The sequence below is a fragment of the Argopecten irradians genome, chromosome 4 (genome assembly GCF_041381155.1).
Source record: "Argopecten irradians isolate NY chromosome 4, Ai_NY, whole genome shotgun sequence".
Classification (NCBI taxonomy): Eukaryota; Metazoa; Mollusca; class Bivalvia; order Pectinida; family Pectinidae; genus Argopecten; species Argopecten irradians.
The window spans coordinates 13,246,036-13,390,214 of NC_091137.1; the positions used below are offsets into that span (position 1 = coordinate 13,246,036).

At 34.3% G+C, this 144,179-nt stretch overlaps 3 protein-coding genes across 3 annotated transcripts in view; 2 read left to right on the forward strand and 1 right to left on the reverse strand.

Moving 5' to 3' along the window:
* Positions 1-20,123: 20,123 nt before the first annotated feature.
* LOC138320660 (sushi domain-containing protein 2-like) lies at positions 20,124-54,826 on the reverse strand. The gene is made up of 18 exons (XM_069263804.1): positions 54,058-54,826; positions 34,185-34,475; positions 33,562-33,699; positions 33,040-33,202; positions 32,483-32,734; positions 31,774-31,913; positions 31,327-31,469; positions 30,566-30,835; positions 30,045-30,307; positions 28,719-28,862; positions 28,430-28,591; positions 28,040-28,183; positions 27,724-27,849; positions 26,477-26,710; positions 25,748-25,930; positions 25,008-25,155; positions 23,834-23,920; positions 20,124-23,461 (listed from the first exon to the last, which is right to left on the reverse strand). The coding sequence occupies exons 1-18, from the start codon at positions 54,283-54,285 to the stop codon at positions 23,374-23,376; spliced, it is 3,204 nt and encodes a 1,067-aa protein (XP_069119905.1). The 5' UTR covers positions 54,286-54,826; the 3' UTR covers positions 20,124-23,373.
* Positions 54,827-91,798: 36,972 nt separating this feature from the next.
* On the forward strand, positions 91,799-124,043 carry LOC138320661 (complement C1q-like protein 4). The gene is made up of 4 exons (XM_069263805.1): positions 91,799-92,144; positions 107,333-107,601; positions 117,195-117,403; positions 120,082-124,043. The coding sequence occupies exons 2-4, from the start codon at positions 107,337-107,339 to the stop codon at positions 120,301-120,303; spliced, it is 696 nt and encodes a 231-aa protein (XP_069119906.1). The 5' UTR covers positions 91,799-92,144; positions 107,333-107,336; the 3' UTR covers positions 120,304-124,043.
* Positions 124,044-140,958: 16,915 nt separating this feature from the next.
* LOC138320662 (homeobox protein vab-7-like) overlaps positions 140,959-144,179 on the forward strand; it is a 7,977-nt gene continuing 4,756 nt past the window's right edge. The window contains exon 1 of the mRNA XM_069263806.1: positions 140,959-141,555. Within this exon, the coding sequence (XP_069119907.1) occupies positions 141,267-141,555 (289 nt within the window). The 5' untranslated portion in view covers positions 140,959-141,266. The remainder of the gene's footprint in view (positions 141,556-144,179) is intronic.

Below are 144,179 nucleotides of genomic sequence, written 5' to 3' on the forward strand. Positions count from 1 at the left end.
TTAATTGATTAATCATTTTACACTTAACAGCAAGCTGAAAAACAACGGGGTTTTCCGAAAACTTGAAAATACAAAACATGCTTGTCAAATTGATAAGGCTATACGATTTTTTTGTACTAGAATTGTTCACTAAGCCGGTATTTAATGATTGCCATTACTCCTTAAGAAAAGAGGGAAAAAGGGGCTTTTTTTCAATGAAATGGGAATAACGGCAGTTTTATATGATTACATGTAAACTGTGATTTTCAAGAAAAAAAATTTGATGTAATATGCAGAAATTTAAGGACATTGTGAATGTCATTTTAAGATTTATCTATCAGAATAAGTGTAAAAATCCCAAAAGGTGAAAGAAGGATTTGTATATCAGAAATAATAACACTAAGTATTAAGATGGACAAACTCGAATTCATTTGCACAAAAATGACACATTATTATGACGTCATGGTAACTATGACGTCACAGAACAGGGTCAGATTTCATAGCACCACATAGAGAGAGACACTCCAAAACCATATCAATTTTTTTCAGAATAATTTTATTTCAGAAAACTGCATAGTTATTTAACTTTTAATTTTTACAAATTACCTCCCCTTGTTATATTGGACCTGAATATTGATTGAAAAAATATACCTTTGTGGAAATTAATTACTCGGTGATATTAGATATACACAGTATCCGGATAGGTTCATTTAAGGTTAAAAAGCTTGTGTTACATAATTAAAGCCTGCACATTCATTTTGCTGAATTTTAAAAATATATGTACACTGCCACCTTATAAGTGACTGACTGAAATTCTCATTTTTTGGAAAATGACCTTGATTATAATTGATTTTGCTAAATTTTCATTCATTTATCCTAGAAATCACAATCAAACAGTTTGAAACTGTGTAAATACATATAATTTTCATTTGGTACAACTAAAGGGAGGTAACTGGCTCATTTTGCCATTCTGTAATTTGCTACCTAGGTATGGTCTATGATATGCTTGACTGTTAATTGATTAATCATTTTACACTTGAACAGCAAGCTGAAAACAGCTAACCGCGTGTCTCTCAGTCCATTTAATATGAATTCTAATTAATTTTGCTCTGCTAATTACCCGGTATCCATGGAAATTTACAGCAAAAGTGCTAATTTTGGGATTTTTTTTTTCATTGATTTCTCAGTTTTCATATAATTAAGGCTATAATATGTATTTTTTGTACTAGAATGAGTGTTCGGCTAAGCCGGTATTGTCAATTATTGCCATTATCTTAAGATAAGAGGGAAAAGGGGCTTTTTTTTTTTTCAATAAAATGGGAATAACGTACAGTTTTATATGATTACATGTAATATTCTGTATTTCAAGGGTGGGATCACAATATTTTGATGTAATATGCAGGAAATTATGACATTTTGAATGTCATGTTAAGATTTATCTATCAGAATAAGTGTATTTAGTGCTAAGGTGAATTAGAATAGGATTTGTATTGTCAGAAATAATAACACTAAGTTTTTATGACGTCATTTGCACATATAATGATGACGTCACGATCTATTATGACGTCATGGTAACTATGACGTCACAGAACAGGGTCAGATTTCATAGCAACCCAGTATTTTTCACTTTTCTGCATAGAGAGAAACTCCAAATACCATATCAAATTTTCAGAATAATTTTATTTCAGAAAAAACAGCATTGTTTATTTAACTTTTCCATTTTTTCAAATTTACCACTCCCCTTGTTAATTGTCATTGGTGGAACACTGGTGAAAAATATACCTTATGGGGAAATTGGCATACTTGGCTATTTACACAGTATCCGGATAGGTCATTTTGTTCGTCACAACCTTATTAATTTGGGTTTTCGGAAAACTTGATAAACCGATAATTAGTGAGCTAATTTTTGAAAAATATTTAAATTTTGCTGTCATTTTAATAGCAGTGTCAGTAAAATCACAATACTTGTTTTTATTAAACTGTTAGACATATATTTTCATTTGGTTAAAGGGAGGTAATTGGTCATTTTGGATTTTAATTTGCTATTAGGCATGGAAAGCCCCTGTTTTGATTATATGCATACAAAAAATTAAAAAATGCTACCGGTGTCCTAAAATTGGTCATTTTCAATTTAATAGAATAATTAATTTTGCTCTGCTAATTACACATTTCCATAAAGAAATTTCCAGCAAAATGGGTTCGAATTAATGGTTTAGAGGGTATCCGATTGCGTCTAAGATGGAAAAACTCGATATATGTAGCAGCAGAAAATTGATAGCCTGGGGTATGAAATTGAATTATTAAGATTGCTTCAAAAGCTTTTTTTTTAATAAAATATAGCGTACCTATGATTCATGAAATCTGCTCATTTCAAGGCGGGATCACTCATTATTGATGAGATGTAATATGCAGTGAATTTTGTTTTAAATGTCATGTTCAAGAAAAAAAATTGTATTTCCTAGAGGGGGTGTAATTTTTTGGTATTTGAAAAATAACCCAATTTTTTGCATTTTTTCAAAAAAAACAAATTATTTACCATGGTTTGACGTCACAGAACAGGCTCACAAAACCACAAAAAGCAGACCTGTCCAAAAAATTGAAATTTCTGCATAAACTATTGAAAATGTTGCATGTTATTAAAAAATTATATCCCCTTGTTACTTTTATTGGAGGAATATGTTATTTATGGGGTTAAAAAGCTGTGTGTACATAATTAAAGCCTGATACTTCATTTTGCTGAATTTTTTAAATCTACTGTACACTGCCAACTTATAAGTGACTGAAATTCTCATTTTTTGGAAAATGACCTTGATTATAATTGATTTTGCTAAATTTTCATTCATTTATCCTAGAAATCACAATCAAACAGTTTGAAAACTGTGTAAATACATATAATTTTTCATTTGGTTACAACTAAAGGGGAGGTAACTGGCTCATTTTGCCATTCTGTAATTTGCTACCTAGGTATGGTATGATATGCTTGACTGTTAATTGATTAATCATTTTACACTTGAACAGCAAGCTGAAAACAGCTAACCGCATGTCTCTCAGTCCATTTAATATGAATTCTAATTAATTTTGCTCTGCTAATTACCCGGTATCCATGGAAATTTACAGCAAAAGTGCTAATTTTGGGATTTTTTTTTTTTCATTGATTTCTCAGTTTTTTTCATATAATTAAGGCTATAATATGTATTTTTTTGTACTAGAATGAGTGTGTTCGGCTAAGCCGGTATTGTCAATTATTGCCATTATCTTAAGATAAGAGGGAAGGGGGCTTTTTTTTCAATAAAATGGGAATAACGTACAGTTTTTTATATGATTACATGTAATATTCTGTATTTCAAGGGGGGATCACAATATTTTGATGTAATATGCAGGAAATTATGACATTTTGAATGTCATGTTAAGATTTATCTATCAGAATAAGTGTATTTAGTGCTAAGGTGAATTAGAATAGGATTTGTATTTGTCAGAAATAATAACACTAAGTTTTTATGACGTCATTTTTGCACATATAATGATGACGTCACCATTATTATGACGTCATGGTAACTATGACGTCACAGAACAGGGTCAGATTTCATAGCAACCCAGTATTTTTCACTTTTCTGCATAGAGAGAAACTCCAAATACCATATCAAATTTTCAGAATAATTTTATTTCAGAAAACAGCATAGTTATTAAACTTTCATTTTTTCAAATTACCTCCCCTTGTTACTTGTATTGGAGGAATATTGGTGAAAATATACCTTATGGGGAAATTGGCATTACTCGGTGACTATTAGAGATACACAGTATCCGGATAGGTCATTTTGTTCGTCACAACCTTATTTAGACATAATTTTTTGGGTTTTCGGAAAACTTGAAAAATACAAAACATGCTGTATAAGGTAGCAGTGTACAGTAAAAATGACCGAATGGCCATGGGTGAGATTTTTTTTTATTAAGCAGAAAACAATCTGTTTTAATATTTGCATTTAAAAAATTAAAGGGGGTAATTGGCTCAGTTTGCCATTCTGTAATTTGCTAAAATTGGTGAATTCAATCTGTTAGATTAAATTATACACTTGAACAGCAAGCTGAAAACACTAATTTGCATTTAAATGAAATTCTAAAATGGGTTGCTCTGCTAATTAATGGTTTATGGGGTATTTACAGCAAAAGTGCTCTAAGGGGGATTTTTTTCATTGATTTCTCATTTTTTTCACATAATTAAGGCTATAATATGTGTTTTTTTTTTTGAATACTAAGGTGAGTGTTCGGACTAAAGCCGATGTTGTCAGTTATTGCCATTTCCTTAAGAAAAGAGGGAAATTGGGGCTTTTTTTCAATAAAATGGGAATAACGTACAGTTTTATATGATTACATGTAATATTCTGTAAAGGGGGAACTCATTCCGCTATCAATATGCATATGAAATTTTATGCATTTTGAATGTCATTTAAGATTTTCTATCAGAAATAAAATTTAGTGCCTAAAAATTAGAATAATTTTGGGTTGAAAAATAACACTAAATTTTTATTTTCAAACATAAAAATGTCAAATTTATTTACGTCATGGTAACTATACAGGCTCACAGAACAGGGTAAGATTTCATAGCAACCCAGTATTTTTCACTTTTCCAAAGATTGAAACTCCAAATACCATATCAAATTTTTAGCATAATGTTATTTAGAAAACAGCATAGTTATTAACTTTTTAAATTTTTTTGTTAATTACCTCCCCTTGTTATTGTAATTGGAGGAATATTGTACAAATGAAAATATACCAAAATGACCTTGATTATAATGAGGTCATTTTGCATTAATTTGGTTTTAATTTTTCATTCATTTATGACCTAGAAATCTAGAAATCACAATCAAACAGTTTGAAACTGTGTCAATACATATATACTTAGAAATCACAATACATATATTTTTCATTTGTTACAACTAAAGGGGGGTAATTGGCTCAGTTTGCCATTCTGTAATTTGCTACCTAGGTATGGTATGATATGCTTGACTGTTAATTGAGTAATCATTTTACACTTGAAGAGCAAGCTGAAAACAGCTAACCGGGTTGTCTTTCAGTCCATTTAATATGAATTCTAATTAATTTTGCTCTGCTAATTACCCTGGTATCCATGGAAATTTACAGCAAAAGTGCTAATTTTGGGATTTTTTTTTCATTGATTTCTCAGTTTTTTTCATATAATTAAGGCTATAATATGTATTTTTTTGTACTAGAATGAGTGTTCGGCTAAGCCGGTATTGTCAATTATTGCCATTATCTTAAGATAAGAGGGAAAAGGGGCTTTTTTTTTTCAATAAAATGGGAATAACTGTACAGTTTTATATGATTACATGTAATATTCTGTATTTCAAGGGTGGGAACTCAATATTTTGATGTAATATGCAGGAAATTATGACATTTTGAATGGTCATTGTTAAGATTTATCTATCAGAATAAGTGTGATTTAGTGCTAAGGTAAATTAGAATAGGATTTGTATTGTCAGAAATAATAACACTAAGTTTTTATGACGTCATTGCACATATAATGATGACGTCACCATTATTAATGACGTCATGGTAACTATGACGTCACAGAACAGGGTCAGATTTCATAGCAACCCAGTATTTTTCACTTTTCTGCATAGAGAAACTACTCCAAATACCATATCAAATTTTCAGAATAATTTTATTTCAGAAAAAACAGCATAGTTATTAAACTTTCATTTTTTCAAATTACCTCCCCTTGTTACTTGTATTGGAGGAATATTGGTGAAAATATACCTTATGGGGAAATTGGCATTACTCGGTGACTATTAGAGATACACAGTATCCGGATAGGTAATTTTGTTCGTCACAACCTTATTTAGACATAATTTGGGTTTTCGGAAAACTTAAAAAAAATACAAATGCATGCTGTATTACAAGAGCTCATTTGTACAGAAAAATGACCGAATAATTGCCATGGCTGAAATTTTCATTCAGAATTTATTTAGAAATCACAATCAAAAGTTTGAAACTGTGTAAATACATATATATGCTAAAATTTGGTTACAACTAAAGGGGGTAATATGGCTCATTTGCCATTCTGTAAATTTGCTACCTATGGGATGTATGATATGCTTGACTGTTTAATTGATTAATCATCATAAAAGAAACTTGAACAGCAAGCTAAAAACAGCTAAACCGGTGTCTTTAAAGTCCATTCCAAATAAGGAATTCTAATAATTAATTTTGCTCTGCTAATTAAGTATCCATGGAGATTTACAGCAAAATGTGCTAATTTTTGGGATTTTTTTCATTGATTACTCAGTTTTCACATAATTAAGGCTATAATATGTATTTTTTGTACTAGAATGAGTGTTCGACTAAGATGTTGTCAGTTATTGCCATTTCTTAAGATAAGAGGGAAAAAGGGGGCTTTTTTTTCAATGAAATGGGATAATGGGAAGCTACAGTTTTATATGATTACATGTAATATTTCTGTATTTCAAGGGTGGGATACACTCATTATTTTGACTGAAAATGTAATATGCAGGAAATAGACATTTTTTTGAATTTTCATGTTAAGATTTATCTATCAGAAAAAAAAGTGTATTTAGTGCTAAGGTAAAAAAAGAATAGGATTTGTATTGTCAGAAATAATAAAACAATAAATATTTTTTTTTTTCAAACCACAAACATTTGCGCAAAAATGACGTCACCATTATTTTGACGTCATGGTAACTATGACGTCACAGAACAGGGTCAGATTTCATAGCAACCCAGTATATTTCAAAAACAATTTTCTGCATAGAGAGAAACTCCAAATCCATATTAATTTTTTTAGAATAATTTTATTTCAGAAAACTGCATAGTTATTTACTTTTTTTTTTTATTTTTTAAATTACCTCCCCTTGTTACTTGTATTGGAGGAATATTGGTGAAAATATACCTTATGAGGAAATTGGCAGTACTCAGTGACTATTAGAGATACACAGTAGCCGGATAGGTCATTTTGTTCTTCACAACTTTGTTTAGACATAATTTGGGTTTTGGGAAAACTTAAAAATACAAAACATGCTGTATTATAAGAGCTCATTTTTTGTTTAAAAAAATGACTTTGATTATAATTGATTTTGCAAAAAATTTTCATTCATTTTATCTGATAGAAATCACAATCAAACAGTTTGAAACTGTGTAAATACATATATTTTTCATTTGGTACAACTAAAGGGAGGTAATTGGCTCATTTTGCCATTCTGTAATTTGCTACCTAGGTATGGTATGATATGCTTGACTGTTAATTGATTAATCATTTTACACTTGAACAGCAAGCTGAAAACAGCTAACCGGGTGTCTCTCAGTCCATTTAATATGAATTCTAATTAATTTTGCTCTGCTAATTACCTGGTATCCATGGAGATTTACAGCAAAAGTGCTAATTTTGGGATTTTTTTCATTGATTTCTCAGTTTTTTTCATATAACTAAGGCTATAATATGTATTTTTTGTACTAGAAAATGAGTGTTCGGCAAAAGCCGGTCAGTATTGTCAATTATGTGCCAATATCTTAAGATATGATGGAAAAAGGTTTTTTTTTTTTCAATTTCAATAAAATGGGAATTGACAGTTTTATATGATTACAATGTAATATTCTGTATTTCAAGGGTGGGATCAAGGACATCATTATTTTGATGAAATATGCAGGAATTTATGAACATTTTGAATGTCATGTTAAGATTTATCTTCAGAATAAGTGTAAGTGTATTTAGTAATGCTAAAGTTAAGGTGTATTAGAATAGGATTTGTATTGTCAGAAAATAATAACACTAAGTTTTTATGACTTACAGCACATATAATGATGACGTCACCATTATTATGACGTCATGGTAAACTATGACGTCACAGAACATGGGTCAGATTTCATAGCAACCCAGTTTTTTTCACTTTTCTGCCAATAGAGAGAGAAACTCCAAATACCATATCAAATGTTTCAGAATAATTTTATTTCAGAAAACTTGCATAGTTATTAAACTTTTCATTTTTTTTCAAATTACCGTCCCCTTGTTACTTGTATTGGAGGAATATTGGTGAAAATATACCTTATGGGGAAATTGGCATTAACTCGGTGACTATTAGAGATACACAGTATACGGTTAGCGTCAATTTTTGTTTCGTCACAACTTTATTCTAGACCTAATTTGGGTTCGGTAACTTGAAAATACAAAATCATGCTGTATAAAAGTGACTGAAATTCTCAGTTTTTGGAAACTGACCCTTGATAATTATAATTGATTTTTGCTAAATTTTCATCATTTATCCTAGAAATCACCAATCTAACAGTTTGAAACTGTGTAATACATATAATTTCATTTGCTTACATCTATAGGAGAGGTAACTGGCTTCATTTTGCCATTCATGTTAATTTAGCTTCCTAGGTTGTGTGATATGCTTGACTGTTTAATTGATCAATCATTTTACACTTGAACAGCAAGCCTGAAAAACAGTAACCGCGTGTCTCTCAGTACCATTTTAATATGAATTCTAATTATTTTGCTCTGTAATTACCCGGTATTCCCAATGGAAATTTACAGCCCAAAAGAAAAAAAAATACCTAGGGTGGATGAGTTTGGGATTTTTTCATTGAATTTTCTCACTGTTTTCATATAATTAAGGCCTATAATATGTATTTATAATTTTTTTTTTTAAATTTAACTAGAAATGAGTGTTTCCCCTCGGGGGTGCAATGCCGGTATAGTCTATTATTTTATATATTCCATTGTTCTTGAGGATAAAGGAAGGGTAAAAAGTTGCTTTATATTAATCTTTATATTTTAATTTACAAGATAAAATTGGGTATACCAACAGTTTAAAAAATTTATATTATGAATTACATGTAATAATTGCTGTGTAATTTCACAAGGGAGGGGATACACAATATTTTGGATTTAATAATGCAGGAAAAAAGAAATTATGCATTTGAATGTCCGCAATTGTTTTAAGATTTAATCCTAATCTGAAATACGTGCATATTAGTGCTAAGGTAAATTAGAATAGGAATTATGTATGTAGTATTTCAGAAATTATAAACCGGACTAAGTAATTTTTTATTGACGTCAATTATAATTGGTGTTATTGGATATCCTTATTTTGTTTTTTGCACATTAACAAATTAATGATGACGTCACCATTATTAAAGGTACGTCATGGCAACTATTACGTCACAGAACACCCAGGGTCAAGATATCATAAGCAACCCATATTTTTCCACTTTACAACTGATTTTCCTTCTTGTTTTCCTTTTTCCTGTGCAAAAGGAGAGAACTCCAATATACGCATAGTCAAAATTTTCCCAGAGATAATTTTTATTTTCAGAAAAGACAACAACAAACAAGCATATTGATTATTTAAACTTTTTCATTTTTTTACCGGAAAAATTACCTCCCCTTGTTACTTGTATTGGAGGAATATTGGTGAAAAATATACCTTATGGGGAAATTGGCATTACTCGTGTGACTATTAGAGATACACAGTAGCCGGATAGGTCATTTTGTTCTTCACAACTTTATTTAGACATAATTTGGGGTTTTTGGGAAAACTTGAAAAATACAATAAAATGATGCTGTATTAAAGAGCTCATTTTTTACAAAAAATGACTTTGATTATAATTGATTTTGCTAAATTTTTTCATTCATTTATCCTTAAAAATCACAATCAAACAGTTTGAAACTGTGTGTAAAAAATACATATTGCAGGCTTTTCATTTGTTACAACTAAAGGGAGGTAATTGGCTCAGTTTGCCATTCTGTAAATTTGCTACCTATAGGTATGGTATGATATGCTTGACTGTTAATTGATTAATCATTTTACACTTGAACAGCAAGCTGAAAAACAGCTAACCGGGTGTCTCTCAGTCCATTTAATAGAATTCTAATTAATTTTGCTCTGCGAAATACCCCGGTATCCATGGAATATTTACAGCAAAAGTGCTAATTTTGGGATTTTTTTTTTCATTGATTTCTCAGTTTTCATATAATTAAAATAATATGTATTTTTTGTACTAGAATGAGTGTGTTCGGCTAAGCCGGTATTGTCAATTATTGCCATTTCTTAAGAAAAAGGGAAAAGGGGGTTTTTTTTTCCAAACCACAAAATGGGAACCGTACAGTTTTTATATGCATATATGTAATATTCTGTATTTAAAAATGGGACGGGAACTCATTATTTGATGTAATATGCAGGAATTTATAGCATTTTGAATGTCATGTTAAATTTAAAGCCTATCAGAATAAGTGTATTTAGTCAAGGTGTAAAGAACCTTAAAGGATTTGTATTTCAGAAATAATGGAAAATGACCTTATAAACTAAAAATTTTGCTTTTTCACCATTTATCCCAAGAAATGAAAATGAAACAATTTTTGTGTAAACGTCACACATTAACTATGACGTCACAGAACAGGTAAGATTTTCAATCCCCAGTATTTTTCAATTTTTCTGCATAGACAAAAAATACCATATTCAATTTTTAGAATAATTTTATTTCAGAAAACTGCATCAGTTTTGCCTTTTTATTTTTTTAATTACCTTTCTACTTGTATTGGAGGAATATTGGTGAAAATATACCTATGGGATATTGCATACTCATGAATTAAGAGATTAAATCATTTTTTTTTCACAACTTGAACAGCAAGCTGAAAACACTACCCCTGTATTGTCATTTTCATTTAAATATTTTAATAACATTCACCCATTTTGCTCTGCTAATTACAAATTACCCTGGTATAATGGAAATTTACAGCACAAATGGTCATTTTTACATGAACCAAGCTGGGGGCTTTCCCCCCATTAATTTGATTAATTTTTGATTTAAAACCCATTTCATTTATTTCACATTTTTATATATTGCAACAAATTGCTTTAAAAATTTTTTGTACTAAATGAGTGTTCCGACTAAGCTGGTGTTCAATTAATCTTTATAACAGGGGCTTTTTTTTCAATAAATTAATAAACACATTTAGCCCCCCAATATTTAATTGTTTACAATAAAGGGGGTAAACAGGCTCATTTTGCCATTCTTAAAAACTATTTAGGGTAATGAACAAAATGACTAAAAATAAAATAATCATTTTTAATCATTTGAACAGCAAGCTAAAAACATCAAATGATGTCATGTTTATGTCCCCATGAAACAAACCCCATAGACCCCTATTTTTAATTTTGTTCTGCTAATAACCCCCCCCCAAAGCCCATATCCCCCATGGCTCAAAATTTTACAGCAAAATGTGCATAATTAATTAAAATTTTTATTTTTGCAAATTAAACCTTTTCCTGCATTGGAAATAATAATGGTGAAAAGGCTAAAAAAAAATATTTGACTACCCCCAAAACATGAGTGAACCCCTCCCTAGCAACCCATTGTCAGACTCCATTTTTCCCCCCACCCCCAAAAAAAGAGGCCCCCCCCCCTTTTCCCCCCAAACCCCCCCCCCCCCCCCCCGTACCAGTTTTATCATCCATCCCCAAAACCAAAATTTACAGGAAAAAATCAAACTTTCATTAACAAAATAATACCCCAAATTTTTGTATTTAAATGACCATTTTCCAATTAAGCATTGAACCTTACCCCAAAATGTACCTATTAATGAATTAATATTAAACTTCAGGAAATAATGAATTTAACAAAAGTCCCCCCTCATTGATCAAACATATTTTAAAAAATTAATAAATTGTACCCCCCCCAAAAAAAAAAAATGACATTACCACATACAACCCCCCATGTAAAAGGATATCCCCAAAAATGAAATTCCCCATTCATAAGTATCAGTTATATGGGCGTTAAATGGAACTTGTTATTTTTAAAATTCAAAAAAAGTTTACAAGGTAAGGAACCCCCATCAAAATTTAATCCCTATGAACCTATTGAAATAAGGCCCCCCCCCCTATTTTTCATTTTTTTAAAGTAATTCAAAAAAAAAATTTCTCCAAATAAGATTTTTAATTTTAATCTCCATAAAAAAAAAAATTTCAATTAATGAAAAATTTTTTTCAAAAAATCAAATTTTTACTAAAACAATTTTTAACATTCTTCACAAATACCACAAAAAAAGCAGTTCAACATTTAATTTAACTTGATAACTATACAAATTTTTAATAAAAAATTACAAACTTTTAATTTAATGTTTTTAAGGTTAAAAAAATTATCCATATTTATTAAAATTCAAAACCTGCAAAAATTAATAATTTTGATTTTTTTAAACTTCAATAAATTTTTTTTCATTTATCAAAATCACAAAAACAGTTTGAAAAAAATACAATATTTTTCATTTTGTTACAACTAAAGTATTTTGCTCATTTGCCATTCTGTAAAAAACCATTACAATTTGACTGTAAAATTAATTAAATTTTACACAACTTGTATTAAACGGGTGTTCCTCAGTCCATTTTAATATCTTTCAAATTGAAAAAAATGCACTTTTAATCCCTGAAACAGCAAAATCTAATTTTGGGAAAAATTTTTTCAATAGGAAGGTCATTTTTTCTAAAAAATTGAACACATTTTTTTCATTTTTAAAACTTCATTTTACATTTTTCAGACTAAAAATTGTATTCTGCCATTTTATGCCATTATTTAATTTGCTTATTGATTTAATGATATGAGTTTTTTGACTGTCCAAAATTAAGTGAAAACATTTTAAAGCCAATAGCAAATTGCACATTTATTTGCTCAAATTTTTTCAGAGCTAACTTTGTATAATTAACATATTTAACTGCTAAATTATTTTGATGTAAAATTTTATTGGAAAAACATTTTTGTATTGAAAAATATTACTCATAAAAATACTCATTTTTCATAATTTTGCTCAAATATTACTAATTTTATTGAGTTAATTATGAAATTATGAATAAACAATTTTTGCCTTTACTAAGATTAACACAAAAGGTGCTAATTTTTAGCATTCAATTTTTTCATTGATTTCTCAGTTTTCAGGTAAATTTGCTATAACATATAATTTTTGTATTTAAAAAAATACATTGTTCGGCTAATTTAACTATGACCTATTTCAATTATTGCCATTCCCCTTATGTAAGAGGGAAAGGTTTTTTATTCCAAAAAGCCCTTTGGTGATAAATTCAAATTAATCGGTAATTTTAGAGAAATACATTATTCCGGATGTAAATTTTGAAAATGCTAAGGGATAAAGGATTCATATTGGGTTTTACAAATCAGAAATGTATTTGCATAAAATTTATTGATGTCATCATGCCTGTTAACATTTTCAGAAATTTTTGACATATTAAACATTTAATTGCAGAACATCAGTCATTCAGATTCATTTGAAATATTCATACTTGTTTGATTCATCCTAATTTTCATATCAACTTAAAATCTTGATAATTCAAACAATGACATGTAGTCCAATTAAATGTATCATTCAAAGACATAAGATTTCATTCCAGTATTTTTCAATTTTTTGCATAGAGAGACACTCCAAATTTACCATATTCAATTTTTAGAATAATTTTATTTCAGAAAACAGCATAGTTATTGAACTTATTAAATTTTTTCAATTACCTCCTCTTGTTACTTGTATTGGAGAGGAATATTGGTGAAAATATACCTTATGGGGAAATTGGCATTACTCGGTGTGACTTTTAGAGATACACAGTAGCGGATAGGTCATTTTGTTTTCACAACTTTGTTTGAATTGACACAATTTGGGTTTTGCAAATGGGAACAACTTAAAAATATTAAAAGCATGCTGTATTATAAGAGCTCATTTTTTGAAAAATGACTTTGATTATAATTGATTTTGCTAAATATTCATTCATTTATCTTAGAAATCACAATCAAACAGTTTGAAAGTGTGTAAATACATATATTTTCATTTTTTAAAGGGGTAAAATTGGCTTTTTTGCCATTTGTAAAAAATAGGATGATTATTTGATTTCATTTTCACAATGAAAACAAATTTTCCATTGTAACCTTTTTTTCATAATACTCATATTTTTACCATAAACTGTCCTATTGCATTTTTGATGCTTTGTTAATTGAAAATGTATTTATTGTAAGATTTTATTGATGTTATTAAATTATAAACATTTAATAACCTTGATTATTCACATGGTAAATAGTGTACATAATTCATGCCTCCATAATATCTAATTATAAAATGTTAAGATTTATTAAAATAATTATCCATTTCAGCAAAATTACACTAAGTAATGGACAATGTTAAATTTTTTGTGCTCAGTGTAACAACTTATTGATTTTCATTTTTTTCATTAAAGTTTTAAAATAATTTAAAGGCTAAAATATGTTATTTTTTGTACTAGAATGAGTGTTCGGCTAAAATAATGTATCAGTAATTGCCATTTCCTTAAGAAAAGAGGGAAAAATTTTTTAAGGAAATGGGAAAGTTGGGTTTTTCCAATGAAAAAAATGGGGGGTAATATGTGTGTCACTTTTTATATTGAAAAACAATTGTAATATAATCTAAATTTAAAAGGACTAATTTGGGAACATAATATTTTGTGAAAATGCTAAAATTATATAGCATTTATGAAATGAATGAATTCAAGTTAAGAAAAACTATCTACTCAGATAAGTGTAGTTATGCCAAGTAAAGAAAAGGGGGACAGGATTTGTTTTCAAAATTAATAACATAAGTATTGATATGAAATCATTTATTTAAAATTGGGGAAATTGGCATTACTCGGTGACTATTAGAGATACACAGTAGCCGGAAAGGGCATTTTGTTCGTCACAACTTTGTTTCCACAACTTTGTTTACGACATAGTTTTGGTTTTGGGAAACTTAAAAAGACAAAGCATGCTGTATAATAAGAGCTCATTTTTTGAAAAATGACTTTGATTATAATTGATTTTGCTAAATTTTCATTCATTTATCTTAGAAATCACAATCAAACAGTTTGAAACTGTGTAAATACATATATTTTTCATTTGTTACAACTAAAGGGGGGTAATTGGCTCAGTTTGCCATTCTGTAATTTGCTTCCTAGATAGGGTATGATATGCTTGACTGTAAAATGAGTAATCATTTTACACTTGAACAGCAAGCTGAAAACAGCTAACCGGGTGTCTCTCAGTCCATTTAATATGAATTCTAATTAATTTTTGCTCTGCTTATTACCTCGTATCCATGGAGATTTACAGCAAAAGTGCTAATTTTAGGATTATTTATTGATTTCTCAGTTTTCATATAATTAAGGCTATAATATGTATTTTCTGTAAAAGAATGAGTGTTTGGCTAAGCGGATATTGCCAGTTATTGCCATTTCCGTAAGGAAAGAGTGAAAGGGTTTTTTTTCCAATGAAATGGCAATAGCGTACAGTTTTATATGATTACATGTAATATTCTGTATTTCAAGGACGGGAACTCATTATTGTGATGTAATATGCAGGAATTTATAGCATTTTGAATGTCATGTTAAGATTTATCTATCAGAATAAGTGTATTTAGTGCCAAGGTAAAGAAGAACAGGATTTGTATTGTCAGAAATAATAACACTAAGTATTGATGACATCATTTGCGCATATAATGAGGATGTCACCATTATTATGACGTCATGGTAACTATGACGTCACAGAACAGGGTAAGATTTCATAGCAACCCAGTATTTTTCAATTTTCTGCATAGAGAGACATTCCAAATACCATATTCAATTTTTAGAATAATTTTTATTTCAGAAAACAGCATAGTTATTGAACTTTTTAAATTTTTTCAATTACCTCCTCTTGTTACTTGTATTGGAGGAATATTGGTGAAAATATACCTTATGGGGAAAATTGGCATTACTCGGTGACTTTTAGAGATACACAGTAGCCGGATAGGTCATTTTGTTCGTCACAACTTTGTTTAGACATTAATGTGGATTTCGGAAAACTTAAAAATAAAAAATGCAGTATTTAAGAGCTCATTTTTGAAAAAATGACTTTGATTATAATTGATTTTGCTAAATATTCATTCATTTATCTTAGAAATCACAATCAAACAGTTTGAAAGTGTGTAAATAAATATAAAAATAAAAAATAAAAAGCATGCAGTATTACTAAAGAGCTACATTTTTTGTTAAAAAAAATGACAAATTTGATTAAATTGAAAAATTTGCTAAATACTCGGTGAATTTACAAGGGTCATCATTTATGGTTTAGAAATCACAATCAAACATCTTTGATTTAAGTTGTAAATACATATATTTTTCATTTAATATTCAAAATGTGAAAATTTGCAAGTTCACATTATCCATTTAAATGAAAAAATGACTTCTTGTGAATATAGGAACCTTCGCAAAAATCCTAAAATCTTCAAATGACTTCTTGTAAAATGAAGTTCTAGAAAGCGTATGGAACCTAAATATTTAGCCAGTTTGTAGCATGCTGACATAAATGGCTACCAGTTTGTTTATATTGTTGACTTTATGAATGACCTTGCCAAAAATCCTAAAATTTCAAATGACTTCAAGGAAACCTAATATATTCAGCCATGGGCTGACATAATTGGCTACCATAATGAAATGACCTTGACCTTTATCAAGGTCACATGGCTAAAATCTTGAAACCTTCCTATGACTTCTTGTGAAGTTCATAGAAAGCCTAGGAACCTAGATTCAAGGCATGCAATGTTATTTGACATTCAATGACTTCAATTTTTGTTTGTTGATATGAGGATGACACCTGATATATCAGGTCTAAATGGGACATAATTCATAAAATTCTTATGAAATGACTTTCTGATATAAAGTTCTATTAAAAGCCCAAATGTAATATTAAGCCAGTATATGCTGATTATAAAATTGGCTACCATTTGTTTGAAAACCTTGACCTTTATTCGAGGTCACATAAGGGCCAACAAATTTGAAATCTTCCAACGACTTTTTGTGAAGTTCTAGAAAGCCTAGGAACCTAATATCAGGCATGTAGCATGTTGACATAAATGTAAATGACTACCATGTTACAATGGCATGTTTAATTTGTTGATATGAATGACATTGACCTTCATTCAATGGCAAATGGGTTAAAAACTCATAATATCTTCAAATGACTCCTTATAAAGTTCTAGAAGGCCTAGAGACCTTATATTAGGCATATTGCATGCTGTCATCAATAGTTATCAATCCTGTTAAAATGATTGACCTTGAACTACATGTATCTCCGGGATCACAGGGGCCAAATTCCTAAAATCTACTACTTCTTGTCAAGTTCTGAAAGGCCTATTGTAGGTAGAGACTTGAAACTGGACCAGTAGCATGTTGAGATAATTCTTTCTGTTTTTTTTTTTATTAATCTGGTCAATACTTGGTCGATAATAGATCTAACTTAATTTTGCTTTAGTCACACGTTATTTAAAGTGGTTCATCGAAGTAGGCCTATCCCATTTGTACAGTGTAAAACTTCACATTCCTTCTCAAGGTTCATACGCTAATGCTAAAATAATCATCCTTTATTTATGATTTAAATTATCATTTACCGTACAGTAGAAATTATATTAAACAGATTAAAAGATATTCTACGCTTACCTTTATTTTAGTCATCGTATCCATCTTGTTTCTTCGACAGCTTTTCCCACAATTCATTCCATATGCAGACACTATTCAAGTCATTTTTTATCTTTACTAACAGCAAAAGATTCACACGCTCTTTATTATAGGTGCATAGGGGTTACTATTAAGATGAACATTGTCAACAGTCACTTATTGGAATATTTTGTATGGGAGCAATGGCTTATGTCCCATGTCTGTATTTGCATATTAGAGTTAAGTCTGCCTTTGCGGAGTATGTTATTGACAGTGGTCTTTTTATATGTTTTGTCGAACTGTAAACGTTCACACGTTGTTTAACCTTTCGCATTGTTGGGAGTAAGTCTTTATTTTGGGTTGCACCTGAACTTTCTCATGCAGTTAATAGTGGAAGCATTGTGTTCTAGCATGGTCTATTCGGTGAAGATGCACTAAAAGGCCCCACTACCGTTCCGAAAACGCGCTTTTAATTTTTTAATTTGGGAAAGTTAAAACAATGATCGATAATTTTGTAGAGTCCTAAAATTATTAACTTACCGTTAATACTACATTTATCATCACCTTCTGAACGATTTGATTAAAATAAATAAAATGTTTATTTTCATAACGCGGGTCGTATTATGTTTCCCGCCGTCGTCCTAAATACCGTGCGGTAGTTGACTATCACTCCGCCAGACGGCAAAACAGCGAATTGACTCTCCACTGTTTTCATATATTACGCAGGCAAATTTGCATATGTTTGGTGTCGTAACCTTATTTTAGGTCATCGGTATGCATTTTCTGGTGTTATTAATGTTTTTAGGAAACCTTTATATTTTGCTCCGGAAAGGAAAAGGTAAGTGAGGTTTTATTCCATTCGTTTATTGGCAGACGACAAATACTCGCCATCGCATGTGTATTTGGGATGATCGCACATTGATTTTTTCAGACATTTTTTTGTGGAAATCAGTTTGGAAGTAGACTGTCTTCTATCAGAATATGACTTTATTGACGTAAAATTACGCGAGAACGGGGTCGCCTGCCAGTTAGATACACAATTCGGCTCTCTGTTTAAACCACCCTAATAAATGTTTGATTCTTCTTCTGCTTAGTCAGATGAAATGGCGAAGATCAATATTGTCCTTCTATCTTTGGAAAGTGTCTGATACTCTTCCTACTGTATATACATGTAGATGATTGGGTATGGGTAGTCGTCGCTACTCTCTGAGGATATCATGTGGATTGATATTTCAGTCAACAAACTACGCAATATTCGTGTTTCATTGATACACATTTCAGTCCACAAACTACGCAATATTCGTGTTTCATTGATACACTATACGGTATAAAACTACTCTGATCATTTTGAGCCGTTTCTTCATGTGGTGGTGTCGTGTCCAAACAGAACCATTTACTATTCAATACTGATGACAGTTGTTGACCGACCTTTGACTGAAAATTATGTTTCTGGAGAAGGTGAAACTCAAAACAAAACTAACCCCCCCCCCCCCCCCCCCCAAATTTTTTTTCGTTTTCTTTTTGCACCTTACTTTTTACTTAATATTTAGTTTTTTTTTTTTTTTTTTTTTTTTTTGTTTTTTTTTTTTTTGGGTATAGGTTATTAGGCAACTAGATTGCTCCGAAAGACATGCATGTGCTGTAAAACAAACTTCTTTCGAGTGCGATTTATTTTCGAATATTTTGTGATTAGGTAAGTTCGCGGAAGCTTATCTACAAGAATTGATATTTTCGACAATGCTTGCACTATGAAGTTCAAAGCTATTTTCAGTCAGTTCTAAATCCGAGAAACTTGATCTCGGCGAAAATACTTTGAAAAGGAATCCGCGAAATTTAAGAACCGCGAAAGAAATAATTTACAGTATATCGGGCACCCCATGTTTTCATTGAGATGTGCTGCTTTGATCATCCTTTTTGTTAGCTTCCACCCCTCAACCCACGAACCCTTAAAATTTAAAAGTATCTTAAAACATTAAATAATAACACAATAAAATACATATCGATGGCCTAAGATGAGCTAACAACACCAAGCATTAACTATAGAGATTCATATCGCTGTTTTGCCGTCTGGCGCAGCGATCGTCAACTACCGCGCGGTATTTAGAACGGTGGCAGGAAACATAAGACGACCCGCGTTATGAGTGTAGTATTAAAGATATTATAAAATAATAACTTTTGCGATTCTACAAAATTATCGATCTCGCTTTATATTTCCATTTTAAAATTAAAAGCCGTTTGACCAGGTGCGTAACTGTCATGTAGGATATAAGCCCGTACATGTACATCATTTTATTAGGTCAGTATGTAACTTTGGGGTTTTACGTTTCCGTAAAACTGGTTTTAGAATGAGTGCTACGTTTGATAGTGACCCTCTATAGGCCTATTGTATACTGTATATTGTTTTGCATGATAGAATCCCAGGCTAGCCAAGCTCTGTATTAACAGTAAGGGGAAACAAAAAAAAAAGATGAGGGGGATCCCCCGAAGGGGAGGGTGGGGGGGGGGGGCGTGCGTTTAAACTTCCTTGTCGTCTACATAGACAATTTATATCGATATCGTTTTATATTCACATTTTAAAATACAAAACCGTTTGGAAAGGTAGTGGGTCTTTAAGACAAAAAATACATAACACATATATTTCATCAAGTTTTTTGTCATTTATTTGAATCAGATAATATTTCCCATTTAATTATGCAGTGTTCACTCCATTCATGTACATTTTATATAACACTTACATCTATAATCAATTAGAATTATCAATGAAATTAATATGATCCGGCAAAGTTCATGAATCATCTCATTCGTTCATGTTGTAAATCATTTCATCTCACTTCAAAAACCAAACACATGACATTTTTAAATCAATAAATAAGGTTTCCCATTTTCGTACATCGAATAACAAAATAATGCAGATGATAAATGAAAATGACAATAAAGTGAAAGATGTATGATAATTATGCAAATATGAACAAATGTATCACAATAATGTCAAACATTTAACAGACACACCCACTTCCATATCCTAACAGGCATAACTCAAATTTCCACGTTTTCACTCCGGATAGCGCAAACATTCCAGTATTCGTTAAATCACAATAATCCCTGCTACAGTGGCTGAACACACCCTCTTATAGTAGACCTATAACGCTAGCATCATACATCTAAAACATTGTGAAGTATTCTATACTTCCAGATGCATAGCGAGACACACGAAAGCGTTTTACAACGAACAAGCACAAAAATATAGCGAAAAGTAGATTCAAGTGAACAATATGCCACCACGATAGAAACGATTTTGATTTTATCTTCAGAAAAAATAATGATATGCACATTCCCAGTATCAAACACTCTACATACACGCTGAAACAAATCATCACAATTTGTATGGTTAATCTTACACACCTGTACTTATACCTGCAATTATACCTGACTTATCTACCAATGAATATCAACCGAACGAATATATACAGATAAGAATGCTAGGAGATCTTTGATATCCCTTCCACACAGTCATTCATCACAAACTTCGGTTCACACAATACTGACTGGATACCTTCCATATAGTAATACGTGTATGCATCCTAAGACTTCACCGAGCACCAGATCTGTACACACCAGTTAATTATCACACAGACAAATTGCTGAAAAATTCTGCAATATTTTATATTCAACTTATGAATATGCCATATACCAATAACTGAATTAAGACTTCCACTAAAATTTCTCAAAATTACTGAAAACTTCTAATTTAGATAGATGTTTTTCATATTTAGCACCATTGTTATTTGTGTCCCATCATTAGCTGTGTAATTATTCTTCATTGTTATAACAAACGTCATCACGACTCTCATTCCTAGTTCCTTTAAAAGCTGGGTACGTTATGTAATCATATACCTGACCATTGTTCTTTGCATTGATAAACGACATAAGATGTACATAAATTCGTATACTGACTCGACGACTTCAAATAAATAAGTGAATAAAGATTTTGATATGATTAATATATCAATTTAATATTCTCTGTTGTAACTTTTGGTAAAAATGAGCACGTGTTTGGTTAAAACTAAAACAGGAGAAAAGTACCAGCCTTTTTTAATTAGCTTATTTCGGGGTTAAACATTGTGTGTTATGCATGTTATTCATTTGTGAAATTCGACTTCTTTAATATGAGAAACAAAGAAATGGTTGTCTGTTGTTACCCTCATCGTATTAAACGCTAAGATTTTCACAAACCTAATAAAAATTATTTCGTTTCTAGAACTGGAAATACGAAAAAAGCTCTGATTTAGCTAAGATCCGCAGTACATAGTGTCAATTACCTCACGAAAAGACCCGAAGACAAAAACAATTCACACAACTTAATTTGCGTCAATTACAATGCATAGCAGATAAAAACATTGCAAATAAATAAACCCTCATAAAACTTTCCACGATAATATTTAAGAAACAGTAAAACACAAGTTATAAGTACACATGATTTTGATGAACCAAATGATATAAAAAATATGTAGGCATAAATGCAGGTTTTTCATAAAGCAAGATCCTGTCGTATAGCCCGCGGGCAATACGAAGGAAATTACGGTACTAGTAAAATCTATGTATTAATCAGGATTCAGGATAATGGAACCAATGCTGACAAAGTTCCGACGAGACCAGTAAAACAATACCTGATTTGAAAATAAGACGTCTATGGATGGCGAAATCAAAACTCGAGATTTAAAATTTAATATTGTTTCACGATCTCGACGCAGGAAAAAAATCTTTAGACAATGTCGTAGTTATCATTGATTGTAGATAATTTACAGTCTATTCAAAACCAGAAAGTTTGGTTTTTGCTTATTATGGTGAAAAGTCACTAAAATAACATCCTCTGAATCAACCATGACCGAAATCTCAATTCCAATCCCTACAATTGATTTTGTGTGATAAGAGTAGAAAATGAATTAAGAGAATAAAAAAACTCATTTTAAATATAATACAAAAACATGAAAATATTGGATTAGGGATAAGCGCCATTCTTAAAAGGAAAACATAGATCACAGGTGATGGAATTTACGAAGTTTGTATCCTTCAAAAATGACAAATGTGCGGTGTAGTGAGGGATAAATACCAGTTTCTGAGCAGTTATTCTTAATCACTTCTCTCTATCTCCTATTACACATGCACATTCCGATTCAATAATAAAAGGCGCTATCAAAGTCGTTGTGATGATGTCAACTCAATTTAGAATATTTTTGTGACTTTAAACTCGGAAATCCGAGAACTTTTCAAATAAAAAATTCCAGTTTTCGTTTTATGTGAAAATAGCACAGATGAAAAGAAGATTATGTTATCTATTTCATCACGATACGCCCATTTACTCTAGCAAAACTAGATACATGTACCAGACTCCACACACAAGTCTCGCAAAAAACCTTATACATTTCTAAAACGTTTAAGCACCTTATGTATAAACATTTTGTTTGTGGTGTTTCACAACATTGTCCTGGTTCACATAGGGCCCCTTACTTGCTTGACTAGACAAGGAGCTCGGCGTACACAATACTCCGCCATGTGATGCGGAAACAATGTAATGGATAACAATAGTCACACTCCAATAAGCGCGACACGCTTCAATAAACACATAAATAAATCGTTGGAATCATGAACATCCTTTAGTGACTCAAAAAAGTTTCACTGACATATCTTGTTAAAATGTACATCTTTAAAACATGTATCTTGTAGGTAATAATAATCAGCACTCCAGTATGAATCACGTGACTTGAAATGTTCATTGACACATTTTAGTGAAATATACATCTTGTAGATAATAGGCACTCCTGTGCGTGACTGACGTTTGATGAAATAAATATCCATTGTCTATTTTGGAAATGCATCACATCCCTGACTAGAAGAAATATTCATCAAATATTTGTGGGTCGACATAACTTGGGCGTGGAATTTTAAACCCGTCTCCGGAGTTCAACTGTCCGAGGCTAAAACAAAAAATAATAAAAGATTACATTCACCCCACTGCATCAAACAATTAAACACATTTATTATTTATAAAATAGGTAGCAATTCAATTCAAAATATTACCTACTTGTAAACAGATATCAATAAATTCTAAAGAATGTTTGGTCATCTCTTATTATCTATATTTAATATATTGTAATACTGTATTGCATTTATATACAATGTGGCGAGAAAAGGACTAAACAATTTTGTTTACAATAGAAAAAAACATTTTTGAATATTTTATTGTCCGTACATTTACATTTAATACTTGCTAAATCTAAAATCCATAAACAGCGGCATGGCTTTAATATAATTCCTACATCTTTTTACAACTATCCTAATAAACTTACATTTCCAAGAAGTCTTCATTTTCAAACATAGGTCGTGGAATGTTTGATGGGGGACAAATGACATGTAAATCTACATGGGAGTTTTCTCTGAAAAAAATGTGAAAGAGAAAAATGTAATAAATATAAATCTAAAACGTAGCGTAACAAATAGTAATTACATAATCAATGTAAAATGCAATACTTGGTAGTCAGTTATAATAAAACAAGTAGGAGTAAGAATAATAATAAGAAAGTAATAATACTGAATAACATGGGGAAGTTTTATAGTGGTCATCGTGGAGTCATATAGCTTCAGACACGCCAGATAGGCTTCATACGTTTATTTACGAATTTTGAATAATAACAATGAGAATTATAGATACGGGATTGATTAAATGTATCAAATTTTCGGGTTTCTATCAGTACTAATATACATATTTTTGCAATTCGTTTGATTAACCTACTACATTTTTTATCATTTTGTCTTTGCTTAATAGTTTTTTCAATTATTGACCAAAACCTTTGTGTAGATTCAAAAGGTTTAAGTCCTACGAGTGAGGCCTACTAAGTGTAGAATCAGTAGGGAAGGAGTGAGTCCTACTAAGTGTAGAATCAGTAGGGAAGGAGTGAGTCCTACTAAGTGTATAATCAGTAGGGAAGGAGTGAGTCCTACTAAGTGTAGAATCAGTAGGGAAGGAGTGCGTCCTCTACTAGTGTATAAATCAGTAGGGGAAGTGAGTGAGTCCTAATCAGTAAGGAAGGAGTGAGCCTACTTTGTGTATAATCAGTAGGGAAGGAGTGAGGCCTACTTTGTGCATATCAGTAAGTGTCCTACTTTGTGAATCAGTAGGGAAGGAGTGCGTCCTACTTTGTGTATAATCAGTAGGGAAGGAGTGAGGCCTATTTGTGTATAATCAGTAGGGAAGGAGTGAGGCCTACTTTGTGTATAATCAGTAGGGAAGGAGTGAGTCCTACTTTGTGTATAATCAGTAGGGAAGGAGTGCGTCCTACTTTGTGTATAATCAGTAGGGAAGGAGTGCGTCCTACTTTGTGTATAATCAGTAGGGAAGGAGTGAGGCCTACTTTGTGTATAATCAGTAGGGAAGGAGTGCGTCCTACTTTGTGTATAATCAGTAGGGAAGGAGTGCGTCCTACTTTGTGTATAATCAGTAGGGAAGGAGTGCGTCCTACTTACTCCTCTATGTCTGCCGTCTTGGGCTCTCGTCGTCGATGACAATGGAAGATGAAAAACAAGACGATGATGATAACAAGAACAGCAGCACCAGCAGCAGTAACACTGTAAATAATGACGTTTTTGGAAATACCGCCTTCACCCTCTGGCACTGAAAGTTAAGAATATATATGTGTACCAATATAAGATAAACTGAATGTACAGAAATACGTACCAATACAAGGAAATAGACAAAGCAAATACAGACGCAAATATATCTTGACACCAGTTTCGAGTGTCTGGTGTGATATATACAAATTGCAAGGTGTTTTCAATTCAACCTTCATTGTAAGTGATTTAATGTTTTACATTGTTTAAGGAAACTGACATCTTCAATTTAGTAAGTTGTCATACTCATCTGTCTTTGATTATTGTGCAAGATGATGGGTAAGTTTTGGTTACATTTACAACAAAAAGTTCGACTGTTTTGTGCTTTAAGATAATATAACGGGTTAAGATCAAAGGTGATGAAATGCATGTTTCATCTCTTGTGAACAATAGTTTGTTTGACCTTCTATCCTTTCGTTTCTAGGTAACTTACCACGCTGTTTATAATAGTCTTTTGGCCTTCTTACCTTTCGTTTCTAGGTAACTTACCACGCTTTGTATAATAGTATGTTCCAACCTTTCGTTTCTAGGTAATATACCACGCTGTTTATAAAAGTATCTTTGACCTTCCAACCTTTCGTTTCTAGATAACTTACCACGTTGTGCACATATTACAGTGGAGCCAGACCAGGTACCATCCTCCAGGCAGACTCTTCTCGTGTCCCCACTGATGACAACGAAGTCAAAGAAACATTCAAATGTAGCGTTAGCTCCGGGAGAGTAGCCGGTCACATTTCTTTTCCCGTTCTCCGGAGTGTCCAGGTAAGGACATCGTACAACTGGAGACACAAAGTAACATTATATCAGTCTGAAGCATCCCCCAATTCAATTCCAGAATTGTGTAAATCTGAACTGTCAGCTTTTCATCAATGTCGACTTGCATGTAGACTGATACAGAAATGTATCAAATATAGTGACTTAATTCATACATGAGTATAAAATGATCAAATAAAAGTGATTTGATAACATTTTTATGGTATGAATTACTAGTAATTTGATAAATGCCTGTTCAATACCAGAGCGCAATGCCATTAATTCTAGTACAGACATACATTAACATTCTAAAACACCCTTTATGAAACCCCTTGTGAGAAATGACTTCTTAACGGATGCATTTATCCCCATATATAATGTCCTGTTATCGTAAAAAACATTTTGATCTACAATACAAGAGTTGCTACCTTCGTTTCACTCCGACACTACTGACGGAATTACACGACTTGGGAAGTAACTCTTATAGAACAGAATGGGTAAATAAGATACAATACACACACAAGCATGTGTGATCAAAATAACAAATCAGCAGAAGTGATAATAACTCTCACCCTTCTCCAAGTCTCCCTTCAGCACATTGAATTTGTCTATAAAGTTGGCGGTACTCCTCGCTATAGCTTCATTACCGGTAACTTGGAAGTCAAATTGACACTGTACATTACTACCGCACATCTCCTCTGTACCGTTCCGTACCGGTAATGTACCGGAATCACTGAACGCTGGTATATAGTTCGATACTTGAGGTACAACACTGGAAAATAACGACTGGTTTCTGTTCACCTCCCCTGCAATAAACATGAAAAAAATTATTTCCAAACAACGTGATATTTCATCAGTTTCTAAAGAAACCAATCCACATGTTGGTTTGTTGACGGTGGTTAACTTCAAAAATGAAAAGATGGGTACTGTATTACATTGATCAGAATATTCGCAGAAAATTACTTTATTTTGTGAAGCAAAATCGAACTCTCATAACAGGACATGATAATCCTTATCATTGGATCATTTATAAATTATTGTTGTTTATTTTGATTTCTAAGGAATGTTATAATGATGAGACACGTTATATCCAGTAATTTCCATTAAATAACGATCGATATCACCAGTTTGTTTAAACGTGATCAATTTACTATTTACGATTCTACTCGGAATTCTAGTATGGGAACATTTCTCATGCTAAAAGTATCAAACTTCCATCTGGATAAAATTATTTTCCTATGTATCCCTCTAAATATAACCGCTTTAAACATGTTTCCAACATAGATCAGTTTTAATTGTAATTCAGTTAATAAATATAACAGACATTTATGTTGTATCAAGATCGCACTAAGTCATAAGGCCACATCGTTTTTATGAAAAGACGCTCTGATGAACTTGTCTAGTCATGCAAGCAACAGCACATATATTTGTGTATAACATCCAACACGGAGACTTTCAAAAGATATATGACATATATCATGTAAAATCACAAAACTTCTGTTTACTGCAATATATTTAGTCATCGCCCATATTTTAGCGTTCTACCGAACAGCATGGCTACATTTTGGTAGATCCGGCCTTCGGATGCCACTCACCGAAGGGTAAATTGCACTCCATTGTGCTGTTAAGTTAAATATTTATCTACTTTCTTTGTCCCGCTTTACTGTTCGTATTATATATATATTATGTAATCGTGTTCGTTTTGTGTGCCTTGATAAATGGGCAGATCGCCTCGAAAATTTGACAATTTTTTTTGCCCACACGGTAGGAATTACTTCCTTGTCCCATATCTGCAATATATGTATTAATAGTAACTTACATGTCATCCCGAACTTGAAGTGGATATCTTCCATACTCATGTCGGTATCTAGGTGTTGTCCAGACCTTGAGATGAAGTCGTCGGTGGGATCACCGTTGTAATTCCCGAGTAGTCCCCTCAGATTACCTACACAACCATTAACATTTTTCAAAAATCAAATACCACTCCCAGGTAATAAAGACATTTTATCACATCAAATTTTACAAAATGTGTCTCTTACTGGTTTACACGAAATTCGAATCTCCATAGCTTTAGTAAATGCATATTTAAGTGGATTCGCTGCGGTAATTTAAACAGTCACTTGAGAGGTAGTTACCTTTCATTTTGTCATCCCCTACTACGACAAGGACATTGATGAGGTCAGAGGTGACATCCATGGAAACAGAAAGACCCGTGGCTTCAAACACTATCAATATACTATCTGTTGTGGAATCTGTTTTACTTTTATGTACTGATAAACCTGTCAAGGGTAATGATTTTAGAATTAATAAAGTGAATAATACAATAAAATGCTTCGCATTAGTATGGCGCATCCAAAACTAAGATGATATGATGTAAGGGCAAAAATCATAAATAGGAGACTGTATTCTTTGATTTATATCATATGTACAAAAATATATGAAACAGATTCGCATTTTGGGACAAAAGATAACAAATGATTTGCTTTAGTTATTTTCATAACAGAATATGTACAGATGATAGTTACCATTAAACTGTGTGACTGAGGTAGAGAGGGCTTTTGTGACTGGGAGGCCGTTTACAAGGACACGTGATACTGTGGCAGGATCTCTCTCTACTTCAATCACGTCCGATACTCCCCTGGTCGTCATAGCAACGGCCGAAAAGATGCTTGCGTTCTGGAAATTGCCTTTAATAGAAACAAAAACAAATGTTACATCAACTACAACAGTGACTGTCATTATTTAAACGAATCAGTATTCCTAAGATCCTACAGGTTTTTGTATATGTTCTTTTTAATGCGTTTTTCAGTATACCTTCCGTATCCTGCGCCTGCGCAGCCCGGACTTCAACAACCACACCGGAAGCGTCATCCTCTACCAAAATGAAATCGCCTAAACCATTGAATGTATAGCTCTTTCCATCGAGTGTAGTAAGATGCGGATCCCCTGCTGCTTGAGCTATAATTAAAGATACAAACGTAAGTTCTAATATGAAACATGCACGGCATTGGAAGAGCGAAGCTCTACCTGTTTATTTTATTTTCTATTTCATGTAGAAGACATAAATTAGAAACAAAAGTACATACATTCAACTATAGAAGTATATGATACCATGATTTTCTAGCATAAACTCAAAGAAATGAACTCAAAGATTCGGATGCGAATCCCTTGATTTCGCGCCATTTGTTGACTTAATGTGACGTCATGATTCCTTGTGCTCATCTTCGCTTCGTGGGTATTTTAATTGCTTTCAATAGCTTTTAATTTTCAAAGTGTTATTATTATTATTTAATAAATAATAAAACAATGTTTAATTACTCCTGTTATGCATTTGCATTAGTTAAAGATGCTCCACCGCCGACAGAGCTTAAATGATATTCATCATTTGAACAATAATTAGTGTTTAATCGTGTATACATAAGTCTAATGAACACAAAAAATAATATGAAATAATTTATTTTGCCTTTGGGTCATGCGCAATCAGTACTTCATTCCATATAGGATATAGTGCCACGGAATTTTTTCGGGATGCAATTAATTAATTTTTAATATTTTTAACTTGAAGTAAAATTAGAAACTCAAACTTTTCAACGACGGTAATGGTGTAAAGTAAGTAACTTGTGTAACTGAAGAAAAATACTAAATCGTCTGCTCCTGTTTTTGATAGTGAAAAAATACCATTTGTCAGCGGTGGAGCATCTTTAAGTATATATTTACTGGGAAGAGCAGTACCGGAACAACGCACAAACCGGAACAGGTTAAACCGGAAGTTCGAAATTTGTTTAGCCATCCATGTATGCAGGTCATGATCATTGATCTCAATATGTACTTTTGCTTACGTACATGTTACCGGAACATAGATCAGCGCGTCGAAAGATCTTTGATCTTATGACAATGTAAAAATTACTATATTAGAGTTTTTAAAAATTAAAGAATTCCCTGGTGTGTCAATAAATACTCAGAATTGAATGGTCCCTTTCATTATGGTAATTAAAAGAAAAAGTACTCAGATATTTTGACTTTCATAGAGCTGATATTAAACTAAACATGACAATCTGAATTGTGGTATTTATGCTTCAGACTTATTCATAATTGGTATTTATTTTTTTACGTTTATATATATGTATCGAAACTACGAACCTGCAGTGGGAGGGTCATACAGTTCACATGTGACCGGCGGACGCTTCTGTCGGAAGAGTTGGCACATATCACTAGAATCGGAATACTGACAACAGTGTAAGGAAGAGAGGAGGTCATCCTCAAAGAAAGAAAAGTAAGGCACAACTGCGTCTCCCTGAGATAGTACGCTATACCGTAAGGCGGTCCCGCCCCCATTACTATCACGAATGTCAATTATATCACCTTCATCATCATAACAACACGAAGCACCGGTACTTAATCCACTGAAAACAATAAAAAAACGGGAATATCAACATACATGTATTACACTAAAGTCATTTTTTGTAAAAATAGTTCTCATATAGCAATGACGAACACATTTGCTTTTACAACCTGCATATTTTGTATAATAAACAGAAATTCGTTTTTAATTTAATGTCTTAATCCTAAATTCCTAATAATGGCTATTTTTATTGAATTCAGAATAGTATCAAGAGAGAATGAAATTTCGAACAAAAAAATAACTTGTGTTGAAACCTTACCTTTGAAGAATTCGTGAATAGCACTGAACAGCACCAGGTTTGTAAATACAGTTTGTAGAACTATTTACGTTGCCTAGGTTACACAAGGGATCTGAAGCGAACCGGCCCGTGTCACGTGACGCCTGCTTGGCGACACAAGGACAAGACAGATTGTTACTAGTAATGCTGGGTAAGAGATCGTCTATACTACTCCAGGTGCTACATAACGAGGAGGAACGGTTGGCACTAACTCGGACTGGGAACACATCAGACCACACAGCTATCGGTAAACTGAAACCAACAACAAATAATATAGACTATTCATCGCATTATCTCTCTGCACTCTGTAAATTCGATCATTAAAGTGAACAGTCGGACAAGGATGGCTAAAGTCGGTAAAAATGGTGTGAATGTATCCAGTATAATTTCTTATGAAATGGAAAAATAAAATCTCTCGTCAAAATCTGTCTGCGTACGAAGAAATTAATTTAAAGTATGGAAATTCTGAAACGTCTTCCCGGCTCACTATGTCCGTGGTTACATTTCCACGCAGCCTCGCTTTCAATGCTTTCAACTTTTCTTTACTTCAATGGTCAGAACTGGGAAACAAAGCAGAACTTGACCGTCGTATTAATATGTGAGAACTTTTGGAAGGCCAATGAACGCATTTAGACTGGTTTTCTTTGCCCGACTATTCACTTTAAATATGTTCATGGATTTATCATTGTGACGTGATGTAAATGAGACTGTTACAAAAACGCGGCAATCTTATTTGTACTTACCTCCCCGGAGGTGGGTTCGTCTCACGCACGCGCACAGCGGCGATCTGGAATGACTCTAAGGATTCAGGTAATATAAATGTTTGTAAAGTGTCGTCGATATCCGTAATTTGGACACTTGTAAAGCTTGGGGTACCATTAGTGTACTGCAAAGAAAACAGGAATCAGGATTGAAGTTGTAGTAATGTATACAGCTATGCATATTATCTTAACATGTTTTGTACCAGTAGACCTATTGTTTTTCTAACATATACATCCTAAAAGATATATCTTTCTAATCACAGATCTACGATAATGGATTTCGATGATCAGAAAAAAACTAGTGATTCCGATACGCTATACATTAGTCTTTAGTAGTCTAATTTCATGGTCTTGAAGAAGACATACAATGTGTTGACAAAAGGGAGTTAACTCCAATGTTCTTTGATACTATCTACTTGAATTTGTTACCTGGTATCCCATCAGCTCTACAGTCACGTCGTCACTGGACAAAAGACTAGTTGAGTTCCACTGGATCTCGACCTTATTTCCTACAATCCACTGGCTGACTTCCTCTCGCACTACTTTTGGCGCCATGGACGCTACGTTATCTGAAAAGTAAAGAAGTCATCTGAAACTTGGATAACTCATTACATGGGGTGACAATTGTTACGTGATAGAACACTATCAACCGAACGCTTGAACCCGACCTTTCTTACTTATCGTTGATAATACTGTATGCATGCGAGTTAACAAATCTGCACATTTTATCTTACCACTTAATGATACCGAATGGTCACCACTAAAACTTATTTGTAACACATAGTCTTCTGGTTATAATCAACCAGAAATACAGGAATAGAATGTCTTCTTTCAGGTTCAAAGTAATCGAGAGTATGACGAATCTGTAACACATAGTCTTCTGGTTATAATCAACCAGAAATACAGGAATAGAATGTCTTCTTTCAGGTTCAAAGTAATCGAGAGTATGACGAATTTTAAAATTCGCGTCTGGTATATTTCGATCTCAATTCTTTAAGCCAGCATTAGTCAGCACTTGAGGTATCACCAACTTATATTGGGATAAGTAATCCACAATATTTATATATATCTATAAATGTAAACATCCAAAACCTTTAATGAGGTGAAAGGTGCATATCACAAATATTGCGAAACTCACCTATTTGAATATCCGTGGAGTAATTCCAACTAATGCCATATGGATTTAACTCAAGTGTCATCTCCCCTGTTTGGAAAATAGGTGGCAACACGCACTTTGCCGATACATAGTTAATGACAACACACTGAAAAGTTGAGTTCGTTTGCACAATTCGCGCGGTAACGTTTGAATCCAATTGAAAACATGGCCCAGTGATTTGTATCTCGTCTCCTCCCAGCATGGATCCAGAAGCGGGCTCAATCTGGATTTGAACTGAAGAAAAAAAATAATTGTAATATATTAATCAAAAATGCAATGAACGATATGCCTTTAAAATATTCAAGCTATTCTTGTACTATGTTAAAACAGACTGCTAAAATATGTTATTAAACTGTTAAAACAGACTATGATCAAAAGAAACTTTGCTTTCCATATACCTTATTCAGGGATCATTCTGGCAGACAAAAATCACGAGTCATTTTCAATAATATTCAGGAAATTGAAAACTCTGAATTATCTATGAATATCAGTGAGAGGCAATGACAAAGACCACGTGCACTTATCCCGTAATTACTGACCATCGTGGTTACACTGGACATCCCTGATCTCGGGTCCGGACACACCGAAGATCCACACCCCCGGAGCGTCCACGTTACTCGTTCGGGTAAGGTTAATTACTGCATCAGTTTGAGCTCCCTCCACGCTGTGGAAACTCACGCCATCCTCAGAGTTAAATCCTACCTATAAACAAACAATGGATCTTAGATATAACTCATTTCGCCTTCAGACTACTTATAAACAGACAATCCGCTTCAGATATAACTCATTCCGCCCTTTTACAAACAGACATACTACCATCGTTTTAAGCACGATTCAAGATTGACGAAAATTTAGACCTACCAATCCAATTGTTAATCTTTTCAAATGGGAATACAAAATTCCATTTAAGTTGTAAACATAAAAGGTGTTCTAATAAAACATTTATCTTCATTGATAATTGACATTCGTCATTAAACCTTTTTTTAAATATTATTCGATAAAAATAGATTATACTTAGATAGGTTGTGCTTTAAAGGTATAGGACACGACCCTAAACTAACCTGAGCGGGGTTGCCTCCCAGCCCCGTCGACGAGTTACCATGACTATTGGACCCTGTAGTCCACTGAAGTTTGTTGTAGAGAAAGAACACGTAAGATTTCTCTTCATTCGTAACTAGCACCAACTGGAAAGTGTTTTTCTGTAAATTAATGTAAATGGGGTTAAATTAGTAATTATATCGTACTCATAATAAAGGTACATGTATAACTACGTCGATTAGGACATTTCCGAGAGTATTCTCTTTCAGCGGTAAATGCATATATATAGTTGTGACCGTTGAAGGAAAACCTTTCCCAGGAACTCTCCATTAAAACGGATAGGAATTTCATCATTTTCATTATATCAATAGACATTTCTGCAGACTTTCAAAAAACATAAAAGGTGATTTAAAATGAAATCAAACTTAAAGTTGATATTTAAGAAGTAATTTCTGTCTATAGCTACCTTTCTACAATGTTTAAAGCTATGATCTGGAATTCCCTTGCGCAAATCATGTGTATGAAAAATGATTTACGCATGAGTTTCATGTTATAATTGCATGAAAAATACCACACATGATTTGTATTTGTTGCACTTCAGCGTGTGTACGGTGTAAGCAAAGAATTGCACATTGCTTTCCCTTACCCTAAGCTCCCCCGTGTTTGACGCCCCATAGAACCCAACTTCATGCCACGTGGCTATTAACATCCAGGTGAATTCTTTCCTAAGGAAGAAGTACTTTCGGACCTCCCGAGTGGCCCTCTCAAGCAGGACAGGATCCGTGGTCTGGCGGTGAGTTACATTGCCACCTTCTCGCTGAATGTCTATATCGGCCCAGAATACAGCGATCACAGATGTGTTGTCACTAAGAGGGAACTTCTGAGGTTTGTATGTCTTCTTCTCCTTCTCGAATGTCAGCAGACCGTTATTGTTAACCTGTAGACCGTTATTGTTAACCTGTAAAATAATACAGATGGCTCGAATGTCAGCAGACCGTTATTGTTAACCTGTAAAATAATACAGATGGCTCGAATGTCAGCAGACCGTTATTGTTAACCTGTAAAATAATACAGATGGCTCGAATGTCAGCAGACCGATATTGTTAACCTGTAAAATAATACAGATGGGGGTCAATATTACAAGAGACCAAATATCGGCTAAACAAAAAAATAGTTTGCTTTAAATAGTTACCACCAAAGAAAAATTTGAGCTTCTAATTTTATTTCAAGATAAATAATATTAAAAATAAATTAATTGCATCCAGAAAAAATTCCTTATCACTATGTCCTATATTGAAGTTCTGATTGCGCATGCACCAAAAGCAAAATTTTGGCGGCGGTGGAGCATCGTTAAGACGGTATAACCGAAATTTAAAAAATGCAATGTGCTTACCATTTAGTGTAAACAATCGTAAATGCTTAATATCTTTCAAAGAAAGTTTTCCTTTCAAGCCTAGATATTGAAAAGGTTATAATAGAAAAGGGGAAATGAAAACATTTTATAAAGATTATTCTAAACCGTTGACAATTTAAAAAAACACTCGCTATAAATTATATCCAGTTATCCAACACCAGAACAATACCCACAGATTCGACCAGGAACAATGCTGATTCTACAATGTAGTCATAGTCGATTCTTAAGTAATACTTAAACTGTGTTGAAAGTTATTTTTGAATGGTTAAAATATTTTTCTTCTGCGTGGTTTTATTTCATTTGTCATTAGATTTTAAAGCAAACATCAGTTGTCGGTTTGGTGTTATTCTGAAATCATTTAGTCTTTGAACCATTAATTTAAAAAAATATAATGAATGTCCAATAAAGAAAAGAAGGAAAAAATTATTTGAAGTCAGGGATGATAATAATCGTTTAGGGTTGCTGAAGTAAAGTAGTATTTATGTTAGTGTCGGTATGCAACTTTGTTTCTAAACGTTGTCATCCTCTTGATAAATCTCATTCACACTGTGATTATGGTCGATAAAGCAGAAAAACGTACTCTTGCGGATCATATGGTTCTATTATTTTTCACAAATTTAATGTTTAAAAAAATAAATATTGCTTTCTTTAATATTATCTCTGCAAACAATATATAAATGGCCAACAGGCGTGGATGTCATGCCTGTTAAATTGAATTCGATAATTGCAATAAATGGTGTCCATTCTGGATGCGACACCAGCATATCACCGGGTCTGCTTGCGGGTTACATTTGGCCATCTGTTGCCCTGCCACTTAATGCTCTCCAAATGAACAGGGCGATGTTCTATCTACGTTTTTGACATGCCGATATGACCTGCAACCTCGCGTGAATTCCATTCAATTATAGCTACATAAATATGATGTAAACATAACCACCTAAGAACAACTTATAAATCTATCTAAATCCATCACACTACTCTAAATTCTCGGCGAGCAGACGACACTAAAACTAGCGATGTTGCCATACCCATGTGACAAGTATGTTATCTTTCTGTCCCCTCCCATCCATCATCATCCCTTAACGACGAACAGACGGCAGAACATTCTTAGATACATCTGGGACATAAAGGCTACGGGCGTCTCTTCTTCAATTAGACTTTTAAAACAGATACAACACAACGCACAAATGTAGCTTTATCTTAATACTGGATTTGGCTTAAAATGGAAACAATTCCAAATAATTCCTTCTTCTCTGAGCGTTGTTAACTTATTTAAACTAGGCACAGCCCTGACTTGTAGAAAACAGCTTTGTTTTTATTTTTATGACGTTTTTAAACGAAATGCAAATAAAGATCATGGTATTCTAAAAGGGTTAAAAGTGCTAAGACCTTACATTAAAATTTGTGATAGGGTAATCAGTTTTATCACCAACAATATTACAAATCCAGTCATCTGAGCCTTTTTAAGATATTCATTTTGATAATTGCAGAGAAAATCGAAAAATGGTCTACCTCTGTGATTTTGTTGTGTTTCTTCAACATGATCAGTTTTATTTGATGCGATTGTTATTATAATTTACCATTTCTCAATGAAAATTCTAACAATTGAATTCCCAATGCCATTAATTATATTGTTGCTTGCAATGCAGATAAGGAATCACAATGATATCGGCATATCAAACAGACGTCCGAAATGGAGATTTTCTCAGCACTAGGATGCCAAAAAACGAGCATACAGAAAAGGAAGTATAATCTTGACTAGGGTGTATTTGTGGGTGACGAGATTAAGTAAAGGTAGGTAAGTGTGATACCGTAGGATAAAGCGATCGAATTAACACTGCTAAACAAGACAACGCCCAACGAATGTTATTTCAGTTTGCTTCAATGAATCAACATGAGGTCCTGGAAAACATCCATCTTACACACATCTGACATACAGATGTAAAACTGTGTCGAACTTTAGACGTACAATTGTGTCAAATACTAAACGTACAAAGGTAACACTGAGCCGTCCGCCAAACGTACAACTGAGTCAGATGCTCAACGTACAACACGTACACATGTACAACTGTATTAGCTGAATAATGTACGATGTGTCTGCTGCAAGACGCATATCCGGACAGATGTCGGTTGTCAGCCAGACGTACGCACTGCCAAATGTACGCACATACTGCATATTTCAGCTGTTTGGCGTACACGTGGACAGTTGGTTTCAGCTGCCAGACGTAAAAATATAAACACGCACTTGCGTGCCAGTCAGACGCACACATGAAATGCTACGGTCAGACGTTACACGTTAAGGCGTTTCGACCACCGGTTTCCGTTTTATCAATAGCTAAGGTTAAACGTGGACACGTCTTACATAAAACATTAAGAAAGGTGCACCATTAACATTGCGGTAAAAGTGCATTGGTCACATAACAATAACTGTCAATTTCCCCGGTAATATACGCCAATATGGCAAATGACGTCACCATATGACTACTATTAATGCGTCCCTATCGAAATTATTTTCTCTGGTATAACTATATATTTGTTATACTCTATAAATAAACATTTGAATTTTACATTTATTGCTCAATTCCTTATGTTCGTGACTATGACTTAATTTTGAAATTCTCCTAACTTATGGGTATATATAGCTACAAAGTTCCTCTCATATTCTGACACTCCTCGTGGCTATGTCATTTGGAATGTATCAATTTATCAACCTCGTTCAATATGTTGATAAGTGTTCCGCCTAAGTCTTCGTATGTGGAACTATTGAATTCGTTTGTTGACAGTCATCAGACGAAGTAACTCGTGAACGTTGGCCTATATATGGAGTGAAAACTTATATTAATATATTTTATCTAGGGATAACAGTCTTGTTTCGAGCCGTCTCTATTTCAAACACTTGTCCGTGGTAGCTGTATAACGTAGCGCTGACTCAATATACTGATCAAACAAATCATGACGAATAACTATCAGAGAAATACAAATACACACACATGCAGTCAGTGAGCTTATCCAGAATTGACGTAATACACTAGTTATAGCAGACAATATGACAGTGACGACAATTTATGTGTACTTAGGTCTGCAAATGCAGCTTGACTTGATGTGTATGATAGTTGTGTAGAGTACAACATTCCACACACATATCTAGCGAGGCGCATGGATCATTAATTTTATGACATGCGTGATATCCCAGTACTAGTGAAACACAGTGACACGTGTATTCACTGGAATCATCCCATTAATGATAAACTGAGGGATGTTTAGGTCCTAGTCGTAATTTCATAATGTTTATACACAAATGAACGTCATAATGTTTAAGCTGTCTTATCGCGTGCTATTGAATATCCTAGTTATATTGCGATACCACCAACTGAGACTTGTATACAATCACTTTAAAGCAGTTAGGTAGAGGGCTTGTATAGGCATAACACGTTACCAATTTTCAACCAATATCAATATTGGAATTTAGAAAATATTTTAAAATAATAAAACCGTGTAAACATGACGTCGTTTTATGTTATACACGGCTTAAACAACTGTAAAGGTGTATCTTCAAAATCATCGGGGCTTTCTTGCATCCGTTAAAACAGAGTTTCGAAGAACACTTTAATAGGCTAATACAAATGACTTGTAAAGCTAATAGACTTGGACCAGTTTTATTCGTTTACCTATGTAGAATTGACCTACTCGTTGCTCTCAGTAAGCGCCCTCTATCTGCAGTCAATATAAATACGTTATATAAATAAACAGGGGTGGAGCCGGTTTGCCTCGTTCTGGAGTATCGCCTCGCGTCGATAACTCGCTGATCACATTTCCCATGCGGTTGGGGTACAATAAGGGGCGATTATAATGACAATGTAAATTGTTCGTGTCCTATGGTAGCGGATAAATCAAAAGACTTTTGATTTTTATTCTTTAAAATATCAATGTAATGATTTGTAACTCTGCGGTTGCACAATGGGGCGTTAATGAATGGCCTGGCATTAAAATAAACCATGGCGTTATGACTAGGTTAATCCATTGTCTGTATGCTCACGTCTGGTATCTATTAATACATTTCTACAGTTGTAAGTGGTCTTTAATGAAATACGTAGAATAGACAGGTACAGATAGTTCGTCGTTTACACGGTATTATCGTACGTATGGGAGATGCAAACAGTACACGTCATAACATAGCCCTTATAAGTGACATTATAGCGTACGAAGGACACAAGTGGTAGTAAAGGCACCTTAAAATATATTCCTTCGGTTTTGTTCTTATCAATTATTCATTTGTTTGTATACTGACACCCACAAATCCCGTTTTAGTGTTAAAGCTTGTGAAATGGCGCCATATCTAGTCACGATATAAGAAATTTCGGTATGACTAAAACAGAAATTAATAGATGACCCAAGTTTTATTTTTAATTTGGCTACTTTGAGAAACAAAACGAAATTGAAGTGCACTAAGCCTTGAAAAATAAATGTTGTTGACTGCTTTTTAATTAAATCAGGTAAAAAGAAAGCAAAATATAACCAATTCTATTAATTTATCTAGTTTTTATTAAAATATAACGCTTTATGGCTTAGTATAGTTTAGATACTCCGACATACAAAGCGATTTGTAAATATATAATATGCAATGCTTTTATAATTAAACTGGGTACTTTTTAGGTAACTAAAACTACACAAAACAGCAAGATTAATTGTGACACTTTTAAGGCTTATAAATTATGTTCATATTTCGTTGTTTTTCAGGTATAATTTGTTATAAAGAAAACAAATCACTGAAAATGTTTTCACAATAAAACAAAGATAGCTTAAATGATTAAATTGGCTAAAAGAGTTATAACTACATGTTATGGAAATGATAGGTCATGATATAAAATTAAAAAAATCTTCATAGGTGAAGAAAAATGCATTATGGCAATGTGTAGGTTATTGTCAAATTATATATAAAATTTGCTTAAATGCCGGCTATAAAGGAGCAAAAGAGACTTTTATTTTAGAAATTAAAAACGTTTGATTATTTAATAGACTCTGATAATTCCCTGTCCCTTTCCCAAATAAATTGCAAACTTAGTCTAAGTCAAACGAGTCATTTAACGACAGCACTTTGATTGATTATTGCATAGAAGAAACTTGAATTTTTCAATCTTTCGAAAACAGTTTTAAATGAGAAAATATTAGCAGTAAAAAATAAGTTGCTTTAACACAAGAAGTTTCATAGAAATATCTTCACTTAAACCCGTTACTTTTCTTAAAATATGGTCACTGACTGTTGTACAACAATGCATTTTCTAAAGTAAAAGGATGGTAATTATAAATGAATAACACTTTTTTTTTCGAATTTATGACATATTACTTTCATTAGCTTCATAAAATTATAAAACAAAAAAATATGATTTCTAAATTCACAGCTCTGTAATGTATACAATTGCAACGATAAATTATTTTTTTGTTGCTTTATCCTTTGTATGTTAACATTTTCGGTCTTCTGTCATAATATATTAATGTTATTTTGAGTAATTTAACATAAATAGCAAAGTGCTTGTTCTTTATCAATCTAATTAAAATTAGACTTATAATTCCGCTCCACTTGGAGCGTAACGTAGAGTATCGTGGTGGAGCGGAATTACAAGTCTAATTTTAATTAGATTGGTTCTTTATAAGACGATTCAGTGGGCGTTCACCTATAGTTTTAGTCCACACATCAATCTATAATTTTACATATAAAGTAATGTTTATGAAAAACTTCCCATTTCTAAAACAATCTAACAAATTTCGACGTAAATCCGAATAAGCTGGGTTTTTTTAAATCAAATTTTGACATTATATCTATGTCTATCATGTAGTACTTTTGCCATACAAATTCTTACTCACATTCATTGGGATATATACAACTGCTTTTTGCTAGTACTTATGGTAGTTATATTTTCCAAACGGTCTGCATATTAAAAAAACAGATTTCTGCCGAGAATAGATTTTAAAGATCCATGCCCACATTTTTCCCCAAATCGACACGTTTATTCATTCAAAATTGGTCATTTTTTTGATATGTAACTTCCTTTGGAAGTGAACATTTAGCAAGCAGCATGTTGAGTTTTTATCTAAAATAAAAAAAGGTTTTATTCGGAATCACTTTTTTTGTCAGAAAATATGTAAATATATTTTTCGATAGTGTAGTAAAAGTTGATGTAAATACGATTTTATTATAGTAAATATAAATAAGAACTTCAAACTTTATCGAAAAAGTCTTTGAATGTGTTAATGCAATTGTATAAAGAATATGAATCAATGCGTTTCGGTATAGAGAGCCCCGAAGTTGATGGGAAGCAAGCTTTCCCACTAAACATATTTTATTAAAATGTATATCAAAAAAAGTATTCTTACTGAGAGAAACTTTAATTCACATGGAGACGCTTACGATCTCCTCTTTTCCTGGTGATTCATGAATGTATCTTCAATGATTATTGAAAAACTTAAGTGGTACTGCTTTTGGAAGGACAATACTTTATCATTTACTTATATTTTACCCAAACCATTTTTGGAGCATCAAAAACGACACACAGCAGTCAGTTTCATTGTGAAAAACGCTTTAAAGGCATATCAATTATGTAAAATTTCTTAAATAAAACATATCATCTGTAAATGTTTTCACAATGAACTTAAATTTGCCTTTAAAGTCGGCTATTTACATATTATTGAAATGTCATATGATGAAATATCATAATACATTCGTTAAATGTTAAAGAAAAATACATTATGGAAATTTGTAGTTTATTGTTGCATATATTTATATATTTTACTTAAATGACGGCTGTAAAAGGGATAAGATATATTTATTTCAGAAACTTCAATAGACTCGGGTAAGTCGTCATCTAAAATAAATTACAAACATAAAATTCAAGTCAAACGAGTCCATTAATAAAATTCTGCTGATGCAAAATTATCTACAATATTCTATTGATATTTTTGAGTTCAACACGTACTATATTTACTGTTAAAATAAGATGTATCTCAGTTGATGTATTTACATATGATGCGCTATTTTTAGCACGAGGTAACCGATTTACACGTGCACCTGTTCTGGTAATCGTTCCGCAGCACATGAGGGGTCAGGTCTGTGTTAGAAGCAGGTCAGGATTGTGGGTGTGGTTGCCATGTCTGTGGCGAGGAATTTACTTGTTATTGTTTTAAATTGCCTGAGTGTCAGCAGAAGTTTTATCGCTAGGAATCAAGGGATACCTAATGCGTCTCTGGAAGCAATCACAATAAATCTTTTCCCTCAAAAACCTTCTACGCTAGTTGGTCATTCATGCGAAAAACAGCTCCAGATGCAAGATAAAGGGCGTTTCCATGAGGTTTAAATGAGCTTTTAAGTTGTAATTTGTAATAAACAAAGTAGAGAGATATATCGTCACTACATTTAACCCCATCACGTTAAAAACCGTTGGTCCCAAACACCTATCATATGATAGTACGCTGTCATATATATAAACAATAAGAGTGCTGGAATAAAAGTCTAGCATGGCCCTTTGTTTCTATACCAGTATTGTTGATGAGATCGGTTTCGACATTTATGCATGCACTCTTGCTTGTTTTTCCGCTCTAACCAGCCGGACCAGCTCCTGACGTCCACTAGATGTCCGTTGTAATCATTGCTGACCATAAGCTCGTTAAGTACTACACTTCCCGGTGTAATGTGGACCACACCCAAGACCGGGGGAATGAATGGGCCGGGACTCTTTATACTATTGTATACACAGATCAGTACGTTGGAAACATGTGAAGCACAATCTCGTGTTACAATAGCTTTCTAGGGCCTACTTTGTTTCGTCAATGTCAAAATGTTTCCTAAACATTTTAAATATTAAAGTTTTTTTTTAAATTCTTCAAACATATTAAAGTTTTTTTTAATTCTTCAAACGAGATAGTTAAGCGTAGACTAGTCATTAAATGGTAATACATTAGAAATGACATGTTTAGATAATTTACTTAATGATTTGATGAGATTATAGCTATAAGGAATCTAATACTAAACAAAAGTTGTGTCACAAATTTGACTCAATGTGTTAAATGTTGACACTTAAGTATCACTACTCGTAATAATCACAAATACTTAATATTGAACTTTTATCCCATTTAGGCAAATCTGATAAACAAAATATTCTTTGACTCACACACTATATCTAGAACAATGCAGATTGAAACAAAACTTTACCATCAGAAACTTCATAAAAACTGTAAGTTTCTTCCTAACGCCTTCTTGTCATAGTCTCGTTTTGACCTTGGTTTGTCCCTCCCTGTGAGGAAAACACGGAGGTTTGTCCACTGACCAAGACACACCATAGTCTATAAAGTAGTAGTTTCTGTTTCCGCTTAATGAGATATGTATAATATGACCGGATGGGTTGTGTTGTTCGGTGTCATCGGCTGGACGCGGGCAGGAATCCCAGAAACCGCAGCCTCTCAAAATGCACCGACATGCCCACAGACGGCAGGCTGTCCTTAAGTGACCTTGGCTGTTAATGGGACGTCAAGCTTAATCAAACCACTAACCAATCAACATTTGAAATTATTTTTTATGAACGTTTCTCGGATTTGATTTAAACATAAATTTTATTGTACCTACGTGTTCACAAGCTTATATTTATAGCATCTTACGGCCTTTTCATTGACAACGTTTTAAAAGAATCATACAAAATCCATTTCTAGTCTCATTGATTAACTTAGCTAAATATTTCGTTGGAAAATGATATAAATCCATATTTTCTAATGCAGTGCTCACCTTTACTTATAAACAAATACAACGTATGACACGATATTGGTATCCTTTGTGATGATCGATTGTTTAGTCTTAATGGATTTATCAGTTACTACGTAAATCACTACCGCCGAAATTAAAGAGACCCTATCCATTAAAGCCTAGCCTTCCCATACACGTGTTTGTGTTAGATTAGATTTCTGACACCTTATTACTTGTGTTACCAATTGGTTACGACGGTAAAGTCCTGAGTTATATCAACCTTTATCGAATTTCACAATAAAATCATTCAAACAGAAAAATAACAACCCTGAGCTTCATCACAGCAGGTTACTGATCTAAATCTTAGTTCGGATACTCCCTATATTCATAGAAAAATTGTGTAAACACACCCATCCTGATTTAGATAGCATACTTACTTAAACTAACATTCAGTGTAAGAAGGTAATCCACAAAAAACGTATGTTATGGCATATGGAAATTAAAGTGTTATAGATGATGTGTGGTGTAATGCGACAAAAAGTCCATTTGTAAAGGTTTCTAAATTGTGACCTTGCTAGGGGGCATCCGGCAGTATAGCATACTTGGATTTCGTTTGTGACAGCAATTTGTCTCCTCCGAACTATGTGGTAATTCTGGTAGTGAGAGTTCTACACACTGGCATTCTTACCGTAAATCAAGGATACTCGGGGATAAAGTCGGAGTTTTCTGTGCATTTTGGTTATTATTTTAATACGAACGTTGTAAAGGATTCTCCTTCGTGAAAGTAATCCCATAGATTCATATAAACTAGTCAACTTTTAGAAAAGCACACGGATTACATTTTTATACGCTCAAATATATTTTTGAAACGCCTTCCTGCATATTTCAACACTTATCATATAGCATTTTACAAAAATACAAAGGCGGCGTAGGGGTGTCTCTTTACGAATTCTTACATTGGTTGAAATAGAATTATTTTTCTGGTCGGAAGGTAATGTTCTAAGAACAGAGTGACTAGGAGTTACGTAATTCTAGTTATCGATCGGTAGGTGGAATAGATCTGCGACAGTTGCGGTTTAGACTGGTAAAACCTTGAACAAAGACTCCTGGTTTTAAAAAGTAAATGTTAGCATGAGATTGTTTCCGTCATATTAACAATCTGTTTCTGTGTGTGTGTTAGACCTCACGCCCTTTATATATATATTTACTCAATGGGCACAAGTCCATGGGTGTTGATACGAACATTTATCAATATCACTGGTAGCCTGATATCGCCGCTCACGCTACATAGCATTATAGTCTAGAGCAAACAAATGCTAAATCTCCAACTATTCGCTTTGATCTGCTGGGAAATATAAAGTTTAATATACAACACTGGCTTGGATTCCTATTAATCGTATGTATCTATCATATGAAACTACTCGGTGAATGTCTACAGACAAAAAGAAGGGTCACTAAGGTTTAATGTATTACTATTGTAGGGGTTATTTGGACAATGATAACTGAACGAAATATGGTCACTTAAGTACAATGTGTGCTGAGCGGTAGGAATCCTGTTCAACTTTAAATTATTCCCAATAATAAAATCAACCTCCGATTTCATTTCCCCTTTAAAAAAAAATCTTTAAAAATAAATGTCATCGCATTTTATATTTTGTCACTTATTATTCAGCTGGTTGAACCTTGGTTATGTTTGATTTGCAGCCAACACCTTAATGCATTCAGATGTTTGAATGGCGTTCGCTAAAATGCCGCCATGTCCATCTTGCCACTTAAAAGCCAGAAAAACAGTACGACAGCATAATCATTGATATGAAAAAAAGTATTTCAACTGTTAGAAAGGAAATATTGTAAATATGATAATCAAAGTACTCAAAGTACTGCAAATACAACGCAGCAGAAACAGAAAAATAGAATGAAATCAAATGAATTTCCAAAATCAAAATATGTAAACCATATTATAAAGACTTTAATATCAATTATTTCAAGAACATTCAACTGATCACAGAAAATACATATGTTTTGTTTGACATTTTTCTTAATTAAAGTTCCTACATAAAAATTACAAAGAAAACAAAAGTCTTCATTAAAATGAGTTTTTATCCTTATACTCTTGTTTCTTATGTTGCACATACACTTATTTTGGTAAAATCATGCACACATGAGGACAGCCTTATAAGGTATTTTGCCTTTACCTCAGATCTGTGTTTAACATTCATTTTAAAACATTATTTTAAGGTTCACAGAAAGGGCATCTGATTAATTCACTTTATAACTCTTATGTCTATAAGCCTTAGATAGTAAGTCCAATTTGAATTATCTTTAACAGAGATTATGTAAGTTGGACAGAGGAGTCACCAGCAGGCAACAGTTGACCTAGATGGGTATTATATAACACTCTGTGTATTATATAACACTCTGTGTATTCTACCAATCAGAAGGCAGTCCTCCCATGAGTACTGATTGGTCCAAAGGAATATTATTCAATGAATAGGGAATTTATGAATGGAAGTTTATGAATGAAATGGTTCAAGAGGTCACCACTAGATGTCATTGTAGGGTAAGTCCTACATAGTCCTACACATCATAGTAAACCGGATAGCAATAATACAAACGCTAGTCGCGTTGTATTAAAAATGGCCATACATTGACTTCTAATTAATATTTGCGTCGGAAGTTACAAAAATGCGTAGACATGGAGAAATGGGGGTCGTTTTACATAAATGAAACTTTGTCATTTCTAATTCAAAGGCGCAACATTTTTTATATGACACCTCACAAAAACCGTTTACAAGTTTGATATTAGAAAATGCAAAAATCGGACATATACGTTTTTATATAGCTGAAAATATCACCGAAATGTATTCGGATGAAATATGCTCATTCTGTGTTAAAATAATTAAGAAAATCATTGCCCAAGCTCTTAATCTATATTCGGTGATGGGGCGTGAACCCATATCAAATGGGTCCAGCGTATAATTGCACGTTATGATTTTACATAATGTATTAACTTGCAGTCATCAAAGGAATTATATAAACTAACAGACATATGTGTATCGATACGGATGTTTATTAACGGACCACGCCCTTGTTTACGGCTAATGACGTCACAAGTATGAAACAGAAAGTGGCAGCAGACGGCGGGAGGTAATACACAAAGTCATTACCATAGGTTTTATGTTTAGATGGGGTGTTGTTAAGATGGAGAATATCTCTGATGATCTGATGTTCTAATATATAACTGCTGACGCATACACGGCGGTATAAAAGTCGAGGGTAATGGTTGTATAATTATACAACATACTGGGCATGTTTGGCAATCCCTGCCCCTGGATCCGTACCTCCCTGTAATTTTACCAATAGAAAAGGCTTCAATGCAAAAAGTTTCATTTAACTCCAAAACGATACACTTATCGATTCCATAGCCATTCTAGGTATACGGGGGTATTTGATGTTAAAAGGATATTAAAAAAATCAAACATAGAATTAAAACAACTGTTGAGAAAACTTTGGAAGTGTAGTGAGACCTACTCTATAATTGCCAATACATAGTTTATAAGGAAACAATGTTATTGTTAGGATGTTGATAATAATTAATTGTGATAACAGAGACTATGAGCGAGGTTATTAACCGTATCATAAGATAATAATCCTGTTAGATATAATACCAGAGCTGTTCAGTTTTTCTTACTTTGTGTTCCGATGGCGTCACCAGATTCGAGATTACGATCTGAACCAGTTTGACATAATTTACTCCTGGATTTGACCTAATTTTGTGAGACGGATGCTCTACTATGACATCTGGTTCTCTAATCCTGGTAATAGTTTTACTTTTAATCGCAATACATATATGACTCAGTCAAAGACCTATTGTGTAACTCTTGGGTTTAAATGGTACTATTAAAACACACGATTGATTCGCGATTCCCCCACCCCCCTCTCTCTCTCACTTCCTCTTCCCTCTCTCTCTCTCCCTCTCTCTATGTCTCAAATACATCTTTATATATTATGAACTGGTTTTATTGTAATTGCCATCTTTTCTATTGAATTGAAATGTTTTAATCTTTTTGGGAACGGGCTTTAAATAAAGTATACAACTTGTGCCCAATCCCATTGCACTATTGGCAATGTAATATGTGTAAACCAATACGGTATAGCTTTAGACAACAAAATTCTCAATATAGCATAACCTTTGACAAAACTATCTTTAATTTATTTATGTTAAGGTTGAATTTAATAATAAGATGAACTATTTTGCGCATTTTTCAGATTATGGAAGTTGTTCAGGAAAATATGGCGAATTTGCTTTGCACATGTAGTTTTCCGTCGGACAATGTTACGTTAAATACGTTGAGTTAAAATACGAATTCAGCCATATTTGGGTGATCCTTAAAACATGTATGATGAGCTATTTTGCGAATTTTGCTATATTTTGGGCTAGGTTAAAGAAGCTCCACCGCTGATAGAGTGAGCATGAATGATATTTATCATTTGGATAGTAATTACAAATGTAATGTTTATTAGTGTGTATATATATGTGTATATATTGCGATTCATTTTCAAGACGAAGGCTACGTAGCCGAACATTTGGAGCAGAAACAATTAATATTATGTATATTGTATATATGTCTAGTTAAAGAAATATTTATATGAATAATATGTTTCGCTTTTGTTGTCTGCGCAATAAGTACGTCATTCTATTCTATAGGGCATAGTGCTATTGATATTTTTTTTGGATGAAATTGATTATTTGAAATCCTTTAATCTTGAAGTAAAATAAAAAGCCCAAACTTTTCAACGATGGTAATGACGTAAAGTAAGTAACTTTTGTTACTGAAGAAAAGCACGAATTCGTCTGTTCCTATTTTTAATAGATAAAAATTACTATTCGTCGGTGGTGTATCATCCTTAACAGAATTACCATAAAACTATTCAGCGCATTTTGTCCTATTAAGGTCGATACCAAGGTCACTATGGAAAACTTTTATGCACATTTTGTAATATTTTGGGCGATGATACGGTGATGTTTAAGTATTTCTATGAAGTTCAACATGTTTTGTTATACATTTTCTTAACATCAACACCCTCACTGACATGTGCTTTTGTAATTTTGGAATGCTTCTCTATCTAACACCGATGTTGTTCAAAAGTGGAAAAGTAAACACCAACAGTATGCAATGTATGAATGACCTATGTGTGAAGATACTCATTAGCGTTATTTTCCCTAATACAAAGGGTCACAACAAACTGCAGTCTCCCAAAACCCGCATGTACTTCCTACACGCAACATACTGCAGTCTCCCAAAACCCGCATGCACTTCCTACACGTAACATACTGCAGTCTCCCAAAACCCGCATGTACTTCCTACACGCAACATACTGCAGTCTCCCAAAACCCGCATGTACTTCCTACACGCAACATACTGCAGTCTCCCAAAACCCGCATGCACTTCCTACACGCAACATACTGCAGTCTCCCAAAACCCGCATGCACTTCCTACACGCAACATACTGCGGTCTCCCAAAACCCGCATGCAATTCCTAAACGTAACATACTGCAGTCTCCCAAAACCCGCATGTACTTTCTACACGCAACATACTGCAGTCTCCCAAAACCCGCATGCACTTCCTACACGCAACATACTGCAGTCTCCCAAAACCCGCATGCACTTCCTACACGCAACATACTGCAGTCTCCCAAAACCCGCATGCACTTCCTACACGCAACATACTGCAGTCTCACAAAACCCGCATGCACTTCCTACACGCAACATGCAATGGCACTGCATGCATGGGGAGGCTGTCCTTAAACAATGTAACTTAACAAGTAACCCCAGTGATGACTTTCCTATAACTCGACTGGGATCTGGTAACATTTGGCCTTAAAAAGTATGCATCTTTGTTCAAAATATATTCAAATCGAATTGCACTTTAGAATTGAAAGTGCATCGGTTTGCCTCTAGATACAAACAACACGTTTTACTCACAAACTCCGAAATTAGTTGAACACGTTTAGCGTTCACTCAGTACGACAAAAGAACGGCACTTTGCGTCACGCCCAATACATTTCAAGTTATAATGCTCGTAATTCCTGTAATTCTTTAAAACGTCTCTACTCCGCGGTATATTTGGTGTATACTGCTGTTTATATCATTGCTATTTCAGTTGTTGACATCGCGTCTTTGATCAAATGCTTTCTCCTAGCGCTGATAGATAATCTAAAGGCATCAACTAATCAAAAAATCTGTTTGGGTGTGGTTCTTATTTTGTTATAAGCGCCCTTCTCCCCGAAGTTCCTCTCACTAAGTTCATTAAGCACACTGACGTCATAGCACAGTGGAATGCTGTAGCCGTTCTCCTGAGCATCTGAAGTATCTAAATATTGAGGCAGTGTATGTAGTGGTGTAGATTATGCCGATAAGACTTCTGTTAATATAACACCAGTCAGATCTCGGTCTGATAGCGTTAATTTGGCTCTGACAGAAAACACTTCCTCCCGACCTTTAAAACACCTCCCCTTTTAGTCCAGCTGTAGTCCCTAATCGTAAGACATAAGAAAACTCACGCGTTATCTTCGGTAGGCAATTTATGAAGTATGCCGAATGCTTTTAAGAAAGATTTTATTAAAATTATATTTAAGATGTTTATCGCCGGGCAGTAATGCACACAAAGTGCACTATTACAAACAGCAGTGCAGCCATTGATAAACACAGCAGCGCACAGTAGGAACGGAGTGCCATACCTCACGTCTTACGTCCAACTTTAAATGTTATCAGTCTTATAATTTGTCAAGTGTTAGCTACAGAAAGGACACGTCTTGTGTTATCTACGACGTGATTTAAAGTCGTCCAAATGATAGAAAATAAACTGTACAACCAGGAACTACTGCCGGTATTATGACGAACACAGCTTTGTCATGGCTACCGGTATAAAGGTATTTGCAAACATGAAAATTCAATTGTGAAACCGTGATTTCAATCCAGGTGTAGAAGTATTAATAATTGTTCTAAGTTCATTAAATATTTTTCAAAGTTAATAATTAAATGTGATTCATATGATAATAGAACAATAGAACGAAAAAGATCTATTGTTTTCGAGTGGAAAGTTCACTGTGACTTTCACATTTCAAACGACCATCAAAATACGTGTTAAACATCCAATAAATTGCAAAATAATTAAAGGAAGTGATACTTGTTCATGAGGTCTACATTAAAGATATCCTCTTGAAAAATATGATTTTTTTATATTTTAACCATGTGATGGTGGGAAGCAATGTTGGTTAGTACAAAGTGGTGGAAGTCATTATGTCAGAATGTGTTGGATAATGGTGGTAGAAGTATTAGTGTTGTTCATGTATGTTTCATGATTTCTGCATCAAGAAATGATGGTGAAGCAGTGTCATAGCCGATGTCAGCTGACTTTCCAATTCCATGTGTGATATACATTACGTTATGGAATTAGAGATGATTTCTATACCATAATTATCGTTGTAAGTGAAGTTTCATTGTTTGAAGTCAATGGTGAAAAAAATGTTTGTTTCGTGTATAAGGTCTGTTAGAAGACCAGTACAGTGTTACAAAGCTTCATCCTGCATGTCAATCAATTCCTACTGTCTCCTCATAGGAAATTTGTTACATTTCTCCCTGATGAGTAGGAGATAACTTGATAATCTAAAATTTCATATGGCTGCAAGAACTGCGGAGCGCATTGTAGTATTGCCTTGACATCAAACTAGGGACTCGATCGTTCTTTGTGTGCTGACTCTCTAGTCCAAGAAAAAGGAGCTACGTATCCTTACTCAAATCTGGGAAACAACAAGAACTTCTACAGCACGGAAACGTTTACTATAGGTATTGTACTGAATATTCTCCAGGAAATCTACAATGTTTCTAAGTTACATTTTTGGTATTCGCATTTTCTGGCGTTGATGTACAGGTAAAGAGAGGGAGAGGAGATAAAAGGTTACTGCCTAATCATTGTTTCGTCACACACACCCATGAATTTCAAGAAAGACATTCAGTTGGCATCCAGTACCGGGAAACTAAAGATAATTATGTGAATAAAAAATACAGTCTACACTTTTCTTATGGTGGAGGACATTTCAGTTGAGAATTCCGTCATCATATAACGATGACGGAATGATGATTACCAAGTTGAATTGAGAGTTCTCATTGTTATGAAAAGGGCAATTTCTATCCTCAGGAGGGGATGAATGGAATATGTTATTATACAGGCTAAATAGGATTACATAATTTGAAACCTTATGATGGTTTTGATACAGTTGGTAATGTTGGAAATAATGAATTAAATAATTTGAAACTTTATGATGTTTTTGATACAGTTGGTAGTGGTAGAAATAATGGATTAAATAATTTGAAACCTTGTGATGATTTTGATACAGTTGGTAGTGCTGGAAATAATGGATTGAATAATTTGAAACCTTGTGATGGTTTTGATACAGTTGGTAGTGGTGGAAATAATGGATGAAACTTTATGATGGTTTTGATACAGTTGGTAGTGGTAGAAATAATGGATTGAATAATTTGAAACCTTGTGATGGTTTTGATACAGTTGGTAGTGGTGGAAATAATGGATTGAATAATTTGAAACCTTGTGATGGTTTTGATACAGTTGGTAGTGGTGGAAATAATGGATTGAATAATTTGAAACTTTATGATGTTTTTGAAACAGTTAGTAGTGGTGGAAATAATGGATTAAATAATTTGATCATTAGGATAGTTTTGATACAGTTAGTAGTGGTGGAAATAATGGATTAAATAATTTGATCAAAAGGATAGTTTTGATACAGTTAGTAGTGGTGGAAATAATGGATTAAATAATTTGATCATAAGGATAGTTTTGATACAGTTAGTAGTGGTGGAAATAATGGATTAAATAATTTGATCCTTAGGATAGTTTTGATACAGTTGGTAGTGGTGGAAATGTTGATGTTTTTGCTGCCGTTATAATGACCATGTGGTATTATTTCTGTTTCTTGTGGTTACCGAAGGTGGTGGTGATACTTATTATGTTTTGTATAAATGCGATGAGATAATTTCAAATCTTTACTAGAACAGTTTTTGTGACGATGAAATTTAATTGAAATAATTCAGGTGTTTAGAGCAAGTGTATGAAAACGGGTGTTTTATTTCTCATTGAATGAAAGTACAAATCAGATTCTGAATGTACAAATTCATAGAATTATAGGGGATAATTTAATGATTTAAAAACTAAAGATTAATTCTATACAGAATTGTTATAAATCATGTTAAAGTTAAAAACATTTAACTGGAAAGCGTTTATGGTACGTATATATGTTAACAAATGAATCATTGGTATTTATCCCCACAGTAACACAACTAAATCTGTAAATACAATTATATTCGTGTACATAAATTGGAATGAAATCAAATCTCGTTAAATGTATTTAATATTGCGACATAAAGGTACTTCACAGACATATTTCACAGCTCGATCGAATATTAACCACATAAAATGGTATGTTATTGCATCAATAGATTAAATTTATTTCAATCCATTTTTTATGTTTCTTACAACCGTTTTAATATCTCACACAAGGTGTCCCTACATGGAAATCAATAAGTATATGTTCTGTAAGATAGGCGATAACGATCATATATATACTTTATGGGTGTGTGCTCGAGTAGGAAGCTTTATAACCAACAAAAGATTTAAAAAGTACACATACACTCAATTTTAAAATTTTCTAAGCCATTGCTATATCCTCGTCTGTGACATTTAATTGTCTTTTTTTCGCTTGGCCATTACCCCTAGTCCTGTTCATTGTAAAAGTCGTTGGAGTGGGAGATGGAATAATGAATAAGTCTGTACATTACATGACTACACGTCATGTGCTGTATGTAGCATTTCACAAATATTTCAGGTAGAACGGATGTACGACCCTTTATACACATGATTTACAGACACTTCTCACAGGAAAGTGGTGATGGGTTAATTAATATAGTCCTCTTAATTACACTTTTAAAGAGAGGTTGTTTGTTGGTCCTAAAAGGTCCATAGGGTTTATAAATGAGGGGTCTGTTTGAGGGGGGAAGCTAATGACAGATAAATCATCATGGACGTCCTTCTCTTGAAATTCGAAAACTAAAAGTAATTGAATTCTCTGTATTATCTTCGGAAGCACTCGACAGATAATTACAATTTTTGGGCACTGCCATCACATTGGCCCTAAACCCAGGACCCCATGGGGTCAAATCTTATTTGAAAGAAATAACGGTTTCTAGAGGGAGAACTAAACATTAATTCGGAATGACAGTTTTTTTCGTTTTGGGTATCTTATACGGGTACACAGACTTGGGGAATGATGGTTTTCTTGTTTGATCACATTTTACTTACAAAGAGTGATGTGTAATCCCGTCCAAAGAAAGGGAAAGTGACCGGGAGAGATATTTTGTCTGATCCTCCGTCGTCATCCCTGTTGTTAGCTGTATCGTTGTTAGTCTCTCCAAACGGATAGAAGTCAGAGAGGGGAACGTTGGCGGACACTGGGTAGGAGGTTAAAGCTAATGTTACTAACAGGAATCCAATTCTATAGCAATGACATAGTAACACATTTGAACACATTATATATCCCCAACAGCATTGATTGATAGTTGTCAGTTTCACATCCTGTCCTGTAGGTTTCTGAGCACATTGCTGAATATAATTCAAACCAAAACCTCCATGAATTCACACAAAGATCAGAGATATTCACAATTAGACGGGATCACCATTCTGGTCATTTTCTCACAATGTAATTATAAAACTTGGCACGTGAATCAGCTGACTAGGACCGCGACAACGACACATATCTGCCACCATATCGACCCTCCGTGAGGCTAATGTATATGTGTGTATACACGCGGTGTGGCTTTCCTTCACACAATCTGGGTCACTTAGTATAGCTGAGTAAATGGGTGTGTCCCTTTATACAGGCCGACTGACAGCTGGATAGCCATACTGAATACACTTGTCAGCCCAAGTAAACTCTTCTCTTTCCGTTTAAAATAAATCTGGTCATCCCCAGACGCCAGAAGACTCGGTATTCGGCCTCTTCCTGGTCCAGCCCAAGCCAAACAGACTGGAGCGAACAGTACGCCGTGCTTTATTAATAGAACATCGGAAAAAATCCTATGTTAGATCGTGACGTCACGGAGGGAATTTCCTCTGTCGTGTTTAACACATGCACCGGCGTTCTGCAACATGTCGAACTGACGTAACCACGGTAACAACATACAATCGAAAGGTTAAAGATATCTGACATACACGGGTAATATTATTGTATACATCTAGATAACACATCCCACTGTGCATAGTACTGCCAGCTAAACGAATGCATATATCGTATACTATAAATCACTGCGGGCGCTACCGGTGAACGTCGTACGATCGGACTTCGGAGATTTCGTAATTAAATGGCGGATTCAGTCTGTATCGTAAACGTTTCGATGTATATAGCCAATTTAGTTTCCGTAAAATATTGGGTACATTTATAAGCAGAAGATTTTGCAGCCATAACGTTCAGCATCTAATTTCACATTGACAACTTTGAACCGTCAGAACCATATCTAAATTGACAACTTTGAACCGTCAGAACCATATCTAAATTGTAATATAAAAATGTTAATAATTTTCTATTATGCATGCACACCAATTTTAATGAAATAATTTTCAAAAAAGGTAAATCGACATATTTCAACTCAATACATAATTTAAGTAACAATCAAGATGACAATAAAGTGAAAAATGGGTGTCAAAGGGAAACTTGGAAAGAAAGGTTTGTTGTGTTTTCAAGACATTGCTTGGCGGGATTAATTTATGTAAGATTTAATTGAAATCAAAACCTAATGGTAATCATATTCAAAGATTAGCTAAGATTAGCAACATGTATCGATACTATCATTCTGTAGGTGGGGTCAGTGACAATCTGATTCAAATACAGATCCTTATAATCACTCCATCTTATAAAGTATCTGACAACATTTATTAAAGGGTCACGCTCTGGTAGATCTGACAACATTCCATTAGGGGTCACGCTCTGGTGACCTTTATATTACACGTACTTAAAATTATACATGCATATATATATACATATATATATACAGTTAGTTTTGTTTCTTTGTATACGGAAATAATTCTGACAGTTCTTTCAAACTATTTCGTCACCTACAATTCACTGATTCTGCAACCAGCAATTTGACTGATCAATTCGAAAGGTCAGCAGAACAATATATTTATCGATATTGACCAATTTAAAGACATTTTTGAAAACTGACATGTTAGTGTATGAGGGGAAGCTACTCCTATTACATAAACCATTCGGAGACCGTCCTAAGAGAGATAACTCTTCTTTGATGATTTCCAAAGAACGTCCACTTCATCAGTTATGAATTTGGGTTTCAATAAACTGATGGTTCTTTTAGGATAAAAAAGTATACTTACTCTAGAAACGTAAACCGTTATTAAAATTACGCTTTTTTTCTGATATATATTTCATGTTCAAATGAACTTTACAAATTAATCTAAGCTGTTCAAAATATATCACGCATCAAAATATTGAAAAAAAATTGACATTTACAACAAAATAGTAACATTTGTTGCCCTGTGAACATCCATATACACCGCAATGTGATGCTGACGATACCGTACTCGATAAACAATAGGTCCATGTATTTAAACAGATTTCTTTGTAAGAACATTGGAGACTACTCAAACACAATATACTTTGGCATTAAATACTGATGATGTAAATACGAACTCACGACCTAAAACGTACAATAATTTCTAAAGACTAAATAAGTTATTTTCGAACCTGCAATATCATGCTTTTGATCACTAACAGGGAATATTTTAAAACATGAAAAACTGTTTAAGGTTACAAAAACATGTAAATCAACATCAATATTTCAGTGAATATTAATCAATATACATTATATGGTTTTATCTTGATGAAGTTATACGGTCATTATACTCCGCGTTCGATATTATCATCGTTAACAGCCTACATAAGTGAATTGGTAAACTTCGTTTAAAGGGCCAATATCCGTATCTTTCTTATTTTTTTCATGATTTAGAAGAATGTTGATAAAAAATCCTGTTGAAAGTCATGCAGAGATAGGACTGAATCGAAGTCAAGATGAGCGATTATGATTCGGAATATTTTGATAAAAATCAAATAAATATTAAACGTCGCTAGGTGGGTCCCACTTAGTCAAACAAGTCGAAGTTAGCCGACATTGTAACGTCGTTGCCGAGAACGTCATGTGACTACCGTAACTACGTAACGTCTGTCCGAACTCTTCCGAAAACGGGTCATGAACTTTCCGACTTCCGTTCGGCAATAATCGTAACTTCTATGGCGACCAGTTTAAAATGAAGGCATGTTTACATGCATCCACTTTCAACAACTGCTGTACCAAAGTTATTAAAAAACATTATAAATATTCTTTAGTATATCTTAATTTTAACTACATCTACAAATACTAACAATATCGGAGTCGAATTTAACTTATATTTTTGTTGATAGTTACGTATAGTGTGGCTTGAACATTTTCACTTAAGATTTAAAAATATATTGCTATTAATTTAATCTTAAGTAAATAGTCATATTTTTTTACATATTTCGTTTACACCAATCTATATATGAGTTAAATTAAAAGGCTGCATGCAGGTCTAATAATGTTAAAGAAAACAATAAGACATATCCAAACCGGAGTTATAACCTGTTCAACGTTCGTGTGCTATACGTCAATCTTCAATATGATCTGAAGCTTTTACGTACGGTACGGTGTTTATGATTTTGTTAAGTGATTGTCGTATTCGTTTTATAACAATATTCAACTGAAAAACAGGTGATTATAAAATAAAACAAATATTCCATGGGTTACTGTGCTCTAGTTCATAATATTTACCCCTCGGTGGTGGTAATCAACAAATATTATATTGCACGAGACCGAACAAGAGCACAGTAACCCATGAAATATTTGTATAGTAGAATACAACTAGCCAGCTAGCCAGGTCAATTGGTCATTTTTAGTATGAACATGGTAAGCCAACAATCTGACTGATAGAATAATTTCACAACATATTACATTACTGATAGTACATAACAAAGTACCAAACACGTAGACATCGCCCTACACTGACTTGAATGTAATAACGGTCTGTTTGTGTTAGGTTTCCACTTTACATAATCAAGGATAACCCAAACCATTGTAACAAACTATAATATAGAAGTGATTAAAAAGGTTTTTTCCAAAAAAGAAAAAATGAAGGAGGGAGTTGAGTAAAAAGAATTGCTTACCATTTAAACGTTAAATCGTATTGAAGTGGCGATCAAATCTTCTGTCTTCATTCCAAATGACTGTGTCCTCTCTGTCCCTCAACACCGAATCGTTTTGGTTGTTATGTGAAGGTGAAGTATTTGTTGAGTCCCAAGACCTATTGAAACACTTGCTTTCTTCTATCTTCGTTAATAGCTCTCTATACAATGGGAATGGGACGACTGGTAGTTTGGTCAGCCGATCGACTGTATTTCTTAGTGTCTTCGACAGCATGCTTCAGTGAGTGACGTATCTGTATAAAGAGACAATGGTTCACGCTATTATCAGTGGACACAGCACATATATACGCAGTCTCCCGAAACACTCATTTTTTGTCACAATGTTTTATTTCATCGGGGTATGAAAGAAATTTAGTCTGCAAAACTTTATAAACTAAAATACATGTATGTTTACACGTACGATTTCATTGATTTTCCAAGGGATTATTTTTTTAAATCAATACGCAACGTCAACGCTAACGCGCCCCATATTGAAAATATTCTTAGAGGAATTGCTCCATAAAAGTGTGTTTAACTTATAAGCGAAATCAAATCCTTATATTACACCCACACGACTTTTTATTTATATTCGATGCAACAAAATCGTCATTTGAAAGTGACGTAATAATTCAATAAAAGTCGGTCAAAAGTGGGAGGAGCTTACTCAATTAAACAGCGAATGATGAATCTTCACGTAAGGTAGAATTATGCCGAAGTTGTCAAAACACCAATGTTCAAGTAGCTCAATGTGTTTGAGATCGTCATCTGACTTGACGATATTACATCCTTGGGAGCCATGTGATTATATAATCTACGGTAGATTAATCAATAGATTGAACAACTTCACTTGTGTTCGATAGATAAAATGTATTTGTGGTGACGCGTAACCGTCAACACGTGGATTAATAGCGGTGCTTGTTTTGATAATACATATGATTAAATTCTCAAAAAAGCAAAGACAAGATGATATTTTTATAACTGACCTCTGTCAGAGGGTCTCACGCCCGTCCAACCCAAAGACGCGATTGTAGGATGAACACAAACACAGAGGTAATGTTTGCATTTGACATCCATCATTTTTAACTAAATTGAAAGCACTGCACGTCGCCCCGGTCGGGATATTTTTTCCCGTTCTTTATACAATTATTAATTTTAAAAAATGTATTATATATAAATATATTACATATATATATTGTTTACATTTTTCCAAAATTCTATGAAAAACAACAATATACACGTAATGTTACGTCAAAATGTAAACAAGGTCATGTGTGCGGATTTTTTTAGTCCCTTTACGTTGCATAGAAGATTTTCATACGCAGGTTCAAAGTTCAATGTTACCATGCAGTTATGGTAAACAAACTCGGCTAGTATTTGCGTATAGTGAACACGCCTAGCAAGTGTAAATATAGAGGTATGGAAAAACGAATCAGCCAAAAAGATCCGTTATCGTGACCATTGACGTTGCGTATTGATTTTGAAAGGAAAAATAATCCCATGAAAAACAGATAGAATCATACATTAAATTGGTTTTTTTTATTTTATCATATTGTCAAAAAATAATTTCAAGCATTGATATCGGTATCATTTAATTTCATTGGGCTATGAAAAAAATTGTTTGCTTGCTACATGGATTTACACCGTTTGAAAACAAAATATTTTTCATAACCAGATGCAATTTAAATGATAATGATATCAATGCTTAAGCACTATTGCAATGATTATGTTATTTATGCATGCTGTAAATGTTTGTTATGAAAAAAAGGCGTGTTATCCTTCGATGATAAACATATAGGTTATTTCAAAATAGGAAGTTTAGCAAAAAAATAAACAAAACGAAACCTGTATTCATAAATCTCTAAATTGTATGTGCAGTAATTTACATACTCACAAATCAAGAAGAGCTCTTGATATGTTATTCACCAATAAAAGTTCCCAATATTTTGAGAATGACAATGCTTATAATGCACTATGCAGTGAAATGAGCACGTGAGGCAAAGTTGTGGTCTACATTTCACAAATTTACAATGTTATTAGCAATTGTAAAGTGGTTTATACAGGAATGTTTCCTTCGTAGTACCTATATAAGGCATACAACAAAGATTTTACAGTGCATAGATTTAGTGTTGTAACTAATGTTTGTAGTCATCCATGTTTTTCTGTCCCTTGGAATTATTTTCACAGCTTAATTCATTAAACCTCACGGTTTAATAGATTACTGAAAAAAGTATGATACTTCAAAATTGTCGCCCAGTTATGTTATTTAAAACTCTAAAAGCGAAGACACATTTTAGATTATAGACACATTTTTGCAATTAACGTGAAGTTTTAGACTCTTTATGTGAGTTGATTGTACAATTATAAAGATAGTCAACTTCCTTATATGAACGTGCTCGTTTCAGAAATAAAACCACCGATTGATTTCCACGTTCGGCTGAAATGTAGCTGTTGGATTTTCTCACTTAGTGCCAGTGGTACACGAACTACTCTCATTTGTTACCTATAACGCTTATCCAAATAGCCTTGTCCCGATACTGTTAACCTACATTTGATATTACTTGGTGGTACTGATCTATCGGTGGTTTGCCGATAACAACACGAAACAAAAACCTAATGTACTAAAGAGGTAATGGAGTGAATGACTGTTTAACATTTAACATTCTTTTACTGTAATTGCCTAAGATGATATCTTAGCAGTTGTCCTCTTAATGCAATGTCTTTCCTCACCAGAGAGCATTTCGCAATCAAATGGTTTTTACACAACTAATTATACTGGGCAATTGAGTGTTGAAAAATTCCCAATTGCCACGCATTAATTCATTGGAAAATGCCTAAGAGGAAGACAAAATAAAATATGTTGATTTAAAGTACACGTATTTTTAAAAACTATTTTAAAAGACAGTTTTGGCTCGACAAAAGGTTACACATCCGAACATTTAAAGATGCTTCACTGCTGACAGATGGTATTTTTCCTCTATCAAAAATAGGAGAATACGAATGAGTATAAGTTACCAACTTTACACCATTAATACTATTGAAAAGTTTGAGCTTCTATTTTTACTTCTAGATACAAATATTAAAAATAATTAATTGTGTCTTGGTCACGAAAAAATCCATGACACTATGTCCTATATTGATGGAAGTACTGATTGAGCATACGCCAAAAGCAAAATAAATTATCATTTGTGTTAATTAGACATATATATACACCAATTACTGTTTAAAGGATGAGTATCGTGTACACTCTGTCGGTGGTGGAGCATCTTTAATGTATAAAATGTAATAAGAATACACAAAAAAATATTTCGTACTCACTTGTCATATTAAAATCAATATATAATAAAAAATTAATTTGTAGATCTGAATCATGATTCTTTGTCTATAGATGTGTAGATCTGAATTATTTAGGTACGGTTTTATTATCATGCGTACTAATTCTGGTTTAAAGTAAAACCTAAGTTTGGTTATAGTGGTTATGTAAGGCCTACATTCCTTTTTAATGGGATTATGTGTGTATCAGGAAAATCATACTGTGGAATGTAAAAATCATACTGTGGAATGTAAAATAAGAAAACTCTGAAAAATCAAATGAGCACTCAAAATCAGTATTTCCATTGCGTTTTTAAAATGTATTTATGGAATCTATATTAGTTCTAATTAAATTATAGTTTTTTTATTGTTGTTTTATTCGGTTACGTTATTATGTAACTAGTTAGCAGCCTTCAGACCGAGCAACCGGTTAACCGTTGACAACCCTATTATTTAAGATATCCATAATTTGATTTTATTAATTTTTAGGAATATTGAAGTATTAAGTAATTCTCAAGGGAGTTCTATATTGCCCTTCCAATGATATATACTAGCTGATATGTCATTCTGTCACCAAATGGTGCTGTTTCTTTAACCACCAGAACTCAATTACAATCTAAAAGGCACCCTATATACTGGGTAGTGACGCATACTATAGACGTAGGCATGATACTTGAAAATTAATTAACAATATTTGGTTTATAATAGTTATCTTCATTAACAAATGACTTATTTGGACATTTTCATATAAATATAAATGTGATTTTTATTAATAATTATTTATACATTGTAGTAGCTATGCGTAATGGAAACTCTCTACACTACCTAGGGTGTTTCCACTGATGAATCATATGGTTCAAAGTAATAAAGAACTGAAATGAACTGATCTTTGTTTATATAAGTTAACACAGTCTTGGCTTCTTTATAAGCTTTTTCTCCAACATGGCTGGGAATCTGAGATTTGTAGTTTTGGTTGTACTAGGCGTTCGAAATATTCATATAAGTAGTTTTTTATTTACGTGTTTTTGGTGTTTTCTAAATGCAAACGTTGAAGGCCTGTAAGAGAGTCGGAACAGATGACTTCTTTGTCAATGCGGTGTTCTTCGATGTGGTCTGGTGCCATTGAAGAGCACTATCTTCCGAAGAAAAAATAAAAAAATAAATGTATCACCTGGAAGTCGAACAGACGAATCAGTACCAACTTTCTTGCCATCTTTTGTCCCGTCACTGCATATCTGAACGTGATCAAGGAAATGCCTTATGCACTTCGTAAAGAAAAATTTATTTGTTTCAGGTAATACACCGGATGTTGCCCTCTTATATCAGGGGTTTAAATGAGCCATAACGGTACATCCGATACGGTGAGTTCGGTTATAATGTATAGATTTATATTTAGTTCTTGTAGAACGTTTGTTAATCTGATGCCAAAAGTTTATATAAGCTCTTATTTTTTGTGAATATATTTATATATAGTGGGTCTAATGTAAGATTGAAAACAGGGCTTTTCGGGTTATACTTTAGTTGTGCACTATACTGTAAGGCTAGTTTCTACCGTCTATCATCTGAATACGGCTCATTAGCTTTACCACAGAACCTTTTTACTCTCCTGAGTCCAGAAAGGGAATGCTAGAGCTGAAACATCATGATCACCATTGCTTGTTTGTTTGATTACTTTAACGTCCCATTAACAGCTATGGTCTTGTAAGCACGGCCTCCCATGAATGTAGTGTGTAGCGTGTGTGAAGTGCGAGTTGCGTGTTTTGGAAGACAGCTGTATGTTCGCGTTGTGTCGTCATGTATAGTGGAACTTTTGCCATTTTTATAGTGCTATATCTCTGACGCATGCCGCCAAAGACACCAAGCAACACGCCACACCCGGTCACATTATACTGACAACAGGCGAAACAGTCCTTCTCCTTGTATGCTGAACGCTAATCAGGACAAGAAACTACTACTTTTATAGACTTTGGTGTGTCTCGGCCAGGGGAAAGAACCCAAAGCTTACCTCACAAAAGGCCAAAAGTGAGGTGGTGAAGAAATAAGATCCTAAATTCAGTCGCCTTCAACAATCATGCAATAGGGGGAGTAGGTACAATTTTAACGCCCTACCTGCAGGACAAATCAACATTGCAATTGAAACAGTGCAAATTAACAGTGCCCGGCTCATCGTAACCTTCACGGTCGTCTATTGACCGATCATCTTCCGTCTACATTTGTTTTATGATGACCGTACTTCTGGCAGTTATGGCACCTCAACGGATTAGGTATTATTGGCGTTATATCTTTGGTATACTATAATAAAGATCCGAGGCAGTGTTTGCTTCGAAAATGTATCAATAAATGTATTAGTAGGGATCACGTTTCAACGACGTTTGGTCATAATCCTTCTCACCTCATTGACAGGAACGTCTGTCCTCGTGAAAGTGGGCTAATATGTCTACATCTGTGTCATTGTTTAAGACTGGGCACCTGAGTACCCCCCAGTGTTGAGTTGTTTAAGGCGGGACACCTGAGAACCCCCCGGTTTTGAGTTGTTTAAGGCTAGGCATCTAATTACCTTCCAATGTTGAGTGTGTTTCACACTAACACCGAGGTCGAACAACCGGTCGATCGTTCTATGGAGGTTCGCTGCCAATGTTGACGGAAAACCTCTCTAAGGAAATCGCCCGAACCCAGATAGGCTGGGCAATGGAACATAAAAAGGTCCGCCTGAATCTTAAGGTTTGGTTTAGAATAAAACAAATGGCCGCCATTATTGCGAATAAAGTTGGACATAGAAGCACGTTTGAGGTGTCTATTGTCACTAATTTGAGGATGACAAATCGGTTGGTGTTACTTTTGAAATAGTTCAATCTAATTATAATATATGTTTGTTGTTCGAACGGGCACTCACACAGATGTATGCATCCCTTTTGAATCTCTGCAATTTAACTTTATCTTCAAAACTTTATCTTTCTATGGTTTTGGTCCTTCCTTTATAAATTGGATTAAAAGTTTTTATAATGGGTTTTTATGTTGCGTGGCAAATAATGTACATTGTTCCGAATTTATTTTTGTGGTTCGTTATCCGTAAATATTGACTTTCAATTTGTCAGTGACTCAAATGATATCACGTGATCAAAAAATTTGATATTATAAAATTCAATGTTGTGAAATCTTATTTAAATCCTCGTGTTCAATATTAACAAATCTTGTTTGTTTCCTAATGCTTAATTTTAAAGAACATATCTCATAGTTAATGCTGTATTCAGTAACAATTGTATTCTACGTCTCTCGAATATAAACTATCATTATATAATTCTGTAATCAAAGATTGAGGTAGTTCCCAAGACAGTGAGAAAACATGCTATACGGGTCTTTACATGGAATCTGAGAAGATTGAAGTTTCTATCAAGTGTGACTATTGTTTTGGTTTTGATTGTCGATATAAACTTTGATGACATTGATAAACACAAAGATTTGTTATCCAGACCGCGATATCTTGTTTCATTTCACGAACAAAATGATGAAACCTAATAATAATAGCAAACAGCAAATGAAATTGACAACAATATTACACCATTGCTATTTGATGTCGGTACTAATCGTGTTTCTTCTCCACTTACTTTAAATATTGGATATGCGTTCCACTATTATTGGACGAGTGAAATCTATAAAAAGAAAAACAAATTGCCTGATAGTTTACACGACTGCCAAAATGTATCATAGTATTTTGTTCATTTACAATGCTTCAGTAGTTTTTGTCAGAAAATCTCACGGCATTCAAGCATTCGAATCAGGATATATGGTTGCTAACCATTACCATGAACTTACTAGATTTAGGCGCGACTAAAGTTTAGCGTAAACTTGAATTTGAACATGTTTTGCATTAATTACCTACAACATTTTAATATCAACAACGTCAGTCAATGAATCATACAAGCAAAACTTATAAATCCAAAATCGCTAAAATGTATGTTTGGCCGTTTTTGGTGTCAATTTTTTTTTCAAAAATGTCATTTGGTTTCTGAATTGTTTGATTTGACGTATTTAGATAGTTTTCTTATTTCGCAACTTCTGTTGTCATGGTTTCCACTCGAAAAATGCATAAATTATAAAAATGTGAAAATTTTGACCATGTCTGCAAAGTTTTTGTTTCAATAAGCAAAGAGTGCATCCTTGAACAAACTCTATATATCTCCTAAAGTATGTTTTTGAAGTACACGATATCCTCAGTAAATATTAAGTTTGTTCAAGGATGCACTCAATAGTTTCATAGACAAATACTTATAATTTATGCATATTTTGGATTGGTTGCAATTACAACTACAGCTACAAAATACGAAAACAGTCATTATAGTTGAATCAGGGATGTTCTAAATATTTCAAATATAATAAATCAATAACTAAATAACAGTTTTGAAAATTTGATGGATTTTGGGGCCAAATAGGCCTAAACTTTACATAGTGTTTTGATTCCCACTAAAATATGCACGTTTACTGGATACTGTGTGTGGGAATGGTTTCCTTATATCTTATTGATAATTGTGAATTGTCTAATCGACATGGAAGAAAAAAATGTTTTCTTGGCTGTATTTTTGACTATTCATATTAATATCTAATGGCATCGAAACGTGTATTATGATCTTTTAATTTTATTGATCTTCAAGTATATACCAATTGGGCTATCAGTTTTATTTAACTAGCATTTCATGTCGATCACAGAATACAAAATGCTGTAAACTAGATTTCAATTGTTACGTTTTGATATGGTATAGTATAAGTTAGCTTTCGCTGTTTTGTCACGAAGACACACAGCCATATGTACCTGCTAAGCGCTCAGCATAGAGGGTCAGGTGTGCTTCGGTGAGATAGCACTATAAAAAGGACAAGACTTCTATCATTACATGAAGTCAAAACACGAATATACTACACACACGTACTTCACACTAGGAACACATTTCATACAGGGGAGGCCGTCCGTTGTTACTAGGAATGTACTACACAAACGTACATCATACACGCAACACATTTCATACAGGGGAGGCCGTTCGTTGTTACTTGGAATATACTACACACACGTACTTCACACACCCAACACATTTCATACAGGGGAGGCCGTCCGTTGTTACTTGGAATATACTACACACACGTACTTCACACACCCAACACATTTCATACAGGGGAGGCCGTCCGTTGTTACTTGGAATATACTACACACACGTACTTCACACACCCAACACATTTCATACAGGGGAGGCCGTCCGTTGTTACTAGGAATATACTACACACACGTACTTCACACACCCAACACATTTCATACAGGGGAGGCCGTCCGTTGTTACTAGGAATATACTACACACACGTACTTCACACACCCAACACATTTCATACAGGGGAGGCCGTCCGTTGTTACTAGTAATATACTACACACACGTACTTCACACACGGAACACATTTCATACAGGGGAGGCCGTCTGTTGTTACTAGAAATATACTACACACACGTACTTCATACACGGAACACATTTCATACAGGGGAGGTCGTCTGTTGTTACTAGGAATATACTACACACAAGTACTTCACACTCGGAACACATTTCATACAGGGGAGGCCGTCTGTTGTTACTAGGAATATACTACACACACGTACATCATACACGGAACACATTTCATACAGGGGAGGCCGTCCGTTGTTACTAGGAATATACTACACACACGTACATCATACACGGAACACATTTCATACAGGGGAGGTCGTCTGTTGTTACTAGAAATATACTACACACACGTACTTCATACACGCAACACATTTCATACAGGGGAGGCCGTCTGTTGTTACTAGGAATGTACTACACAAACGTACATCATACACGGAACACATTTCATACAGGGGAGGCCGTCCGTTGTTACTAGGAATGTACTACACAAACAAACATCATACACGCAACACATTTCATACAGGGGAGGTCGTCTGTTGTTACTAGGAATATACTACACACAAGTACTTCACACACGGAACACATTTCATACAGGGGAGGCCGTCCGTTGTTACTAGGAATGTACTACACAAACAAACATCATACACGCAACACATTTCATACAGGGGAGGTCGTCTGTTGTTACTAGGAATATACTACACACAAGTACTTCACACACGGAACACATTTCATACAGGGGAGGTCGTCTGTTGTTACTAGGAATATACTACACACAAGTACTTCACACACGGAGCACATTTCATACAGGGGAGGCCGTCTGTTGTTACTAGGAATGTACTACACAAACGTACATCATACACGCAACACATTTCATACAGGGGAGACCGTCCGTTGTTACTAGGAATATACTACACACACGTACTTCACACTCGGAATACATTTCATACAGGGGAGGCCGTCCGTTGTTACTAGGAATATACTACACACACGTACTTCACACTCGGAATACATTTCATACGGGGGAGGCCGTCCGTTGTTACTAGGAAGTTAGTCTAACCAACTAACGTGAATCATATCATCAGGAATTACCTAATGGAATTAATGTTTCACTTGAAATACAATGATATACAAGATAAGGAACCATATTCTTGTTTGCTTACACTTTAACACTAGAAACACTCCTTAAAATGGTTATATTTACTGAGATTTAACACAACCCATTTAAATCTTCTGATAACGTCAAACAATGAGATCTACGAATATTAAGGGGTTTCGTCTGCTCTGGCAATAGAGATACCTCCAGATCAAAATACACATTAGCATCCAATTATAATTGCCATCTTAACCATCAATGGAGTTATCATTCTACTGCTCTTATTACCATAAACACTTATGAAAATGAAATGCCAGTGATCTCATGTTGAGATATTGATTAATTTGAATTTTAGTCATTTATTTCTATATACTGTTCTATTTATCTGCCACCCAGATTGCATTCATATGCCAAATAATTGCAAATCTAGCAATCTTTTTAGTGTTTACTATTCAAATGAGAAATTAAAGAAACGTTAAAAAAGTTACGCGTACAAAAATGTACGCTTATAGCATATGGCTCAATTCTATATTTCTAGAAACATGTACAAAGTGACTCTACTGAACCAAAATTATCGGTTAAGCCATAAAATGACGAAAGGACCTTTAACAAAATTGTTCAGTCAACCCTAAACTGGTGACGTGGCTACGAACATCGTCTGTGTTAGTTTCCTGTCCAATAATGTTTCACATTCAGCTTCTTATCTAATCAAGAAATCAATTTACTCGTTTGTGCTGACTAGCTGTAACCTGGGTAATACTAACGTCCGGAGGGACTTGTTGCTTCTAGCCAAATTAACTACCACATTTTAAGGTGAATTAGTGTTTTTGTCAGATCTAACAGGGCTTTGATTGCAGGATCGAATTTACAGCATTTCAAAGTTTGTTTTGACAAACCTAGCTTTACAACAAGATGCAGGAACTTTCATTAAGAAGTTAAATGTCTATATGTAGGAATATCGGAATTCGAAGTCTCTATAGATCCCATCTTTTATTAGGACGGGGTTTTAACTAAGACTCTACATCTCATACCATTTACCAATTATGGCAAGTTCGATTTAACATAGTTTTACACATTATATAAAAAGATATTAATCATAAAATTATAAAAAAAATATTCTACTAGGGTAATACCCAAGTCATTTTATATTTCATTCCTAGAAGTAATTGTATAAACTTACATTTCATGTTTTTCGTTGTGACACCTAATGTGTGACAATAGAATACTACTAAATATCTCAAAGTTTGTCAACGTCTAAATGTCTGGTATCATCACGATAAAAATTATATATAGTATTGACAAAGTGTATTGTGTCAGAAAGCAATAGAATACTACTAAATATCTCAAAGTTTGTCAACGTCTAAATGTCTGGTATCATCACGATAAAAATTATATAGTATTGACAAAGTGTATTCATTCAAATTAGCCGATGTACCATGCTTGGGTGGGCGAAAATATGGTCAAAGCAGCGTTCATACTATGACGTGTAATTTACAGAACAGACTTTTCAGGACATAGCATGGCTGTATCACTTAAAACATCTCATCACACTGAAAATGCAGACATATTATTATTGGAATTCGAAGGCATATTGTGTTCGTTTATAACACTGATCTTTTGACTGAATACATACAAGACAACATTTAACTGATTGCGTATTGCGTCTTTGGTATTCGATTATACATGTTACATGTTTGTCGAACTGATACAATATTGTTAGTCAAAGATATTTATATGTTTTAGCGATAAATATAACCGTTCTAGGCAACGAATGAGAATAATATTAAATCATTGACAGATATATGTGCTCTATCAAGCATTGCTATATAAAGGTTTGGTATCAGAGACATTAAAAAGACCTCCAAGTACACCACATGCGATACCTTCTAGTTTTAACTAAAGTTGATTATCCTATGCTGCTGTGTTATGAGTTTATTGAAAACCAAACCAAACAAAAACCAACATTGTTTTCGTTCAATTAACGAAGAGTCAAAGACATTTAGATGCCGTTTAAACTAACAGTGCATTCGTCACGAGCAATTTACGGAATGAAGCTGTCTTCAGATTAATCTAATTTCTATGTCTTGGCGTTGAAATAGCACAATCTTTAACAATCATTACACAAAAAGCTCAAAAATAAAAATAAATGAAGCAGTGAAATGTCGATTTCAGTTTTCAAGTTAAACAATATAACCGTATGTAATTGATCGGTTCCGCGCATGCCTGATCATTCCTCACGCGAGATAATTGTCTCCGAAGTTTATCAGTTTCCGAGGTTATTACAGACGGTGTAATTATATAGTCCTCAGTCCTATATATCTATATTACCAGCCTAAAGTTGATGTTATAACCTAATAATACACCTAAACCTTAGTTGATTGTGTTTATTCCTTATTTAGAAGATTAAACAACTAATGGAATTCTTTCTCATCCACAAGTATCGATCTATTATACAGTTGTTGATATCTGGAGAGAGTAACGCCAAGGCGGACTGGTAACGTCTCACACACATTAGACAAATGTGTTGTACTACCTGACCAATCGAGCAGGATGAGTATGTCCTATGTATATCATTACCGGAAATAAAAAAGGGTTTTTTTTTATACAAGGACAGCAAATTAGTTTTGATATCATAAGAACCTACTAAAGACAATATAGAACAGTTGGCTGTTCTAATTTGTTTCCTAATTTCAGACTTTGAAAACATTTTACAATGATATCAATTTTCAGATACCTAGAAATAGCTTACACTCATAAACATAAGATACAGATACTTTAGATTTGATAACTGCTGCGACAGTTCGACGCTCAAGAAGGTTTTATAAAAGCAAAGCACCAAGATGACTGCAAGGATACTATTTTATATTCCTATATACATATACATTCTGTAAGTTGAATGTGAATAAAATTAATCTTTTAAACAACGTCTGCAATGCTTTAAACCGCGAGGGTTTTATCCCTATTAACCCAATTTTGTAGTTTAAGAAGATATTCTATGTGTCAGTCTTGGTGGATCTTGAGGTGCTTCACAGAGCGTGTAAAAGGTTTCATTTGTCTTATGTTTTACATTGTATGTATCAGACAAATTCGCATTCCATGTTATAATGGATTTATGATAAACTTGATTAAATTTACATTTCGAAACATTCCCCAAACCACAAGAGTGGTAATGCTTGTGGTAGGTGTCTGGCAATATGGGAGATATGTAATGCTGTAACAATACTCTCATAAAAGATTGTTTGGTCAAATAATTTGCCAACCATTGAAAGGTAATATGCCAATGGTTGGATCGCCAGATTGCCAAATAATAGAAACGATTTAAAGGAAACTCCAGTGTCCTTCACATTATATAGCTCAAGGAACATGTGTATGATGTTTGACACGACGTTCACTGAGGTCCAGAGGTCCACTCACACTATTTCGGAAGACATTGACATGCTATACTTTGTGTGGGAATAGAAACAACTAACGAGTTGTTGGTATGTACTCACTGCTGAATTCAACATGCCTATACAGAGTCGGTTGTAAAACAGAGGAAAGGTCATGTGTATTTGTAGTTTTTTAGACCATTAAAGGTCATTGTTTATATAAATTAGACAAGTGAAGTCTTACAATGGTACCATGTCACGTGCTGCAATGCCTTTCGGTGACTCTCAGCACAAGCAACAATTTGCTTACAAAAGTATCGAAAGATACGCTGCTGCTGGCTCAATAAATTTAAACTTACATATCAATGAAGGCAATGACATTATCATGTATCCCGTTTATACCGTCATAATTGTAGACAAACTGATATTGCTCGAATATGAAATGTCCGTTTTGCATTAAATTGATGATGTTACTTTAATAAAATTAGCTGAAATTACAAGTGCGCAAGATCATGTGCCGCACAAGATCATATTCCTTTCCTCTAGTAGAATCTTATTACTCTTCATCGCGAAAGTCAATCGCCCCAAGAAAGAAGATAGGCATGAAACGTGAAATAAAGTCGTCGCGAAAATAAGTTGGTTTACAGTTCCTATTATAGATATTAGATCCAGATAATGGATTCCTAGGGGTCTCCATTAGGGTCAATATACAGGACAATGGTGAACATACATGAGAGGGGGGGGGGGGGGTCCTAAAGCTAAACCCCATTCTGCAATCGTCACCGATCACATGTCTGATAATGATAGAGCTTGAAATGTTACAAACAAAAACTCTTTTGGTGACGTTTGAAAGCCTTTTTTGAACCTATCATTACTTCCCCGAAGAAAATGTCTTATCACGTCTTGTATCTACATGTAGTTAATATATCTAGGAAGCTTTCCTTAACTATATATAGGAATATGATCACCATTGATATAAAACAGTTGTCCTATCAATATATTTATACAAATTATAAATAGTGTCAAAAATCATAAGATACAATAATGGATAATCATTGAAAAGAAACTTTTATTACTTTTGTCAATTTAGGTCTAATTAAAAAGTGAGAACAGTTCGGTTTCATTTCCAAATTGGATTCTAATCGAAATTTGAAAAGGAAAACATTGAAACATATCAATTATATAAATCATATCGTTATAACTTTGAAAAGCCTCAACACTTATAACAAAACAGAAATTACTTTAAAATCGATAAAAACTTATGGGAAATCTCGATTACGAATTCGATAATACATTATAAGATGAAAACATGGACGGTAAAAGTCTTATAGTCAAAATTGTTCATTTTAAATGACAAGATCATGTGCCGTGTTTACTTCCGGTACCATCATGGGGAAAGGTCAATGTTTTTTGTTCATTTTTTGGTAAACCGAATAAATAACATTGACTTTTGTAAGATACTAAAAAACAAATGTTTGGTCCTTGCTGTCACTATGATATAGCAATTAATAAATATGTAAGTGATTCCAAATTATTATTTAGACAAACGAGGGGGAACAAGAATATTGTTTCAAATGTTCTCGGGACACATACACAATCTTCCAAAAAATGATGTTCCAAAATTTTACATCAATATATTGCAATCGTGGTTGAAACTCATGGAAAGTAATATACCCCTCGTTGATTATAATTATCGAGATATTTGTAGAGAGGTCATTTGGGGAAACAAATCCATCAAAATGAATGGAAGTTCCATTATCCACAATACATGGATTGAGCCTGACCTAATCTTCATTAATGATATAATTGGTAAAAACGGAATAGATGAATTGAAAATATTATCGACAATTAAAAGAAACAAGAAATTGGATAAGTGGGGTAATTCAGGTAAAGAAAGTTATTTCAGAAGAATGGAAAGATAAGCTGAAGGGAGATAACGCACGTACGACTGTACAAACATGTTCTGATCTTCTGGTATTTGATAAAGGTGTTGGTGTTAAATTGCAAAATGTGAATAATAAATTTCTTTTTTCTACTTTCATTAGAAAAAAGAAATCTCTTTCGTACTGTAGAGGTATGTGGGAAGGTATTTTTTTCAACTAGAAAATACTGGTTCGATTTTTCATGGATCATTTGAATTTATCAATAATAACATCATAGAGAATGATGAAAAATATACAAATAGAAACTATTTACTAATATCCTTCCAAATGGAATTTTGCTTAAAAGATGGAAATATTATTGAGGATGATACATGTTTGTAAAATTAAGGATGATTATAAACACTATTTTATTGAATGTCAATGTGTAGATGCTTTGTGGAATTCAATCCATATATTTTTAGAAAAATATCACTACAATGTACAATTAAAGATGCTCCACCGCCGACAGAGTATAAATGATGTACATCATTTGAACAATAATTGGTGTTTAATCGTGTATATATATATATGTCTAATTAACACAAAAATAATATAAATAATTTATTTTGCCTTTGGTGCTCGCGCAATCAATACTTCATTCCATATAGGATACAGTGCCCCGTAATTTATTCGGGATGCAATTAATTATTTTTTATATTTCTAACTTGAAGTAAAATTAGAAGCTCAAACTTTTCAATGGAGGTAATGGTGTAAAGTAAGTAACTTTTGTAACTGAAAAGAAATACTAAATTGTCTGCTCCTATTTTTAATAGTGAAAAAATACTATTTGTCAGCGGTGGAGCATCTTTAAGGAAAATGATGTTCATTGTTATAGGTTATAAGATTACTGATCAGAATTACAGCGAATTTAATTTGTTCTTTTGTCCTTAATTGGCTTTTATACAACATATACAGAGTTGACAATCTATTTTCCCCATATTCATCTCTCGATATTTCTGTTAACAGAGAGAGTTGACAACTTTGAAGTAATTCTATTTAAAAAGAATTAAAACATTTCCATATTATAAAAAGGCATATCGCGCTCGATAGTTTTAAAAATTACTGTTCGAGTTAAGTTCGTACAACGATAGTTGTACAGAGATGAGGGTTGCAAATTATTAGCAGTATGAAACTAGATATGGTGGTAAAAATGAGTACTTGAGGACGAGATGGAGTGAGATCGCAAACGATAAGGTTGGTAAAAGTAAAAGACAGTTGAGACGAGATGGTTGTAAAAGTGATTAAAGAGAATAAATGGTGTAAAATGAAAACATTGTGGCAGTGAGATGATGAGACGAGCATAAAAAGAATCGGCAGTTGAGACGAGATGGTGGTAAAAGTGAGATAGCAGTTGAGACGAGATGGTGAGTAAAGTGAGAGGCTGTTGAGACGAGATGGTGGTAAAAGTGAGATAGCGGTTGAGACGAGATGAGGGTAGAAGTGAGATAGCAGTTGAGACGAGATGGTGGTAAAAGTGAGATAGCAGTTGAGACGAGATGGTGGTAAAAGTGAGATAGCAGTTGAGACGAGATGATGGTGGTAAAATGGGGGTAAAGTGAGATAGCAGTTGAGAAGTGAGATGAACGTGGTAAAAGTGAGATAGCAGTTGAGACGAGATGGTGGTAAAAGTGAGATAGCAGTTGAGACGAGATGGTGGTAAAAGTGAGATAGCAGTTGAGACGAGATGGTGGTAAAAGTGAGATAGCGGTTGAGACGAGATGGTGGTAAAAGTGAGATAGCGGTTGAGACGAGATGGTGGTAAAAGTGAGAGGTAGAAGTTGAGTTGAGACGAGATGGTGGTAAAAGTGAGATAGCAGTTGAGACGAGATGGTGGTAAAAGTGAGATAGCAGTTGAGACGAGATGGTGGTAAAAGTGAGATAGCAGTTGAGACGAGATGGGGTAAAGTGAGATAGCTGTTGAGACGAGATGGTGGTAAAAGTGAGATAGCAGTTGAGACGAGATGGTGTGTAAAATGGAAAGTGAGTAGCGGTTGAGACGAGATGGTGGTAAAAGTGAGATAGCTGTTGAGACGAGATGGTGGTAAAAGTGAGATAGCGGTTGAGACGAGATGGTGGTAAAAGTGAGATAGCAGTTTGAGACGTAAGAGTGAGGTTGAGAAAGTGAGAAGTGAGAGGCAGTTGAGACGAGATGGTGGTAAAAGTGAGATAGCGGTTGAGACGAGATGGTGGTAGAAGTGAGATAGCAGCTGTTGAGACGAGATGGTGGTAAAAGTGAGATAGCGGTTGAGACGAGATGATGGTGAGTAGCGTTGAACGAGAAGTGAGATAGCAGTTGAGACGAGATGGTGGTAAAAGTGAGATAGCAGTTGAGACGAGATGGTGGTAAAAGTGAGATAGCAGTTGAGACGAGATGGTGGTAAAAGTGAGATAGCAGTTGAGACGAGATGGTGGTAAAAGTGAGATAGCGGTTGAGACGAGATGGTGGTAAAAGTGAGATAGTGAGGGGTAAAGTGAGATAGCGGTTGAGACGAGATGGTGGTAAAAGTGAGATAGCGGTTGAGACGAGATGGTGGTAAAAGTGAGATAGCAGTTGAGACGAGATGGTGGTAAAAGTGAGATAGCTGTTGAGACGAGATGGTGGTAAAAGTGAGAGAGCAGTTGAGACGAGATGGTGGTAAAAGTGAGATAGCAGTTGAGACGAGATGGTGGTAAAAGTGAGATAGCAGTTGAGACGAGATGAGTGGTAAAAGTGAGATAGCAGTTGAGACGAGATGGTGGTAAAAGTGAGATAGCAGTTGAGACGAGATGAGTGGTAAAAGTGAGAGATAGATGGGCTTTTGAGACGAGATGGTGGTAAAAGTGAGATAGCGGTTGAGACGAGATGAGGGTATAGTGGAGGCTGTTGAGACGAGATGGTGGTAAAGTGAGATAGCAGTTGAGACGAGATGGTGGTAAAAGTGAGATAGCGGTTGAGACGAGATGGTGGTAAAAGTGAGATAGCAGTTGAGACGAGATGGTGGTAAAAGTGAGATAGCAGTTGAGACGAGATGGTGGTAAAAGTGAGATAGCGGTTGAGACGAGATGGTGGTAAAAGTGAGATATAGCAGTTGAGACGAGCGTTGAGACGGTGGTGGTAAAAGTGAGATAGCAGTTGAGACGAGATGGTGGGTAAAAGTGAGATAGATAGCAGTTGAGACGAGATGGTTGTAAAGGAATAGCGTGGATGGTGGTAAAAGTGAGATAGCGGTTGAGACGAGATGGTGGTAAAAGTAGATAGCGGTTGAGACGAGTGAGGGTAGAATGTGAGGTGTTGAGACGAGATGGTGGTAAAAGTGAGATAGCAGTTGAGACGAGATGGTGGTAAAAGTGAGAGCGTTGAGACGAGATGGTGGTAAAAGTGAGATAGCGGTTGAGACGAGATGGTGGGTGTTGAGACGAGATGGTAAAAGTGAGATAGCAGTTGAGACGAGATGGTGGTAAAAGTGAGATAGCAGTTGAGACGAGATGGTGGTAAAAGTGAGATAGCAGTTGAGACGAGATGGTGGTAAAAGTGAGATAGCGGTTGAGACGAGGTGAGGGTAGAAGTGAGATGGCTGTTGAGACGAGATGGTGGTAGAGGTGAGATGATAGCAGTTTGAGACGAGATGGTGGTAAAAGTGAGATAGCTTTGAGACGAGATGGTGGTAAAAGTGAGATAGCGGTTGAGACGAGTGGGGTAAAGTGAGATAGCGTTGAGACGAGATGGTGGTAAAAGTGAGATAGCAGTTGAGACGAGATGGTGGTAAAAGTGAGATAGCAGTTGAGACGAGATGGTGGTAAAAGTGAGATAGCAGTTGAGACGAGATGGTGGTAAAAGTGAGATAGCGGTTGAGACGAGGTGAGGGTAGAAGTAGAGGCTGTTGAGACGAGATGGTGGTAGAGGTGAGATGGCAGTTGAGACGAGATGGTGGTAAAAGTGAGATATCGGTTGAGACGAGATGGTGGTAAAAGTGAGATAGCAGTTGAGACGAGATGGTGGTAAAAGTGAGATAGCAGTTGAGACGAGATGGTGGTAAAAGTGAGATAGCAGTTGAGACGAGATGGTGGTAAAAGTGAGATAGCGTTGAGACGAGTGTTGAGCGAGTGTGACAATGGGGTAAAAGTGAGATAGCAGTTTGAGACGAGATGGTGGTAAAAGTGAGATAGCGTTGAGACGAGATGGTGGTAAAAGTGTGATAGCTGTTGAGACGAGATGGTGGTAAAAGTGAGATAGCAGTTGAGACGAGATGGTGGTAAAAGTGAGATAGCGGTTGAGACGAGATGGTGGTAAAAGTGAGATAGCGGTTGAGACGAGATGGTGGTAAAAGTGAGATAGCAGTTGAGACGAGATGGTGGTAAAAGTGAGATAGCAGTTGAGACGAGATGGTGGTAAAAGTGAGATAGCAGTTGAGACGAGATGGTGGTAAAAGTGAGATAGCAGTTGAGACGAGATGGTGGTAAAAGTGAGATAGCAGTTGAGACGAGATGGTGGTAAAAGTGAGATAGCGGTTGAGACGAGATGGTGGTAAAAGGAGATAGGTGAGACAAGGTGGTAAAAGTGAGATACGGTTGAGAGAGATGGTGGTAAAAGTGAGATAGCGGTTGAGACGAGGTGAGGGTAGAAGTGAGATGGCTGTTGAGACGAGATGGTATGGTGGTAGAGGTGAGATGGCGTAAGAAGTGAGATAGCGTTTGAGATGAGATGGTGGTAGAATGTGATATGGCGGTAGAAGTGAGATAGCGGTTGAGACAAGATGGTGGAGTAATATGGCGGCTGATACTAGATGACTAAAATGAGATGGTGAGGTGGTGGTTGATACATATACGAGATTTTAGTTGGAATGAGAGGAGAGAGATAAGTAGAGAGCATGCTGCGATGTATATATAAAAATAATATTGAAAATGAATGTGTAAAATCCAAGAGTCAAAACGGAAAATATAATACTTGCATTATATACGCCTGAGACTATATGTGATTAGATACAGGTGTAATGAGCCAATATCTGAGCACAAAAAAACCCACCAACATTTAATCAATTATCCATCACCTTTGGTGCGCCAGATCATGTGCCGGCATTGTACACTTACACACTTTATTTCGTATGGTGGCTGATTACGGCCATCTCGTGTTGTTGTGTTGTCGCCTTGTCGAGTTGTCGCAGTCTCAAACTGCGACAACCCGAGATTTAACAGTTAAAATGTCGACGTGTCGCGTTTTCGAACCGCGACAAGTCAACAACACGACAAGACAACAAGCCGACAACACGACAAGTCGACATTTCAAACACGCTAATTAGCGCGTACAGAATCTCGTGTTGTCGCGGTAAAATGTCGAATTGTCGTGTTGTTGAGTTGTCGACTTGTCGTGTTGTCGCCTTGTCGTGTTGTCGACTTGTCGTGTTGTTGAGTTGTCGACTTGTCGCCTTCCTGTTACACATGCGCAAATCATATGAAATAGCCACTATCTTTGAATATAGAAAACTGAAGTCAGCGCTTGTGAATATTTGGTGTGTTTGTAAGATATTCGATGTACAAAATTGTTAATAAATTATATTTTTCCCCATTGTTAACTCTTTTGAAATGTATTATACTTAACGGAAATTATAATACATATTACATTAATTGAATATTAACAAAACAAAGGATGTTGTCAGAACACAGAACAAAAATGTTTGTACAATGAACAGTAACAGAGAGGACAAATGTACATGTATATTAACTTAATATTGTAAAATCTCCTTTACAAAATATTGTGTTATTAATCGGTTAAAACTTACTATTCAATTTGAAGAATTGAAGAGAACACGGATTATAAGACGAAATATTATCTATTATTACTAATTACTGTAATAGGTTATGTGTGTAGTACATCAAACAATAATCTTGATTTAAGATCTAATAAAGAATTTGATGTAAAACGATTAGAAAAAATCATTAAAACTTTCATTTAATCCAAAGCGTTATAGAACAGATAAGGTGCTGTGCCCCATCTTTCTGGTAATTAGTTCATGTATTTTGATCATCAGCATGCATAACAACGTACAAAATGTAAATATTCTTTTTTATAAAATTTGTTTATTTAATACAGTAAGATTTAACCCTGAAAAGTTTGATTGTGTAACTTGACTACAGTAATTCATACAATAGTATACAAATGCTGGAGCATAGATACTTCAAGGTAACATTTAATATAATGGAACTCTTGCAAAAGAAAAGTACATAATTAGTATTTCTGGGTCTAGAAATTCCTAATACACAAAACATGTGTTCATTTAACGAAATGAATATCATAATTATATAATAATCTTTCTCAAAGCGATCAATTTGTGGTTAAGAGAGGCTTGGCTAATTATGATACATTCAAGTGTAATTGACCTGTGTTAATATGGTCCGAGTGCAAAGTCAATAAAAGCAACTCAAGTTACATTACGCAAACATTGAGTTCTTTAGGGTGGTGTCCTATGGTCAATGCTTTTTCTTGTAAGTAACATGCACATTAGAGAATGGTTTGATACTTGCCAAAGAAAATAATATCTAGTATAAAAAATAAAAACTTCAGTTTCGGTTCATATGGTGTTATACCGCCCTGGTATAATTTAAAATAATGACCTCGGGCTACGGTCTGGGTTATTATGTATTATACCAGGGCGGGATAACAACATATATTTCCATTCTTCTTTCAGTTTCCCGTTTAATCTATGTTAAACCAGATGGGCAATATCTGGCTATGAACTCCAATCTGGTCAAGCGTATGAATATTTGAAGTTTCCGCTGCGTCACTGAGAATGTATACACTGTATACTTACGCCTATACATAACGGTCAAATATTTTTAAAATTGGTTTTAAAGTTGTGCGGTCTATGAAATCTAATGGTATTATCGTATTGACAAAATAGCATGTATAAAAAATATTATCGCATAATTTTCATTTGTAAGCTTGTTTCAAACCGTTTTGGGTTGAACTATATTCAGAATCTGATGCTATGGCTGTTTAGTTTATTGAACTTGGTGACGTCAACACTAGCGCAAGCGGGAAATTCAAAAGATATACGTGTATAGTTTTGAATTTGAATGATCGTAATGGAAATATAAGTAATAAACTGTTACCAGATTGGACATACAGTTGATATGAAGCCCATCCGTCCGAAAGATAAATATTCATGGCGCCCTAACGGGCGCCATTCTATTTATCTTCCTTCCGGATGGGCTTCATATCAACTGTATGTCCAATCTGGTAACAGTTTATTGCTTAAATATACATCCTTATACATGTATATCTGCAGTGCTTTTATCTTTATATTCGGTAATTCCTGTGTTACATTCGATACATTTACCATTTTGCTCCGTCGTTACATCGAGATATTCGATGCCTTTTCCTTTATATTATGTAGCTAAAATTAAACTTTATATTCGGTACAAATTTCTTTAAATTCTGTACACACTTCTTTATATGATGTGCAACCTTCTTTATATAATGTGCAAACATTTATATGATGAAGATCAAGGACGGCTTATAATATATGCATAATTTTTCGGCTGCTTTCGTCTTAGTGACAGCACTTTGTATAGTTGTGAAGGATTTTGAAATGAAAATTATTGCTCTTACCAACGGTAGTAACCGTTTTTGTGAAGATTTACTAGAAATATGATTTTAACCGCTAAAACTACATGTAGGTCAACTAATTTTTGTTTGTCTCGGGATCTATCCATCCTTCTCAATATATATATCACCATGTAGATTACGATTTACCGATTTTTGTATTTAAACTCATAAAACGTCTAAAATGGTCTATGCATGACACTTTGGTGGGTCCAAATGATTGGATCGATTGGATCACCAGTATAAGAAAAAAAATTGATTTTGTTTTAATTTTAGATGTGCTACTATTTTGTTAATTAATATTATGAAAATGAAAACAATTAAGAAGCAAACGCTAATTGAATTCTTCGTTTCGGAAAGGTAGTTAGTCTTTAAAGCTTTATATATGTGCCGTAATTTTTATACTCACGAATCAAGAGCTTTTTGATATTTTATTCACCATCAACCTTTTGAAAATTACATTTACAAGTATGAATAAGAACTGAAAATGATTTTGACAGTACATAAGCGGTCAGGCTATGAAGCCAAGATGTGGTCTTCTATTTCATTTAACATTTTTATAAAGTAATAAGAAATTATAAAGTTGTTACTGCAGGTATGCATTTATCTTAACATACATAAGGCATAAATTCTGACTTGTAAATAATGTTTACAAGGCATCGTAAATGGTTTTCTGACCATTTAAATGATAATCACACCTTAAAACAACCTGATGGTTTTCAATAGTTTCTTGAAGAAAAAAATGCATGCCCAGTTACGGCACATATAACTAAACCAATCAATACATAAAATCGGGTAATTAATAAAAAAAAAGTTCCCAGCCGCCATACATCATCTATGATATAGGTACATGTATATATTATCCGAATAGTGTATATTGAACTTTGATTCCTAGGCGTGGCAACATTATAAGATTTTTCAAATATCTACATATACATGTAGATCTGCTACCCTGTTGAGATCAGCCGCTTGATTTTTACACTTTACCTTATCCTAAACATGTTCCCCAACAGGTTTAGTTGAATTTGGACCAGTCGAGAAGATGATGGAATTGTTATGTTTAATGGTGATAGACGAAAAATAAAAGTGATGTCAGATAGGTCACCTGCCTGGGTGACCACCTTGTCCTTAAGGCTTAATAGTCCGAAGGCCCGTTAATCTGAACGCCTGTTAGTCCGAACGACCGTTAGTCCTAAGACCCATTAGTCCGAAAGGCTGATAGTCCGATAACCGATATAAATGTACAGACTTTAATTACAAGACTCAGTAGTAAACTTGCTAAAATATGTGTAACTCTAGATTGACACCATCTTCAGTGAAGTACGGATGTTGCACTACACTACACTACATTTATCACAAATGTAGCGTAAGGTTACCGACAAAAAGCGAAATGTGACTAATTTTAAAAATTGTGAAAAAGCATAATCTTGCAATACGTGTACGTAAACGTATCCGATATGAAAGAGTGTAAGTTTCCCAGAAATTACCATTATGCAAACTATTTTCATCATTGAAAAGGGGGAGAATAAACACGTAAAAGGAAGAGGAAGGAAACACAAAAAAAGAGTCGTGAAATACATATTTCATACATGTATGCAGGTTAGAATTGGTGATATATATCATCCATTCCTGCAGCCATGTTATCCCTAATGCAATCAAATTACAGGGGACATAAGCTTTACATTTGGCATATGTTTGTAAGATAATTCATAAAATGTATATTTATATGACATCTTATAAAATGTAAGATATTTTCTTTCTTTTTATGATTTTTGATTTATAATTTTGATGTATTTTTTATCATGCAATGCTCATTGAAGAAATCACAACTTGCCGTCAATAGAAGTTTGCAGTTAGATAACTTTAAAGAATTGCCGAAAAATGTATTTATCATAATTTATTGAAAACATGTCAAACTATCAATTTACATGAAGTAAAACAACTATATAAATTGCAATATTTTCTAATTTTCGGATTAACGGGCCTTCGAAGTATTAGGCCTTAGCGGTTCAAATGACCTTAAACTTAAAGATGCTCCACCGCTGACAAATGGTATTTTTTCACTATCAAAAACAGGAGCAGACGATTTTGTACTTTTCTTCAGTTAAAAAAGTTACTTACTTTATACACCATTACCACCATTGAAAAGTTTGAGCTTCTAATTTTACTTCAAGTTAAAAATATGAAAAATAATTAATTGCATCCCGAAAAAAAATCCATGCCACTATTTCTAATATAGAATGAAATAATAATTGGGCATGCACCAAAGGCAAAATAAATTATTTTATGTTATTTTTTGTGTTATTTAGACATATATATATATACACGATTAAAAACCAATTATTGTTCAAATGATGAATATCATTTATGCTCTGTCGGCGGTGGAACATCTTTAACAGATGACGATTACTACGTACTAATCAGATGGCACGACCAGACCATTATTACACGATTATCATATAATAAACAAATTATTGAAATTCATAGTTCAGAGAAAAAATACTTTGACAACTCTCGGTAAAGAAATTGCTATCAAATACCTTCATCTAGATACAAACGCATGCACACAATTATTTTCATTAGCAATCCAATATAGCGAGTGTTATCCATTGTTTGCGCATGTGTAACAGGAAGGCGACAAGTCGACAACTCGATAACACGACAAGTCGACAACACGACATGTCGATATTTTACCGCGACAACACGAGATTCTGTACGCGCTAATTAGCGTGTTTGAAATGTCGACTTGTCGTGTTGTCGACTTGTCGTCTTGTCGTGTTGTCGACTTGTTGCGGTTCGAAAACGCGACAAGTCGACATTTTAAGTGTTAAATCTCGGGTTGTCGCAGTTTGAGACCGCGACAACTCGACAAGGCGACAACACGACAAGGCGACAACACAACAACACGAGATGGCCGTAATCAGCCACTATAATTTCGTGATTTCTACTTAACCGCGAAATGTAATCGTACTCATTAGTTGTTTTACTGGTTATGTTGATAATCATTAGCTCTATGGAACGCTTTGACAATCATTTTACAAGCTAAATGGTTTGAGCTCTGTTTTATTGCAATTAATACCAACATAACATAACAAACGGGAAATCAATAAATCAAATTCCGTGAACCATTCTCAGTAATCGGGTATAACTGTACTGAAAAAGGAATGTTTTAAATGATAACTCCTTCCCGAAATTAGTCCGTCCAGTCAGCGAGTTTGAGTCGTTGTCATAGAATATTTCCTTAAACAGAGATAATACAGGCCAGTTGTCAAGGTCGTTGATTTTATCACCGAGAAGATATTTATGGAAGAAATGTGCAACTGGGTGTACTTCCACCTTTTTCAATATCTGATGACTTTGATAGTGCTGCACGACTTTCCATTGAATGCGTTTGTGTTCTTTTTACGTTTAGAATCTTTCATTGCGCTGTAGGAAAGCTGTTAGGACAAGGAACGATGTCTTCGTTAGTGCGAAATGTCAGGCAATATGGTATTTAGGAACTCCTCGGCCATGCTACTAGAATTACCATTTCTGCAAGTTCGAACCCAGATGATGCTTTATGATATGAAACTATCGGACATCAGAACCATTGTGAAAGTGCGTTTAGTCTATAATACAATGGATACTTGGTAACTGGTGTCATTGTGACAGTTTTAACTTTGTATTTAATGAGTTTTATTTAATTTCACAATTTCATTGTATATTGTCTATATATATATATATATAGATGCTGCATGTGTATGAAGTTCTACGTGAGAATCATGCACGTGTAGTTCATGCTGCGTATGAATCTGGTGGTTTTGAGTTATGTGTTAATTAGAGTGTGGAAGTGAACACGGATCTGTAATCATTTGACTATTTGTTCTATAATTCCTTATTTTGATATGTATATTTTTCATTAAGAAACCTATGACGCACATTCTTTCTAAGAGCAACACGATTATTAAGTAAAATAAAGGTTGACATGGTCTTTTTCATGAAATGTTCTAATATTGATTTCAATTAATAACAAAACAAGAAAGGATCCACACAAACTTGCTTTGCATTCTATCAATATCATAGTTCATTTCTGATGCAAATTAGAGCGAAAAGTGCAGGTACTCTATTTCACCCAAGTTTCAGAGTTCGATCTCACTGAAACGTATTACCGGCTTTCATAAAGGGTCATTTAATCCAGTTATATTTACAGACAACAGCCTTGCCGCTCCCTTTGATTGTTTGTAACGACTAATTGGATACAGGTGTAAGTCAATTAGGACACAAAATAAAATATTACATCAGGAAAATCTTTGATAAAAAGTCAAAAGCCATTGATATTCCAACGGCAGCGATTACATGGGGCCAACATTAATCCGGTTTTATACCTGCAGTACAGGTCCACCAATATTGATGCATCAGATGTCAAAAGTAAAACCGAATAAAAGTTTCCGATAAAAATTGTTCATTTCTTTCTGTGATAATCATTCCCTTACAAATCTGTGATCCCGCATTTGCTGCATAACATGTTAGGTTGAATTAGATTGCTTTGTATATAGCGAATGTTCTAAATTATCGTGACAACATCATTTATAAAATTTGGACACCGCTGTGATTGGTTGATATTGTAACCCACATGTGTCTTATGACATACGAAGCATGTCTAAATCAACACTTCACCCGCATTGCACGGATCATATATCAGGAAAATATCTATATAAATAAGAAAATAAACTTTAAGGATTTCCGACAACGCCTGAAGCAGACATGTCGGTAACGCGGAAACTAACGGGGATGATAGACCTGCATATTACTAAAGATTGAAAGTGTCGCAGATTGAGGTGGGCGAGGGGTTCATCAATGTCTCGCTATTATCAGCAAATCAGAGTTACCTTAAATATATTACTGATTCCACGTTCGATTAATTTATCATTGTCTGCTGTCTTCATAATTTTCGAAATGGATTTACTCTTATGATATTTATACATGTTCTAATCATTGAGCATGGCTTTAATGTACTATATGTAATGCTAAACAAGAACTGTTACAGTGTCTAAAAGGTTCTCTTGAAAGCAAAAGGTCAAAACAAAAGATAGATACATTCACATCAATATCTACAATTTACAAACGAAAAAGTCGTTCCTGTGACACCATGCAATGACTTGTATTATATGACAATTTATCGTTGTCCATCTAACTACAATCAAAAAACGAACATTCATTTAGGATTCACAATACAGCCTGCTGCAATTTGCTGATGCCGCTCGGCTACAAATAGATAGTAGGTTCTTTGGTTTTCAGACGATTCGATAGAAAGCCTGATATGACGTGACCATCAACTGATGACCAGGTAAGACAATGTCCACCTAAAACATCTACAGGGCTAAATGGAAATTACATGTTTCATGATTTCCTTTGTATTTAAATCTTACAATAAGATATTCTGAAATGAAATAAGTATCCTAATATGAGGTAGGAGTTTAAGGTGGCAGTCCAATTATCCAAATAGGGATTGGATCTTGCTTTGGTTGATATCATGGGGTAATGAACTGAGTTCCTCTTGAAATTTGAATGAACTGCTTATTTGTTTCAAGAGGAACACAATTTATTAAGCCATGATATCGACCAAAGCAAAATTAAATCGTTATATTTCAATTCATTCGTATTTAATTAATTATTTTTATATTCATTATTTAAAAAGTTTTGCGAGTCTCTGGACTCGTGCAAGTCTACAACGATAGACATAAGAAAGTATCTGTCATTAGAATACAACTAATTAAAATAAAAAATGTTATAATTTGTCATACATTTATTTAGTAACAATCATTTCATCAGTGTAATCCAGCTGGGGAAAACGTTAAAAAAGATTTAGAAGTTTTTGCAAAAAGCGTCCGCCAAAGCTGCGAAAGTATAATTTATAGACTGTGATACGGTTGTATCTCGCTTCGATTCAAAATGGAGAGTCACCGTAACGTGATGGGACCGGCATTGTTCTAGTAGCTTATGTACCCTTTAGCTTTGAAACAAGTTAAACAACTGATTAAAGGTAAATCAATAGTCATTGACTTTCATATAGCTTTTTTTATCGTCGCTCCGCCTTCGTCACTTGCTTGTTACAGAAACGTTCTTAGTTTTGACACATACGTCACACACGGACATGGCACATTTCATTCTTCTTTGGTACCGCAATGTTGCTCGACTCGAATGATAAACATGGGCCAGTAAAACGATAAAAGGACAGAAATTGACCCGATAGACCAATCAAATCATAACAAAACATTATATGCTTATAATATGCTTAATTATTAGGCCTACAACACTTCCCCCTCCACAAAGAAATGTAAGCTTAACGATGTCTCACACTCCTACTTTGGGGACGATATGAACAAAACTAATTCTAAAATAACTAAATGAAAGTTTATAGAAATGTTCTTGAAAATTTAAATGGTAGAAATCTGTAATATTTGCACTTTATTAAAACCTTTATTAAAACATCACTGCTAAGATGTATGCCTACCAACACAGTAGGCCTACAGAAGTAGTTAGGAAGCTACACCTTCTTAGGCAAAAGTAGGTCCAGAACATTGTCTTGCGCGAAGACCGGTGTTGAATTGAGATATTGAAAGACGACGATGACATTACAAGAAATCATACCATTTTCATTAGTTAAGCAGCTTAAACTAAGTGGCTGATTGCTTCATGATCATTGAGCCTAATATCAAAACATATGTCATAGTGTTGCATCAGTGCTGATAACTGGCAACAACAGGGTATTGCCATGTAAATTGGAGTGATTCAGTGATATGGACATATATACATTGTATTACCCTTATTGCTATCTAGTAGTCGCGTTTTTCGTTCCGGAGCCGGTGTACGGAATCCATACCGGTGTTGTATATAACATCATGTAACAGAAAGAATTTTGTTAATCGATATGAAGCGTTGCTCTACAAGAGAAAAATAGGATTTTTTTGTCCTTGATTGACTTTAAGACCGAACAACTTTGCTTTCTTTTCTGGAGTGATTCAAAGGAAACAAGTAAACACCGTTAGACAAATTGATACTTAAAGGTCACTAATCCACACACCTTAAGCCAGTGTTCGGCTGCACTAATAGAAAAATCCATTTTTTATTACGTCATTACCTATGAATCAAAGCAGGCACAATTCTGCATTAAACGTTTAATTGCGCAATATATAAGACATCAAAAACAACACTTTCACATGTTTTTATAAGACTATTTCTATACATACAGCAGAATTTCTTGAATATAAAAATTGTTATATTTTTAAGCAAACACTACTAGAAGTAGAAAACTTTAAAAATAGAAGTACAAGTGCACGAATGATGAAATATTGTAAATATACTAACTTATACAAAAATAAGCATTTCAATGAGGTTAATACATGTACATTGTTATATCAACCCCAGAAAAATATTAACTGATAACGCAGTTTGACTCAAACATTATCGAGTAATATACTATTTCTGAAATAATCGGGCGATATTATTTTATCGATGTTCATATGAGGTTTTTTCGACCAATGAGTTGTGGAGAAAATCTTAACAATAAAAGCAGTGTATACAAGTTTACATCTAGCCATAAATTTAATTCTAATTAATAAAGTGAAACAATATAAAAAGAACCATTTGATCATATTACAATAAAAATGTTTAAAAACATTATGAGGTAAATCCTTTTGGAAATGACTAAAACAAGCTTTACCTGATGCCAAATCATTTTTTTGCAATACAATTTGAAATCCTTATCTATTAAACAGTGAAAGGCAACAATCCACAATTTATCAGTAAAGAAGAGAGGTTGACCTCAATAATTATTGAAAAAACTTTAGTATGTCAACATTCAACAAGCTTCGTGCTGAGAAAACAAAGACCTTCATCACAGGTAAATATATCCCTATAAAGTTGTCAAGCTTGTGTATTGTTCTATCAATGTAAATCCTCTATTTCAGTGTATAACAAGATATCAGCTGTGTCCAGATATTCCGTTTATACCCGTTTGGAAACACGATTAATCCGAATTTAATTTATAAAAGCATAGCGTATGTGGCGGTTAAAGTACAATTTTCCGGTACAGACCATATATATACGAATGATTTTTTGGTAAGCCATAGAATACAGACTCGAGATGAATCTGTAGTTGATGATGGCGTTTGTATGTGATAAAGTGTATGCTAACCTGAGGTTTATTGGGATATCACAAAGTGTCTTTGATTATGACATTTCTATGACGGATAGGCAACTCTTAAAAATCAATGTAAATAGAGTTACCTTGTCGACAACGACTGGCGCAGGTTAGACTGATTCAATTTAGGTAGGGATAACATTTTGAATTTAGAAACTTTCTCATCTTCCAAAGCCTACTTTCAGCTTTACTTATAGTCATTTTACATCGATTGATATTTCCTGCATCACTTGCTTCTTTTCCTTGAGGAGTTGATCTTTGAACATTAAGAAGTTTTGATTTCATATGAGTACCATAATCCCATCTCTTGATTTGATTAACTCCAAGTAAATGCATCTAGTGTATGTACAGATCGATAGAATTTCGCGTGGAACCTCGCTTACCAACTCAACATCGAGAAATAATACATTTCATTGCTGATAATATCCTGTTTACTACAGCTTTGTCTTTCTTAATTCTATGTTTATGTTTAACAAATCGGAAAACATTACATGTTCCAAGAACGACACTGTTTGAAGCAGGTTAGCTTGAAAACAACAAGTGAAGGGTATGGTGTAGTATTTCAGGGATTACACTACACAGAGATAACTGATTTTATAAGGTCTACTGTCCTTATGTCTCTAGATACTTCAAAGATATATATTCAAAAAGAAAATAAACTCAATTGCTTGATTTATTTTTTATTGTTTTTCTATTTTTTATTTGTCATTCAATATAAAAAGGATATTTATTGTTTCTCGAAGAATAACATTTATGGGATGGAAACTAAAATAGAGATGGAATTTAAGTGTTTTTCTTCAAGAAATAAGGAAATTCTATTATACTCTTCCTCATTTACCGAGCTGTAATAAGAGCAAAGAAACAATCTCAAATGACAGATGGAAACAGGAGACATATTTAAAGTTCTGCACAAAACTGCCCTACAGTTTTAAGAACAACAGAACATTTTCAAATAATTGTACATCGTAAATCATAATTGCAATAGGAATACGTTTCCGTAACCTTCATCAAGCAGCAACATATCGCTCACCCCTACGCATGTAGGTTGTTTTGAAATCTCTCCGCGAGTATGTTGATGTCAATAAAAGGAAATTATCAATAACGAAATCGAAATAGCTAGGCTTTCCATATAGTTGTAGTTGAAAGTTTAAAACTACACAAAACTAAAATTAAAACAGTAGTTCGTGTATAATGTTACAAAAATACTCTAATACATCAAAGAAAAGCATTCCTTGGTATGATATATGAAACAAGAAAAAGTACATTTGTAATGTTAATGCAGGCACTCGTGTCATTAGGACGTTATATATGTATATCCTACGGATTGCTTTTTGATTTAAAGGGACAATTCAGGCTAAAAGAACATTAAAATTTGTACATATATCGCCAAAAACCAGTTCTAATAGATCAGTTGGTTTTACTGTAATAAGCCAGAAAAGCCCATGGTGGTGAAATGCGTGTGGAGTGTTCAAACTCGCTCGATGTCCGCCATTACACATTGTGGGCGAACTTCTTGTATGCCGAACCCTGTCCCTTGCTCGTAGAGTAATGCTACTTTTGTCTAGAACTGCTCAAATCGCTCTGACAATAGTGTGTTTACCTTATTAGGTGAATTGGCTCGTCTAAAAAAAATCATTTTATCACCTCCTCAGTGGTTATGCAGTTCATTTGTTAAACGTGCATGACGTTGGCTCGGGTATAGATACAGCGAACATATTTAACCTGCTGAATCGTATTGATCAACGATTTATAATTACAACGGTATAGATTAAAATACTAAACAATGACGTAGAATTAATCAATATTATATATTATATGTTTCATAAGAAATGTAGAACAATACATATATGCCATATTTTGCTTCTTGGATATGTAAAAGAATTAGCCTGAGTGAATTGTCCCTTTAAGCATTGAAGTCACTATTTTTTAATTTCATCGGGGTATGAAATAATTTTGCTTATAATTAATTTTCCAGACTACTAAAAAATGAAATACGTTTACACGTACGATTCCATTGATTTTTTCCAAGGGATTATTTTTTTCCAAACCAATACGCAACGTCAATGTTTCTATTGTGACGTCACGATAACGTCGGGTTTCCGCACCATTCTCGGATATTTTTTTTCATCGTGGAATGAAAAAAATGAATAGGCCAATCAGAAAGCCAGAAACAAAGAGAAAATTAATTATAATGTAATCTTTATTTGATAATCGATTTTCAAGCAAATGAATTTAATTTCCACAATGATTATCCTATTATATATATCACTGGTCATATGCAATAACAAAATAGATAATTAATTCAGTGACTTATCTGATATCTTTGAACTTGTCTTATTTCTTATCTTGATGTTTGCGTAAACATGTAAAAAAAGATTCGCCTGTAGTTATACATGCCATTGCCGTAAAATTAAGTAGAAAGTGGAGGTAGCTGTACTCTAGAGACCGGGACAACACTTATCGACAGTGTCTTGTGAAGTTTGGTCACGCTCACGAGTATATAATTCAGATAGTCATCGAAAAGGCAATGGATTGGATTTAATTACTGCACCGACTATATCAATAGATTTAATTAACTATCCAAACAAATTAGAAATGATGTCTTTGAAGTTCAGACCACTGTACTAGAATCAATACTACCCACCTCGTGGTTGTATACAATTGCGCATGTTTTACGTGGTCACCGGAAGTGGCTACCTTTCTCGTCTCCTTATAAACCGCGACGTGAACGGTACACGGCACTTATTTCTCACGCACTTTATATACAGTTACGGTTTTGAACAGAGTGTTGCTAAGTAATTGTGTCCACAGATGATAACGACTGATACACACTTCGTTACTCCACGCTAGACGTTAGAGCTATTGGATTCACCGCGACATGTTTTTTCAATCTATAACAGGATGTGGACGCGAGCAGACGACAATTTATGTGTGCTGGATGCTTAGCGTTATGGCTTTACCTCCAACGGTTATTTGATTTTCATTAACTCTTGATTATTGAGTCGGATATTTCCGCGAAGAGAACATAACGGAATGTGTTTAGACCTCTTAGAAAATGATGGGAGCCTTTTAGAATTCTATACGAAGTTAAATCCAAGGAACGTTTAATGGAAGCATTATCTAAACACGGTAAAAGCTAACATCATCATCCGAATAGTGAAGCAAACTTTATAAGTTTCGAGAACTTCGAGTTAAGTGTACTGTCAGCACAAGACTTGGTACTTCTCAAGTTCGCTCAACCTTCAAAACGGTAAGTTTTATAACTTATTTTTAAAAGTAAGATAAATGTGTAACTAAGATTTAAATCAACATTAAAATACCGTTAGTAGCATTACATATGCATTAGAAAATAAAACTCGTTAGATAGGTCTTCTTTTTCTAGTAATTTAACTTTAAAAAATTATTAGTGAAAGTAATCTGAGTTATGCTTCTGAAAATTATATCGAATGGTTTAAAAAATAGTTGTAAAAATAACATCGAAATCATTAAAAAGTTAAGCTGCTGCATCGCATAACTATTAATCATTGAAATGCACCTTCAAAAGAGTCCTATCTTGTCTTCAGATAATGTAATACTAAAAATGCTATTATTTGTTGTTCATATATTTTTATATCGTACTAAAGCATTAACTATTCTTACTGAAATTTCTATATTTTCTCCTACACAATGTATCGCTACAGCATGCTTCAAATCGTTTCTGCAGTGAATATTATTTCGCCAAGATTCACACTATATATTGAAAGGAAATGAAGCAAGAAAGGTGTGTGCCAATGAGGGAAATCGGTTGGAGTAACAAGTCTATGTTTTGATCCTTTAGAGCTTCAATCATGCATGTTGTTTGCGATTGATATTTGTTCATAGTGCTTCAAAGTATTGCGACCCAAAACATTATCCTATAATCATAGAGCAGAGATGTGAGATCATCAGCTTTGTCTAATGCTTCAAAGTATTGCGACCCAAAACATGATCCTATAATCATAGAGCAGAGATATGAGATCATCAGCTTTGTCTAATGCTTCAAAGTATTGCGACCCAAAACATGATCCTATAATCATAGAGCAGAGATATGAGATCATCAGCTTTGTCTAATGCTTCAAAGTATTGCGACCCAAAACATTATCCTATAATCATAGAGCAGAGATATGAGATCATCAGCTTTGTCTGATGCTTCAAAGTATTGCGACCCAAAACATGATCCTATAATCATAGAGCAGAGATATGTGATCATCAGCTTTGTCTAATGCTTCAAAATATTGCGACCCAAAACATGATCCTATAATCATAGAGCAGAGATATGAGATCATCAGCTTTGTCTAATGCTTCAAAATATTGCGACCCAAAACATGATCCTATAATCATAGAGCAGAGATATGAGATCATCAGCTTTGTCTAATGCTTCAAAATATTGCGACCCAAAACATGATCCTATAATCATAGAGCAGAGATATGAGATCATCAGCTTTGTCTAATGCTTCAAAATATTGCGACCCAAAACATGATCCTATAATCATAGAGCAGAGATATGAGATCATCAGCTTTGTCTAATGCTTCAAAATATTGCGACCCAAAACATGATCCTATAATCATAGAGCAGAGATATGAGATCATCAGCTTTGTCTAATGCTTCAAAATATTGCGACCCAAAACATGATCCTAATCATAGAGCAGAGATATGAGATCATCAGCTTTGTCTAATGCTTCAAAATATTGCGACCCAAAACATGATCCTATAATCATAGAGCAGAGATATGAGATCATCAGCTTTGTCTAATGCTTCAAAGTATTGCGACCCAAAACATGATTCTATAATCATAGAGCAGAGATATGAGATCATCAGCTTTGTCTAATAACGCTTTCGACTATCTAAATTAGAGACAATAGAAATATTAAAACTGAAAAAATGGCATTGCAGGTGCGATGTCTGCCCTTTCAAACAATGCAGTAGGCAAACAAAAATGCAAATGTAAAAAAAATAATCCGTAAAAATATACGACTTGGCAGTAAGGTCGCAGTAAACGTTTACAGAAAAGACAGTTGTCTGAGTGATGTTGTAATATTTGTATTTCAAGTTGCAGTAAGGATCGACATTGTTCTGCATATGAGGTATCCAATTAAAGACAATTACATGAATTATGGTATATTATTACCCCTTTTAACTGAATCACTTTAATGAAAAAAATAAATTGAAATATGATTTTTTTCGTACTATTATGTTTCCATTTAAACCAATAGTTTGTTAATATTCTGCATATTAAAAAGCGAAAGTTTCAATGGAGATAGTTCAATTACTTGAAAGTCGCTACCCTATATTCCACAATGAACGATGCTGATTGAATCAAAATTGATTCACTTTGCTGCTGATTTTTCTTATTACGTCACAATCAATTTGGCTTATATCTCATATCTGTGTAATCGGTAAAGCAATATAGTTGGATAATTCTACCATAACTTTATCGTATAATGACGCTGCGTGCAATCTGTGCTGTTTAACGACATGGTGGCGTTGTTGATCACCTGGTATATAATTATATTTATCCTACAACTCCACCAGCAATTTAAACGTTTATATAACATATTATCAAAAAGACTCATTTGTGGTTTTTTTTTATTCATTTTGAATTATTATATTCTACACGAGATGAAGTTAAGATACTACATGCTTTAAGAAACAAATATGTTGGTACTGAAGACATTGAGAATCGTGTTAAAATCTATAAGAGCTGTAATCGAGTTGTGAGTTGTAAGTCCCATCTGCCGAATGAGATTCATGCAGGTTCATTTGAAATCATCTTCAATCTATTGTGCAGTTTTTAAGCGTAAAAGACTTGTGTGGTGTATTTACAACATTCCATTTCCACGACAACTCTCGTTTTCAGTTCACCATGGTTTGATAGTGGGCTGTTTCAAAGTACTGAACGGATCTTTCTCAAATTGTATATGTAGATGCCTTTAGACCCTAGTATATCGCATAGTCGACAGGCAGCTATCTCAGATTTTGATAGTTGTAATCGCTATTTCTCAGAAAGTACTAGAAAAATGTCTTGCATATATACGTTTCCGTAGAACCCTAGTGTTTGTGCATTTTGGGACCGATCAGTCATTAAGATGACCGACAGACTGCCATCTTCGATTTTGATAGTTAAGGTTTAAAACACACAGAAAATATACCTTATTCCATTGTCATTGTTTGGTAGGCGTCAAGATCCCTCTGGATTCCCTGGTTTTATTGTTCATTAAATAATCCAAGATGTGAATGTCAATGAAAAAAGTAGATAGTTACAAAAATTGTAAGGACCTAATTTTAAAACTTCTCTGTAATCATCAAGATCACTATGTTGCGTTTGCGTATTAACGTGGAAACTAGGAAAATAACGTTTACTATAAAATATATAGTTTGATGGTACGATAATTAGTTATAATAATCATATTTGAAATAGTTTACACTTCTTGTCTATTAGTGATAACATTATCTTTGAGTACGACGTCTCGTTGGTCTTTCGTAACTCAGCTCAAAAGAATAGACCTTTTTTCCAAAACGTGTTTCTCAAAGAAATATAATAAGAACCTTAATGCAATGTCTGAAATATTATAAAAGATACGAAACATTTACTCTTGACCAGATTACCATAGAAAGGCGCAGTAATGGCCACAAAGATGGAATGAGGAAGCATAAGCAAGAACCCAAATTCCAGAAACATATCGGATAGAGGCTAAATCATATGATGAACGAAATAATGCAATAAATTCAGGAGAACTTTAGAGTGTATTTAGCATTCAGGACTTTTTCAAGCAGAATGCAGATGTCACATTGAAGTACCTTTTTCAGACATATGAATTGGCCACTCTTCTGTGTCCCGTTCGAATTTCACCACAGGAGTAGGCTGCTATCCGTTCGACTGAGCGACTTTGTGTAAATATATAGCTCCCATTGTAGACCTTTGGATGCAACTGATTAACCCGACGGTGTATATAAGCAACACCTAAAAGAAAAACATTACTATCTCTAAACCTGACCCTTATTTAGAGCCTCGTCCAAATATAGGCAATGCATTCATACATTTACATTCGTACGGTATTACACAAAACAATGTTGCAATGATTCAATGGCCTATTCACTTCAGAAGAGAAAGCATCTCCGGTTATTTTGACAACTGACACACAGCATTAGAACATAGGAACAGGATTGAAAAAATGGCATATCAGACCATCATGGTGCATATTTAACGACCTTTGTAAATACATATACGGTTTATGATAGCACTCCTAGGCAACGTTATCTGTCGAAACATTTTCTTTATTTTCTCGCAAAAGTCCACACCGGTCAGGGACACTAAATGCAATTTCATATATTGAATAACATTATCTATGTTCGGAAAAGGAGAATTAAAAAGGAAGTTAAATAATTATGCAGCCTGGTATAAATTGTTGAATTTTCCTATATCGCCTTCTTACCCCCCTTTCTGACCACTTTCATCCCAAATTTCTATTTCCTCCCCATGTTTTCCATCTATGTCGATATCGATCAATTCCTAGTGTCAATATTGTTCTACCTGGATACTTTTCTGGTATAACCCTGAATGTTACAGGGCACTTACGTAAAACGATAGAAAAGAAAGTCGCGCAACCCTGGTAAATTAAACATTAGTTGTTATTTAGGAAAGTTCATATAGTGAAGATCAGGCATTTTATATCAATGTTTATTGTACAACTCCGGAGCCTTGTGTTATAAGTATCGGACCGAGCTTCGTCCAATGACACTTGGTGGCGCTGGTTTATTCCACAGTCGTTGTCCCAGCATGGGATCGTCTGAGAAACAGTCAAATTACTATCTGTATGGCCCTGTTAGGACCTACCGATCTCTCCTAAATACCATCGATCTGACATGTTCTGGTTGTTTCTTTAGAATTAGAATCCTTTGTGTGGGACTCCATGATGTAGCAGACAAGGGTACCACGTGAGGGGGAACTCGCAAACATGCCCTTTGATAAATCAATCTATTTTGTAAGAAACACGACATCAGATGTACACTGTATATTATTTTCTCGCAGCCTTTCAAGGATAAGATTTCTGTATGCCATTTGCTAGAAATGAGATGACACTGTATGTTGATCATGAGCTGAAACATGCGAACATTTGAAAACGTTTTACGATTCTGTAAAATTGTAATTCAAAAAACGAAAGGAAAAAGAAAGAAGAACAGCATACAAATGTCAATAAATAAACTGGAACAACATGATATTTATTGTCTTTTATAACCTTGCTTGGTCAGTTTGAATTTGAAAAAAAAGTTCGGTATTTGACCTATACACATCCTGTGTCGGTTCTCAAAACTGAATATTTTCTTCAGCTACATTTTAAAATTTATCAGAGTGACTTTAATCTAAATCCTTATCGATTGGTCCTATCCACGCTAATTAAGTTTATCGGTCATTTTGGTAGATTTGACTACCTGTATTGGATGGAATCAGTTCTTTTCTTAATGCAATGTCTTGAGTAAATCGGAAGCCGCCTGTAATAAATTGTCTGTTGCGGTGATTACATGCACGGCATCCAACTGCATTATTAGTGTGCTTCATTATGCGCATTGGTCCGACAATACCAAGGAAGGCGTCTGGGACATTTTTATTACTTTATACTTAACCAATATAACTGTTCCATAAAACTCTCTGAACAGAAACCATTTCGAAGGTACACAAACCGAGACTTTTCGAATTCTACGGTACGTCTAACTTAATACAATTGAAGTCTGGATGATAAACATTATTTGGACGGCTTACGGACTGTGATTTATATCCCCCTAATGTCTACCTGGTGTATATCCAATCATCACGTGGACTTGCCCACTGGTCACTACAGCCGACCTGATAATCCCCATCTCATCACACGGCGGTTCGTTATCCTGTGTTGTGGCGACAGACAATCTAGCAGTGCTTGTCAGTTACACCATAAACTCATCCTCTCATTACATCGTGTCTTACCAAACGGAAAATCATAGGTATCCGGTGTCTACTAAAGCTTATAGGAAGTCTATATTGTAAATTTGTCTCGGGACAGGGGAACCTCGTACATTACCGTAAAAATAAATCCTCCTTACGTTGATCGTTATGTGAAATATGTAATTACTTAAATGAGTATGCACACAACATTATTCCTATAAAATGCAACAATAGACATCTATTGTGAAAATATATTTTGCTCATCAATGACGTTTGCTTATTTTATGACAAAAGGACTATCTGATTAACTACATGTGAATAATGTCCAATATAATTCACAAAACAATAACTATAAAATTAAAATAAACAAATTGTTAGAGAAGATATGGCTAAGTGCTGAAAATAGTAAGTGTCTTCTATTGACAAAAACAATTCAGGTCAATTCCGGGAAATAAGGCCTTGCAATACTTGAGTCCAATGTTGAAACGAGACCTTTGTATTCCATAGCAATGTGGAAATGTCCTGTCGAAATCTCAAAGGTGATGCGATAATCACATTAGTTTTTACTGACATACGACAGGCTATTTTTAACCCCAATCGAGTTTCTGTTAGCAAATTGTCAGAGTACTACAGATATAAAATAAACGGTGCAGTGGTCATATATAAAGAGGCGTCTGGCGTTTTCCTGATCATTCAGTTACAGATACATTTGATAACGTCGTTGGTCTAAGTGATTACATTTAGAAATTAAGAATACGTCTCTATGTCAAATGGCCAGTCATATAAAACGTATATTACAAATATCCATATATAGATGTGAGCCCGATCAGCGATATTCACATAATGCCTTAAATGTGTTGAGTATAACCATGATGACGTAACATCCGTGTTAGATATGAAAGGCTAAAGTCTGCCTTATACGTCTGCTGTAGTATATGAAGATATACGAGCACATTCACACAAAGAACAGTAAACACCATGCCTGAATCATATGGTAGGATGAGAGACACATTAGCATATGATGCGGTACCCAATTCGGATACTTGACAAATATTGGTACTGCTGCCGACCTAGCCAGACGCTCTGATCTATATGTTGACTTGAGATAGGGAACTACTGGGGAATGCCTTTTTTTGAACAGAATCCTACTGTGTAGCCTGGAGCATCATCCTAGGATAAAGGAGAAAGTGCATCCACTATAATACTGTACACATCAGGTAGACAATGGTACTTTTTGTCTTATTGCATAGCATGCTAATGTAACGTGAAAAATGAACGACAGACAGCTGAGGCACATTCCTGTGGGATAAATAGCCTTAAATAACAGAACAGCGACGGCTTTTCTCTTGATACTTCTCACGTCCTTACGCGGCCAATGGTGCTCAAATGAAGTTGTTCAAAATAAAATATAGGAAGTCACAATGAGAATGATGTTGCAGCAAGAATAAAAACTGATCTGTATTCTATAAAATTGGTTGTTTTTGTTCCTGCTCAGTGCTCCGAATAAAGGAGTGGGACGACTGGTTTGGCCATGGGCTAGGAGGGTTCCACAAGCACCCCCTCCAAACCTCCGAACCAATATTTTTCTTAACCCTTTTGAACCACTGATCAAAAATCAAAATGTTAAATTGCATAAGTCGGGATGAACTTCCGGTTATAACATCATCAAGATTACATTGACATTTTTCAACCGAAGTAGACAAATGAGGTATCAATATGACCACAATAGAACAGTTAATACATATCAGGACCACATAATCCAATATATATAGTGATTTCTACGCAAAAAATGAAAAATTGGATTTTAAGCTTTCAGCAATTTTTTCTTATTTGGCTTGACACAGCAAAAATGTTTTACCAACAACAAATTATCATTTCTAATCAGTTTTTTTGACTACATACAATGTATCAATCAGTTGAAACAACAACAACAAAAACAAATGTTAACATTGTAAAAGTTCCGGTTATGACGTATTCAAAATGGCAGTCATCTCGAATTTCACTAAAAAGTGAAAAATAGTCATGACATTGACATTTTTCAACTGGAGTAGACAAATGAGGTATCAAAATGACCACAATAGAACAACAAATACATATTAGGACCAAATAATCCAATATATGTAGTGATTTGTACGCAGGAAAAGAAAAATAAGATTTTAAGCTCTCTATCCCTTGCCCTATTTGGAGTTTGGTCCTTTTGCTGTACCGCTGACTTAAGGAAACGTTCCATTGGTCCAACGGTACCTTTCTCGTCTTTTCTATCTGTTGTGTTTGTCTCCTTACAAGGTGGTAGTGTGGTGTCCTTTTTCTGCTTTTCTTTGCGTTTTGTTTTCTCCTTTTCCTCAACGTCACTGTCTATGTATGCGTCTTCCTCATCCTGGCTGTCAGACGAGTTAGCAAGACCATTATGTACACAGTCGTTCTGTCGGTGGCCGACTTAATGACAGAAGTTGCAGACCCATCCCTTTTTACACTCAAAAGCGGAATGACCATCTTCTTTACATATTACACAAATGGGTTTTTATTGTTTGTTTCAGAGGTGGTGTTGTACATATACGTATCTTTGGTTTGGCCATAGTCCGGCATTGTACTTCCAAATTTGATAAATTTAGGTAGATGAGTGGTCAACTTTTCGACAATCACTATTCTGTCACCAGTGTCACAGTTTGTCAGTTTAGTATTCACCCTTAGCTTTTCGCGGTACACGTCGATAATTTTACAGTTTCTGAGCGTTAGAGCACGGCGTATTTGACCGTCATCAGCGGACAACGGGACGTTTGAAACGCTTAATTTTGTGGTCGTTTCAATATTATATTTGGGACTCTTGGGATTCTCTGGTAATTACATAATCCCTTTCCTTCGAAGTACAACCCCATCAGTTCAAAGTTTCGTTCTGTCAGACATATTATCGACATATAACCTCCAAAATCTCCCCGTTCGCTGTATTCCACTGATATGATAAGGAGATACAACTTTTCCAAGAGAGATGTAAAGTTCTTCATGTTTTAACAACATTTTTTGTCAACATTTCGAAACCCAAAGACCTCCTCCTCACTAAGGATAATGGGTTTAGCTCTCCCGTATCCAACAGGATACACAGTATTTGTGATATTATTTTGTTTAGAAACAGATTCAGACAAAGTATGTTCATTTTTTTGCTACTCATCATCTCAGTTGTTAGACCTTTGTTTTGGTGTAGGCTCCCACTCACCTGTCTCGAGGAACTCACGCACGGACTCAAGTAAATCTGACACACCACTGTTCATAGTGTAACCTACCCGTTCCGCTTGATTAGCTCTTACCTGCTCACTGATCATTTTTAATCAAAATATCTCAAAAATTCAACGCTGTTAATGTCTATCAAACCTCACGGCCTTTTGTAGATATGCTTGCTAAACAGCACTCCAAATCTTGTATCAAAATATACGGTAATTCAATCACACAATTCAGAATATTCTGTAGAGCTCAAATCATCGTTCATAACCATAATCAGGTTCGATAACTCTTCGTGATTTGAGTGAAATTCAAGATGGCGGCCATTTTGATGACGTCATAACCGGAACTTATACAATGTTAACATTGATTTTTGTTGTTTTTGTTGTTTAAACTGAAGTGGTCGAAAAACTGATTAAAAGTAATAGTTTGCTGTTGGAAACATTTTTGCTGCGTCAAGCCAAATATGAAAAATTTGCTGCAAAATCACCATTTTTGAGCTTAAAATCTTATTTTTCATTTTCTGCGTAAAAATCACTGCATATATTGGATTGTTTGGTCCTGATATGTATTTGTTGTTCTATTGAGGTCATTTTGATGCATATATTGTAGGTTTGGCGGTTTGAGGGGTGCATGTGAGACCCTCCTGGCCCATGGCCTACATCTAACATGTTGTGACAGAGGCTAATTTTAAGTTCTAATTCATTTTGAGAAAACTAAATCTTTCATTGACATAATAGCAATGATATATTCTATTAATTAGTGTACATTCATTATTTATAGAATATGATCACGGCCTAGCATGCTAAGTTATGACTTTCTACACACTTTTTGCGTACAAAATTCAGAGGATTACTTAATATGCATGACTGATCGCACCTATGGTAATGACATGTAGGCTGTAGATAAGCAAGGTTTTAGCCAATATTTAATCAAATCAGATTTGTACCGTGAAGATAGCCTTATAACAAATCTATTGGCTTTCGAGGACTAATATAGTTTCATCTGTACGTAAATCGAGGCCGGTTTATGATTTAATTGTAACACATCGCGTCAGTACACATGAGGATTCATAATGACAGATTTTGACCAAATTCAATAACTGCCTAGACAGGCTGTTGAGACATCAGATCACTAGTTATATCAGATGTATTCAACAGATCTGATTCTACAGGGGACAGGTCTACTAGTCAATGACATCTAGAGGCGAAGTCTGTAGACTGGTAATGCGACAGTTCTGTTCAAGGTTAGACTCGTTCTATTCCCCAAAGGCATTGTCTTGTTACATCCTCCATCTCCTTGTAGAAGGAAGCTAGAGATGACACTGAGCAGAATATCCCATTTTAAAGACAGGATTTTGGCTCCAGATTAGTTCTCAGGGGACACTTTTGTGGCTGATCATAGTTTGGTATTTAATGTAATTTTCAATTTCTGGCTATAACCTTTGATTCCAAGGACACGCAAACAATGCACATCGATAATACACCGGTGCTATTGTCTATGCTGCATTATGCGTCAACTATATCCGACGAGATTCATTTGATGTTTCTGGTTTCTTAACTGCCTTATATTATTTCAAAGAGTTATAGATGCAACAGAAGTGTTTACAATGAAAAAAAACACAACCTTATTGCTTTAAATGTAATCAATTTAACAAAGGATAAATAATATTTTACCGTACATTCTAAAAATTGTTTAGTCTTTGACTTTATATAAAAGATGCAAAAACTGAAATATGATTCAGAAACTGTTCTCAATATCTAATGGTAGTAGTTAGAGGAAAGAAAAACGGACCACCAAACAACTGAACAAAAGCATATCAAGATGATAAAGATTAGACAATATTAGGAACTGAAAAGGAAATCGATGTGATATGAACATGGCATGATGGATTTTGCAATCCAATGTTATGACAGCTTTTTAAATCACAATGATATCACTATTACGGTCAAGTTGTGATTATTGAAAAGACTTAAATGGAATGTTATCCCGAGGTAGTTATATAAAGTATTGGAGGATTATTTCCGAAGGTTTTTCAGCAAAAGGTTTTTCACCTCATCGGTTTGTCCTGATCAACTTGCACGGTATCAAAGCCCAACCGGGGCATTCTCGTTACGTTATTGGATAACGATAGTCAGCAGTAGACAAACTCCTGGAGAAGTCTTTCATTAAAAATGTCCTGGCAGCTATGCCGAGACATGGAGAACGCGGGGACGCCTTCTGGACGGATTATTTCATTTCATTTCTTCATAAACACAAAGAAGACATGTCATGGAATATTTATGCCATTTAATTGTCTGCAGGATACACACAGGGTTGTACTTGTGAAACGAACACTTCGTACCAAATGACCACACCAATGGACAGTGATAATAGTCCGTTTTAAGAAGGATGCTCGCTGAATCTATAAAAGACTAACACCATTGAACACTTTCACATGGTACTGACATCAGATATTAGGATCAATCCATATCGAACTGATATGGAGGAGAGAAGTGTTAATACTTATACATATAATTTACCGAATGGTGATTCTTAGGTAAAAATCTCGTCAATTGGTGTGACACAGTATTTGGGGTTTATTTCAATGTTTATATTGTAAGATTCTATTTGTTTATTGTTTAATTACATTTTATATTGGATACCTGACATCGTTTCCTGTTGTCCTTATTAGAATTGCAGCAATTTTAGTGGCAATCTTAAATTGCCTAGTTTCCCTGATGTGAATATTAAAAACATGATTTGCTGAAGAAAAAAATATCAATCATGGCCTTTACTGTCACAGAACATTAACTTTTCATTTAATAAATTGAAATCAATATCTCCAATGAATACTACAAATGATTAAATTAAGGAGAGATTTTGTAAAAGAGAAAGGCAAATAACCTAGTTTAATGTGTATTTTTTGTAATAATAATACCATTTGAAAGGTACAATCAAAATTGATGACACTCTGTTCACAGCGAAACAATGTCTTAATTAATGATATGGTCGCAAATTATGTAAACAATACAAATTGATTGTTAGAGTAAAATCTGCATTAATTGATAATTATGATGGCAGCGTCTCAACAGTACGAGATATTTCAATGTAATCAATGCTAGGAAAGGCTTCTCAATAATCACAGTGCCTAGGATAGCACAGCAGTATTGTAATCTGTATTTGTTATAAACACTTACATATTTAAATCTGTATTGTGAAGTAAGAAGTTTATGTGGTTTTATTGGTTGAATGTCCTATTAACAGCCAAGGTCGTTTAAGGACGTGCCAGGTTTGTTGGTGGAGGAAAGCTGGAGTACCCGGAGACAAAACCAACGATAAATGGCCAGTGCTTGGCAACTGCCTAACATGGGACTCGCAACCAAGAGGTGGAGGGCTTGTGGTAATATGAACCACTAAGCAACAGTAGCCTCCATTTTGTTAAACGTCATCCTTACATATAACATGTTTACATGTCGATGTTGTTACTAAGAAATAACTGCGATGGGCTTAGAAAATGTGCAGGTCCAATGACAATGTAAATATTGGGTAAGGAAGTAATCCTAACCATGTAGAAAATACACTGTAGACGTTTTAAAGCAGTCTGTCACTTCATCAAGATATAGGCCTACATAAAATTAACAATAGAACGTTACAGAAGACAAAGGAGACAAGTTTAGTAATAATGCTAAACGCAATAACCCTTCAGCGAGCAGATGCCAAATGCGGAATCTAGCGAGGTTCAAAAGAATGAAACCGTAGAAATGGCCATGATACTTTAAAAAATTCCGCGCGTGAAGTATTGTAAATGTGACAATTCACACCTTCCGTGAGAATTTAAAGTTAAACAGGAATCAAGGGAGGTAACTATAGGATTAATATAATTTATCCGAATGTCATTCTATCGTGAAAACAACTCCCACGCGTATAGTTTACTGAAGGAAATCGCGAAATGAACCATCCGCAGAAATGGCCATGTTTACAGCAATAGAAGGTCGAATCAACATTTATAATTATCAGACTACTAACAACAACGATCGCCAAAAAAACAATCTGGACACTAAAAAGGTTATGTACAACTATCAATAGCGATTGCTGATTTTTTTTTTTCGATTTTTTCTTCTTTTTTCTTTCTTTTCAAATCAATATCGTTTTATATGATTATTTTTATAAAGGAATATGAAGGATCGCCTGGTCATATCATTTTACACCAATGGCGCAAACATAAGAAAAAACACCACCAAACAGAATCCCTGCTTGAGAGGATGCACCTCATCGCCATGAGTAAAGTTAGAGAGTATCCAGATACTGCACTTGTGAACATCGAAAAGATCAATTATCTGATTCGTCGTCATGATTGATAGCGATTTGTGTGTGATATATTGTCTGGCGCCTTGACTGCGAATTATGTTTGGATGTATCGACTGTCGACAGTGACAAGAGCATGCAACATATTCATCTTTTGTTTCTCATTGACACTACATTTATCTCCAACAACTAGAGAATTGCACAGAAGCGAATATACAATCCCCGAATGCCTTTCCAGTACATAAGAAGTATTAAGTTCAAATATATCAATGAAGTAATAATGTAAATACAGCTCATTCACAACTGAAAATGTTTCTAGCTGTATGCTTTAGTACAAAGGTGTGAAATTAAAAGGCAGTGATTTATTATTAGTATCATTTAAAAACTAAAAACTTAAAAATTAAAAACCAAAATAAGAACAAAAGTGCATCCTATATTATGGCTGCGAAGGAATGACGTCGGAATCGGAAATCGTCTCAGTGAAAAGTATTTATTTAAAAAACTAACGAAAAAAACCCATTTGCTATGAATTCCTGATTAATCACCTGCTATAGCCTGTCTCCTTACTGTCTGGACTTACACACATGAAGAACATGACTAAGGCATTACACATGTTGTCAGTATCTATATTTACTTCAAGAACGAGCGATTGGTAACACATTGTAGCTTTATGATAAAAAATGATAAAAAATACGACCCAATATTAAACATAAAAATTCTTTCATTTTAACAACTTCATTTACATTCCCTATTCTACTTTTTATTGATGTGGATTTACAAAGTAATGATTTAGTCATTTAAACGCTTCACGTTGTATATCAGTTGTGTAACAGTAAGGACAAAACAAAGCGCTAGTTCCTTCCAACGCTCACTGCCAATTCGCCTTATACGATTAATCATTGTCTTTCTTGATTTAGCACATTCATTAACGTTCTATTCCCCTGGTCCGATTACTTTAAAAGGAAAAATAGCACTAAGCAGCCGTGATATTCGATTCTAAACATGACAACATAATCTCTCAACTATCTGACATGATAAACACTAAATTAGGTCACATCGTGAATTGTCCCTCTTTGTTAGTCTTTTCAGTTTAATAACGCTGTTGTTTTTGTGTTTTAACAATTGAATTCTAACATTACTGCACGTTGACCTTAAAACCACAATCCTATTACTCAATTCCTACTTTCTAGGCCGGCTAAGGCAGCGTAATAAAACAAGTTTATTTTAAAATGTTTTCCTCTGATTTGTTTTATTCATGGTCGTAAAGCGTGACGTTAAAGGATGCAATGATTCCGATCTAATCAGTAGTTATGTCAAGGGATCGCTCCACAAATGTGCTTGATGTGTCACAATAACTGGTTTAAAACGTTTGTAATCTACTTCGGAAAGAGTTAGGAGTTAGATTCACCATCAGCACCGTGACGTGTTTGATGTCTATCGATTGTAACGGTTTATCTTTAATCTAAACCTATTTTGACTTTCAATGTTATTCCGAATGATCAATTTTGGGTATGTGTTTACGTTTTTATTCTAATGAATACATTAAGGGACCTGTGTAACAATATTTTTTTGCATCATCCTGTTAAAGTTACATACCACCGGTGGTTAGGCGAACAAACTGCTTGTGATCATGGAATATCCTCAGTGAAGGTGGAATCATTATTGTTACTAAACAGATAGTAAATCTCCAATATAAAATCCTTCGGGTTATTTGGTTGATATACATGTTACGTTACCTTACAAGTTCATCCTTTCTAACGGTTTTAACTGGCAAAGACCTGGAAATGCATACTGCATGCATCAAGTAGTGAATACTTAAAGTTTCAACAGTTTCTTACAATATATCATACCACCCCAAAATGGGACAAAAGTCGTGATACAAATATCATAAATTGATTAATACTCGAGACACACGCAATGTACCATGTGTAGCCTAATATCTAATCATCCATACTGACACTAAGTAGATTGTTTACGTTTTATGCTAACTTGTATCTTTCAGAATCATGCAGTATATACAGTATATGACGATTTCACTCTTACTCTTAACTGTAACCGGAAATAAGAGACGACTGCTCAACAGGAAGGGGCTCAGAGAACGGTATGCACAAGATGACATAGAGGATGGTACATGTCAGTTACAAGTTACATGCAAAAATTCCAACGTGCCCGTCAGGTTGCCAATAAGGGGCCCTAGGGGACCCCCTGGACTACAAGGACCAAAGGGAGAGCCTGGTACTCCGGGACTCCCCGGAATACCCGGGAAGGATGGTAAGTAAAATTGAAACAACATGTATTCTTTCCTTATTTGTTAATGCATGTATATGTAATATGCCTGTTTTTACAATTGTATCGTAACTGCACACTGGTCATGCCCAACACAAAAAATCTTATTGTACTCTAAACAAATCGCGAATTCATTTTGGGGCTCCTTTTTTCCTATAAAATCATTCCATCTTCATATCAGTCAATCAGAAAAGACGTTACAAACGGCGACGCCATTTTTTCCTTTAAGGGCTGATAAATTAGATTTTAAACCAATGCTTTTTACAAGAAAAATTGAATTATGTCTTTCATATACAAAGTGATATTATATCATTTATAGTATAAATAATCTGCCCATGACATTTTTAACGTAATCCTTCCGAGCAAGTATAAACAATTCATTTGATTTATAACATTCATCGATTACATCAGGTAAGGTATTCCGAATGTTATCAGAATTTAAACGCGGACATGACGGTACCGACTGATGGTCGTCATCAGCCTACGCCAAATAGAGCGGAACAGAGGATGTACAGTTCAGATTATATCGTGCAGATTTTCATTTATATGCATTGCCGAAAAAATGACGTTATGGATAAAGTGTTTATGAATATTGAGAAACTACACTTTTGCACAATGCTGGTTGTGTTGTTTAGTTTGAAAGACAAAGACGGTTTCCAGACGCGGGACTAATTCATGAAAAAACCCGCTGAAAATTTGTGGTCATCTGAACGTTATGCTTATAGTACATGTAGTACCCTCTTATATCAGACAAAGTGTTAACATTTGTTTATACATATATTTACTGTTGGCATCGGTTTTGTTTTTGATTGACAAAGACGTTTGATTTTCAAAAGATAATAATTACAAATATAACTATTCAATGACATGTTTCCATCCATCAAACTATTTCTGATCGAATGTCTAACTTAAGATTAATAAAATCTATCAAATCATAAAGACATAACTGATTCTACCTTTTACCAGCCATTCAGAACAATACAGATTAAACACGTGACAAAACACATGCATGGTTGTTACACGTGTAGTTCCTGTTAAATCACACTCTATACCAAAACCCGCACTGCACGTGAAATAATTGTTAGTTTGTTTTTTCTTCGTTAGTAGGGCATTAGTGATCCCGGTATTTATCCCCATTTAAGAAGGTAAGTACAAGTAACATATGCTGTTAATGGCGCTCGGCAAACAATTAGCTAATTGGGTGAAGCCGAATTCAATAAGCTTGATGAGTGATGTTGATTTCATCGAAAAGGACATAAATTCATATTACCTGTGACCTGTAAGGTCTTACCTGGATGGTGTTTCAGCTAAAAGTGCTTTCCGATGAACGTTATTACTAATGTTATCATAAGATCAGATATTCCGGAAATCCTCGAGTGTATCACTTACTATGTATAAAAGGGTCACAAACCTCTATTAATTGACCTTTTTCTACCATTGGGTATCAAATGTGATTTGTTTGTTTTATTTAAGGATGTCACCTTAATAATCCATGCATTAGCACACAGACGTGTTGATCGTCTGAGACCAGTTTGTATCTAGGTGCGTTAATCATGAGTATACAGACTGTGCCTCCATTATAAGCTATCGATACACAAGACGCTGGAAACGTTTCTTGATTGACTGCCCTAATTATTTTAGATCTTTGGGTAATTATCACTCCCGATGAAGGAATGGAGGTGCTCTATAAAATCGCCTTGGTCTAAATCAATGACAACGCATTCTGTATAAAAAGTGTTTTTACCACGAGAAACAATCATCAATATGGCTATCGGAAGGACTAGCATTAATTGGTTGGATGGAAAGATGGCAGACTAATATTGCGTCGCATATTTACTTTGGGTTTTGTCGCCCTACTACTAGAACCTTCTATATAGGGTCTTGAGAGTATTATTCACGTACATGCACTCGACGATTCCTTATATGGAGGCTCTCACAGGGTCCAATAAACATACCAGAGGACGGGAAGGGGACATTATCTCTAGATATGTACAGTATTATATTATCAGAAGGTAGGTATTGATATACTAGGGTAGAAAAGCCGCGATGGTTGTCTATTCGGGTTAGAAATACTAATATGTAAGTTTTATATCTTCAATTTGTTTCATAAAGCAAGTTCCATAAATAAAACGAATAACCTTTCACACCAAATAAGTGATACAATTTAGTCGTGAAACAAACCAATCAGTGAAGTCACGTGACTATGCTAAATTCCACTATCCATCAGTTTAATTTAACTTAACAAATCTCGAAAAAAATTGTTGTTGCTTAAGAAAATAATTCCTGTAATATACGACCAGAAGACTGTTAAGACTAAAGAACCGACCGTTATGTATTGGCTAATTAATTCTTTTAGACGTCATCGATTTTACAATTAATCAGAGGAAATAAAATTTACATCTGTAATTAAGGTGGTATATGTTGTTGGTCTCGCTCTGTTTATCACGGTTCCGACAGTAAAGTACCAGCCAGTCTCCTCTCCTGACGCCGAGCGGGAGTCTGTATATAATGGAATCACTTTTGTGTACGACCCCGCTTTATTTAATCAAAGTATTGCGTTACTCTAAAGCCCTACATTTGCCTAGCCTCTTGTAACATATGTTGTTAGAGGTCGTTAATTCGTGAATTCGATTCCATCTGTAAGGTCTATTGGAGGAGTTTGTCCTTTATAGGTGTTGTGATCGTCACTGAGGCCTACTTCAGCACCACAAGGACTACCACACTAGCTGATCCTATCCCCTAATTAGATAATGATGACAGGCCTTGTCACCACTGTAGGGTCTATGATATACAGAACCCAGTGCCTAGTAGACTTGTCACAGTGCCTAGTAGACTTGTCATACTCTCAAGATTCAAAGTAATCGCAATAAAATTACACTTTGTAAGGTTAACTTCATTGATAAAGTGTGTCTCCATAACTTAATCACCAGTAATCGTCTACACATAGATATGTTACACAGGTTTAACGTCATATTAACAGCCAGGGTCATTTAAGGACGTGTCAAGTTTATTTGTGGAGAAAGTGAGTACCCGGAGAAAAACAACCAATCAGCAGTCAGTATTTGGCAACTGGGATTCGAACTTCTTTGTGGTAATATGTCGTGGTAATATGTCGTGACATCTAAACCATTCGACCACCGCTGTCCTCTGAAGACAGGTCCAGACTTTTTTATACTCTGGTATTCATTGTGTCTCAAGTTAAAAGACAATTTGTTTACTGCGTCTGTGCCCTATTTAACATTAAGATGAATTATCTTAATTATAGTTGATTTGCATACAAGCATGTGCATTTATTACAGAATAATATATTATATATTGTTATTGTCATTTGGCTATCTTCTCGATGTATCCAAGAAGTTTCCTTTTGTTTGTGACATTCACTCTAACCAGACTACCTTCTGAAGTCATTCTTGAGTGTCCTATCAAACGTTCTATGAGATAACCATCCACTTCCTCACATTTTCTTTTTTTCTTTCATTTTCTCTCTCTTGTTTTTGCCTCAATTATTATATATATATTTTTATTTTTTATTTTTTTATTTTCATTTCAAATATACATCATTACAAGAATGAATTCAAGGCGAAAAGATAGACGAATATATATTGCACAATGTAATAACTAGTGAGTTGATGGCCAAATGTATAGTAATAACTATTGGATAAACAGAAGATATATTTTATTACTTCTTAAGGCTAACGTGTTATTTATATTCGATGGGATACCATTGTATACATTACTATAAAACATTGTTGGTTTGCCTGCAGTATTTGTAATCATTTTTATTAATTTGGATAAATGTATCTGATCTAGAATCATCTTCGTGTTTAGCTGCTCGTTTTCAAAGATTCGAAAGATTACATATTTAAAATTCAAAAACAAGTATTTTAGTTAATAAGAAATCCCTTATCCATAAGCGATAAAACTGACTCTGGCAGATCCTGTTCTTGTGGGAAATTTCTCCTTGTCTTGCGGAATATCATACGAAATGGAAAATAAGTTTAAATATCACCTTTAAACCACAAATCAATAGCATTGTTCAGTGATTTCAACTGCAAATAATAATTACCGTGGTCTATTTCGAGCCTATTTCTCGCCTTTTGGAGGAAGCTAATGTAGTATTGGTTTAGAAAGTAACCATTAAAATAGATGGTAGATAATTTACATACAACTGAGATGGATCTTTAGATACGGTGTTTGAATATGACTCATGAGAAACTCGATCATCTAGTCAATACAACAATCATGTGTAAACGACGTATCCAAGGTTTGAATTTATACAATATGGCACCGGTCCATTATAGCCCACCCTTACCTGATTACACCCGAGGATTTATACAGTAGGACAACAACCATTATAGCCCACCCTACTTGATTATACCCAAGGATTTATACAGTATGGCACCGGTCCATTATAACCCAACCTACCTGATTATACCCGAGGATTTATACAGTATGAGACCAACCATTAAAGCCCACCCTACATGATTATACCCGAGGATTTATACAGTATGGCACCGGTCCATTATATCCCACCCTACCTGATTATACCCGATGATTTATACAGTATGACATCGGTCTATTATAGCCCACCCTACCTGATTATACCCGAGGATTTATACAGTATGACACCGGTCCATTATAACCCACCCTGCATGATTATACCCAAGGATTTATACAGTATGACACCGGTCCATTATAGCCCACCCTACCTGATTATACCCGAGGATTTATACAGTATGACACCGGTCCATTATAACCCACCTGCATGATTATACCCGAGGATTTATACAGTATGACACCGGTCCATTACAGCCCACCCTACATGATTATACCCAAGGATTTATACAGTATACCACTGGTCCATTACAGCCCACCCTATTTGATTATACCCGAGGATTTATACAGTATGACGCCGGTCTGTTACAGCACCCTACATAATTATACCCAAGGATTTATACAGTATATGACACCGGTCCATTTTAACCCCACCCTACCTGATTATACCCTAGGATTTATACAGTATGACGCCGGTCTGTTACAGCCCACCCTACCTGATTATACCCAAGGATTTATACAGTATAACACCGGTCCATTATAGCCCACCCTACATGATTATACCCGAGGATTTATACAGTATGACACCGGTCCATTATAACCCACCCTACCTGATTATACCCGAGGATTTATACAGTATGACACCGGTCCATTATAACCCACCCTACATGATTATACCCGAGGATTTATACAGTATGACGCCGGTCTGTTACAGCCCACCCTACATGATTATACCCAAGGATTTATACAGTATGACACCGGTCCATTATAACCCACCCTACCTGATTATACCCTAGGATTTATACAGTATGACGCCGGTCTGTTACAGCCCACCCTACCTGATTATACCCAAGGATTTATACAGTATAACACCGGTCCATTATAGCCCACCCTACATGATTAAGATTATACCCGAGGATTTATACAGTATGACACCGGTCCATTATAACCCACCCTACCTGATTATACCCGAGGATTTATACAGTATGACACCGGTTTATTATAACCCACCCTACATGATTATACCCGAGGATTTATACAGTATGACGCCGGTCTGTTACAGCCCACCCTACCTGATTATACCCGAGGATTTATACAGTATGCCACCGGTCCATTATAGCCCACCCTACCTGATTATACCCGAGGATTTATACAGTATGACACCGGTCTATTACAGCCCACCCTACCTGATTATACCCGAGGATTTATACAGTATGACACCGGTCCATTATAGCCCACCCTACCTGATTATACCCGAGGATTTATACAGTATGACACCGGTCCATTAAGCCCACCCTACCTGATTATACCCGAGGATTTATACAGTATGACACCCTTAAGCCCACCTACTGATTATACCGAGGATTTATACAGTATGACACCGGTCCATTATAGCCCACCCTACCTGATTATACCCGAGGATTTATACAGTATGACACCGGTCCATTATAGCCCACCTACTGATTATACCCGAGGATTTATACAGTATGACACGTCATTATAGCCACCCTACTGATTATACCCGAGATTTATACAGTATGACACCGGTCCATTATAGCCCACCCTACCTGATTATACCCGAGGATTTATACAGTATGACACCGGTCCATTATAGCCCACCCTACCTGATTATACCCGAGGATTTATACAGTATGACACCGGTCCATTACAGCCCACCCTACCTGATTATACCCGAGGATTTATACAGTATGACACCGGTCCATTATAGCCCACCCTACCTGATTATACCCGAGGATTTATACAGTATGACACCGGTCAATTATAGCCCACCCTACATGATTATACCCGAGGATTTATACAGTATGACACCGGTCCATTATAGCCCACCCTACATGATTATACCCGAGGATTTATACAGTATGACACCGGTCAATTATAGCCCACCCTACCTGATTATACCCGAGGATTTATACAGTATGACACCGGTCCATTATAGCCCACCCTACCTGATTATACCCGAGGATTTATACAGTATGACACCGGTCAATTATAGCCCACCCTACCTGATTATACCCGAGGATTTATACAGTATGACACCGGTCCATTATAACCCAACCTCCCTGACTATTTCCTGACGACATGTTATACTGCTCACTTCCAGGTCATTAGTAGATTTAACATGGAGTTGTCGAATTCCGAAAATACTTAATGGCTGCTCGAAAAATCAATCTCGCGTTTTTATGGAAATTGCTTTGAGTAAATTAAGTAAGCAAGACTGATCAAAGCTGTAGATATGAATATCAAAGTGAAATTTTATTTCCTCTCCGTTAAAACAATCCGTATCCGTGAATATATCAATTTACGGCAACATTTTGAAAGTTAAAGTTTGTTAGAAGCGTGAAGATTTGTAATCAGAATTCGAACAGTCAATCACTTAAGTCTATATCCAGATTAGATATCTAGATCACAGAAGTAAAAAGACGAGTTCTAATCTAGTCCATCTCTCATAAGGGTATAAATAACATCACACTCTTGGTATCGCTGGATTACTATAACGAGTTCAACCTGATATACTCGTATGAATTATGGTCGTATTTAATCATTACTGATTAGTGAGCAATAGAATCGACGAGTCTTAAAACATCAGGATGTGAAATAAATTTTACCCCCCCCCCCCCCCCCGTCTGCTCTCATTTAAACAAGTAGGTACCCGTTTACGTCCCTCAGAGAAGCGATACATGGTCGGTAGTCCTTAACTAGAACTGTAAGGCAATGGCTAGCTAACCCTCGTGTGATACCATGGCAACCACTTAATACATTTGAAAAATGATGACTTCACTATTTGTTAAACATTGAAAGCAAATGACATCAAATGCCTTAAAAACTATGACCATTGTAATTGCTCTCCTCTACAATCCCTGTATTGGGAAATAGGCTATATAGCTTGATAGAAACATAACTACTAAAGTTGGACTAGTTAGAAGCTTCTGTTTTGTTTCATATATATATATATATCGTTACTAAACCATGTGATGTGTGAAATAGTAGGTAGACATGTGTTATATCACTTAACCATGTGTGAGCAATTGGCTTTTTTTTTTACAAAACCGTGTATTGTGACCCGATTATCGTGACAACCAAAATTTAAAGAAACCATGACCTTCTTGTACACGGTCCCCAAATTAGCTGTTTCGTTGAAAAAAAAACCTCACTAAACCTTATTACAGCAGAAATACTGAGTCTATACTAACTTAGAAATAGAGTCAAATATTCGAACAAAAGTTAAAAAGCCCACCCATACCTTCCCCTTTTACCAGAGAACATTGAAATAGCTCATTGTGGTGACTTTTTTTTCAAAATTGATTCCATAAGTCAAACAACCAATCTAGTTAATCAGTTAAATTACATCTACCAGTCTCTAGACAGTGCTTCAAACAGATTAAAAGACATTCCCTAGTTGGCCATTTGCATTCTCTATAATGTAGATAGAGTGAAAGCTATGTCCAAATTAACATGTTGTTGGTGAGAATAACGATATGTTGGGTATAGTAGAAAGCTACTGGTATGTTTTGTGTACTCTTATGCAATCACGTAGTATACTAGGTATTGATCTAAAGTGGTGATGTTTCTGATGAAAATTACTAAACATCATCATCCTTACATGACTCTGACTGTTGTTAGGACTAAAATAAACCCTTCTTATCCAATAGCCCACATATATTTAGAATGTCTACCTTTGTTTGTTTATCAGTAAAAACGTTGAATCATATTTCGATACAGAGCCTATTGTAGCTAAAAATTACCTTCGATAGAACTTCATCTATTTTGAAAGTCGGACAATGCAATGAGCTATTATGGTTTATAACGTGTATAATAGAATATCGGTGGTAACATGCAGCTATTTTAAATGAACATTCAAACCAAAACAGATTTTCTTTTACAACGATATACAAAAATCACCTAGTACTACAGAATCACCTAGTACTACAAAATCACCTAGTACTACAGAATCACCTAGTACTACATAACCACAGAATCACCTAGTACTACATAACCACCTAGTACTAGACTACAGAACACCTAGTACTACAAAATCACCAAGTACTACAGAATCACCTAGTACTACATAACCACCTAGTACTACAGAATCACCTAGTACTACAGAATCACCTAGTACTACAGAAGCCAGGTGTACCTGGAGAGTCTCCGTCTTTTACTTTATCAGGAAATCAAGGTTTAATATTAAACCCTTTGAAATATATACAGTTTCCCTGCATTGATGATACATGTAGCTTGAAACCGACAGCAGAATAAGTATCAGATGTGTACCTGAGCATCTCGCTAAACCTATAGTCATCTATTCCTTAGGTTGATAAAAATTATACAATACATTTATGCAAATGCCAAATTAAATTTACTTTCGGTTTTAAACATAAAAAATGTTAAAAACTGCCACTGAATAGTACAAAGTGAATTAAAATTCAAACTGATCACCTAAACATTGAAATTTCGGAACTACGGTTTAATAGGTTAAAGCAAGCTATATTACCAATGGGAAATAAATAAAACTATCTAGGTGTTGAATTTTAAGTGATTAAACTGGACCAATCAGGCAAACATATGCAAAGATGTTTCAATTACGCATGAATGTTTTAAACAAATATAATAACTCAAAAAGATACAGTTTAAAATAAAAAAACTCGCAGGAAAACATATTTAAGAAATTTAGCAATGCAGTGCATGTTATTTCAAACAATTCCGAAAAACTACTTCAAACACATGACCTTGTCATATGCGTTAACATTTATGAATAGAAATGGAAAAAAGGACACGATTTTGTAAATTATGAAATTATATCCGAATATTGATGAAGTATAGTAGGCTGCATATTGACGCACACATCCCAACACACCACGCTAATACATACTGCTCGCACACAAACTGTCGCCATAGTCAGAACCATTTTACTACACTAAGTACCCTTTACAGTGTCGTCAGTAATGTCTGAAGCTCCAAGGAAGGCCAGATAGACCTAGTATTAATACACAACTTTATTTTTCCAGGTAAGTCACCAAAAGTTCCACCCAGAGTCGCATTCTTTGTGGGACTGCGGGAAAACGTGGGACCATTCAAAGAAAACAAGGATCTAGTTTACGACAAGTTGATCACAAATGTCGGTGATGGTTATGATAAAACTACAGGCCGGTTTACGGCACCTGTAAATGGCACGTATCAGTTTACGGTTGTCGTGGCGGCACAGGGCCAAAAGAAGGTAAGGAGAAATGGCAAGGAGCCACTCGATTCTCCGGTCTATATATTGGAATACTCTTGTTAAGTTTTCTCAAATAAGATCAATTGTTCTTGTTCTCCACACATCAAACCCCCTTTCTGAATCAATACGCAAATTGAATAACAGCGTATATACGCATGTATATATTTAAATCTAAAATAATTCATCAAATCTAGAAATCCAACAAAGATATCCATATATTTCTTTGTAACTGCGTTACAATGAGTATTTCAGAGACACAATGAAACCATGTAAAGCTTGAGGCTTGCTGTAAGTAGCCCCACCTGTTATGTTCAACTTTCAGTTGTTGTCTCTGTGGCTTTTTTATAGACACGATTACATTTTCTGTTGGAGATTCATTCATCGTTTGAAACCTTTTGTTTTTATAATTTTTAAACATCCTTTGTAGTGATAGATGTTTATTATGATATTGATATGTGTTATCATTTCAATTGTGCATGAGTGATCACAAACCATTCCAAGAATAAAACCAATGTTCTTTGTCGGACTTTCAAATAACGACAAGAAGCGCTGCCATCATGTTCTCACTATGTCGTCTGCTCACTGCGTCTCAGTGGACATTTTATACGAGATGTGAGTGGGGATGGGAGGAGAGAGTTAGGTAGAGAACATTTCTTTTTCCTAAGTGCGCTCATTATCAAATCACTATTTAAGGGATTTACTGAGGCTGCTGCAAATTCAACTGAATACGGTCGTAATTAGAAAAGCTTGATATATATATATATCGACTACACGTCAAGTCATCAAAACAGCAGATATATAATTATACTACATCTACTTACAGTATTAGTTTGTAACATTATTACGGGTATGTCATTTTAATATATATTCGCTAAATCTTCTATATTTCTCCCATCGTTTTATCGTAAAACTATCATTCGTTTAGCTCTTTCGTCCTATTATCGCTCAATGTTTAATATACTCAAACAATGAATCGTTAAGACAATGAAATGAAAACTTCCATGTAGTATATGTATATCTAAATTCACTTTGTTTTCAATAAAAATTGAAGTGAATGTAGTATAATGTGACTGTAGGTGAGACGGTTGTTTCTAGAAACATTATTTTAAAGAATATTTTGAAGTAATGACCGAGTGCATTTGTACATTATATAAGAAACAGTTCAGTATATGACTACAGTGTAGGTATAATGCGTTCCTACTGATGACATATTATCCATAAATCCCTGGTCTGTATTACCCAGAATAGAGACAGGTTTGATATACTCCTATAGCTGATTATAGATAGGTTACATAACACATATCATACCTGGGTGAGTTATGGTAGCGTTGGGTGTAAACCTTTAGGACAGAAGAGTTGGTACTGCACTCCTACCGCTCAAAATCAATCTATAACTCACGAAATGGTGCGTTTTCAAACTCAAAATAATCCGTCAATGTTTGCAACCGAATTTATGCATTCCTTAGGGAAGACATTGGATTAACTTCACATTGAATGTCGATCAAATGTAGCGCAATTCCCAGATCGGGCATGATTTTAAACAAAGCTGAAGGGATAATCATGAATCAATTGAATGAAAACAAGTGTACGTGTTTGAAAAAGCTTTCCATGTGAGACAAGCTTCCCTTTGTATCACACTATCTCCGTAGCTCCTGTTCCCTCTAGTATACTCATGTTAAAATAAAGTTAAACTATATTATCGATATATCCTTATCCAAACCACACTGGTAAAATTATCGCTGTTTTTGCTGTGCTTTCCTTGTACTGTTAAGTTAGAAACATATATCTGGTAGTGTTATATAGCAATTTTAGTTATATGCAGAAATATCCAATAAATTGTTTAGAGGACATTAAACATTATAGCGTATCTAAGCTTGCATCTCGTTCAGTGTTTCCACCTCGGAAACCAATAGATCACTGGTTGTGTTTAGTGACAGGCTGGGGTGTATTGAATATGAAGACGGGCACTGTTACAGAATAGGCCTTTGGTAGAGAAAGCGAAACCGATATGATTAATCACAAACATGACATAATCTTGCAAAACGTGACGAAATAGCAACACCTCTGTGCCTTAAGATACGATGCGTGGTTAATGAAATGTTAGTACTGGGGCCAAGTGGGTTTGAATGATTTGCTAGGGTTTGTAGCACTTATCAACTTCTGACGTAATTGGTAGTGGCAAACTTAATTCGATAATGCAATTTCTACTTCATATTTTCAATGATAAATTGTACATGTCATTTTAGTATCATTTATTTAAATGAAACTGATTCTAAACCTGCATAGTTCCTTAGTCATAAATTATGATACGAGAAGAAAGAAAACGTTCCTCTATATAAACTGCCAGTTTTATGAAACGATACAGAAGCTCAAATATTTGTACCCGTATAGGCGAGGGTGACTGTTTGCAAATTTGCGAAATACTGAAATGATAGATAAATGATACATGTACATCGTTTTTAATCGGTACATGGAATATCATCTTCAATAACAAGTCAGACCACAATTTATTTCGAGGAATTTAAATCTTGGTATAATTGAATTTCGTTAAAACCCATGAAAATAACTGGATATACGGTATCCCTTGTTATATATATACATTCAATGAATTGATATTAAGTCAAAAAAAAACATTATAATATAAGAAAATACAGCGTTTGTGTGCGATGTCGTTACAGGGTGCTGTGAACCTGATGAAAGAAGGGAGGATGGTAGTTACAGTCTGGGCCGAGAGCTTTCCTTGGGCGACATCGTCCAACACCGTGATCCTGAACCTGAGCCGGGGCCAGCAAGTGTGGCAGACGGCGCGCAAAGATGCATCCTACTTCCATGGTTACATGTACTCCAGTTTCTCTGGTTACTTGCTATTCGCTGATGAGGAGGACGACAGCGAGTTCTAAAGATGTCAAATTATAATGTTGGATACTTAATTAACGTGAACGTCCATTGTGTGGTTCTAACGAATCGTAATTATATAATTAATGATATAAAACAATAAGTGAACTGATGGAAGTAATGACGTCATTTAAATCATTTTTCAGTTTTGGAGCTTGTTTTCGTTTACCCGCGGGACTTTGTATTGTTACTGTTATTGCCGATAATGTGTGTAATAATATAGAGTATGGCATCGGGTTAAGTAAGACATGTGATTGTTAAATATGTCGTAACAAAATGTCAATGAACCACGCATTTGAAAGTCGCATAAAGCATCGAAGTGATTGAATTTGATATGTGTTGAAGAGTTTGTTGGCTTGAAGCACTGTTATGAAAACATTAACAAACCAATGCTCTGCTTTGTCTATTAACAGACTATTGACATCCGAATTCTTCTGGTCAGAATATCGTAGCATCCGGGCATTTCAAATATATGTTCTCCACTGATGGTCGGTTAATTTATTGACGATTTCGGCATTACCATACGGACGTGTATATCAATTATGAGTATTTCGTCATTTTCATTAGCTGAATGTCATTCACCTGATCAAAGTTATTCCTTGCATTGTTCGGAGTGGGGAATAGACGATGAGTTTACCATTAGTATTTGATGACTTTTTTAGTAGTATTGGTTAAATATGTAAGTATTTCTTACACAATACAATTGTTATCACCCGAAAAAATAGTTACATGAGTGGATGAAGTCTGTTTCTGCTTAGTATAGGCTGCAATGTTCGTCAGTGATTCATTATTAGACGTATTATACACGTTTTCTTCTCGGATCATAGAATGGCTTCTTTGCTCCACTAAAAGAACAATACAACATTTTGTACAAAGCTTTGTGTATACTAACTGCCATTGACATTAGCAATAAAGAATTGGTCTTAATATGAAGATTAGGGAAGAGAAGAGTAAGAAGAGAAAACAACAGCGGCATCGGACACACGAAATCGTAAGGCGAATCACATCAGTGATAGAGACAGTACCAGACACGGAGAAATGATGGATCTGACAAGAGTATCTTTACAGTACTAGTCTTTGGCGCTAGGTTAACGCGAAGGCAAATAAGCATTTTTTGTAATATTGTTGAAAGGCATTGGTGTCTGTGCTTTTAATACCGGATAGAACAATGCCTTCTTGATGTCTTCATGTGTTCTCCACGATTTAGTGTTTTGTTGTTACTATTTAGCAAAGTCTGATGTCTCCATTAATTGCAAATAAGGTATATTTAGTATCTCTGTACTCCATGTTAACATTTTAACAATGTAGTATCCTGGTGTTTCTTTTTTCCCTTTTTTGTCAAATTGTGTCGAAGGGGAAATTTAATATGGCACCTGTAATATATTTTTTCTCAGAGTTTTGTGAAGTATAACTAATTTAAACATATTTTACGCTATACATTACGTTAATGATAATGAACAAAGATCATCACTCAGAACCAACATACATAATTCTAATATCCCCCACTCGCATTTTAACACAAAAAATCTACTGCATGGTTGTGACAATTGTGATGAAGAAAAAAATTCATATTTATTGCAATGCATATCAGAATATATATCTGAAACTAAAAGGTTTTTTAGATTTTTCTACTATGATAGGTTGGGGAGATACACTAATAATAATATTCATTTATAATGTAATGTTAAATGTTAAAATATTTTGTTGATAATTGTACTATACCGGATTTGTTTGGAGATGGCTAATATAGGCTTTGCCTGTTGCCAAATCCATTTGCATATTTTTTTGCAATAAAATTTGTTGAAATGAAATGAATGATAATTAAACATGAGTAAAATATGTATTCATCGGGTGCAATTTTTGAAAACAAATGAAAAGTCCTTTTGTTGAGGTAAGTACACAGCGCTTTTTCTTTTCTTTCTTCTTTTTTATCCTTGTGTGTATTTTTTTCGGGATTTTTTTTTCTTTTTTTTCATAACTTTCAAAATTTAATGATAAACAGAAACATTATTCATTAGTTTTCCTTCCATTAACTCCTCTAAGTGATGTGTTCAATTTACTGTTAGAGTTGTCTTTCTTGACACCGAAAAACTATCAAAGATTACAACAGAATTCTATCATTCACAACGAGCTCTCAAATGTTCCCTATTGCTATAACATACTTTCATTTTTTCTCTAGAAAATGACAGTATAACATTGACAAGTTGACTTCAGATGAAATACCCCAACATATAGTTCAAATTCTATAAATGGTGTTTTTCGTTGACAAAATTGCTATGTTCTAGGCATTATCCTGACGTACATGTGATTTATCATTACGAGTATCAGATAGAAGGTCAGACTTAAAATCTAATGTAGACAACCAAATCTTGTCTGGTTAAAGTTGGTACTTGATAATAATGTCTGGGATACAAGGTGACGTCAGTGTAGTATTGTTTTCTGTCTATATGTTTACACGTGCTTTGGTTAGTAATACAAGGGTTTCATATGTCAATGAATATATATTAAAATACATTGTTTGTCCCATTTACAGTTCTGTTGTTTTCTTATATGAAATATTGATATTGTTAAATCATTAAAATCTTGTTATTGTTAAATAATCAATGGGGAACGTTATTTCAGGAGAAAATCATACTTTAAGTGCACGAAAGGGCTTGATATAAGTTTAAAATTATACTTATATGCGCTGTATTGTTCATACTCACGACACCACCAAAAGTTTAAAATTCACTTTTTTTTTTATTATTTCACAAGTACCAATAATAGCTGAAAATGAATACTGCCAAACTAATTACATTTATATTTATAGTGCAGTGAAATGAGTACGAACGGTCAGACCATCGAGCTAAGTTGTGGTCTATAGTTTCGTCTCACAATTTTACAGTGTTATTAGTAATTCTAAAGTGATTTCTGTAGGTGTCTTTCACTCTAAACATACATAAAGGCCTGAAATACTAGAATTTTACAGTGCACTTTAATGTTGTAACTAATGATAACCACTGTATGTATTAGATAAATAAAAATATCTTTAAATGAAAAATGTGCACGAAAGAAAGGAAAACAAAACCAGATGAATGAAATTTTGATTACTTGCACAACTACCTAAATATTAATATGTGTACTTGTCCTTTGTTCATGACTATATCATCAACTATGTAGGAATGCTGTGGCACTTTATCCTTTTTATGTAAATACACAACTTCCCAACGTGTTTCGTGCACTGAATTAGATTTTACATTTAAAGCTGACAATGCAAGTTAAAATTATTAAAATGATTTTTTTTTTAAAAATAAGTATACTCGTTGTTCAAGATTCGTTTATGAGACATTCCCCGGTTGAGGACAGCCATTTTTGTTTTACATTCCGACGACTCGCCGACCCCTATATAAAGCGCGTGAATCGACACACGTGCGCTCATTCATGTACCTATACACCTAGCATTCCACAGTATATATCACCTACAAATAGGTAAACAAAACCCTCACCTGTAAAACTGTATGGGACATTTTTTTTAGCAATTAACATGTCAGCTCCTCTAAGTTGTCATTTAGATGTTTCTCAAAATAAAATTTCAACACAAGTGAATAGAAATCCAAACAATAATCCGTCCACATATGTCATCGTACCCGATGCACTCAACTGACCGTATACACGTGACTACGTACCTGACCCGAACGAGCGACAACTATCAAGGACACACACGTGTCGATGTACATGTACGTGTAAAACTTGGTGTATATTGAAGTGTTTTTAGTTCGTATTGGACATATGTTGGGATATAGCTGACAACACATTCATCTATTACTTCAATGAAATATTGGCAGGTTAGTGCAATGTTTATTTTCAATTTGACATTGTTATTTCCAATATCGGGGCATGTGTATCTGAGACAAGACATGTTTAGAATGACACACGTGTGTCAAGTGTCCCGTGCTTTATATAGGGGGTTGGCCAGTGAAGGTTACTAAGCAGAGCAAAAGAAAAATGGCTGCCACTTCCTTAGATACCACACTGTCATAACTAGGGAGATTTTACATTTAAGAATATAATATTAAATAACAAATATTATTTTAAGACTTCTGAGCTGTGTTAAACGTTTATCTCCCTTTGTACGCTTAGACGGGTGTTTATATTATGTTGTTCATGTTTTTTTTGTAAAATAAAAAGAAAATTAAATTGAAACGTTTTTTTCATTTATTTATCAATATTTGATTCACTTTTTTAATTCAAAATAATACACCTTAAAAAAGGAGGACATCGTATTCAGTACCCATTTAAAGAGGGTTTATATCTTAGTTAGTCAATAGCGATTGGAGGATGGAATGTGATCTTGAAAAGCTATTCCCGCCTTTGTTATACGTGAATGTAAGGAATAAAGCCAAATGTAACGTCAGTGGCGTAGCGCCCGTGCATGCTTGCATGCTCAAGCATGCAATAAATAATCTGACTAACATTTTTGTACAGTCTGAAAAAACACAACATTTGAATACACGTGACGCTGCAGAATATAAATTACGTATAAATACATATGATATGTCCAACTGTATGCCTAACATAACTTTGTGCACATTTGACAGTCTTGAAGATTGGTCATTCTGGAAATTTATTAGAATAGTCTATATATTTCCGGTTACCACGTGCATTTAGTTGTTAAATTTGATTGTTTGAATCTTGTCGAAGACAATATTAGACTTCTTCACCAAATTCCCTCAAGCAAATGTGGATTTTGAATCGGGAAACACTTACGAATACCAAAATAAACAACGAGCACTTGTCAGGGGAGTCTAGTATAGTACTATTATATGTATATAAAAAAAATCCCAACAGTTCTGATTTTGTGTATAGTTTTTGCATGGTTATCAACTAAATATCGTTACCCTCCATTTAACCATTGGTATATATACTGTACGTTAAAAGTTTCCATAGAAGTAAAATGGTTACTACGTTGTAACAATGTCCCCGTCAGCTTCTGGGGGCTTCGCCCCCCATACCCCCTACCGGGGCTTCGCCCCTGGATCCCTGAGCAGGGGGCTATCGCCCCCTGCACCCCCAGGCATGCAGACCTATCCAGACCTAGCTACGCCACTGTAACGTATATGTCACTGTAGGAAAACTGGTCGTGTAGTGTTAATTTGTTTCACAGATCGGTAATATATTTTCTGGGGGTTTTGGCAGTTGCAAATTAAACTATTTCTTCATTTACAAGTCAAACATAAGCGTGATTATTGTATTGAAATTTTCTCTTGCTTATTTCCAAAACATTTATATATAAAATTCCTGTTCGATCTTGCGGTTTAGTATCATAATTAATCATTCGCTGAACCAACACTTTTTAAAGTCACGCGCCAAGCGAGATAACTCACACAATAGCAGCTATAAAACAGTTGCTCAAATGCGATTTGACAAAAATGTAATTAAAATGTCGTATCATAGTAACTACGTTTTTTCAATAAATATGCTGAAATCATAGATTATTATTTAATTGTCTTTTTATCACATAGGTTTAATTTTTCAGATTACTTATAATTCCATGCAAACCTGTCAGCATTAACATTTCTCTGACATATTGTGCGACCTTCAATACTCAAAGTATGAATTGGATTCCGTGAAATAAAAAAGACAATGATCCAAATATTGGAACGAAATGACATCCATTTGTATCTCCTGAAGATGATATACACCATACATAAAGATTAATGTTTAATTTTAGGCAAGTTGAATCCTGCTGAACAACATCACCGACTACTCGATAGGCGTAACGTCCTTGACTTAGTTATAGTTGCCCTTAGGACACGCGTCTAATGTCCATGTAGTTATAACTATCATGACGATTTAGTGTGTATTGAGCTTCATATTGACTAAAGTACCTCCTAAAGATCTAGCACATCAATGAAGGATAGGGATATTCTACCCGAGAGTCACAAAATGTTGTAAATCCCGAGGCTTGTCGAGGGAAGAATATCCCTATCCTTCATATCCACTTATGAAAGATTATTTTTCTCTCATATCTCGACGTTTTATTGCATTTTACTACTATGATTTCTCGCCATTTTGAAATATATTCGAAAAAAAACCGCGACTGCAAGTCAATTCCCCATACATGAAAATTGCGTGAGATTTTCCCGTTGTTAGTTACTTTTAAAGTAGTCTAGCCTAGTGTCTGAAAAAAATGTTACAAATTTCACCTAGAAAATTTTGTTGACGCCGTGACGTTACGAGGCTTTGCCTCAGGCGACATGAGTGTATTGCCCTAGACCAGCCAGTATTGCACGTGTAGGTATGAGAGAAAATACAGTCTAAAACAAACGACATAAAATACCTATATGTGTAGGAGGATTGAGTGATCAGTTTCTACCGATACATATGTCCTATAGGGTTTAGTTGATAGCAGTTAGTTTTCATTCTGCGCTTATGTGTAAATTATTTCAGAACTGAACTTAGTTCTTAACACTAAATTTATCAAATCTATAACATATTATGGAGATGAGTTATAAAAACTGTTTACATATATATCAAATCAAATCAAAGTGTTTACTCACAGGCAAATCAAATTATACAAAAAAAAATATATTCTTTCAGCTTTTGTAAGCAATACGTTCGTTGTCATTTAAAGATCACCCCCACATAAACATATTCATCATTTGAACAATAACTTATAGATTATTGTGTATAAATATGTGCCTGATTAACACCAAATACATATAAAATAAGTGGTTCTGTTTTTGGTGCAACCCCTGCGAGACGCTGATGAATAATTCATGAACATTCATGAACTATTCATGAATATTCTTCAATTATTCATGAATATATTCATGCAATTCGTGAACTTAAAACTTCATGATTAATTTAGTAAACAATATTCATGAACATTCATTAATCGTTTTGTTCATGAATTCATGAACGTTCACGAACCTCTTTTATTCATGAAATCATGAACATTCATGAACAACCCATTCATGAAAATCCATAAAAAGTTCTAGGAATATTCATGAACTTAAAACCATCATGAATGATCGTAATAATTCATGAGTTATTCATGAACTACAACTCGCACCAGTATGCACAAACAATTCTTGAATATTCATGAAATTTCATGAACTGGAACAATTCATGTATATTCATGAACTTTAGTCGTGTTCATGAATTTTAACGAATGCAAGTTGGGGTCAGCGGCATCTGAATTTCATGAACTCTACTGGGGGTCAAGAGTTGAAATTTTCTATCAAACCAATGACAATTCTATTGGAATCAATGCAATATTCGATGAAACAAATTCTTATGACATTAGGTATAATCATCAGAAGAGTTTAACATGAAATCACCAACAATTTGCTGTGTTCATTATATTTTTATACTGCCACAGATAAATGCTAACAAAAGCTGTTTTCAGTGATACGCAGCAATCAATTTCATAACCAATTTCAAGTAAATTAGTATATGTTCAAATTAAACCTATAGTCGGAAAGCTTAATTGTTTATACGAGCAACGTAATTAAATAACATGTGACAAAATTTCACAAACCAATATAGATCTATACATAATCATTATAGCAATATCAGTGGGCAACAATATCATGTTGAAAAAGAAATACTGATAAATCAAAATTTACTAAAAGTGTTCATCTGTGATTAAAGAAATCCAGACATGGAATAATCCGTTCACTAATGTGCCAAAACTCCCATTTGAAGATGAATAATGTTTTCCCTTCCACACGCCAGCAGATACAGCAGTCATTTTGGATTGTGACTGTTTTGGCGGGAAATATGTATAGAAGTCATGTGACTTATGTGGGTATGTGACAAGTCATGTGACTTCAGTGGATATTCATTAAAATTCATCAAAATGAATGAAATAGCATGTCAAGAATCATTCATGAAGTTTTATGCATAACTGATATTCATTTAAATTCTTTAAAATGAATGAAACATTTATTCATTTTGAAGAATTTTTATGAATATCAGTCATGCATAAACTTCATGAATAATTCTTGACACATTGGTCATGAACAATTATGAATGTTTCATGGATGCATAAAACTTCATGAAGATTTTATGAGAGTCATTTGATGAATATTCATGAACTTTTTTTCATGAACCACAATCTGCTTATATTCTTGAAAGTTTATGAATCATTCATGAATTTTCATGATGTCATGAATACCATCTCGCAGGGGAAGCACAATCAGTACCTAATGATAGTGCCATAGATTTTTTCCGGGACGCAATTGATTATTTTTTATATTTTTATATTAAAGTAAAATAAAAAGCCCAAACTTTTCAATGGTCGTAATGGTATAAAGTAAGTAGGTTTTAAATACTAATTCGTCTGCTCCTGTTTTGGTAGAGCAAAAATAATAATCGTCGGCGGTGGAGCATCTACCTTGTTTTGTGTGAGTACGAGTTGCGTCCCCTTGAACACTTTTATTATAGTATCTTATCCGAATCGGTTTGGTTTTTTAAAAGAGACAATTCACTCAGGCTAATTCTTTTACATAACCAAGAAGCCAAATTTAGCATAAATGTATTGTTCTACATTTCTTATGAAATATATAACGTAAAACATTGACAAATTCCTCGACATTGTTAAGTATTTTAATTAATATCGTTCAAATATCAAATCGTTGATCAATACGATTAAGCAGGTACAATATGGACGCTGTACCCATACCCGAGTCAAAGGCACTTACGTTAAACAAATGAACTACATAACCACTGAGAAGGTGATAAAATGATTTTTAGGCAAGACAATTCACCTAACAAGGTAAACACACTACCGTCAGAGCGATTTGAGCGGTTCTAGACAAAAATTGCATTACTCTACGAGCAAGGGGCAGGGTTCGGCATACAAGAAGTTTGACCACAGTGTGTAATGGCGGACAGTGAGCGAGTTTGAAAGTTTCACACACATGTCACCACCATGGGCATATCACAGTAAAACCGACTGATCTAATTTCCATTACAACTAGGTTTTTTTTCGATATATGTACAAATTTTAATGTTCTCTAAGACTGAATTGTCCCTCTAACAGGAAATATACGGTGGTACTTGAATGATATCATGTACACTATGATTTTATATCTTCATTAATTATCTCAAGCCCTCGACATATTACTTTTATATATTGATAATAATAATTGGAGTGTTCGAGATCAAATTCAATTCAATTCAACTTTATTGCTTCCTTACATCCAAACAAAATGGATCGATAGCAAAACATACATGTAAATAACACACAATAGATTAAAACAAAAACTTAAAAATTTATCAAACAAGCTTTCCTCAGTTCAAATGACTTTTTAACAAAGAGGCCTAAGTCCTGTAGAGGTTTTTAGATCATAAGAAGACAAGAGTCGTATCAAATTTTCAAAATCTGTTTGGTGATGGTTAATTACATCTTTGTGACTATTAAAGAAAATTGTTCTCACTGTAGAGTTAACGGAACACGTCGAGATCAAATGCAGAGTGCTTGAGCATACCAACATGTGTAATGCCCGATGTCGTTCAGGTTGCAGCCGAACACTCGAAATATTATGTTGAGTGTTCGATATACAATGTCTAACGCTCGAAACAATTCAATCAGAAAATACTATAACATTTCTATGTCCTAAATTAGTGGAAATGAAGAATGTTTCCGATAAAAGGGCATACAGAGAAACACTTCATTGTTTTTACATATAAATTGTCTGTCATTTATCCTCGTGTCTCTATAGACAGCCACCCAAGTTGGTTCCAAATAATATCAATATACCATTTATGGTATCTACCAAGATCTACTGTCACACACAGGATGATATTTTTAAAATTTCGCCAACACAAGGATATGATGTGATTTTTTTGTCGGAAAACCCCTTCCGTGGTATCTTGTGAAAGTCACAACAATTGTATGACATCATGAACTATGGCTTGACGTCAGAGAGTATTTAATCTTATTTCTTAGGAACTGGTGAAAAAAAATCAAGTAAAAAATTTCAACAAAATCATTGGGCGAATTCCTGTCGAATATGTCAGAAAACACATGCATACTGATTGTTATCTCGTCAACGGAAAACGTAATGGCAATATCTACCCGGAAAATTACGGCAATCTTACAGTAGACATTACACTATACGATTAATTAAACCCTTGGTGACGTACATGTATTTCAATCATTAACAACGTAATCAAAAAAATTAACCCATGTTAAATAAACTGTTACAAAATTCATTTTTATTAATGCATGTGTCAATCAAAAGGATATTTAACAGCGAACATTATCATAGGTATTATATTAAACTTGTCTGACATTATATGTCAATATATAGATTATATATTGACATACATATTATCAGACGAGTTTAATATCTACGAACATTATAACCACCATGCTCGGTCCACATGAACTACAAGGACCGAGGAATGTATAACCCTAAATCGGCCTGGTATTGTGATACCAAGGGTTTGATATGGGATAAATAAAAACGTCTGGTATAAAGAGTATAATTAAAAATACAAAAAAAAAGAATCTTGTAGAAATTGTATATATTTCTGCTTCTCCGATAGTGTTGATACAAACAAAGGCAAAGCTCCATGACTTTTGTTTTAACTATACAGTTATTTGGATTATTTCATATATATGTATCGCGTTAATAAGACAAAACGTACGACATTACAACTTTCGATAAATAGATGCAAATATTTATCTGATGCTGGTTGGTCAAATGAAGCTAAAAAATAAATTTGAAAAACAGATTAGGATACATAACTAGAAAATGAAAAAGTACACCTTTGGCCTTATATGTACCTGATCAAACTCACTTAATTAGCCCAGCTGTAGTCTCATCTGTAAAGAAACATCGAAGGTGACCTTCATTTTCCTCTCACTAACCAATATCAATATCTTAATTAAAAGTTTATTAATATCCTAGCGTCCGCCCTTATAAATAATCTGTGATATATAGCATACGATTAGCTATACATGTATGTATGGTATATACAGACACACAAGACTGACACGAATGGCCTTCTTATCTATAATGAGTACTTCATTTGCAATTGATTAAAAGAAAGCAGGAACATAATTATTTTTTAATTAATTTAAAGCTACAAATATTAATGAAATACAAGAAATATTGGTTGCCTGTTTTATCAAAGCTAATTACTGGACACGGCTCTGAATATTTAAGTTATAATTCCATCTTTATCCCGCTATATGAGGCTTATGTTAAGGTTAGAATTAACATTACCATTCTGATATGGATGTCTTCGGTTTAATTATCTGTCAGACATATTCTAATTAACTGTTATTGTCTTAATGAAACTAACGGGATTGGACGACAAGCCTGTCTTTCTTGATACTGCAAAACATTTATCTTTTTTTTTAAAAAACGTAAACCTCATGCATACATCTGAAGAAATGCGAGAGAAATTCTTATATAAATTTACATCAACGGTTCGCGTTGAAATTCATCTCCTACTACAATCCAACTCTACACTTAGGCCCCGAATCCGATACCTGTCGAACAATATTACTACGTACTGGCCCTAAATCGGAGGTTTTTTCCCGTATGTTCCGACTTTTCTCAATCACCAAATCCCAATACAGTCTACCTATGTCTATATAAAATCAGTCGAGAGACAAGGGTCTTTATAATAGAGGTCAAATTGTCGGATGAAACTGGACCTTAGGGGCTCTGTATACAAAGGCGGTCGCTAAAGTAGAATTTACAGTACATCTTTTGATTTAAACATATTTTATTGCAAAATGTGCAATGGGATTGAGCACAAGTTATACAACTTATATAAAGTCCGTTCCCAAAAATAATTAAACATTCAAATTACATAGACAAGATGGCATTTACAAGAAAAGATATACATAATATATAAAGTTGTATTTGAGACAGAGAGAGGGAGACAGTGAGGGAAGAGCGAGAAAGAGAGAGGTGGGGAGGGAGAGAGCTATTTTATAACCAGTATGCTCCTCAATGTGTTGGTTTCAACTTGTATTATACTATTATTTTAAAATCTAAAATCTACCCCTCCGATAAAGACGACAGAAGTTCTAAACCACTTTTCTTAACTTTCGACTTCTCAATATTCATATCATCCTGTCTTCGGTTTGTCTTTCTCCTGGTCACTCTAGGCTTTCTTTGAATATTCGTTTCTCTTTTGTCGTCAGTATCGGAGGGTTATACAAATATAATTTAAGTGTAAATACAAAACATCTTTATTAGGTCGTAAAACACACACAAACCAATAAATAATGTTTACCAAATTTTGAGATAACTGAAATGTTTCTATCAAAATAACTATGCCTAAATATCATATGGAATTTTCAAAATATTGTCATCATTTTGTTATAAATGCAGATTTAAATGTTTTTATTTAAACCGAACTCTTTGTTATTTAAGGAATCGTTCACATTCGTACATTGGTACGACTTTCAACTGCTCTCCAATAAATCTCGAGAGGTTTGTTCATTATCTCTCTCAATAAACGGACATACAGCTTTTGCTTCTTGACTCGGTCTTCAAATGTCTTCATCAATGTTGTCAATTTTATTGTGCCCATTTTATCAGATACAGCCTCACTTATTCCCGCTTTATGTTGCAGAAGTCGTTAATTCTCAGTCAAATGAACGGACGAAATGTCGCATTAATCCAGAAGTAACCCTTCTTCTTGTCAGATTTCTCCATTTTCCTGTAAATCTGGAATTGCGAACTAATAATCCTAATATGATAGGAACAGTCAGTTCAGATCTTTCTTGACCTTATCGAAATGGAAAATCGTCTGGATCATTAAAGCGCTTACTAATTATGGCGAAAACAGCAATAAAATCAAGCGTCGGATGATAGAGATCACTGCTGTGTATTATTCCAGCTTTAATTAGCATCTCAAGTGGTATAGGTTGGGATGATAAATCAATTATGGAGAGGTCCCTGTTAAGCACAAAAACCGACGTTTCTGCCTTATTTGCAATTATAGACAAAGCAATTTTATCGACTTGTGTTTATAGAACAATATTACCCTATTTGGGGGTCAATGTGAAAATGACAGGAAGGATACAGGGAATGTATTTTCTCTATTTCAGACAGACGATCTGTAATACAATCGCCTACGTGAAAAACAATAGAAAACCGTACATCTGTAGGAAATAAGCAAATACATTGCTATTTTAGGTCTACGTTATTGATGTTCTATTTTCTTATAAATAATTATCCCACTTAGGAAGCTTATATGTAATATATTCTTCAACAGTTTCGAAACATTGGACTTGTAAGAATGAGCTTAAATTGAGCAGCAAACAGGCAGCGATGTAAGTTGGGATGGACGGAGTACCGTAGTCAGCCCGTGAAATGGGAAGTTACATCCCACAAATTGAAGGCGTCGCTCCCTTGTGGTAATGACCACTGGTATAGTTTTATTTGACAGAGACCCAGGCCCCAGTCTGGGACCTACAAGTAGAGAAGCTGGTCAACAGACGTAAATTTTCAAACTAACAGATTTACAATCTTCATCATGATCATTAGTGTAAAAACCGTGAAAGCATTATCAGTCTCCATTCAGGGAGAGTTCAGTCAAAGTTACATAACTCCGTTCCGGACCTCCCAGGGATGACCTGGTTTTATTGCCGTGAAATAGATAGACTAGCCGACTACCATCAGTCCGTTAGGCCGTCCACGTCCCTATAGGAAATCTAGAAGTCATTAGATCCGTAATATCGGGAAATGCGCAGCTTTGAAGTTTAATTGATATGAGATGATAAAGTTTTATAGCTGTTTCTGGGGTTTGACATGAATCAAACAATTTACACCGTGAATAGATTATTTCCTTTTTAGTTCCCGCTGAGCCCTTTCTACAGGGGTGCCTCCTACAGCCATCGGTTTTGTACTTCAGAGGCGACACTCCCAAATCCACATCGTAAATTTCAGGCAAATTATACTCTGACTGAATTGGAAATTTATATTTAATATTCGATAAAACTGCATGTTTTCAGATGATCAAGCCTTTCTAACAACAATTTATTGGTTTTTATTTGTTGTTGCTGATGAAAACATTATTCGTGAAATGTATGGAATATTTCTACTCGCGGCGTATTTGTAAATTGTGAAGCTGCTGGAGTCCTGCTGAGAGCCATTACTAACCTCTGTATATACTCACAGAAGTATCCATCAGCTTAGAATTTGTCATCATCTAGACAAACTTTAGATCACCTTCAGACCGTAAGAAATAGTCAATAAATTATACACTTACAGAGGTGATAGCAGGAATTATTTATACAATGTAAATGCATACTAGTTACTTGTTTATACGATAAGATCAAAAACCCCTTACATGTCGCAAATTATTCATGGAAATAAAACAAATTTACTTTGCATTTGTTTCAGCAATAATAATTCTTTTAGAGTTTAACACAAGTTTCGCCAAAAAAATCGATAAGATTATAGATACAGGTTCAAACAAAGAGAACTAATGAGAGTTTGCCAACCGTGTGGTAAAGACACCGGAACTAGGTACCCCATGAAGCGAGAGTGAGAAAATCAGGATTTGTACAGAGCTAAGATTGTTGCATTTATCTGCATTTTAAGATGTTTTTGGATACTGACGTTTGGTGGAAATGTTTCCGAATATATCAGCCACACAATAATATATAAATGGTTTTCGAGAAGTGTCAAAAAAAAAAAAAAAAAAAAAACAAAAAAACTTGAGAAATGTAAACATGTCACCACACCAAGGGAGGTACCGACGTAAATCGCCTGACATAAGAACAGATGTTCGAAACGAAGCCTTCATATAAATTGTTGTAGAACAGAAAATACACGGATGAACCATAATGACTGCAAAAGACGTCAAAGATTTGATTAATTTCCCCCTTTGTATGTAATTTGGATTTAATATAATTCCTTTTTGACAAGTTACTTAGTATATTTCCTAAAGTCAATATAAAATTATTTATAAGTTAATGATGGATTAAAAACTGTTTTCTTCATTGACAAATGAAACACTAGAAGTATTTATATATAGCAAATATATATATAACTTATTTGCTTTCTACCCATGTAAGACTGAATACTGAGTTCATTTTCGTAAATTAGAAGGGAAACTGTTTTCGTGTTAGTATTTAATTCGTTGATAATATTCAAAAGATGTAGTTTTTAAATATAAAGGTAAAAGCAGCTCATAAAGTATGCACTGGTTCAGATCGACGATGAATCACTGTAAAAGTATTTCAACCAGTGGGAAAATATTGAATCTCTTTATTAAGGAATTGCTATATGCCCATTAACAAATCGACGCCATCTTTGATCTTTTTTCAGTCATTGCATTTGTCAGTAATGCCTGTGAGTTAGGAAGAAGGCTAGGCAATGAAGTGTCCCCAGTAAATGTGTTATTTGTATACTTTATGGGTTCAGACCGTTCGTCACTAGTAGTTCTGCTCTTCTGAACACGCGAGAGAAAGCGATGGGTGATTTTCCGCATTGATGGCGCTCTTCAATACCCAAGATAGATTTGTAATGTATGACCAAAACATCGTATTGTGTTTATAACGATACGCTAAAATACTATAATTTTAATGTTATCATTACCGAAGTGATACTTTGAACATTAATTATATGGATGGTTATGATGAGAAATGTCAACGGGTACATTTTTTCTACGGTATATTACTGCATTCCTTACATAGGGTTAATGTTTACAAACAAATCCATTGCCTTTGATGTCTTTTTCCGTGAAAATCCTTTGTTCTTTTAATGTATATGCTTTCGCTTAAAATCATTGCTTTGGTAAACCACTTCATGTATAGATCAGCGTATATCTAAAGATGCTACGCCGCTGACAAATGATACTTTTTCTCCATCAAAAACATGAACAGACAATTTAGTATAAATTTCTCTTCGGTTACAAAAGTTACTTGCTTTACGCCATTACCAACACTGAAAAGTTTACGATTATTTTATTCAAAATAAAAATATTACAAATAATTAATTGCGTCGAATAACGAAAATAATTCTGTGGTACTGTATCCTATATGGAATGAAGTACTGATTGCGCATGAACCAAAAGCAAAATAAATTATTTAAAATTATTATTAATTGTGTGTGTGTGTGTGTGTGTGTGTGTGTGTGTGTGTGTGTGTGTGTGTGTGTGTGTGTGTGTGTGTGTGTGTGTGTGTGTGTGTGTGTGTGTGTGTGTGTGTGTGTGTGTGTGTGTGTGGGTGTGCTAATTAAACATATACACACATACGAAAGCCGATTGGGCTAATTTTGTAAGAAGAAAAGATTCGCGTAATAACGCGGAAAGTTTCGCGTAATAACGCCAGAAGTTACGCGTTATTACGCGAAAGTTTCAAATTATTTCTTTTTCTTCTACCAAAATGAGCACAAGCAGCTTTCGTACATACACGATTAAACACCAATTATTAAAAATTGATATCAATGCACTTAGGAAGATTATCTCCCTTTTGTGGAAGCCATACAACTCAATTTACTGTAGTTTATCTTTCGAAAAACACAGATCAGGGATTGTTAACTTGTTTTTAAAATTTGCACAGACATAAGATTTTGAAAGTTTTCTATCATTGAGTAAGTAATATAAATCAATTAGATTTAGAGAAATATGAATTTGGAGAATATGCATTAATTGTTGGTTGACAATGCTAAAGACATTTTTTTTATTTGTAAATGTCTATAATTTACATGTATTTCCGTGTATTCCCTTTATGTGTCAATAATTAATGTATAATTCCACACAGTCATCAGTACAATATGATCCGTTAACCACAAACTGAGGACCCACATCACCATTAGTAACCTAAACCTCTGAATTAAGTCGGTGTGATAATGGATTATTTGACCAGAAGTCATCGTTGCTATCACAGGATGACGTAGATATGGTCGTTTTTTCACACAATGAGAGTAAGGAATTGTTTTAAGATGACAGGGGAACTCTCACCTCTGACACACAGGCGCGGCGATACGTATAGTATGTATATATAAAACAGTCGGATGCATTGTTTTAACTTCGGTTCTCCGCGAAGCAGTAGTTCTGTATACTATCGGCGTTATTCCCATAGATTTGACCCACGGTCTTCTTATGTGGAAACAACAAAACAAGCCAAAGAATGTTTAAATTGTTAATTTACTTTCAGGCATTTTAACTTTTCCTTTCATGCAAAAAATAAAAATAAAAATATAAATATTGTCGTTCGTCTTATCAATGGATTTTTTTCTATCTTATTTAAGATAAAGGTATATTTCTTTAATTAAGGCATTGAATATAAACATATAATTAGTTTGAAGAAAAACGGTGTTCCAAACCGCATCAGAAATATAGACAAAGCCAGTAAAATTTGTCGATAGGTTCAACAGATGCCATAAATTTTAGGGAAGGTGCTGTAACTATCAAATATCTATAGTTTTGTGACAGGTAATCATAATTCTGTCCATCACCTAATTAATCAGGGACCCATCCTGGGCGCCTGGAGCCTGCGGCGTCAGCTCGTGGAGGTGTGCGTGGGGAGGGGGTAACCACAGGTGAGCTTTTGTGGCGGTAATTAATGATTTAGCACCAAAACATCACCTGCTGTCTCTGTCTAATTCAATTATCATAACTACTTGAATAAGACAAAAGTGTTACGATGATAACATAATTGTATTCCTTGTGACAAGTAGATTATCAATTTACTTTTTACATTATAATGACTATAAAATGCATATATGTCGCTCGACTAATGAGAGGGGTATCGTTTAATTTTATTTTACTGAATTTTCTTTCAAATTGGGTTTTTATTACATCCTTAAACTTTGTTTGATCATGCTCAAATTCGGTTCCGATGTCTAAATGAAAATTGGAATAACCTTTAGACCTTGACCTCTAGGTCAAAACTTAAACATAACTAACAATACTGCGTATAAACGAACAAATGCAAATTGTTTGCGAATAAGCGCAATAATTTTGAATTGAGTTTATTCGCTAAAGCACTGCTTTTGTTCATAATATATTTTATCTACATAATTACACGGATGGGGTTCCATAATTTAATATCCAAATACAATTGTATATGTGTCTTTTTATTTTGTGTGTCAGTATTTAACTCGACATTTCCATAGGATGTGATATAAATAATCTACATCTGACTCCATGGGTATACGTGTGTGAACTTGTTTTATACTTTACATCTAATCGTACATCTTAACTCCAGTGACTATTTTGTCCGTATTTTACATTTAATACTTTACATTTAATACTGCACATGTCCATATTTTACATTTAATACTGCACATGTCCGTATTTTACATTTAATACTGCACATGTCAATATTTTACATTTAATACTACACATGTCAATATTTTACATTTAATACTGCACATGTCCATATTTTACATTTAATACTGCACATGTCAATATTTTACATTTAATACTGCACATGTCCATATTTTACATTTAATACTGCACATGTCAATATTTTACATTTAATACTGCACATGTCCATATTTTACATTTAATACTGCACATGTCAATATTTTACATTTAATACTGCACATGTCAATATTTTACATTTAATACTGCACATGTCAATATTTTACATTTAATACTGCACATGTCCATATTTTACATTTAATACTGCACATGTCAATATTTTACATTTAATACTGCACATGTCCATATTTTACATTTAATACTGCACATGTCCATATTTTACATTTAATACTGCACATGTCAATATTTTACATTTAATACTGCACATGTCCATATTTTACATTTAATACTGCACATGTCAATATTTTACATTTAATACTGCACATATCCATATTTTACATTTAATACTGCACATGTCAATATTTTACATATAATACAGCATATATCCATATTTTACATTTAATACTGCACATGTCCATATTTTACATTTACTGCACATGTCCATATTTTACATATAATACTACACATGTCAATATTTTACATCCAAATACAAATGTTTGTACATTTAGATCCTGTTCGTTTTACCTAATTATGTACGGCTGTGGTGACTGTGATTTAAACTTAATTGCACATGTATCTATATTTACGTCTTATGCGTTATAGTTTTGTCAGGTGACATAATCTAATTAGTGTAATATAGACCTAAAGGATTATTTGTTGTACAGTCAACTTAGATATACATACTGATACACATATTTCCATGTCACATGTTTATATGTTCCACTTTTAACTATCTTTGAAGATGACAATATCCTCACTACATATTGGTCAACATATTAGGCGGAAATCTCTGTCTTTGACAGCATAAAGGAAATGCAGTTGTGCATTCTTTGACTACAATTTTTTTTTCTTATAGTCTATATTATCAACAATGTCGACCCAATATTGCAAAATTTGCATCTCGAGCAAAATTTGCATAACTTGCATACATTAAATTTTAAACCTTGACAGTGATATCGACTAATAGGATCAATTTATCACGCTGATGAGTTATTAAATGGCACCTGTTTGTGGGGATGAGATTAGGTCCCTGGGTTCGGTTTCGGTTTTGCTACTTAAATGTATTATGTTGTATAATTATGTAATCTTCATTATGGAGGCAAAAAAAGAAATAATGCTCTTATAGCAGCCAGGGTCATTTAAGGACAACCAAGCTTTAGAGCCATAGTTCCCGGAGAAAAACCACCCTATCTCCTGCCAGTAAATGACAACTGTCTCACGTGCACGTTGGTGTTGAACTGTTTCAAGCACTTGTTCACTACGGCCCCATTTCCCATGATCAGTTGACTGGTGCTTAGTCAGGGTGGGAAGAACGAGAATCATTTGTGATTTAGATACTTTAACGCCGTGCTTATATCAGCTATTGAATACCTGGAAGTGAGCTTTGAATTCCCGGAAACTTCATAACGACTGATTTGAATGCACAAAAATTACGTTTTTATGATATACACAACAAAGAAACAGTTTACATTGATACAAATAGATAAAAATATAATTTACCACAGACATAATGCGTACTAACAACAAAATGAGATGATTAGTAAATACTCTTCATATTCCCAAACAAACCTTTCAGATAAATAGTCTCGGTCTTTACTCTCTTCTTTGGTGGTAAAAACAAGTTTATTGTAATAGTACATTATTTCTGATAAAGTGTTAAAAACCTTTGCCAATTTACTTTATATAACGAGATACATGAATGTTAGGTAAAGATTAGTATATCTGTAGAAAGAGAATGATATATATAGCTGATGACTTTAGTAGCGGAACCTGTAACTCCAGCCAGTGGTACAACGTTACGTGTGAAAAGTTAGGGGCAAACCGCGAGATGATTTGAAGTTTACTTTCTTTCATCTGACTGAGATATCGGAGTCAAATGTCTCTTGACTCTTGAAAGTGTAATTTTCTATGACATTACACATCAGCAGCACTAAATATGGTGGTTAAAAGACCGCCGAGTCTCACCTTTCAGGAAAGTTATTAACTATACGACAAACATCGCCAACCAAATTGCCCATCATATTGACAATTAACGCCTAACAGACATAAGGCGGTCGCTGATTGGCTGACGGTGTTGTCAATCTAACCAATCCTGACAGTTGTCAGATGATAGTTATATTCTAATGAGCTCGCGAGGCGCGATAGGATCCGCCCCTTCATTAATCAAATGACATGTACACATGGTTGGTCGGTGGTATCTTATCTCGAGTTGAACAGGAGCCGAGGTTTGTTTACGCGGGATATCCCATGTTTGCATTACAAGAAGATCTACATCTGTGATAATATTTTACAAAAGGAATACACACATATTAATTAGAGGGTGCACCTGAATTATCACTGAAGCATACACCGTCTCACAATTCGGACATATTACATGACATAGTTCGTTTGTTAAAGATTTACCTGTGATATACAGTACATGTACACGGGGACTACAATTCAATAATCAACGTGACAAAAATGGAGTTAGTTTAAGAAAGTGTCTTTACTCGGTCCATTTTTAATTTGTGAAATGATGCCCGGTGCGTCTCAGTACCGCCTGTCCGAGGAGACTGGAAGTGACGGAGAAACCTCGGTGGACTTTAGACTGAATCCGGACATGAAACTTGACAATCGAATACCTAATATGTCCCAATCAGATTCAGATGACGGACTCTCTGATTCGGACAGTGCCATAAACTCTCCGGACACCGATGGTCACAAAGTGGTCAGTCCTGACCATAATACGCGGTCAGAGGAATGTCACAGTGGAACGGAGTTCGAATCTCCAGATAAAAGTTTAGGATCGCCATTATCGAAAGGTAACTATCATCATCATTAAAATCACACTAAGGACCCGGGTCAGTATTTTACAATTCAAGCAATAAAAAGAATAATTAATTACTGCAATTAGAATATTCGACGTCTGTAATTTTTCACATTCTCCAGCTTGCATTTTTCAAGTTCAGTTTTAAGTGTTCATGAATTTTCATTTTTTTTAGCGAGAACATTCCAATCATGAGAAATGAATGTGCATTTTTTATTTATTCATTAGCATTTTAATTACAATAGGAGGAAATTATATAACAATAACTGTACGCCTGATTGCCAGACAAAAAGAAATTTGAATAAAATATAACCATGATAGATTTTCTAACTATATAAAATCAGAGATTTTAATATATGTATTTAAATCTCTGATAAAATGTTATCCAGATTTTTTTTGGACTGAAATGAGTTATTAAAATTACGCCACGAATTAAAAATAATTTTCTTATCTCTATTTAAATATCGCCACCTTCCGAGACACCTGTGTATCATAAGTTTTTATTTAGTTTGTAAATATCTCTAATTGTACTAAAGAAATTGTGTTGTAGGGGTTACTTCCCTTGTCATGCCATATGAAAAAAATATCTCTGAAGATGTAATTTTCTTAAATCTCAAGCTATGAAAATAATTTGGTCAGTAATGACAACGACTTATTAATCCTTTATAATGAGAAGGCAAAGTAAAATGTAACTTTAAAATTGTCATGATGCAAATTATCAATATACATGTTGCAATAATAATTTCGAATAAGAAATTCAGGAAATAATTTCAATGGGATATTCTAAATTGTTGTTCACACAGAGTAGCAAAGGTCTCGCACTTCAGTGCATATGTATTATTAATATACTTTTATTCTTTGGTAAGACGACTAAAGTTTTAGAATCACAGATTCATACCACAATTATCCGTAGGTTATTTATGTATCGAATGGCACTTTTAGTTTGAAATACAAAGAAATGGAACTGAAAAACTTGGAAACTTAATCTGGGACATATATGTTATATTGTCTTCGATGTGTTAAAGTGATTGCAGTTTAACAAGTTTAGCTGATATATGCATTATAGAATTCATAAATAGAATGTTGGATGCAGAATATATTCCTAATTACAAATATGACACTTCAAAGGATAAGAGCCATTGTTTTTTTGTATTCTTACCACAATTAAAACCCTGAGGCATCTATCAAAAGCAACAATTTGACCCTAATACACTTCAAAAACAAAGGACTTTTTATCACATTCTAAAATGAATTAGCCTTTTTCAAGTAGCAGCTTGTTTTAAATCGTAAACGCAAGTTTTCTGTCTTTCAGAAATCTTAGTGCAATTCAATTAGACAAGGATAACAAATGCCAGGTGAATCTGTTCTATTGTTCGGTTAATTGGGGAAATCTGTTGTGTACAGATGGAAGGAACATGAATTTCAAACTCGTCCTAGTCCTGTTTTTGTCTTATTACAAGCTGATCGATACCTGATTACACCTTATCGATTGATCAAAGTATTTACCTGTACTCACCTGAGTTACAGGTGCGAAAATCCAATCAGATACTATCGCGATAAATGATATGCTTTAGGGTCTAACAGGTTTCGTCTGTACGACCTAACTGACCCCCGAGGGAACCATTCGGACTGTTTAGGGCTTTGATAATTGGAGAATAATAGCCGTTACCGTGGACCAGTCTGCGCCTCGCTGGAATAGCCTAAACCGACAAAGGCAGCGAAGATATCCGGAACTAATTCAATTAATCAACTCTCGCCTAAAACTAATTAGAAGATACTTAATATGTTTTTTCATATATATTTTTTACGAGAAACAGGAGAATTGGGTAGACCAACAATTTATACATACCTTACACTATTTACCAGAACGCTTAAAGATGAGTTTCATCGATTATTTTTACCGTTGCCTTTTTCTAAAAATAGTAAGTTAATTATGAAAAGTCATACATTATTTCGTTAATATCGACCGTTTGATTAGGTAATCCTAATAAATGGAGATTCACGCATTGTTACAACTATTAATTAGTGTTACAGCATGCAGGTCATGCCTTATTATATCGACCAGTGCTGCAGGTGCTTGATTAGCTGTGTTGAATAATCAATTAGTGTCCGGATTAATTAATAGAGATAACCCTATTATCAAATATATAAAAATGTTATATTAAGAAAAAAATAATATTTACAGTTTTATTTTAAAAACTCAAGAGAACAAGTTCTCTCCCTCATTGACTTGTAGCTCGTGAATCATTAAAGTTGCTCGATCTGTGAATGGTTTTTTGCTTGGGAAACTTTTGGACATTGAGGCGAAAACTGTATTAAGAGGTGATCAAACGATTTTTAAACGGATGATGACAAATTCGTTGATGGGATTTTAATTGAGCGTGAAAATCAACAACCCGAGATCATTTCACTCATCTAAAGCGATTAAAGGTTACTAGCGAGGAAATGTATGACGGATTATTCACTATAAACACTTAAATTGCAATTTATAAAAGGTTTTTTTGGATGTTATTTTTCCTATGACTATGATTTTAGGATATTTCGATAAAAAAGTGCCGATTGAAACTTTTCAATTAATCACTCCCGATTTCCCCCAGTACAGTTGTCAGATCCACGCCG

What these genes read in the sequence shown, in the direction of transcription:
- LOC138320660 (XM_069263804.1), bottom strand. Translation starts at nt 54,285, where the DNA reads ATGTGTTCAAATGTGTTACTATGTCATTGCTATAGAATTGGATTCCTG. An exon ending in ACGAACCCACCTCCGGGGAG is followed by an intron (nt 30,836 to 31,326) that starts GTAAGTACAAAT and finishes TGTTGGTTTCAG; the next exon opens with TTTACCGATAGCTGTGTGGT. An exon ending in GTATGACCCTCCCACTGCAG is followed by an intron (nt 28,863 to 30,044) that starts GTTCGTAGTTTC and finishes CTTTAATTATAG; the next exon opens with CTCAAGCAGCAGGGGATCCG.
- LOC138320661 (XM_069263805.1), top strand. Translation starts at nt 107,337, where the DNA reads ATGCAGTATATACAGTATATGACGATTTCACTCTTACTCTTAACTGTA. An exon ending in CGGAATACCCGGGAAGGATG is followed by an intron (nt 107,602 to 117,194) that starts GTAAGTAAAATT and finishes TTATTTTTCCAG; the next exon opens with GTAAGTCACCAAAAGTTCCA. An exon ending in CGGCACAGGGCCAAAAGAAG is followed by an intron (nt 117,404 to 120,081) that starts GTAAGGAGAAAT and finishes ATGTCGTTACAG; the next exon opens with GGTGCTGTGAACCTGATGAA.